The 144,179-nt window shown below is 39.1% G+C and overlaps 2 protein-coding genes and 2 pseudogenes across 2 annotated transcripts in view; 2 read left to right on the top strand and 2 right to left on the bottom strand.

Moving 5' to 3' along the window:
* The window catches only part of LOC109068823 (SH2 domain-containing adapter protein F-like), a 108,549-nt gene extending 83,382 nt beyond the window's left edge, over positions 1 to 25,167 (bottom strand). The window contains 2 exon segments of the mRNA XM_042743395.1: positions 6,195 to 6,327; positions 24,557 to 25,167. Of these exon segments, the coding sequence (XP_042599329.1) occupies positions 6,195 to 6,327; positions 24,557 to 24,976 (553 nt within the window). The 5' untranslated portion in view covers positions 24,977 to 25,167.
* Positions 25,168 to 66,198: 41,031 nt separating this feature from the next.
* LOC109082719 (ubiquitin-conjugating enzyme E2 Q2) lies at positions 66,199 to 80,178 on the bottom strand. Its single transcript, XM_042743398.1, has 13 exons — positions 80,054 to 80,178; positions 78,396 to 78,500; positions 74,821 to 74,943; positions 73,790 to 73,846; positions 73,542 to 73,679; positions 71,406 to 71,490; positions 71,278 to 71,338; positions 70,689 to 70,779; positions 70,107 to 70,165; positions 69,240 to 69,288; positions 69,041 to 69,136; positions 68,845 to 68,911; positions 66,199 to 67,359 (listed from the first exon to the last, which is right to left on the bottom strand). The coding sequence occupies exons 3-13, from the start codon at positions 74,866 to 74,868 to the stop codon at positions 67,328 to 67,330; spliced, it is 783 nt and encodes a 260-aa protein (XP_042599332.1). The 5' UTR covers positions 74,869 to 74,943; positions 78,396 to 78,500; positions 80,054 to 80,178; the 3' UTR covers positions 66,199 to 67,327.
* A 22,564-nt stretch (positions 80,179 to 102,742) lies between these two features.
* LOC109089283 lies at positions 102,743 to 113,864 on the top strand (annotated as a pseudogene).
* A 698-nt stretch (positions 113,865 to 114,562) lies between these two features.
* LOC109089274 lies at positions 114,563 to 121,302 on the top strand (annotated as a pseudogene).
* The last annotated feature ends 22,877 nt before the right edge of the window (positions 121,303 to 144,179 follow it).

Genomic DNA, 144,179 nt, shown 5'->3' with positions numbered 1-144,179 from the left:
ACCCCAGTATTGCCTTGGCAACCACCCAGAACACCTTAGTAGTGCCCTGGCAATCACTTAGAATACCCTAGTAACGCCTTGGCAACCAAACAGAACACCTTAGTAGTGCCCTGGCAATCACTTTGAATACCCTAGTAATGCCTTGGCAACCACCCAGAACACCTTAGTAGTGCCCTGGCAATCACTTTGAATACCCTAGTAACGCCTTGGCAACCAAACAGAACACCTTAGTAGTGCCCTGGCAATCACTTTGAATACCCTAGTAACGCCTTGGCAACCACCCAGAACACTCTAGTAACACCCTTTCAACAGAACACCCCAGTATTGCCTTGGCAACCACCCAGAACACCTTAGTAATGCCTTGGCAACCACCCAGAACACCTTAGTAGTGCCCTGGCAATCACTTAGAATACCCTAGTAACACCTTGGCAACCACCCAGAACACTCTAGTAACACTCTTTCAACAGAACACCCTAGTATTGCCTTGGTAACCACCCATAACACCCTACTAACAATCTTTCACCAGAACACCCTAGTTACACCTTGGTAACCACCCAGAACACTATATTAACCATGCTACAATACAATAAAAACGATTTAATGCTCCTTTGCAACTATATCGTATACCAACCCACAGCACTACACAATATTATGGCCACAGGTTATGCACTGTCCAGAACAACTTGAACATATTTCACTATTACATCACACGTAATGGCTAAATATTGTCCAAATGTTATTTGATATGAACTTCTTTTTAATTGTTAATTGCTGTATAAAATCAATATCACGGGCAATGACTAAAATAAATAAATAAATCAAGGAAGAATGCTAAATATGTTAATATCACCTAACAGGGAAGTGTGCTAAAAGTTTGGTCTCCTCCAGATTCCACTGTGTTCGCCACTTTGAGCTCAAGCGGTCATTACATTAAGGGAGCGATACATCACTCAATGACACAATGAGTACTAATACTGACACTTACCTACTCCTGCGGAGCCTTAATAGCCATCATCCACCCTCCACAGACCCTGCTGACGCCCACTATCCGCTCGCACACAAGAGCACGCATCCTCCAGGAATGTCAGTGTTAACACTTCCACGCTCCGCGGCACAAGGGAAGTGTATCATCACTCCCAAATACTTTTACCGCTAACTAAACACAGAATTACATAAGCAGAGCGCTGTCTGTACACGTCTGCGGCCGTTCAGCTCCCCGGCCCTCAGTGAACACGCTCATGAGAGCTGGAACATCACAGAAACATGCAGCAGCTCGCCTGAGCGCAAAGACATGGGAAACGGGGAAGAGAGTGTGTGTGTGTGTGTGTGTGTGAAGGCATGAGTGAGTGGATTAATAAAAGCTCTCTAATAGAGGGGCACATCTGCAGGGCACGGGACACACAGCAGAAACACTCACTCTGATCTCATTACAACACACACACACACACACACACACACACAAACTCTTACAGCTCTTTATAAGAAACTTTTATATAAAAATGATGATTGCAACATCATGCTGTTTTCCTCTATAAAGCCACTGGCACGATACAATTCTTAAAATTTAGTGACCCAATTTTTTTTTTCTTCTTTTTTTCTGTTTGGTATTATTGGACAGATACAGCAGAGAGAACAGGAAATTAGTCCACAGAACAGAGTTAAACATTAGTCAGTACTGCGGTGCAGCACAAGGATGACTTGAGACAATTTTACAGTGAGCATGAAATGAAAACTCAACCCATCGATTTTTCTAAATGCATCATATAGATCTTACTGTGAGCAATTCATCCATGCATACATTTATTTTTTATTTTTCTTAATTCAAAATGTCATAACTGGATCTTCTGGAGAAATCATTAGTCTACTTAAACCCCACCTTTTTAACATTCAAATCTGCTTGCATCCAGTCAGCAACCAGTGCACTGAACCAAGTCCCTCCTACATTTTTTCTTTTCCACTCTCATATACGTATATTATATATTATATATATATAAAATATACGTATATGAGAGTGGAAAAGAAATTTTTTTAATGTTTAATACTTATGATAGCAGTCACCATTAAACTCTTAAGTACTATATATATATATAATACGAAGATTTCAGATGCAAAAAAAAACAGTCTGTTTGAGTTTTTTTTTTTTTTATGAGCATTTTTGTCAGGCTTCTATGTTTAGGTTCAGTAATTTCACTTTAATGGTAAAGAAAATGTTATTAGTAAGTTATTATTATGGCTTATTTTCAAAAACTTCCAATGTTATTTTCATAGGAGCCTGATAAAAATGCTCATTTAAAAGAAAAGGTTTTTGTCTTCATGTTTTCTTTCTTTCTTTGGATTCTCTGCTGGACAATATTCTTTAAATATATGCATTTCCAAATTTATTCCCAATTTTTCTTCCTCAAAATAAATGAATACATTTCACATGTGCACACATACACGTACGCTGACATCAAGGAGGTCTGAAGACACATTCTCACACACTCCACTAAAGCCCAATGATGAAATACTGGGGGAGTGAGAGAGAAAGCCTGAGTCAGCAGACGCTGTGAAACTGCAGCTCAGTGTGAGAATGTTCACAGAGAAGGAGACGCACACCGATAGAGACCACCAATCACAGGCCCCAAACATCCCCCCTCAAAACACAAACACTAAACACAAACACTACATGCCACCAGTGAACCTCACTCTCCTCATGCATCGAATGGTGTAATCTTGTTGTAATCTTGTTGTTCAGAATGACCAATATTTGTGTGTGTGTGTGTGTAATCTTGTTCAGAATGACCAAGAGTGTTCGTTTACGCAGCACAGGAGACCTTGGGGATTGTGTGAAAGTTCTCACATGGTGAATCGTGTCACAGAGACGTACGAGTATCATCACACACGAACACAGAGACACACACTGGAGTTCAGGCTGACAGGTCACAACAGCCTTCCTGACATGTTTAAACACATACAGCAGCTCAGTGAAAGTGTCTCTGTTAGTTTAGTGTGTCTGCGTGAGTGACAGAAAAAAAAAGAAAGGGAAAAATACAAGAGAGATTGCTCACTTCCTCTAGTTAGTAAGATATTCCACACACAGTATTGAAGGAAACAGCAAGCACATTCACACACTCTGTGTGTGTGTGTGTGTGTGTGTGTGTGTGTGTGTGTGTTGTGTGTGTGTGTGTGTGTGTGTGTGTGTGTGTGCGTGATGAAACTACAGCAGTGCTGGAAATACTGACGGGGAAACACCAACACATTCCATACAATCCACGGGGAACACACACACACACACACACACACACACACACACACACACCACACACACACGCACACACACAGGCATATCTCACCATGACAAACATTTATAGATGAATCTCCTGAAGCCTGTCACGTATATGTCCTAATCGTATTTCACCCCAAAACTGAAGAAAAAAAGAATATGAAGCCTATTTAGGACCACAGAATATTTTAGTCTACAACTGAACATTTTGACAATATTTTCATCCATGAAACAATCCCACATTTCAGTACTATATTGTAACATACACACATTAATCTTAAAATAAATAAATAAATAAATAAAAAAGGCAATATGTATCATGTTAAAATACCAAATGGTTATAATGTTTATATACCAAATAAATAAACAAACAAGGGTTTAAAAAAACTGGTTCGTAGGGATTGGGAATGGGAATTTTTCATGCAAGCACACTTCATGTAGTCACAGTGCCAAACAAAGATATATCAATCAAAATTTTCAAAAATAAATAATTACGGACAGCATTTAGACATTAAAGTAACGAGCCAATGAAATGCCAGTTTCATCTCCCCTTCTGTTTAGAGAGCTACGAAGCACATCCAAGATACATTCATTTATTAATTTATTTTCCCTATGTGTTCTGTGACGGGACAGATGGCTCTGATGAAAAGATGAATATATGAAAAAGAGGAAGAAGGAACGGAGTCCAACTGTAAAAAAAATAAAATGGCCAGCTGTCCTGCTCGGAAATGATGATGTGTAATGAAACATCAACCTGGGAAATTATGCGCTGAGCTGATTTACGAGACGCCCGTTCCTCCGGCTCCGTTCAAATAGAGTTGGAAAAGAACAAACTAGCTTTTGCAACCCAAAGTCAAACAAACAGAGCCACAATGATTCTAGTGTTGGAGTCACGCTGAGCAGATGATTAAACTGTGAAGTCATCTGTTCAAACTGAGAGAGAGACAGAAGCTGAAGCATCTAAAACACTGCAGGTTCCTCGCACCGATCAATCCAGCAGCTCACCCCAAACCTGGCCGTATCTCTCAAACACTATCAAACTTGGCAAATTAATACACGAAAGCTCAAATGGATAATTCTGTGTCAAATAATCCAAATTCCAGAAAATATCCCCATCTCAAATTTTTTTTTTTTATTTAACAAACATAAATCGTGATGAAAACCAAAATATTAAATGTCACGGATGGATATTTACAGAGTAATCCATTATTGGACTATTTTCACCTGGAGATGAATTACAGGGGGGTAAAATGACATTAGAAAGATTGCAGCATCATAATATTATTTTTGCACAGAGATTTGTAGGTCTATTAGTAAAATATTTTGTCTTTTGCAATAGCTGTTGCAGTAAATGCCAAAGGTGACAGTTTAAAAATAGAAAAATACAAAGTAGGATTTTTTTTTCTTTTTCCTCTCATAGTTTGCATGGCTTTAACTCAAGAAGTATTAAGGATCTCTTAGTATCCTTTTAGATTTTGGTTTTTAAGAAACTTTTCTTTTGGTTTCTTTATTTTAAAGGCCCTATATGGTTCAATTCCACAGTTATTAAATTCTCAATATGGCTCCAAGAGTAAATTGTTAAATTGGAAACATTTTCAGTGGTCAAAAACCCAACGTGGGTCACTAACAGTGACATGTACACTAACAGAACTAACAACACTGTGAACAATACTTCTGCAGCATTTATTCATATTAGTAACATTTAGTAAACATTTACAAAGACATTTTTAAAATCAAAAGTTGTTTCTGACATTAGTCAATACACTGTGAATGAACATGAACAAATAATAAACAATTATATAAGGATAAGAACTCCAAGGCACTCGAATTGTAGTGAAAAGTTAAAAAGCCTTTATTACATCACTGGCTTTATACGTTAAAACTCTTTTGGTGAGAGGTACCTCACCAAACAATTATATTTTACTAAAATTAACAAAGATTAATAAATGCTTAAACATATTGCTAGTTGTTACTTTGTTAGCTAATGCATTTACTGTACATGCATTTTAACAAATGAGAACTTTTTGTAGTGTTACCCGTAGTTGTACTGTATATGGACTACTTTTATAGTCATTTAGGGTTTACAACAATATGTGAGTGAATAAACGGCAGGATTTTCATTCATGGTAAACTACAGCTGTTAATAGTTCTGCAGTGTCTCAGTCTGACCTTGGTCTGTTTGTTGAGTAATTTGGTTGGCTCATCTGGGCTAACAACACCAGTCTGCAGTGAACCAATGACAGATTGCCCCTCCATTGTTTGAGCCACGCTAAGAGAGGAACACAGCCACTTCCTCTTCAAACCCCATTACAGCGTATACAAATGGCTGACAGCATCCGTGTGCATGCGTTCGTGCGGTTGTGCCCTTGTACATGGACACGAGACCACAGCGCCTGACATATGCAGACTGTTTATGGAGGTTGCACTGTATTTACCGGATTCTAGACAGCTCACATATGGCTGCCGTCTTTATTCAGACAGGCAAGATGATTTCCTCGAGCACCAATCCGCTCACGCTGGGCTAATTGCTGCCACAGACCCATGAATTTCGACTAAACAGGAGCACAGAGCAGCTGTTTCACAACACATAAAGGAAGCCATCGCAATCTACAGCATCTAATTGATTGTTGTTTTTCAGTTTACAGCACTAAACAGAAAACAAAATACAGAGGAAATTAGACTCCACATTTCCAAGTACAAAGAGAAAACTAATCGCATCTAATGGAAGTAATGTTTAACAGGAAGAGAGTGACTTACTAAGCGTAAACTGAGCGAGATCCCATGGGCCTAGTGCACACATTTAAATAGGCCAAGATGCATTATCATGCTTGATTATATTCTCCTAGAAGCCACTTCAGAGTTCACAATCATCAAGCTGCACAACACAAAAGATGATGCAGTAAATTACTGCGGGAAAACACCGTCATCTTACCAGCCATCATCTTCTGCGCTTCATAGGGCTCCATGTAGCCGTCGTTCTCCGTTGGCTTTTCTGTGACCGTCTGGGTGCCGCCCGCCTGGTCCGCTGCGTCAAAGGGGTCGGCATAGTCCTCTAAGATGATGAGCTGCAAAATTAAAGAGAAAAAGCATCATTTAAATTAGGGCTGTCAAATTAATTACATCACTGGCTGCTTCCAAAAATCAAATTGCATGTATATCTGTAAAAATATATCAACATTAAGGCCTATATCCCTTTAAAGGTTTTTATAAATTGAACATAGAAGTGCAATTAAGCCTGGGTTACCCTGTGAGAAGAGAATCAGAGGATGAGACTCATTTTATTCTCTCACTTTCATTAATTTATTTCTATCCCACTGTTCCTCTCTCTGCAGGGACAGGACTCAAAGGATGCTTGTAGAAGGAGGCTGTGGTGAAAGGCACCGAAGGTATCCGAACTCTCTCTTCAGTCACACGTACAGTAATTATAAATTCACACACAAATAATCTCAAAGATTAGTCTTGTTAGCCCAGCTTTTATATATTGACAAAGTCTGGTCCATTATCCATCTTACTTTGGCCAAGAACCTCTCACTTAGACTGTAATATTTTATATAATATACAGTTCTACTCATTAACTCGAGAGGTAATGAATGAATCTCTGAGATTATGTTAATGTTCTAGTCACAGCTTTGATTCATGTTTATTGGATGATATTTCGGATAAGTTAGAACCTATCATACCATCCTCAAAAACACCAAAAAACTGTCTGAAGGACTAAATCTTTTCTGTCAGTATTGTTAATTTATTATTAAGTCCATCACAGAAGCCGCAGAAAGAGCATCAAGGTGGATTTGGATTAAAAGGTCTGAGGAGTGGGTTAGCGCTGCTGGGACACAAGTTTGGGCCTGGTCAACCCCAGCTGGGTCGCCTGAGGGAGGGTGTCTGATGTTGAAAGACCCGAAACACCCAATGATCTCAGGAAACATCACTGATGATTGTGTCCCAGTGCATTTATAGATGTATCTATTAGAGGTCGACCGATATTGGATTTTGCCGATACCGATAGCTAGGTTGGACCACACTGGCCGATACCGATTAATTAACCGATAGTTTTTAAAATGGATACTGAACAAAAACTAAAATAGTGCTTTATTTACAAAAAAAAAAAAAAAAAAAAAAACGGTACTGAGCCATACTAATAGTAGTAGTAGTGATAATAAAAGTAATAATAACAGTAATAGTAAATGTTGAAATTACCACATTCTAATAGGGTCCTATGAAATCAGTTTAATTTTTTCCTAAATTCCATTTTATTTATTTCCAAATTCAGTTATTTAATTTTTCTGGATTCTGTTTTTTTTTTCCATTTTATTTTTCTCCACTCCTTTTTAATAGTTAAATTAAAGTTTATTAATCATAAAGCAACTCTAATTAATTAAAATCATGAAAGTTATACATTTTCAAATCAATTTAATGAAAGTTTAACAAAAATTACATGATTAGGGACCTATGAAATGTTTTATTTTTTCTCACCATATTTTTTTATTGTCACCAAATTCTATTTTAGCATGTCTAATTATTTGAACGCATAAAACAACTTTATTTATTTATTTATTTTTCTTAAAGAAGCCTAATGATTTTTCTCCTCAAAAATTCTGTGTGTATTTACATTTTTATTGTTATCAAATCAAAGCATGAAACATTCATTTTATTTGTCTTTTAATTACTGAAAATTAAGCAAACTTTTTTTTTTTTATTTACTATTAAAATTAAAACATGGAAGAAATGTTGTGTGATTATTCCTTAAAAAATAATATTTGTTTCATTTAAGTAGTAGTAGTAGTAGTAGGCTATGTACATTCTACTGAAAAATAGACTTCAAAACCGGACTTTTATTTTGACGGGTTGCCGTGAATATCTTCTGTGCATGTGATATGATGCTTTTGCCCAAATCAAATGGTCAAATGCTCATGAAGTGACTCTCAGAGCAGTTCTGGAGATGTTCTTCATGTGTTTTCGTCCTCATTTAGTGAGACAGCAGACGCTGAAATCACCGCGAGCGTCACGTGCGCTAAACTGTGAATTCTGTTTTTATGACTGGATTCCGCGATTCCGTCCACGCTTTCTGCATCACGAAAATCACAGAGCACTACAATTATACCAGCACAGTGTATACTCTCACACTTTAACTGCTTCTGTTATTGAACACTCGAGTGATTATCTGATTAAAATAAAAGAGCAGCGCTGAGTCTAGGAGAACTCACCGGTATCACACACATCCGAACGCGTCGTGTTCAACTCGAGCAACGGTCTAAAACTGTTTATTTATTCACCAAACGGGCACAAGTTAACTTCAAGAATGAAAAACAATCGAGCGACAGACAAGGACAGCAGTTTGTAAGTGCTGGTCGACCTCTACTTATATTTATCAAGGACACATTAAATTGATCAAAAATTACAATGAAAACAGAGCCTTTTCAGCCGCTCCAGCAACAGACGCAACCTGGGAAACTATCAGACGCTCCAGCAAAGGACGAAACGCGGAAAACTATCAGCATGGGTTTTGCTGATAACCGATTGTTCCAGCAATCAACTATCGGTGCCGATTAATCGGCAAAACCGATACATCGGTCGACCTCTAGTATCTATGCACATTTGTCGTCTTCTTTCACAATTTTAAACTGAGGTGTCCCACAAGGCTCTGTTCTAGACAGCAACGCAACTGAAATGTTCCCAAGTCCAGAAATGTAGCAAGGAGATCTGTAAAATATCAGTGTTTCATCCGCAATTATACGAAGCTACAAGAATACTTTTTGTGCGAAAAAAAAAAAATACTTTTTTTATAACAATTCGTCTCCTCAGGATCACCCTGTAAATAGCGTACGTTGTTCTGTGTCACATGCTTCACACCAGAGAGGATACACAGTTTCCGTTCAGATCAAATTAAAACAACGTAGGAAACAGCTTATCCTATCCGGCGTGACGCATCTGACACAGAACAACATATGCTGTTTACAGGGTGATGCTGAGGAGACGAATTGTTGAATAAAGTCATTATTTATTTTTCTTTTGCACAAAAAGTATTCTCGTAGCTTCGTATAATTGTGGATGAACCACTGATGTCACATGGATTATTTTACAGATCTCCTTGCTACGTTTCTGGACTTGGGAACATTTCAGTTGCATTGCTGTCTATGGGAGGGTCAGACAGCTCTCAGATTCCATCACAAATATCTTAATTTGTGCTTTGAAGATGAACGAAGCTCTTATGGAGTTGAAACGACATGAGGGCGAGTAATTAATGACACAATTTTTAGTTTTGGGTGAACTAACCCTTTGAACACAACTTTATCATCTCTATGCTAATGACTTACAGTCGTCAAACCACTCACACTAGGTGAACATATAATCATTTATCTTCCACAATCCATTCACATTGGCCTATTATCATGGTATAATCCATTTCATATCCATGTGCAATATGTATGAGACAGTCAGCGAGGGGACTATGGGTGGTTTGTGGGTGTGCTGTCTGAGGCTGAGTCTACTAAGACACACAAAACTAATCAACAGAAGAAGTATAAACTGTCCTTCACTGCTCACACAACATTGCACAAATACAGGCTTTGGCAGGCAGACATGTTTAATTGCAGCCCTGTTCTTCTCCTTATTCTAAAGGGTATTTCACATGCATGATGGTAATTAGATGCACATGACCAACACTCTGAGATTCATTCATTACCCCTAGACTGTTTGTCAAATTGGAATTTGGTCTCCTGACACCACAAAGCTGTAATCAATGACTCAGTGCTTCAAAATACACAATTTCAAGGGAGGATGTGACAAAACAATAAGCCTCTGTACAAGGAAATGTTGTACTGGAATACCAGTCATCCAACGGAGCGTGAACTACCAGCAATGCAAAGATCTTTGCGCCTGTGACACCAACCATGCAATCATACAATGCATTCTGCAATATTAATACTCATGTTCAGGAAACTGTGATATCCTTTCACAATGTGGTTCATTACTAATAAAGTATGAATGAATAATTAAATTTAGTATAATGGCAACATAATCTGTGGTTTGAAATGAAACATGCTGGTGATTTTGCCCTCAGTAAGAGAGAGAGTTCAGTGAGATGGTGCCATCTGCTGCGCTGGTCTCTGGCAGAGGTTTGGACTTTGAATTTGGACAACTCTTGGCATTCCTCTGGGGCAGAACTACCACCATATGAGATAGTTTGGAGCAAAACAAGTGCAGCAGAAGCTGGGCCACACAATCGATTCACTCTACACACAAACGCCATTCATCTCACATATTTTACATTCTTTGTAGGTCAGTGTGTGCTTTGGAAATGAATCTTTGTAATTGTTCTCTATGGTCTGTGGTCAAAGAAAGACAAGAGCATTACCATAATTGGAGAACTACAAATAGACCTAAGCCACACATAAAAGGAAACCTCAATGTTCCAGTCACAACTGTCTGATTCATGTATACTGGATGATATCTCTGATAAGTTAGAACCTAACATAGCACAAGGTCTGCTTTGCTTAAAGTGACTAAGCCATCTTTTCCGTCAGTATTAGGAATCTATCTTCCTCTCCAGCAATTGTAAACTATGGTGTCCCACATGGCTCCGTTCTAGGTCCTATTTTATTTCCACTGCATCTGTGTCCTTTGGGCTCAGTTTTCCACAAACACAACATTTTTTTATTTTTATAACCTCTATTCTAATGACTCACAGTTGTCAAACCACTCAAACCAGGTGAAAATCATCTACCCTGCAAACTTACTGCCTGGAAGTACTAACTGAAACCTACTTTATGACAATAAGAGGGAATGCATTATATCTGGACCTTTAAACACAACCAATAAAAGTGTCCAATTGATCAACTTCCATTTTCAGTAATGCACCTCACCACAGTAAAATATAGGCCTACTTGCTTTTTCTTCTTCTCTTTAACAATTGTAACGCTCTCTATACGGGAATCTCTCAGCACCATCTGTCCTTCCTGCAGCTCTCCAGAATGCAGCTGCCAATCTTCTGACAGACAACAACAATGAGGATCATATTACACCAGTCTTGGCTTTCCTCCACTTGCAATCCAGTACACAATTGAGTTTAAGGTGCTACTGTTCGTTTTTAAGCCTTTGCATGGCTTACCACTATACAATGCTGATTTTCTCCAGGCTTTTGAGATATTAATTTACATTTACATTTATCCATTTGGCAAACCCTTTTATAACTGTTTTTTACCCTTTTACAGACAGGTATTCCCACCCCATGCCACTGGTGGGTGGATGGATGGATGCATTCACTCAAATCAAGCCGGTCAAGCAAACAATGCTCCACAGAATCAGTGTTTAAAATGACTTTTCCAAAAAACTACTTACAAATGGTTTACTTGTTGCAGTTTCTTTACATAAAAGTGGAGAAGAACAAGTATTTTAAAATCAAAATATCTATATTCTTCGCAGAAAAGAAAAACATCTACATAATCTAAGATCCAAAATTAGTATTTTAAAACTAAGTTTGCTGGAAACCCTGCATTTTTCTATGTTTAAGGTATGAGGGGGCTGTAGCAGAGTAGGAACAGAGAGGCCATCATCATCTCTATGTAATTACAGGCTATTCCTCTGTGCACTGTGGGATTGAGACAGGGGACGAGACCCAGCATGAACACAAACTCCAGTTTACTTTCCTACCACAGATAAAGTTCCTGCAAAAACATCACCATTAATCACAAACTTTAATGGCACAATGATATATGTTAGAAACAACAGCACTACAATTCATTTCAGAGTCAGAGCTCTTTGCTTTCTGAAACTGCCATGTTCACTTCCCTCATCATTTCCAGTGTTTACAGAGGGATGAAAGCGAAGCCAAACCACACCAAACCCTGACTGCATCTAAAACCAGAAACCAGCATCAGAGAGAGCCGAAGGACATACTATACAAAGTACATACTACTCTTACCATTTCTGCAGTATGTACACTGTGCACATGCATGGATTACCTACAATAATTTTGAAAGTATACAGCAAAACACACTGGACAGAACAGTTCAAAGCAAAGCTCTCTACTTGACCATGTAGTAAGTGACGAATGAAACAGAAGTTAAGTATGATTTTTAACATCTCTTTCAGCATGTGATCTGACTGCCAAATGTAGATATTTTAAAATGGAATTTCATTAAAATGCTAAATAATGTGTTTCTGAGAATATGAGAATAATATGAGAATATACCTAGATGTCACTCATAGTGAGCTCATGAGATAATACAGTAACTTTTTTCTTAAAAACTATTACTTGAAATAAACTTAACTAAGATTTATTATATATATATATAATATTTTTATTACGTAATCTTGTTTCTTATTTCGTTACATTTCTTATTTCTGATTAGTTTAATTTGGAACAAAAATAACTTAAGCTAAATAATAAAGCTTAATTAAAACTGTATAGGCATAATACATACAGACATAAACTTAAAACTAACTAAAAAAATGCAAAATTACTAAAACCTTAACTACTATTAAAATGGAAACAGAAATTATAAAACAAAATCTAAATCAAAATATTCATAAAAACTACAATAGTGCATCAATGATACTAAAATAACTGGTTTATTGTTGCATACTATTTATAGAAAAACAGTAGGCAGTATAAAGAATATAACGCACAGTACTGTATGCATGTACTTTAAGTATGTAGCTTGCATGCATTTTATTTTGAATTTGTTGGCTTGATTAGCATGTGACAGATGGACAGCAGATGTCCTTTTGAGTAAATATCGCCATCAAGGTATTTCTCACATATTACCTGGCTCAGGTACCACATTCTACATCGCCCTGCACTTAGAGATGCTACTAGCTGATTTTATGCTGGAAATGTGGAATTATCATAAAGCAAAAACAAACAACCGTCAAACAGAGGATGGGAAGGAGCAGATATATTTATAGGCATCTTTCAATCTCACATGAGAAGTCAGTCAAAAAGCATTTCCACTGCTGTTAATGCTGTGGTTTCAGTGGGGCTCTGAAACATGTCAAGGTCAGCCTTCAACTCCCTGAGTCCACACAGCTCAAAGCACCATTATCAGTGTCTGACACTGAGGCATCCAAGCATTAATACGCTTTCAAAGACTGAGATTCGCCCTCATAGCTGAGCTGAGTCAGTACTATAAAGCCATCCAGGTCAAATAAACATAAAGAGAGAAAAACAGAATAAACCTACAGCTGTGACCATCAGCGATGCATTCGAAATCACTTCAAACTTCCACAGCAAACATTCTCCTACTAACAAAGAGATGAATTACAGTGAATTTAATTTCTTCAAAATGAAACATATTTGCATAATGTATATTAATTAACATAGCTGAGAATTACATAATGGTATTTATTTAATAACTGATTTTTTCTTAACCACACTTAAACTTCTTTAGCAAACATTTTACTATGAACCAAGATATTTCGGCCTACACAAAAGATATAATATTTAAATAATGCATATCAAATTAACATAGCTGAGAAGTTAAGATAATGGAATTTAACAGATTTATTTAAAAGCTAATTTTATTTTATTTTATTTATTTTTTTCACATTTAAAAAAAAAATGTCCCCAGGTCACTCAATTTTCTAAAATGTATTTAAGAAGATTGAACTCTCAGTAATTTAAAGGATTAAGAAGTGAAAGGCTAATTATATTGAAGCAACAGCATGTTGCTGCATTTCCCATTTATGCAAAGTTTGGGTGATTTTTAGCTGTCCTCCACTCAAGCATACTTAACAAGCTGTTTATGCTGAACGAGGAGAGAATAATTAAGCACAGTGGCTCTTAGTAAAGCGGGCCCCGTGTGCCTCCGTGAGGGGAGCAGAGCCTCCTGGAGTGGGACGACCATCTGCTGGCTGCGTGTGCTGGGTGTGTCATGAAAGTCAAAAACACATGCAAACGCTACACATGCCCTTGAGGAACATGGTGAGAAAAACAGCCCTAATTGCTGCTCTAAGATCAGCCGCACCAACCCACAGACAGAATAAACCTTGTGTAAGACCAGGAGGTTGAGCTTGTTCAGTCCAGCAATGTCACTTAAGTTAGCTGTAAATGTAAACCAAAAACCAAGAAGATTCTATCCTTGAATAAAATAAAATAAAATAAAATAAAATAAAATAAAATAAAATAAAATAAAATAAAATAAAATAAAATAAAAATGTATTTTTGTGCTAATTTAATTAAAAGTATTTTTGTATAAAAAAAATATAAAATATTTTACGTATAATATTTAAAATAAATATATACTTAGATTTATAACGAAGAAATAACAATTTAATTAAAAATAAATACTGATCTATATTACGCTTTTGGTAAAACACCTACAGTATAATTATTATAATAACAATTATACTGAGAAAAAAAATGCAGTGTCAGAATGCACAGCTACTTCTGAATCACCATCAATAAAGAAAGTGTAGTTATGGCGTCTAGCAGCAGGGACTAACTGCCAATTCTAAGCAGCTAATTAAACCTCGAGCCCTTCAGCAACAGCTCGACACCTGACAGAGACTCATGATCATCTGCACCGACTGCAAACTCTCAATTACAGAGAAATATGAATTCTGTATTGAGCTGAACTGCTTGACTCATTACAAGAGATTCAAATCATAAAATCTCCATTAGAGGGAAATTCATTTGGAAAGCAATAAACACTGAAGCCACGGCAGAGAAACACGGCTGCATTTCTCCGGGTCTCCGTCTCAATCCGTCCACCCTGAACTTCAGCTTAGGAAACATTATGATAAAACACTCTTTGAGGGTCGTAAATTTTACTGGAGTCCACAAACAGGGTTCAGATGGGGTTTGATGCTTGCAGCAGATCCAGAGGGATTCCCGCTCCACGTTCTCCTGATAACACTATCCCAGCTGTCAAAGCGCCGGAGAGAGCCTGACGCTGATGGTTTACGTCCGGATCCACGGGGATTTGAGCGGCACATAACCTAATGGGACCCGAGGCTTAGCGGCACGATTGCATTAAGGGCCGTTTAAAACGGGGCCCTTTCTGCTGCTCTTGTGCTTTTGCCGCTAACGCTTTGTAAAGCGCCGATCAAATCTAATGAGGAGAGCCCTCTGAGAGGACGACACTACAGCAGCTCCACAGCAAGAAAGAGAAAGAAGAACCAATCCCGGATCAGACACAGGAGCGCTGTTAATATAACTTGTAACAATTTAATCAACATCTTTTAAAATGCAATCAAATAGAACAATTCACAAAACATTGCATTTTTTTTTCAAATAAGATGCTGCAGGACTGTATTAATTGAAACATGTATACAAAATACCTTGGTTGTTTGATATTCCTTATAAATAATATTATTACTACCAATTTGGTAGTAATATATATATCTGTCATAACTCCTTCAAGTTAAACTGAGCTTCTATTGCGTGTGTTTGTGGTGAAGATCAGTGTGTTTGACGGTAGTTTTCTGCTCTCAACATCATTATAGAGCACGACGGAGCTGAAGCTGCACATCAGAAGGGATTCAGCGCTAACACTCAAGTTCTTCTCATTTAGTCTGGACGCTCCATCTATCCTCAGTTCTGCTGCTCATGTCATGATGACCATCACACCGGTGAACTGAAGCACCATCCAGAGACTCGACCGGACGCGACTCGCTCTTAATACAGCGCAGATATTCCAGATTAATCACTGAAGGACACGCTTGACAAAATCCAATTTCCCCTCACCTCTTTTTCTGTTTCCAGCAGATCTGAGCTGGAGTTTTAGAGGGAAATGGAGGCAGATGCAGGGAGAAGAAATTGAGCTGTGATGCTAAAATATAAGATGACATTTTTATAATGCATGCACATATTTCAGAATATATTGTGCACTACACACTGATTTTAGCATCAGTTGCAAAGAATATTCGTGGATCTGTGTGCACTGTTGAAATTTCAAGAAACGCCAGGATTATTTTTCAACTCAAAATCAAAAAAAAAAAAGAGAGAGAGAGAGAAATTATATTTTTCACAAAGAACACAGCCTATTTTTAGGGCGATTAAGATTGCATTATATAATATTATTCATTTATTTATTTATTCTATTATTGTCAGTTTTTAGTAATGCAATGCACAAAAATACATTTGAAAACTTAATAAATTGTATTAAAAATATTGCATAAAAAATATTTTGTAAAAAAAAAAACATTTTTTTTAATAGTTTGATTAAACCAGGGTTATTACTGTTAACTGAAACTATTCATCACTTGTAAAAAATAAAAATTTACTGAAATAATTAAAAAGTGCATATTCATAATGCATGCAAATATTTCAAAATATATTGTGCTCTATACACTTGTACACTTAACATTATTGCATTAAAAAAAAACTTTAAAATGAAAAAAAATCTCATATTTTTGATTTTGGGGTGAAATACAACATGCATATTTCTTCATGAGATTCAGTCAGTTGTTCCTCTGTTCAGCTGCAGCTCAGTAGTTGTTGTATTTGACGCAGGAAAGCAGATCTCTTGATTACAGGCAGAAACAGCGTGGCCTCAGAGAAACTCCAGAGCAGGGCGGGCCGAATGTGTCTGTCCCACGAATGAGAGGCGACGGGTGGAGAGCAGCTCTGACACGGGGCTTTCCACCACACACTCCACACATCCAGACACATACAGCCGGCCGAAAGCACCGAGGAGGATCATGGGAAAAACATGATTTACAGGGCATCGATTTTGAGTCAGAGGAAGCTTTCGCTGTAAGCCATCGACGCTGAGATGCTGGAGAGGCGTGTTAACCACTCCCTGTCTATTTCAAGGGGCAAGATCCGACTTGCCCAGTCAGAAGGGATTGTCAGGGAGCTGTAAACACTTCCTGTCAGGAAAAGAGCACTTCCTCAATCCTGGAGCAAAAGCACTCAGACTCCAGAGCTTGAGTCACTGCTTGGACTCGGACTAAACCAGGATAATTACTGTAAACCAAAACTCAAACAGTTACTTGAAATAAAAAACATTAACTGAAATATAATATAATATAATATAATATAATATAATATAATATAATATAATATAATATAATATAATATAATATAAAAAACTCAACAGAAATACAATAGAATTAAATAGAAATAGAGTTTTATTCATTTTGTTATTATTTAATTTTTCATTTATTTTTAAAGTTTTAGTAATTTTATTTCATTTTATTCAATTCAACTATTATTATCAATTTTTTTATTGATTTTGTTTTGTCACATATTTTATTAATTTTAATTATTAATTTATTAATTTGTTTTAATTATATTAAAAAGCAAATTATTAAAATGAAAAACACACAACAAATCTTCTAAAGCTTTAAATAATTTAATTACATAAATAAAATAAAAAAATTCAAAATTATATATAGATATATATATAGCCAGGTGAAATTACAACAAAAATATATTCAGTCTATATCACAACCACTTAAAAACACCATGTATTTCGCTGGTTTACTTCTAAAACTGTAATTGTCTTAAAAATGCCCATGATATCTTTTAGAGGGCAGCTAACCAGCCTGTGTTTGTTTGGTGTTATTTAAAATCAGGGCATCCCACAGTGAGATCAGAGAGCGTTTTATTTCTCCCACAAACATCTCACCGTGATGATTATATTCCCAGCAGAGAGACATTCAGACAGAGAGGAGGAAAGTCAACCGGCGCAGGCCAAGAGGAACAGAAGAGACTACTTACACGGACTAAGAAGCATCTATGCAGTCTCAGGCAACCCGAGTGTGTTTCTCTAGTAGCACGGCTAGAAAGATTTCTTTAATTTCTATTTAGTGTTATCAATGGCAGAGCACCACAGGATGGATTCTGTTTGACCGGTGCGTGCATCCCGTCATGAGACTAACAAAGCTGCTGAAATATGAGTCCAGACTGATCTCAGATCTGAGCCCACTCCAGACCAACTCCACTAAAGACTGATCAGATGTAATTAATGCAAACACAACACATTCACCAAAACACACCACCCCCCCCCCCCCCCCCCCCTTAAATTCGTTTAAACTTTGACAAGAGCAAAAAGTGCATTACTGTCTGTGAGCTGCTGGATAGTTTCTATTCTCACTGACTACACAGCAGTATTTTACTATCACACTATCAGAGATTTTACATTCATTTTTAAATTCGTTTTCATTTCTACATTTCATGGTTTTATTTTAGTCAACTTTTTAGTAGTAGTAGTTGGAAGAATACAAGAGTTTCATAAACACAAAATAAAAACCAAGCAAACAGAAAAATACACACGAGTTTACAATTATTCAAGACTTTTTTAATTTACATATGATAAAAATTAAAAAAAAAAAAAAAAAGTTCAGTTAAAATTTTACTATTTTTAAGTAATTTTAGTAGTTTTTTTTACCATTTCTAAACAGATTTTTACATTTTACATTTTCTTTTTCAATAAAAAATAAATAATGTTTTATCATTTTTGTTATTTTTTTATACATGTATATGTAGTTTTTAATAATTGTTATTTCAATTTTAGTTTTAGTTATTATAGTACATCAATTTAAACTAAATTCAAATGAGAAATGTTGCCTTGGCAACTAGCTGAAATTAAACGTTTTTTTTTTGTTTTTTTTTCATATTATATTATATTATATGTTTTAAGGTTTCTTTTTATTTTAATTTGTTTCACGTAAACTTATTTTCTTTGAAACACACTTATGATTTCAGAAAAGAGAAGAAGGATCTTCTGTCAAACACCAAAAAGATGCTGAAGTCTAAGATGTGAGGTCTGCAGTCTGAACCTGACACAGAGCGCCAGAATTACATTGACGGATCACAAAACAATCCACACGTCGATGTGCCGGACAACAACGAAGAGCCGTATCTCACTGATCATCCTCGTATAAAGTCTGTCGACGCTGAAGGTTCGAAGCGGTGTCTAATGAAAGCGTGTGGGAGTGACGGCAGACTCAATAGAGACACGCATGCCTGCAACACTCCTGTCTTTCAGCACAGGTCAAGCCTTCTTCAGCCATTCAGGTAAAGGAATAGCTCACATATCTGCACACACGCACACGCTAAACAACATACATACACCCCCCCCCACACACAGGGTTACCATAGTGACACATCCACCTCAACTCAACCGTACTCAACACAATGAAGAGTCCCGGCAGTCCTTACAGTGATGTAAGCCAATGCTCCTCACATGAATACATGACTTTTCAGTTATTTTCCTTCACTACAGACACCTAATCTTCTATTTCTCTAAACCAAATGCTTTTTTAACATGGAACTGATTCAAGAAGATACAAAACTTCAGACTCTATTTATTCTTTATTATTACTATTTTTCAAAATTATGAAATGGAAGTACAATTTATACTTGCATACAAAACCAATTTCAAGAATTTGGCACAAATATCATAAAAAACTAATTAAATCAGGTGTGTCCCGATGTATGAATATGAGATGCGTCTGAATCTACTGATGCTCAAATAATTACCTAGCTCACTGACAATATGAATGAAGTTGGTTCAAATGAATTGAATTGTTTCTAAAGTGATATTTCACCCAAAAATCACTTTCATGTTATAAGAAAAATAACTGTGGAAGTCAGCGGCTACCAGCAACTCTCTGGTTCACCAACATTCTTCAAAATATCTTCTCGAGGGTGAGTAAATGACCATTTTCATTTTAGGGTGAACTATGCCTTTAAAATACAGTTTTGTATTAAAGTTTGTGGATGAGGAATCATTAAACTAACATAATGAGTGACGAAAGTCGCGTGAGGAATGAGTTCAGTGAAGACAGACAGAAGCAACTAAACCTCAAAAACATTTCTACATAATACCGATCAGCACTGATAAGATAGAAATGGAAGCGTTATCCATGTGCAGAGTGCAATAAACCGGTTTGGATCTTGATCTCACACGGAGGAATCCGGATCTGAGCGGAACCGGTCTTCAGCCCTGCATCAGGTCAGTATTTCACTTGATGGTCTTCTCATCAGTACTCCAGTAAATCTCAGAGTTTACTGCTACACAACTAGAAAACCTCAGAGAATCATTCAGACGCGCTCAGAAAACAGGCCTGGCTTACACAGAGTACAGTACTGTTAAAATATAAAAACTAAAGCTAGTTTAGAGAAAAGTAACTATGAACCCCTCTGTTCTGCTGCAAGGTCACTGCTTTCTTTTATCTTCTGTTTATCTCTCAGTAATTCACTTTCACGAGTCCTTCAGCTATTCATTTAACAGAGTTGTGTGTGTGTGTGTGTGTGTGTGTGTGTGTGTGTGTGTGTGTGTGTGTGTGTGTGTGTTCGGAGGTTGTTGTTCATTAACACTACTTTAAAACGATAATTAATCATCTTACAAACGCTCTCAGCCGAGAAGGTCTAATCACAACAAGAAAAAAAAACACAAGCACAGCAAAGAAATCATAAACCAGTGCTATCAGCCGGCCTGCTTACCATACTGGCAAAAAAAGATTTCATTATTTATGTTTTAATGATAATAAATATGTGTTGTCACAACACCAAAATCATTCAAATAATTCAGTCGATTTTCAGCAAACTGAAGCAACTGACTGAACGCTGCTGTTGTTTCAAAATCAAGATAGAGCCAAACGCTGGACACAGATATTGGCATTCCGAGCATTAGGAAAGCACTTCCATAATTATCATCCACTTGTCAAGTAATTAAGACATTAGCTGGCCTTTTCAAAGCAGTAGCAGGATACTAGTGTTTCAGCCTCAGCGGTCGATAAACGCATTCTGTATGAGCGAGCAGAATCCCTGCGATGGACGGAGCATAACGATGACGCATGCAAGCGGTTCCCACACGGATAACAAAATATGACAATCCTACTGCTCACAGTTTAGTGTTTCTAACACACCATGGATCTATAAACTCTCTTTCTTCAGTAGAACAGTGAAGAAGGTTTTTAGCAGAAACCGTGCTCCTTGGTGATTCACCTACCGCCACTGGCCCACTGGCTTCACTTTGACAGTCAAAAACAGCAGGCAGAACACCAAATGAATTTCCGAAGAACCTCATGATAAAATAATGACTTATTATGGATCACCACCAACAAGAAACTACACATACATCACAGAAAGACAACACAAACAAGAACTAGAGCCCCAGAGACAGATCCCCTGTAAAGACCTTGTCTCAGACGACCACCGGGACAAGACCACAGGAAACAGATGATTCTTCTGCACAACCTGACTTTGCTGCAGCCTGGAATTGAACTGCTGGTTTCGTCTGGTCAGAGGAGAACTGGCCCCCCCAACTGAGCCTGGTTTCTCCCAAGGTTTTTTTCTCCATTCACTGATGGAGTTTTGGTTCCTTGCCGCTGTCACCTTTGGCTTGCTTTGTTGTGGACACTTCATTTACAGTGATATCGTTGACTTGATTGCAAATGATTGCACAGATACTATTTAAACTGAACTGAGCTGCATGATGACATCACTGAATTCAATGATGAACTGCCTTTAACTGTCATTTTGTATTATTGACACACTGTTTTCCTAAATAATGTTGTTCAGTTGCTTTGACACTGTCTGTTTTGTTTAAAGCGCTATATAAATAAAGGTGACTTAACTTGACTTATGAAGCGAAACGATCAGTCTGTACAAGAAACTGAACATTATTTACAGCTTTATTACTGTAATCCAGAGCCTCAGGCAAACGGTCCGGGGTGATCAGGTTCACGAACTAATCATTCTTTTGAACTGGTCCTTTTTAGTTGAACTAGTTGAATCATCTGAATCAGTCCACGGCTCGAGCAGCACAGATCTACAAGCTCCTCAATCAAAAATAAACTTCAGACATCTAAAACACACACTAACAACAAAATAGCTGAAAGCACCAACAAAACTGAAGACTAGTTTAATCACTTTATACACTTTAGACATGTAATACATACATGATTTACATCATTACTGGCTGCTTTAATAATAGAATTGCGTATGCATTATGTCATTGTGTGATCATGTAAATGAACTAGTGAGTCATATATTTGAATCAGTTCTGTACTGTCTGAAGGAACCAGTTCGAGGAAAAGAATCAGATCTCCCCTTTTGTCTGAAGTTCTGGATTACAGTAATAATACTGTAAGTAACGTTCAGTTTCTTGCACAGACTGAGCGTTTCGCTTCATAAGACCACAGGAGGCACAGGGATTCATTTGGTGTCCTGCGTTATGCTGTTTTTGACTGTCAAAGTGACGGTAGCCACTGACTTGCATTTTGAATCTCCAAGGAGCACAGTTTCAGCTAAAAACCTTCTTCACTGTTACCGAAGAAAAAAGTCACCTACATTTTTGATGGCCTGATGGGGAGTAAATTAACAGCAAATTTTCATTTTTGGGTGAACTATTGCTTTCACTTTTAGAGTCACTGCAGTTTCTTGAGCAGCAAATCATCATATTAGAATGATTTCTGAAGATCGTGTGACACTGAAGACTGGAGTAATGATGCTGAAAATACAGCTGCACATCACTGAAATAAATTAGATTTTACTATATATTCACATAGAAACCCATTGTTTGAAATTGTAATAATATTTGTAAAAATTTACTGTATTTCTGATCAAATAAATGCAGCCCTGGTGAGCAGAAGAGATCTCTTTCAGAAACAATATGTAGCATACACTGTACGTTGAACACACAGCTACTTTTGAATAGCCATCAATAGAAGCAGATGGTTACCAGCAGAACCAACCAAACCATTACAAACACACACACACACGCACACACACACACACACACACACACACCTGTGTTTTCCCATATGAGCTTATGCAGTATCTCTTCCTTCAACAACCTTGTAATTCAGTAATCGGGACAAACAGCATTTGATAAGAGAGCAGACCAGCACAAACAACACTCTCGGAGCGACTGCAGCTGAACTCTTTTAATTAGACAGCGCAGAAGCTGCAGTATTAACCAGGATTGATGAGTCAGTTGCTTGTTGTCTGGCTTTGACAGGCAGTCCACAAGCATGATGCCTGTGAAGGCAAGAACGAGAATGACAGCGACAACAGCGTGTCATTCAGCAGCCTGTAGTATGCACCCTAACTGAAGATAAGCAGATAGTTGGGACACCTGCGGGTGCGCGTGCACTGTATGACAGCACTGTTTGAAGCATGCCGTCTCCGCTTGCATCATATCACTAACCTGAGATCGTACGGAGAGCGCATGGGCCGCACCTCGCAGGAAAAGGTGTAGCATGTATGAAGCGCGGAGGAAGCATTCTGAGCGAGCTTTACATCTGTGATCACTCTCGTAAACACTAAAATAAACATTGCACAAATGAACTACAGCATCCAAACACATGTGCATGCATTCAGATTTTCACTCGACCTACCAACAGTTTCACTGATCACACCATAAAATGTATCCCAAAGCATTGCAAAACATTAAAAAAATGTTCATTAAGATTTTAGGGCAAATGACTGACTTACACTTAAGGTCAAAGGTCACTGTTGACCTCTGCATATTTACATGCTGCTCGGTTTGACTCATATGGGATGAATCTAGAACACAGCCACCTTCTGGAGCAACACTCTTCTGGATAATAAATGTCTAACGACCCATTTTCATTTCCACCCCAAAAAAATATATACTGCATATAAGCTCTATAATGACTTTACAATTCCTAAAATATCAAGAAAAACCCAAAGCCATGTAAAACTTCTGCGGATGTGGATTCTCAGGCAGCTCAGAGACGTTTATGTTTGTTAACAGCAGTCAAAGCCAAACTCAGACCCACGGATTGTGCTTCTGGATGTCGGTAACAGCGTCCTCCCTGCTCGTAACCGTTGTGGAGCACATAAAGCAACTCGTTTTACCGGTTTTGACGCAGACCTTCTCTGCTAAAGCATGGCCTTTACCCTCACAAAGTATGCCAGAATGTGTAAAGCCTGTTATTGTCAAATATTTTCACACTGATGGCACTACCAGGGAATGTATATATATATATATATATATATATATATACACACAAATTTTTATATTTATATTTTTTTATATTTATTTTTCCTTTGTCTATACTATATTTTGTATTTAATATGAACAAAAAAATAATTAAATGTATATATATATATATATTAAAAAAATCATTAATAAATATAGAATTGATTTATTAAAATTTAATATATATATATATATATATATATATATATATATATATATATATATATATATATATATATATATATATATATATTAAAAAAATAATTGAAAACAAGTTAGTAAAAATCTAAATATAATTTAAGATTTGATATAGCACTGAGTGATGCTCCGTGTCCCGTTCTGCGCCGTTAAGAGCTACCTGTGGAGGTGAGCGCGCGCGCTGCGGTCTTACCTTCTCCTGCTTGCCGTTCTCGGGCTCGGCGGGCGGAGAGCTGGGGGATTTGACCGCGGTCGCCCCGCTACTGCTGCCCGAGCTCGAGGCGCTGCGCTCGACCGTCTCCACCTTTATGAGCCGGTGCTTCGGAGACACGTACTTGATGTCCGGCGAGCCCGCGGAACTCAGTCCGGCGGAGAAGGGCACGTTTCCGCCCGGCGTGTACGGATCCTCGAAGTCCAGCTCCTTCTGGAGTTTGTAGGCGGTGAGGATGTCGGGCTGCGCGGACATTAACCCGGTGCCCGTCTGCTGCTGGAGGTGGAACGCCGGAGGGCTGGAGACGGTGGTGTGGAAGTGTCGGTAGTCCGGTTTCGGAGGCGCCGGTGGCGGGGCTTTGGTGGTTTTGAAACCCAGGTGCTCCTTGAACCATCTGGCCATGCTGCCAGCGCATTGCTCACAACTCCGATACCAGATGTATCCGTACCAGTCCCCGTCCGAGTGCTGTGGCTCCGGCTCCGGCGGCGTGAAGTGCCCGTTTACCGACTCTATCACTTTCTGTTTGGGGAAACTCTGCGCGAGACTCCTGCGCTCTCTCCGTGCGCGCGCGTCTCTCTCTCTCTCTCTCTGTGTGTGTGACAGCTGAGCGGCCTCCTGGAAAAATTTGGAATAACTACCACCTATAATACTCAACCCAACCTATCACTGCACACACACAATATACATACACAAGAAAGAAAGGATTTGATCACAAACGTGTCGTCACTGCGCGCGCTAAAGCTCGCGCATCGGAAAACTTTGCGGTTCGTAGAGACAGACAGGTGCCGAGGATAGTGCTGTAGCTGGCGTTTTGGCAGAAAAACGAATAAAAAATGCTTTTCTTAAAAATTGAAACATGAACTGATTTCTGACGGCGTATGCACGCTATTATTGCGTGCATTCATGACATTTGTGTTTTTGATCCGTTTGATTTGTGTAATAGAATCTAAAGTTCTTTGCACTGCAGCAACCTGTGTGTTTAACAACTGATTCGGTCATTTTTGACTTTGAATGTTTTAAGAACCTATTATGCAACAACTCATACTATATTCGCATTATGCTTGGGTTTAATCTCTTTATCAACTCGTTTTCTTTCAATTAACACAGGTTTTGACTGATCTGACTTTTGCAGCAGTTTTTGAGTGAATATTGCCAAAATTATCCACAAATAATGTTTTTGTTGTTGTTTGTTTTTTTTTTTTCACTTATAAACTGAAGTGCATGAGCTCAGATCAATCAAAACCTGTGTTAATCGAAAACAAGCTGATAAAGGGATTAAACCCAAGATTTAATGTTAATACAGCATAATGACAGATTTACAAGCAATTTTTGTAGGCCGGTGAGTTTTGACTGGAAATGCCAAATATGCATGAAAAAAAGGTACAAAAAAATATAAAATTATTTGGGAAGTTGTGATACGATGTGTGAGCGATAACATTAACATTTTCTGGAAAAAGAAAATCCTCTCTGGGTCAAAAGACCAGAACATGAGGGTTAAAACAGCTGAAATCTGGGTGACAGTGAGGCGTTTACAATGAACAGTCAGAATATTATTTAAAAAATATTCTAATGTGGTCTCACATGATAAAAGCCTTGAATCTTTAAGAGTGCTGGTGAATAAAACATTCCAGAGTTTGTTTTTCAGGTCAATAGACACTTCAACCAGCTTTAAGAGATTCTCTTTGTGTGCCATCAGTCTGTCAGATGTGCAAATGAACACCTGGACAGCACCTGAAACATCCTTTTGCAGGACAAAAACCCAATACATTTACAAAAACAAATGTGTGTGCATCAGTCTTTCAATAACACAATTCATTTCGAATACATTCACAGTCCCTGCTTCAGAAATGTAAAAAAGCAATGTTATTTAAGTTGAGAAATGAAAATGCATTGCCTTTTCCATTCATACCTTGGTATGCAGTAAACGCTCTGTTGTACAGATGTGTGTTTCTTACTGAAGAACTAAGACAGACACACTCCACACATTAGTTACAAGAGCCAGGGACACACTGCTGTGGCGCTTTATGAAGTCATATTTCTCTTTAACACCAGTGTCCTTCAGGAACAAAAGCATAGTATGTAGCAAAGCAGTTTAAAACCCTCCTGGAGAGAGTCAGATTTAATTTGCCCAGTTTGATTCGCCGTCACAGTAAATAGTCCACAAACGAAAGACTCTGGACCCAGATTCAGTCATTTAATTGCAGTTGTTCTAGGGAAAAGGTGGTTTAAAAGAAAACACAATTTGCCATGGATTTTGTAATCAAATGAATATTCATTTATTGACCGTCTTCATATCAAATGCAGACTTGCATTAAATACATCAGTTCATTCACTGGCTTACATTCATACAGTGAAGTCAATCACAGTCTGACACTTTAGCTTGATAGAATACATTTTATAAAGCATATAAAGAGAAAAGATAAAGCAGCAGAATAAACCAATCAATCAAAATCCACAAGATATTTCTCACACCTCACATTTCTCTAAAATCCCCCACAGACCGTACGATGGCCTGCATCACCGGAGCTAAAGTCTCTGCCAGACAGTCCAGTACATTATCAAGAAACATTCACATCGTTTCGGTGCCAACCAATTAATCACTCAAAATACCACACACACCCCCAAAAACCCCTTTTAATAATAAAAAAACTAATCTTAGCTGAAAACCACACACAGAGCAAGACGTTAATGGCTGTTCACAGTCAAGACAAATAAACAGCTGAAGGATGAGGGGAAGTGAAGGCCTCATGCACTGACCAGAGCCAAGAATCCTCCGAGACGCCGCAAACACAGCCGCTGCAGAGAGAGACGGAGGAACGTGGACCAGATCATCATCCAGAACAGCTCACGCTCCCTCAGACCGGCCTGGAGTCAACAGGACGGGAAATTAATAAATGTGTGGCTTTTGATGCCAAAGTAAGTAGAACAAGAGTGAAAGTTTAGATCCAGTCTAAATATGTACTGAGAAAAAAAAGAAAAATCAAACATTATGTTCCTGGAAAACTCCTGCTTTAAAATACAGTGTAATCTGTAATTTTAGCCAAAATAAAAGTGACATGACTGGATTTTTTTTTTTTTAATTGCTTGTAATTTGTGCAAAAAAAAAAAAAAAAAAAAAAAGATTTGCAATTTGCCATTTGCATGCTGCCACAGAGAAGGATGGGAAACATAAAACTGTTTACTTGCGCAAATCAAACATGATCATTCCGATATTAATCTATAACTATTCTAACACATCCAGTGGAACATATATATATATAATGGACAGGTAAAAGTAGACACAAAGTGTCAGTAAAGGCATTTATAATGTTACAAAAGATTTCTATTTTAAATAAATGCTGTTCTTTTGAACTTTGTATTCATCAACTGTGAATCCTGAAAAATAAAATGTATAAATCACTGTTTTTCACAAAAATATGGTGCAGCACACTGTGTTTCGATCTTTGAAATAATCAGAAATTGTTTCTTGAGCAGCAAATCATCATATTAGAATGATTTCTGAATATCATGTGACACTGAAGACTGGAGGTATGATGCTGAAAATACAGCTGCGCATCACAGAAATAAATTACAGTTTAACAGAGATTCACATAGAAAACAGATATTTGAAATCATCATAATATTTCACAACATTACTGTTTTTAACTATAGATTTGATCAAATTAATTCAGCCTTCGAGAGCTCATTAGTGGACTGACACATTGTTCAGTGCTCATTCAGGGCTCTAAAGAGCAATACAAGAAGTCATGACCATTACTGCCACATTTAAGAGGTGTACTGAGAATCACAAACCTGAAGGGAAGCGGTCAGTGATGCTGACGGTCATGAGGAGGGTCTCCTGATTGCCGTTTGAACTCTCCTCTCTGCACTGCATGAGCCAGACGATGGTGACTGCTCGCATGTCAACCGCTCACCTCCTGACCATCCAGATAACGCGGTCCTGATGGCCATCACAACCTAGAGAAGCATGCAATTCCAAGCAAGACCAGTAAACACAAACCATCAACCTTTGTACCACAGTGCATAATCACGTAACCTTGTAAAAACACGATCACGACGCTCAATTAGTCAAGATGCCAAACACCTGCATGATGCACGAGCGGCACATTTCATGCATCAGTGCATTAAACCCTAGACATTAAATCCTCCAAAAGCTAAAGATGTCAATGCTTAGAAGCAGGGGTTCTCAGTTTCAGTCTTTGTGTACCACCGCTCTGCTGCATGTGTTTCTCTTTATTTAACACACCTGATTCAGAGCACAGCTCATTAAAAGAGACCTCCATGCATCAGATCTGGAGAAATGTAGCATTGCATCAGTTTCTCAGCATATGGATGCTTCTGCAGTGAAAAACACCACTGGGTGCCGTCAGGATGAGAGTCAAAACAGCTGATACAAACATCACAATAATCCACAGCACTCCAGTCCATCAGTTAACATCTGGAGAAGACAAAAGCTGAAACAAATCCAGCATTAAGACGCTTAACTTAAAAAAAGTCTAAAAAGTCAATCTCCTGTTGTCTCTCACAAATATTCACACATATTTGTTTAATGCTGTTTTGGCTTGTAAACAGTGCTTCATCTGTGAACGGGAAAACAGACAGACACACACACACATACACACACACAGGACTTTACAGTAATGGATTCAATAAAGCCCACACACCACACAGGACTTTACAGTAATGGATTCAATAAAGCATGCAAAAAACAATAATGCATTAACTTCTGAATGTATAGGTCTAGCTCATATAAAACATGTCTCACCCTGATGCTCTAATTCTCTGCTGAAAGTTTGGCTGTTGTATGCTTGGCTTTTGCATAAGTATTTGAGTTAAAGCAGCTTACCTGTTTAAAAATAACACCCATCTTCTCCAAAACACCATCATCTGTCCATCAAAAGATGCTGACGCTGAAATGAAAGTCAATGTTTTGGCACCTTCTGAACCACAGATAAAATGACAACAGGAGTCATAGATTACCTTTATAACTGTATAAATTACCCGGTATATGAGCGTATTAGAAGATGTGACATCCCTGCGTTTATATTTCATATGGAAATATGAAAATAGAGTTAGAGCAGAGATACAATGCTTATTTTACTCAAAACAAAGCACACACCTTGAGACTTTGAAGGAAATGAAGAGTAAGTTTAGAATTCACACACACCTTTAGAATAAGTTGAAGAATAAAATGCACTGCTCAGAAACTTCTTTCCTTTTTCCCAGCAAGCCTCTGATGCAGGGCTTGTTCCGACATTTCGTGGCCCCTCGTATAAAAGCAATGTTAAAAACAATTATGAAATGCCCCTACACCTTTTTATTTATACAAAAACAATGTACTTAATTTTTGTCTATATTTATTTAGACAGTACCATCCAAAAGTTTTGGAGACTTTACTATTTTTTAATGTTTTTTTGAAAGAGTCTCTTTATGTTTCTCAAGCCTACATTTGTTTAATTCAAATACAGAAGAAGAAAAAAACAGTAATATTGTGAAATATTTTTACAATTTAAAATAATGGTTTTCTATTATAATATACTTTAAACTGTAATTTATTTCTGTGATGCGCAGCTGTATTTTCAGCATCATTTACTCCATGTCTATCAGTGTCACATGATCTTCAGAAATCATTCTAATATGGATGATTTGCTGCTCAAGAAACATTTCTGATTATTATCAATGTTGAACACAGTTGTGCTGCACAATATTTTGTGGAAACTGTGTACATTTATTTTTCAGGATTCACAGATGAACAGAAAGTTCAAAAGAAAAGCATTTATTTGAAATATAAATCTTTTGTAACATTATAAATGTCTTAACTGACACTTTTGATCAATTTTATGCATCCTTGATGAAAAAAAAATAATTCAATTAAAAAAAAAAAGAAAAACTCAAATGTGTCCAAACTTTTGGTACTGTAAAGTACGATATTAATCAAACTTTATCTAAGGTAAAATCTCTTTTTTTTGTTTTGTTGAGGATGGTATTATTATATCCGATGTGATTAAATTATTTATATTAATAATAATATACCTTTATTGCGTTGTTACCACATAAAATCTGCACTATATCCAAGGGAAGTGCAAGATATGATCACTACTAAGCAGAAAAGAAGTAGAAATTTCTAGTTAGTTGAAAGTGAAGTGTTATGTTAGAGCAATAATGTAATCATCAGCAGAATTTAGAAGAGAAACACATCTTAAATACAAACTGATGCTAGTCAGCTCCTGATGGATGTCATTGATTGTAACGCACAGATTCAAAGCGTCGCACACTCTTTAAATTCGTAATAAATTGGTGAATGATCGTGTCCAGAAACTGACGCTGATCGCCAGAACAAGTTTAAGTTTAGAATCTAAAATCACTCCAAAGTAGTTGAGGACACCTTCACCCACCTTCATTAAGAGCTATTTAAACCTTTTGCTTCGCAGCACCCTCGGCCTATTAACGATGTGTTCGTTACAGCAAACATTTCAGAAGGTGGGACCCTGCTTTGAAACAGCAACATTATTACTTTAATTACAGGTGAGTGACGATTCAACTCTATCCATTATGAACCAGTACTAAATCATCTTAAAATAGGGCTTATTTACTTTCAGAATGTGGGAAATATGTTTGCTCACTACAGAAACAGTCTCTCACATTCACACAAGATCATCTCTAATGAGACGAATCTCCCATTCAACCAGTTTTGTCTCATTAAGACCGTAATCCATAATAACAGTTCCTCCAGTGAAAAAGTGCATCTGCTGTTGTCTCTCACATCAAAATCCAGACACATATTTGTTTAGAGCTGTTTAAACGCTGCTTGATCTGTGCAGATTTTCTCTCCTGATTCACACCAGAAAAAAAAAAAAAAAAAACACTTTTTCACTGGAGGAGTGTTATTATGGCTTATAGACTCTATGTATTTGAGTTAAAATCATCTTAATGGCTGGATTTGTTTCATCTTTTGTCTTCTCCAGATTTAACTGATGGACTTGGAGTGGTGTGGATTACTTGTGGATTATTGTGATGTTTTTATAATCAGCTGTTTGGGCTCTATCATTCTGACGGCACCCATTCACTGCAGAGCATCCATTGCTGAGACACCTGATGCAGTGCTACATTTCTACAAACCTGAGCTGAAAGAAGAAACAAACTCATTCTAAATCTTGGATGAACTGAACTGGAGGGTGAGTACATTTTCCATTTTCCTTCTGGGTGATCTATTCCTTTAACATTTGTATTCATCAGTTTCATTACTCAGCTAGTGGCAATCAAACAGAACTGCAGAAGAAATAATCGATTAAAGTCAAACAGGGTTTCATTTATTTAACGCCGTTGGTTGATGGTCCAGTGTGGTTTTATTTCCTCTATGTTTGCTTGCTGAAACGGATTAATACTCTTAAAGTAACTGCAGCCCATTTATTATGATGAAGGAAGTGCGTTGGGAAGCACGTGAAGTGACTGTAAGACCAGAGAAGTGCTGTGATCAGCTGTGATAACGAACGATACATCCATGTCAGATGAGTAATCTGCTCACGAATGGCCTTTCCATGACAGATTAAAATCCTGTTGCCATGACTTTTAGTTAATTTGACAATATTGTGCAGTGGCACATTATGAGGTTGGGTTCTGACGCTATACTGTGAGAAACGAAAAGATTTCGAGGCATAAACTATTGGCACCGAATATTTTAGGCATGAACTCCATCAGACTCGTATCCCCAGACGCTATACAAAAAAAAACCCTTTCTTTGCTGTAATATAAAGCCAGCCACTGACTACTCAATAAACGGCCTCTTCAAGCATAACTCCAAAAGCATTGTTTCTGTGATGAGAAACCCCCATTATTGATTGATTGATTGATTGAATGAATGTCAAGTCTGTGTTTTATAACTGGTGTCTAAGAGCCAGGCCTTCTTGCTGTGTAAAACTCATTTATTTCAGGACCTAATCCTCTGAGCTGGCTCAAACCAAACCAGATTGATTAGTCACATGATATTTGCAAATATGGCAGGCTTTTTCAAACTGTTGTCACTTTGGTCCTGCGCCAGCTGCACTGAAATAACAAATAGCTTTCTCCCGATATTACAGCCTCCATGATGTCATGGTTTGGCTGACAGTGGCACAGGGACACAAAATATTTACATTGTTTCTATATTACAGCGTTCCAGACTGGCTGTCTTTATGAGTGAATCACTGAATTATTCATTCAGCCGATTTATTAGAAATCAGATATTAACTGGTAATACATTGTTTTAGTTCTATCTACTACTAATAAATTGGTGCATTTAACTGTTGCATATAATCCACCTATTTTTCCAACACAGAAGTAAGCTGTTTCTGTGAATGTGCGAGACTTTCGGTTTCATTAGCGCTGTAGGGGAATAACGAGAAGAATAACACCGTGCAGAAACGTTTTTTTTTTTTAAACTGTTTAAGATAATACATTAAAATAATATGAAAGCCTTGCACATGATATTTACAAGCTGCACCCACTCTTACAGGAAAAAAATTACGGTGGATATGCTTTTTTTAAAACAAAGTTTGCAAATGCTTTTATCACTTAATTAGTAGCAACCATAATTACTACAGTATCATTTTAGCAGTTTTATGGTGAAATTGTTACAGTGTTACTTATACATTTAAGTGATTAGGGTTTGGTTAAGGCGGTAGCTGCATGTATTTATACATGAATCATGCATGTCTTCTGCCTTCAACGGACCTAGTGAGCAAGGAGATTTAAAAGTTTATTTTAAAATGCAAAGCGTTTTGAAAACTAAAATGTATAAAATAAAGCTCTGTAAAAACTTGCCCTGCATTTTGTACTCCACTCATGTAATAAGAGTCTGATATGGCGGGCTGAACTTCTTTAGTTGAGCTGGTGTGCAAAGCAATATCACAGAATCATGCTGCTCCAATAACTTCTCAGAAATATCTCAGATAGTTGTGAATAGACGTTCGATGCTCCTGAGGTTATACTGATTCATGTTGGTTAGTAACATGGTGGTAAGGGCAGTGCACCAGCACGCATACTAATGAGCAGCTATGTCGCTTCATCACTGTAATATTGTTCACTGTGTAGTCTGAGGACGTCGTCCTCCGACGGTGGATCGGCTGTCTTATAACTGATTATCCTCTTCGCAGTCAGTCTTAAAAGTCACTTTGGGATTGCAAAGGGCACGGAGGAGCCGGCAGCTCTCACAGCCAAGACTCTAAATTGATATTATAAAAATGCCAGAGTTTGTGACATGTTCCGTGTGCTTGAGGGAGAGACTGGAGGCTCACTGAAGGTCCCTCTCTCTGGAGGGAGACGGGAGGGAAGGACGACGTGGTTATAAGTGTTTAGATTTTTTAGAGAGCGGCTGGACTGTTTGTGTGACTCACCCCATCGAGTGTTGCTGTTGGCACTCGGCCTTAAAGAGGCTGCTCTCACCTGCTGCCTGCGGCCTTCGAAGGAGAGTAGGGGACCAGACAGAGAGAAGCTTGTAGATTCACATTAAACAGTGCAGAGCTGGTAAAAAGAGGTTGTTGAGGGGGGAGAGAGAGGACTTTCTAAACCATATAACCAAAACATGCTTTTTAATCACTGACCAACCTACACAGATTAGTGGCCCCTACTTTAAAAAAAATACATTCAGGAGCGCAGGATTCAGAGAATAACAGTTTTGTTTTTTTTCAAATAGTATTCAAGTGGCATGGTTCAAGTTTTAAAGCGTGGCTTGGAAAATTGTCATACTTCTCCAAGACAATTTTTTTTATTTTTCCATCTATTGATATAGATTTGATTGATGTACCCAAAACTTTCAAGATTGTAAACTCTTATGAAAATCAATTACGAGAATATGGGGAATACGATCACACCCCACCTGTTCAAAACAAGTTAGACACACAAGAACAGAATTATTTATTCAAAATATAAAGGCTTGTGTAAACAAACACCCGTTTAAAGTTGGCGTACTTTTTTTTTTGAAAGAAATTATTACAAGCAAGGATATGCTACAGTTTATAGATTGATAATGATTTATCCCTAATAAAAGCATAGATATATATAGATAATCTATATAGATATATATCTATATAAATATATAATATGCTTTTAAAATGTGTTCTTCATAAAGAGTAGTCTTGAAAAAATGGTATCACAGGTTCCAAAAAAAAATATTAAGCTAGCACAACTGTTTCCAACCTATGGATAATAAATTCATAATATTAGCATGATTATGAACTAAACCAAAGCTCATGTGACACTGAAGAACTGGCGTAATGATGCTGAATAATACAGCTGAGCATCAAAGAAATAAATTACAGTTTTAACAAATATACACATAGAAAAACAGCTTGTTTTAAATGGTTAAAATAGTTCACAATATTTTTTTTTTTTTTCTGTATTTTTGAATCAAAGGAATTCGGCCTATTAATGAGCAGAAGACAAGACCATTCTTTAAAACAAAACAACAAAAACAAAGGGTCTTACTGAATCCCAAACTTTCCTGAAATGGGAATATATATATTTGCTTTTAATAATGTTTTTCTAAGGAAAATGTATATCTATTCTAACAGGACGCTTGGGGAAAGAATATGCTTGAGATTATATAGAAAGAGGGAAATAAACATATCAACATAAGATTGTGGTTTTGAAATAAAGGCTGTCTGAAATCTGTTCATATACTGGTGAGAGAATGATCTTAGCTGTGTAGGGCCATTACACTCCGCCCAGTACAATTCACACACTGACTGATGCACACAAACCAAATCATTTCATGCCAGTTTTATTGGTATTGAACTATTTACTAGTCGCTTTCAAGAAGATACAAACCAAAGCACCTGAGGTTGGTTTGTGTGGTTGTAGGGACCGTCCTTGTAGGAAGACAGGAAGATTGATGGAGGGAGGAGAGGAGGGTCATGCAATAACACATCACGGCTCATATTATAACTCCTCCATTATTAGCATTCGATTTGCACTCTGTGCCACACGCCTTCTCGCTGGAAAATGTCACAACCATAAAAGAGAGATGGCAGCCACACAAAACAAGGACGTCAAGCGTGCATTGACATAATGGGTTCAGATGGGGAAAAAACGGGGTCGGTTATTTTTCCACGATAGATATCATTGTCAATACGGTTGTGTGCTCCTGTTGAGGTGGATGGAACAATTGTGTTCAATAGCAAAAAGAATTCAGTATTGGGAAAAAAGGAATGCGTGAAAGACGTTCATTTGAGCACCTTCGACCCATTTATTTACACCAATGTGTGTAGAACAAACCAAACCCAATTCATTGAATCAAAACTGGACTATTCAACCTCGGCATCATTAAATGTTGTGAATATATAATAAAACCAGCATTTTGAAGGGCAAGGCTTATTGGTTGGAAAAACGTAGTTTATTATGGAAAAATCATTGCATTGTAAGCCTGCTGTTAGTCAACTGGAAAAATGAGTTTGTTACAGGGAGAAGCTGTGAAAAAACATGTTGTGATAACGCACAGCAGTGTTTGATGAATCCATTGAAGAAATGAGAGTGAATGAACCGATTCACTAAATGAACAAGACTTAAGGGACGATGGGAGTTTGATCTTGTTAAATATTATCAGAACTTAATAACCAGTTTCCAATAATATTTTACTCTGGATGAAGATGTAAAAACTGAGTTCTAGTTCCAGTTTTCCAATATATTCTGCAAAACAATTCATTTTGTGTCGACCTGCGAGAAATGTGCCACAAAATCATATGGGACCATAAAATTGATTTGGATTTTATTAGGCTCAGAAGATTCAGAAGTCTCTGTAGATTTATGTAATGTAAATATTAACATGTAATAATGCAAATGTAAATTTACTGCAGCTTTTTAAACATTAGAAAGTAACAGCTCTTGCCATAAAGCTGCAGACACAATAAAAACTGTGATGAAAAGCGCAGCATTCGGACTCGATTCAAACGCTTATCATAAGAAAAAAAAAAAAATAGCTTGTTACTGGGAAAAACTTTATTATTTGAACAAAAAAGGGTCACGTTATATCAATGTTTGTTGGAAAGCGTAGCCTGCTTCTGGAAAGACTGCAGTGTTCTGATAATGTCAGGCTCACTGAAAAAGCATTATTTTAGTGCATCAGCTACATCAAACCTCTTCAGACCTCAGCATGTTGTGACTTCTGGGAGGTGGAACTATACGAGATTCTTCAGACATCACACGTCCCTCCGGACCAGCACAGAGCACAGAAACACACCCGACGGTCCTCTGGAGGCTCTCTGATGGCTGATGTGACGTCTGAGTTTCGCTCTCTCCATTGAACCACGAGTGACCTTCAGTATGGAGGAGGCAGGTGTGTTGACCGAGTGCCATATTCCTGCTGCCTATAATCTTGAGTCAACAGCATTCCAGCAGCCCTCCATCACGCGTATTTACCCAGTAAACACAAACTTAGGCCTGCCTGTTACCCCGTCCCTCCACACACACACACACACACACACAACACACACACACACACACACACACACAACACAAACACACACAGCCGTCCATGTGAAATCAGTAGCTCACGCTCTTGTTCTCAAAAGATTCGGCGCAGTTAAACGAAGCGGCACTGAGCGTCTGCTTTGAAACGGACTGCAGACGTATTGTTCTCTGCAGTGTGGAGGTCTGCTCGGTTTATATGGAGGGTTTGAATGAGGCTGTAAGGCTCTGGCAGGTTTACTTCCTCCCCAGACAGCTAATATTGTTGTTGGATGTTGGACCTTTCCTGCACTGCTGTCCGCTACAGTCTACTGGCATTTCTGATGTTTAATCACAGTATTAGCATCCTGCATATAGCTTCATCAAAGCTCAAACATCACTGTTCCTCTGTCCTCTGCTCACAAACACAGAGCCGACGTGCATGCACAGCTTTCACGGCCTTCCCCAAAACACCTCTTTATTCAAGGAGGACTGCATTAGCAACACAAACAGGGTCTGCGGGGGGAGAATGAGGACAGATAGCGGGTCTGAGGACCACAGCCATTGTTTTTTTTTTTTTTTTTTAATTTTTGTGTGTTTTGTTTTTTTTTATTTTTTTTTTTTTTTTTTTTGTTTTTGTTTTTTTTAACTTTTTTTTTTTTTTTAAAATTAAAAAAATACAACTATATAAAATAATTAAAAATTAAAAATAAAAAATAAAAATCATAATTATAAAAAATAAATATAAAAATATTAATAAAAATATTTTCAAATAATAATATATTAAAAATACAAATATAAAATAATTTAAATACATAAAATAAAATAATAATAGAAATTAATAATATATATAAATAATAAATTTTATTAAACTAAAAAAAAATTCACTAAAAAAAAAATAAAATATAAAAACTAAAATGTGCGTTAAAATAGTAAAAAAGGGCAAATCGTCATGTGGGAACAAACTGCGTGAAATGGACAGTTTGGTTTGTTCCAGTTACTGATCTAATAGGCTCGTTCACTGAAAATAAAAAATGTAACAGAGTGAACTGTTAGCATACTTAAAAAGACAGGAGTAATAAAAACTGCTACCAAGACATAACCTTAAGGGTTGAAATGAATGTAATGTTTTAGACTCGGAATGTCATGTTATTTACAATTAAAGGGAAATGAATTAACGTTTAAATTTAGATTCAATTCGGGCATTGAGTACAGCTGTATATGCCAGTTCATCAATTACTTCCAGCGTCTATGAAACGGTTAGGTACTAGATTGATGCTATTTCAAAAATCGCACCTCTTCTGTGGTTATTAGTAATGTCATAATGGACCCATCCATACTCTTTAAGTCAAGCAGAAGAAGGTGAGTTGGCATTCTGGCACATTTTGGGCGGTGAACTAAATATGCACCACTAGTTTTACACATCACTGTTTACCACACAGGGGATTAAGCGCCTTTGCTTTGCTGCTTTTAAAATAAATAAATAAACATGAGGGCAATATAAAGGAAGAGTATACCCAATTCTCCCAGGTACTACACCACGGCGTTGCCTGGGACTTAAAGCCGGAGCGCCAGTGTCCACACTGTATCTAATTGTGATTTTGAGCCGCCTTAACAGCTGAATAGACTGGACGAAGATGTTATGTTGAGCTTCAGAGGAGCTTGTGGTTTGTGGTGGTTTGGTGGGGTTCCATCATATAGAGAGGAGTTTGGGTTTGTGCTGTTTTTTGTCCTTTGCATACGAAAAAAAAAAAAACAACATCGAATCCATCGGAACTTCCACGTGAGCCATTTTCCCAAAAACATCATCTTTTGTGGTTCAAATTAGATGTGAAAGTCACCGCTGGTATGGACTGATATGGGGTGAGTAAATGATGACAGAAAGATAGTTCTGAGTATTCGGACATTATGTGGTGTTTTTTTAACGGATTCTCAGTTCGCTGTGTTTTATATTTGTGTTACTAGTCTAACTGGCAAAAAAAATGTGCCAGTTCACCCAGTATAGTGATTATAGTCTACAGCAAAATAACTGTTAGGTTAGTAAGGAAGCCTGAGGGAGACACATGGCACATGGTTAAAACAGACACACTGGAGCAGCTTCATCACTGCGGGCTTTCCTCCGTCTCCCATCACACCACGGTCCCACAGTCCTCCATCAATTTGTTTGAGGCGTGAAAATCAGTCTTTCACACAGAGGCAATGTTCTTTGGCTGTCCTTGAGAACACACACATACACACACAACACACACACAGATAGAGAGATTGGAAGGGTGTGACAGGTCCATTCAGGGTTTTTAAGCTTTTTCAGGGACGACCTGTGTGTTCCTCTCACACTGATGACAGAGTGTGTTTGTGGACGCGTGTGTGTGTGTGTGTGTGTGTGTGTGTGTGTGTGTGTGTGTGTGTGTGTGTGTGTGTGTGACACAGCTAGGAATTTTTGCAAGCCGCTGAAATCAAAGTATTTGAAAATATACTGACGGTACGCAGTCTGTATATGTGTGAGGCTTCAACCGATGTGAAAAATTGATTTGAACTTTTTGGCTTTATCTGTGGGAAATATGGTGGCAAGTTGAAGCATTTTATCTCTTGAATCAAAAAACAAATCATGTTTTTTTTTTATTGAAGTGATTCTCTAGATAATACCACAATAATGGACTAAAAACCCTGTCAGTTTGTACAGTGAACCAGTGTTAGTTATAGACAACCCAAAAAAGTAAGATGTGTGTCAGCTGGGATCCAAATGTTCTGTCTGTACAAAGTTTAGACACACACACACACACACACCACACACACACACACACACACACCCCACACACACACAACACACACACACACACACATAAAGCTAAGTCATATAGTTCTCCTTTTTGAGATCTACTTTAAGTGCCTCAGACGAAACTTGTAACTCCAGATAATATAGTATAATATTTCAGGACTGTGTTTCTTACCAAACGTAAGCCGAATGAATTTCTCCACTCAATCAAACACCATCTGGATATGCCTACCACATGCAAACCTTGTTGCTCTGGTAAAGGGGGTGGCTTTGCACTTATTTATCGTACAGTTGATAAAAATTTGTCCAGTGTCTGTTTCCGAGCCATCATGTTTTGAAGTCTTGGCTTGTACAAACTAAAGGTTCAGCTCCTGCAGTAGTTGTAATGATTTATAGACCACCTTAGTTATCTGATTTGTCTGCTTTTGTTAATGAATTGTATATTATGTTAACACACTTACGTACTCTGTCCCCGAATATTACATCATTGGGTGATTTTAATATTCATTATGATAATACTACAAGTATTTAATATCATGATTTCAAGTTATTATCAAGTTTTGGATAATGCCGAACTTGTTCAGTTTGTTAAGTTTCCAACACATAAAAAGGTCATATTTTAGATCTAGAATGTTGTTCTGGTGTCAGGCCTTTTAATTCTACTTTTACCAAATATCCTACCCACAACGCTGTTTCATTTTGTCCAGAATACCAAAAGTATAGTCCTTAATAATTTGGATGGAATGATTGACCATTCTGTAAATGGTGCTGTGCTGTTTTAATTCATCTACATTGATTTGGTATAAGTTTTTACCGAATGACACTTCATACAGCTAAATCATCTTTTTACACCAATATCATTGCACTGGACAGAGTAATACAAAGAATTTGTTTAGCACTGTTAACAAAACACCAATATCATTGCACTGGACAGAGTAATACAAAGACTTTGTTTAGCACTGTTAACAAACTGTTGAAACCTTTTTGATAGGGTTTCCTTCTCTCCCCACTCAATGTTTGCATCTTTTGATGAATTCTTTAGATCTAAGATTGACAGTATACATCAAGAATTACTATATCTGCTTTAATGTAGTGGATACAATCAAATCTGTCGCTCTGTAAGTAATCTTGCTAATATTTAGCTAATTTCAGTAGATTCAGTCCTCTACGTGTTCACTTGATCCTTTACCCACCGTTTAGTTAAATCTTGCATCCATTCAATTTCCTCTATTATTACAGCTTTAATAAATTCTTCATTATCTACTACTGCTGTTCCTTCATCATTAAAATTAGCTTCTATTACTCTAATTCTTATGAATATTGGATCCTAAAGGTCTGAATAATTATTGGCCCATTTCCAACCTTCCTGTCATTTTCAAAAACTCTTGAAAGAACAGGTAGCAACTCAATTTGATTACTCATCTTCAAAGTAATGACCTCGTACGAGCACTTTCTGTTGGGCTTTAGATCTATACATAGTACAAAAACAGCTCTCGAAAAAATTACAAACAATCTTCTTCTTGCAGCGGATGGCCTACTGTCTATTTTTATTCTTTTAGATATCAGTGCCGCATTTGAAACCATTAGTCATTCAGTATTATTAGATCGATTGGTTTGTAAAGGGGTAGCTGATAATGTAATTCTTTGGTGTTCATCTTAATTAACTGATATATAACCGATTAAGAATGCTCAATCTGAGCACATTTCAGTTACTCACGGTGTTCCACAGGGGTCCGTGTTGGGTCCACTTTTATTTATTATTTATATTTTACCTCTTGGTCATATTTTTCTCACTTATGGTATTCATTTTCATTTTTACGCCGAGGATACACAACTATACATATCTACAAAATCTAATATTTCCCATCCCCCTCAAACTTACTAAATGTTTGCAGGATGCTAAACATTTGACTGACTAAGAATTTGTTATAGCTCTCTACCAACAAATCTAAAGTCCTTCTTTGTTTTGTATTGATTGTATTTTATCAACTTTTGTTGAGTGCCTGCGTAAAAAGGCGCCTAAAAATAAAAGGTATTATTATTATTATTTTTATTATTATTATTATTATTAAGTAGACTTAAAAGTAAGGACTTAGTAAAAACAATAAAAAGTAGTAAAAAAGTGCATTTTGTAATAAAGTCAATTTAAAAGTTTTAAAGACATTTTGTAAATCACTGTTTTAATCTTTAAAGTAACACTTATTTTGATGTTTGATGGACTAACACACAAAAGCACATGCAAAGTACTTGTTTTATAATTTGAAACTCTAGTATGTTGTGCAAAAACATTATACGTTTATAATATGTTAAATGAACTAAAACTGCAACTTCACAATTACAAATATATTTAAATAAATAACATACAAGTTTCAAAAGAAATGACATTAAAGTATATTTAATGCTTGTCAGTACATTCAGCAGTAACTTTCACCATATTTCCATATGTAACCATAAGTAATTATGAAAGGTGTTTTTCATAAGTTTTGGGTATGAATCTAAGCTTTAGTGAGTGATTGTGAATGCTTTGTGATTATAAATAAGTGCATGCATGCATGTGGTTGTCAGACTGCTCAGCTTGTGTTAGCGTGTCCTTGTAGCATGTAGTGTGTTGCGTGTGAGGGGTCAGAAGCGGGCTGAAGACCTGCTGTCTGGATCTCAGGAGAACAGTTGGTTCAGAGAAGAGAGGAAGGTGAGCCAGACAAAGTGAAGAAGCAAGACAGGCAGAGAGGAAGATGAGATTTGAAGACTAAGCTGTTTATTGCTGCTGGCAGATCATTTGGACATACAGCAGCACAGCACTGATGGGAGACCAGCCAAATCAAAGCATGAAAGTGTGCACAGACTATCACATGTTCAATGCAAAGTTGCAAACCAAAATGCAAAACGATGGTTTCCACTGGTCAACCTGCTGAACAAATAGTACACTACATAGTAATTGTCCCACTTTTGACCCACTTACTCTAAGCAGGACTTCAGTGCATCTTTATATGTAATTTCATAATTACTTTTATTGACTTTGGAACATGGTTAAAGTTACTGCTTAATGTACTGACTAGCATTTATGATCAACTAAAATATACTTTCATGTCATTTTTGTATTGAAACTTGACATGACTTTGAATATATTTGTAATTTCTAATTCAGTTTAGTTCATTTAAAATATATTAACTTTAAATGTAATATTGAATAACACACTACAGTTAAAATAATCAAGTACTTTACATGTGCTTTAGCATGTTAGTCAACACATTAAAATTAATGCACTTCTTTAATGCATGACAAAAATTATTAAAACATAATGGTTTTAAATGTACTTTAAAATAAAACTTTTATTTTGACATCTATTACAAATTGCACTTTTTAAAAGACTACTTAAGTGTGTTAAGAAACAGTCATGGAAAATTGTTTTTCTTTAGTTCATTAAGGTGCCTTTTATTTCAGTAATATTATATTATCTGCAAGCACAGTTATTCAAAATATGTTTGATACTTAAATTACACTTCAAGTGCACATTCAGTACAATCAAGTACACTTCTTTATCATAAGGGCAGCTGAACCAGTTTAGCTCTTCTGTACTGGTTTTCAATAAGCATTCATGAAGAGATTGTTGAAGACAAAAAAATAAACGTGGACTGAGAAAAAACACTCATCCATCATATTCAGATCCACACCTTGTGTGTGTGTGTGTGTGTGTGTGTGTGTGCCTGTCAGATCCAGCTCATCCACCTCTTAATTGACTCTGGCTCTGCTGTCTCCATCTCTGAGGATCGTGACCTTTACGAAAACCGCTGGTAGAGAGCTCAGCGGATCTTTTTCTGGATAGGGGAGAAGTGAAGATGAGACAATTAACACACACACACACACACACACACACACACAAACACACACACACACACACACACACACACACACACACACACACACACACACACACACACGTCATGAGCGGATGCTGACAGCTGAAATGCTCTGCTGAGCTTCTGTCTGGCTCTTTTTTTTTTTTCCTGGACAAACTCGACATGGCCGGCTGATTTATTCTCCTCTATCATTTAGTTCAATTAAATATATTGTGCTGGAACAAGCCCCCGTGGGCTCATTCTATCACCCAGTGCTAATTATTCTCAATCACAGCGTCCTGACCATGACACTGCCTACTCACTGGGACTGCTAAACAGCATGAACACTCGTCCCAAATGACAGAAGGAGAGACGGGGAGAGACAGACAGGTCTGCGTGTTTCTCATCAGACCTTGTGATTTACAACACAGCGATGCTTGATGCTTTTCATGGACATCCGCCACTGAACACACATTACAGCTTCCTGTGTATCTGCTGTCTACATAGGGAGCTAAGACTGCATCCTAAAGGAAATGGAACCTCATAAGCGTTCATTTGAAACACGTGAACAACATGATAGACTCAACACACAATGGGTTTCAATGCCAACAATAACAATCTAATCAGAACAAAAATACTCTTCTGGCTATCGGAATTTTGTTTTGTTTTTTGTTTTGTTTTTTTGCAGTTTACATTGAAATACCAGTAGGTGTTGACTGTCTTTATGACGGATTCATTGAGTCATTCATTCAAACGATTCACTCAAAGCACTGATTCAGTCACGTGTGTTGTTCAGAGACGTGACGTGTTAAAATATCAATATTCCATGTCACCGTATTTTCTTACTACTGTAGTGTACTGTAATGTGGAATAACACTTGTGAAAAGAGTGCTTGACTGTGTTGAACATGTAGTTTAAATCTTAAAATTAGCCCATATTTATCAAATTAATATTTGCAGGTAATTTATTATTAACGAAATAAAAGGTCACCTAAGTGCCTTAAAGAGAGCCACTTTCATGACTGTTTCGTAACACACTTAAGTAGACTTTTCAAAAGTGCACTTTGTAATAATGTCAAATTAAAAGATTTAAATACATTTTAAATCATGTTTTAATAATTTTTTTTGTCATGCATTAAAGTTGTACACTTATTTTGATGTGTTGACTAACATACTAAAGCACATGGAATGTACTTGTTTATCATTTCAATTGTAGTGCGTTATTTGACATTACATTTAAAGTTACTTAATATATTTTAAATTAACACCATGCAACTTACAATAACTTATACAAATATATTGGAAAAACATGACATATATGTTTTAATAGAAATGACATTAAAGTTTAATTGATTTTATTATAAACGCTTGTCAGTGCATTCAGCAGTAACTTTAACCACATTTCAAAGACAACAGAAGTTACATATAAAGATGTACTGAAGTCCTACTTAAATGGGTCAAAATGCAAACACATTTTTATTTAATTGTAAATACAGTGTCTGGAAGCATTACATGTTCACACTTGAGTATATTCTTTTAAAGTATATTTTTCAAGGCAGTGTAAATCCAGCTGGTCATTATAGCAAAATAAACATCAGACCATTCTGGTTTATGTTTCTGTAAATAGGCTGAGCTGACTGTATATTATTATTTACATAGTAGACAAAAAATAGTAATCTATTTTTTTTAAATAGCATTAAATGAAATATATTTATAATCAATATTTGTCTTGTCCGCTGTCCTAGATTTTTTCTTTGTGGGTTTATTTTCTGCTTTTCTGCTTCCTGAAGCTGCTTTAGATTTAGACTAGAATCTTATTAGGCGTCTCACCAGGTTTTGGAGCAGAGCTAGTAAATGGGCTCCGGCACATTCGGTACTGATTGAGCTTCAGAATACTTCATATGGCATACTGTATGCATGAAATGATCTGTAAGTGCTCCAATTCTGCTCTCCGAGATGAAGCATCTACAGAGAAGTGTTGAAAAGTGAAAAGTGCATATTAAGGCTCCTCACCCTGATCCAGCGATTGAGCACGTAATGTCTTCTGAGAAAATGAGCCGCTGTGGCCATATTTAGTCGGTGGCGTGTTTGAGTGAAATTGAGCAGGCAACATAAAAATCCTCTGCTCTTATCTACAGATGTCATGTGATAAATAGTTTAGCCTGTGAGGGAAGGTTAATGAGGCTTGCGTTCATCAGGCAGGCCGGTCATCTTTACCAGCTGGTGTGTGGCCCAAACGCGCTTCTGCTCCTGGAGTCTCAGCCACCGCCATCCATCATCTCTCAGTGTCTAATCATCCTTCCGACGCCGACGCTTACATGGAGTCGCTGAGATCCGCTCTCTCGCCTTGACAAGCCACAAGGAAATTACTTATTTATCATTCACAGGCCAGTGATTGCAGGGCACGCACGCACACACACACATGTTAACACTGTTAAAATGGAGTTGAAGAGCACTTTCCCTTTTTTGTCTATGTTTTTTTTATACTCATTGCAGTGGAATATAAAATTGCAATGACGAAAAAGTTGTCATGGTGATTTTCTCTGGATGATAGCATTCTGCTGGAGACTCATGATTTGATCTGCACTGACCATTTCATATAGTCCACTGCTCCTAAACGGCTTCCAGATAAGTTTACATGTCCTTGGCCACCAAATCAGTCACATACTAGACATTTCCAGGCAGATGTGCTGAGGCATGTTGGAACTAAACTCTGCAGGACAGTGAATTACATTCAAGGTACACATTCAATCAGTTCTTGCTCTCCTTGGGAATCAAACCCATGACCTTCTGTTGCTAGTGCCATGAACTACTCTTTGAATTACTAGAAGGCACCTTGGTTGTGCGTTTGATTGTATTCACAAATTAATTAAAAACAGCTGTGATCACATTGACTGCTAACAAACATTAATGCACCTGTCAGGGAAGACATTAACGCTCATATTCCAATTTTGATGCCACAACATTAGTTTTGACATTGTGGCTTTTTTATCTAATGCAACTTTAGTATTACAGATGTGAGCATTAATGGTTGTGAATGCGAGTGAACCGATATTTCTCGTTTTTTCTACAGTTTATTTATGTAGTCTTGCTGCTTTCAGCTGCTGTCTCATTCAAGATACTCTGTGTGTGGCTCAAAATAATCAACTGCAGACTTCATTTCAAAATACAGATACCTGGTGTTTTGATCATAAGTCAAGGATAAATTAACAAGACTCCACCTAACACAATAACACATAACTCCACTAAAGTCGACATGAAAAATTTATTTGACATATTTCCCACTAAAAAGGTGCTAGACTTGATTTTATTCAGTGGGATCTGGGATCTCGTTACATGACAGATTGGAGCAGGTGTTTGGAGGGAAGAAGCTGAAAATGTTTTTGTGACGTCAGATGAGAAAAGGAAAGTCATTTTAGAAGTGCTGTAGTTGTGACATATTAAAGAAAAAATATTTGCAATAACTCACCAATTAATAAAGCACAATAAGACCAGAAATGGCCATTCTGTACAGTGTAGATCACCATGGACTGGCATTTGTTTTTGACAGTAGCTCAGAACAATCTGCTGGAGTGGAGGCCACTATTGGTGGAGCAATAATAGAAACAAAGACTATAAGAGCACTATGAAGATAGCACTGCTTTTACAAACACTTTCTGTATGTTGAAAATCAAATGAAGGCTATTTCTCTTTAATGAATTTGAATTCTACTCTATTTGCAAACTCTCACACACACAAAAGCAAAATTAATCACCTTAATAAATAAGAATCAATACCTAATTAAAAGACAAACCAGGTATTGATATATCACAAAGGTTGTAGAAAGTCACCCATGCGGGACATTAAAACACCAGCAAACGTTCAATACATAATTAATATGACCAGAACAGAGTCTGAATTCCCTGCGTTTACATTTGATCATTTTTTTTGTTATTTAAATAATTATGTTTCTTAGTTTCTTCTTAGTTTGTTTCTTTTTAGTTTTTTCTTAGTTGTTACAATTTTATCAAACATACATTTGTTTTTCTGTAAATCTGTAAAATGTTGCTTCGTTAAAATGTGTGGGTGCGCTTGCCATTATTGTAAAAGATCTGTAAAATGTTGCTTCGCCCTATTATTGTTTTTTTTTACAGATTAACAATGCTCCTAAAACTATATTCATTTAAGGGATAATATTCCAGACACTCTTTTACACAAATTATACCTTGGCGGCGCAGACGCAATCTTCTACACTTAGCCACAAACACAGGTATTTTCTTTTGTGCAGCCAACAATCTCATACAGTCCATAATCAGTCAAATACAATGAAAAGTGGGGAGTCACTTCATCATCTTTAATGAAAATCAGCTCAATCTGTCCAAATTGCTAAGTAGATTAGTCCTCTTCACATTTAAGGCAAATCAAGTACCCTTGCACTGTACCTGCGCTGAGACAGCTTTGTGCACAGCATCACTGTACACATGAGAAAGTGTAATGTGTTCACGTCAATGCTTTGGTGAATAAAAATGCTTGTGTGTCAACGTCTTGCAGACATTTTTTGAAGTGTTCTGTGCCCTTCTCACCACTACTTTTGAAGAAGAAAGGAATGCTTGCTGTCGCATCTCAATGAGCACAAACGAATTAAAGGTCCGAGTCTCAGAATGAGTGAAAGCATATGAAGTATGTTAATGATGCTTCGCTTTCAGTTTGTGTCCCCAGGAAACATTTCCTTTCTCGTTTCCAGATATCCTGGTGTGTTCAGACGTTGAGATATGCAATCTGTGCAGTGGTAATCTTGAGAGCACACACGAGCTCAACCAGTTCTTTTAATTTAACAGTCTGCTGACAAACAGGGTCTCTGTGATCTGGGGAGAAATTGAAGGACGACACCAGTTTCTCCGCTGCTTGCCCAACAAACTGCCTTTTTGGCTTATCTGGGAGAGTCAGAATCCAGATATTTGAACTGTGCAATTCTCCTGTTCAGTTGCGTATATAAAAAACTTTACAAAGTGTGCCGAGAAATCTGCAAGATCAACAGCCTCCAGACAAGTCATGGCCAACACTTACACTTACTTGGTCCAGGGTTGATTTGTTGTCATTCCTTCAATCAAACAAGCAGCAGAATATGTTTCCCATCGGAGCAACTACCTTCATTTTTGTGCCAGCGTGGGATTAAAAATCTCACAGAAAGGTAATATCTTAATGAACTTAATAGTGATGAACTTCAGCCTGGATGGCGATTATTGTGTGTCGCGTTTTTCTAAAAAGCATTTTCAGTTCAAAGCTGGCGACGGCCTTCATTCCCATCAAAGAAAGGACAACAAACAATCCACCAGCATATATGGAGTATGCAAATACCAGGAAATGTTTAGTATTTTTGACTTTTAAGTCGTCTCCAAAATCAGAACGAGATCTGTGGCACGTTGATGAATCTAAAAACACAGTGTCAGGAGCAGTCAGGAATGCAAAAATAATAATAAAAGTCCGTGCTCTTCGTGGACTGAGAAATCTGCCTGTGTTTAATCTCAGAGTAAGAGAACTCTAACAGCAGTCAGTCTTACTGCAGCTGATTTCATATGCATTACCAAATCAAAGTGATTGAGATCAGAACCAAGTTTAAAATGAGAAGTTAAAGACACAGGACAAGAGAGAGAAGAACGCCGCCAGTCTAACATTGTCTTTATATTCTCTCTGTGTCTTCAGGAGGAAAATCTGCTGCTTTCTTTTGGCTCGGCCGCACAAACATGGCAAAGCCATGCACAATCTCTCCACGGCACAATGTAGAGCGGAGAGCTGCCAAAATATACCCGTACTCTAGCAATCCCAGCTAATGCTGCGGAGAAACAGCCTGGAGTCAAAACACACACACAACCACCCAAAACACCACACCTAACCACCCAAAACATGAAAATATACTAGTTTCCTAATTACTGTCCCAGGCGTATGGGATTTATGTTGTGTGTGTGTAATTTGGATTACAGCTGTCCCCTTCCAGGAGTATGGGGCCAGAATTAGTGCGGCTATTACTACGGGATGTGTGTGTGGTGTGTGTGTGTGTGTTTGTGTGGTGTGTGTGTGTGTGTGTGTGTGTGTGTGTGTGTGTGTGTGTGTGTGTGTGTGTGTGTGTGCACAGCTTGTCTTGTTTCAATCGATATATATCTAACCAAGGGCGACCCGGGGAAGCAATCACTCCTCTGTGTAATAAAATGGAGTATCAGGAAGGACGACGCTCACTGTTTCACAGCCTGAGCCCTAAAGAGAGGAATCACAGCTGAACGTGTGTCTCGCTCAGAGACTGATGTCCCGCTCGCAGCGTCACGGTCACGGGTTCGATTCTGTGAGAATGCTTATGCTGATAGATGCTCGAAGGGTCAGAGCCTCAGACGAACGTGGGTTTGGTATCAAGCTTAAAATCCAGAGGAAAATGTTATGATCTTTTGTTCAGGAAATATGATGGAATATCAAAACAGAAGAAGTCCTCAGCAGAAGTAAAAAATCTGATGGGTTTCTTTCTTAGCTGCAGACATGAGAGACTGTGCTGATTAAAAAGAACAGCCAACAATTAGCAGAGACGTCTCATCTTCCTTATTCATCATCAGATATTCATCTGGAAGATAGTTTCTGCCACAGAATAAAACAAATATAAAGGCAAGTGATTTAAAATCTCACAATTCACATTTTTCTGACTTTATGCAATTCTGACTTTATTTATTTATTTATGTAGTATTTATTTTATTATTATTTTCAAAATTTAGAGTTTTTCATCTAACAAATTCGCCAGTTTTTCTAGCAATTCTGACTTTTTCTGACTTCAAACAATTGTGTTTTTGGTAATTGTGACTTTTTATCTCACAATTCAGATTTTTATATATATATTATCAGATATAAATATATATATATATATATATAATAGATATATATCTATCATTATATATCCAGTATATATTATATGCACATTTTATGTGAAAAATCCTGAATTGGTGAAATTAAACATTTCAATTACCAAAAAACACACACATATATATATTTAAACTGTGAGGTATAATCTCACAATTACCATTTTTTGGTTTTTTATTCCATGGCACAAACAGGCTTCCATAAATTTGAGAAATCCTGCATTTAGGTGTGTGGGATTTAGATGAGGATCCATTCAAATAATAAATTCAGAGAATAAGGCTGTTTATTCTGTCAATTCCAGAAATACAAAATGACATGTTATTATGTGCAGTCCATTTGAAAACTCGATGCAATTTCTTTATTTTCTCATGCTATTTTCATGTCATCTCAGATGTGCGCTGTATGAGCCGTCCATCTGGATGTGTCCAGTGGAGTGATGTGAGAACAGCAGCAGTGATTGAGCTGTTGACATGAAGAACAGAGACAGAGAGAGATTGTGCTGCTTCATTTGTCAGAAGCTGTTGAGAGCGTCAGCGTGAGCAGAGAAACCCTGGACTACAGCAGTGATCCGTCTCTGTCACACACACGCACACACACACACACACACACACACACAGACACACACACAGACACACAACCCAACAACACATACTGTCTCTCTCTCTTCTCTCTCTCTCTCTCACTCACACACCACCCACACACACACAACAACACCCCACACACACACGCAAACACAGACACACACACAGACACACACGCACACACACATACTCTCTCTCTCACACACACACACACACACACACACACACACACACACACACACACTCTCTCTCTCACACACACACACACACAAACACACACACACACACATTACTCTTCCTTAGTTAATTAACTAACTACAGTAGTTAACATGAACTAACAATGAAAAATTATTCTAAGGCATTAATTAATCATAGCTAATGTGTACTAATACATTTTAAAAATCAAAATTTGTGTCTGTTAATATTATTTACTGGACCTGAGCTAACATGGACTAACAGTGAACAGGAGTATTTTTATGAACTAATGTTAACAAAGAGTCATAAATACTGTAACAAATGTATTGCTCATTGCTAGTTAATGGATGAACTAAGGTTAACTAAGGAAGGTTACTGTAAAGTGTTATTATTAAATACCTGTTGTCAAGGGATTTTCATTTAGTTGAACTTCATGTTCTATGATAATCAAAACCTGTTTTTTTCAACTGCTTACACACATTTTCCAAAGGATTACAGTTTTTTTCAACTGCTTACACACATTTTCCAAAGGTTTCCTCTTTTTTTCAAAACTTAACACACAAATTCAAGAATTGCACACACAAGATGCAAAATGCCTCACATCTCTTTCAAAATGAAACACCACAGTCAAAATATCACAAACATATTTCAAAAGCAAACATTTGTCTTACGTTGTAAACACCTTTACCATAATTTTATATTTTTGATTATGTTATATACACACTGTTATTCAAAACCTAAAGCTCTTCTTTTAAAAGCTCACATGTACATGATTGAATGTAATTGGGAGAGAGCTGTTGAATATATAAAGTGAAAAACAAAAGCAAAATTGAAACCAAACTTTATGTTTTTATTTTTTTTCCTCTTTGTGGTTGTAAATGTAGTATTAGTGTACACAGTTTGAAAAGATAAAAAAAAAACATCAAAAATATGTAGTGTTGTAGCATGTAGTGTAAAACCAAACATAATGTGTGTGCTTGCATGTGGAGATGGTTGGGTGTATCTATAGGCTCCATCTCTCCTCCGGGCTGGGTCTGGCCACACAATACTTCATCCAACGTCACATGCTATATTCTCTCTTGCCAGACACCGTGGAAAGAACCTTCTCTGGACCAATGCAATGCACTGTAGTAAATGAATGCAAGGGTACTACAGTAAAATATATTTATTATAGTATAGGCCTACTGTTTGTTATGGTAAAAAAAGCTATTATGTGTACATTAGAACATGTGTACATTACATTAGATTGTTACATACCTGTTCTCATTTCTAAAGGTTTGAATTATACCCCGCCACAGTAAATCTACTCAAATTAGGCTGGACTCTCAGTCCAGCCTCTCTCATTGTTAAACCATGGTTTATCACATGATCGACTACTGTAGCCCTAATCTTCTCATTTTGAGACCACTCTTCTTGTTCCTTGTCCTTCTCCATTTCTGACTCGTCCTCTTCCTCCCCTTGCTCCCATTCCAACTCCTCTTAGTCGAACTCGTCCTCTGGCTCTCCCTCCAACTCCTCTTACTCTGTCTGCATGGTTTGCATCCATTGTCCAAAAGCTATTACTTGACCTTTAGCCTATTTATAGGCCACTACTAAAGTTATGATTGGTTGTTGTTAAGTAAAGCAACAAGTGTTTGCACATGTGAGGAGTTTAGTGTGAGGCACTGATGAATTAGTGTGGCATTTTGATTGGTTGTGGTTTATAAAAGGAAATCAAGAAACTTCCTGTCAGATTTTTGTGTGTTGCATAGAAAATTGTGTGTTGTGTTTTGCAAAAAGTGTTTAATGAAATTGAAAACTGAGTAAAAGGCCAAAAATTAGTGTATGGTTTTGCTGATTTAGTGTGTGGTTCTGGTGTTTGAGTGTCAGGTTTTAGAAATTGTGTGACAAGTTATAATTTTGTGTGTAAGCAGTTGAAAAAAACTGTAAAATAAACTAATAAAATGATAATGCACACAACAAAATTAATAAAAAAAATAACTAAAATTAAATTGAAAACAAAACAACTATATGAGTGATAATAAAACATCACTAATACTGTGTCTCAAATATCTCCAGGTTCCCTGCATAGTGCACTAAACTGGCTGTGGGCTATTATGTAGTTTTATTCTGTATACATTTGCAGTGCATTTGCAGACTCTGCTTACAGTATTTCATACCGCTATAGTCTTTTGCTTTATTATAAATCATTAAATGACTATTTACATATATAGAATAAAAAGCTCAGATTACTTATTTTTTAAAATAATTTTGAATTTTATATTATAGAAAAGTATTTATATAATTTCATAATTATTGATTTTAATGAATCTTAATGCAAAATATTGTATCCTTCTCAAATAAATTAACTTAATTATCTTGATTTTTTGTTAGTTTTTATGTGATTCTTAAATTAGTTTTTCGAGTGCTAAAGTATATAAAAAATATCCCTTTGGTTAGATATTTATGTTGACATTTAAACAATTCATAAAATAGGCATTTTTGTTAATAAAAATAAGCATATCTGAGCAATAAAATGAGCAATAAAATCATAAAAGCAGAGGAGCCTTCACCCCACAAAACGACAGACGCAATAATAGTGTTGTTTTCCTCCATATGAAAATACCTTTAATATAGCAAGATATTTTTTGAGTAATATTAAAGTACACGCACAATAACTAGTTCAACCTGTGACTGTCTGCTGTGATCTACATCACCAGCAGCTGAAACACTCAAACACAGCAGATGCTTGTCCTTCAGAGCCTCATACAGTCCATTACAAAGCTCACCGTCTGACCTGAGGTCAGCAGGTCAGCGCATTCTTCTTTGAGAGGAGGACGAGGCTCTACAGCTCATGAATAATTGGATGAGCTGACTGATGACAAGCTGTCAGATGTTTAAAACGGCTCGAGAGAAACTCTGGCAAAAAACAATTTGAGCAGACAATTGGGAAAAGATGCATAAAACAAGAAACTCTGGATATCCAGAGAGCCTTTCAAGAAAAACGTCAATGAAATGTCAGAGAGAGGCAGAGCTAGCGGAAGAGAAAGCCTTTAAAGTGAAAAAAGACTTGAGGGAAGACGGAAGGGGTGAAGGAAAGGTGAAAAGGTGACTGGAGGCCATAAACAAATCAAGAGCAGATTTGGAGAAGGAGAGAGAACCGAGAAATCCTCAGTAGTCTTTTGGAAATCTGATCCAGCTCAGCAGGTGCTCTGAGTTTGTCATTTAGTTATTTATTGCTTCCATTTGACATTTGGGAATATCACTTCAAGTGGTAAATATGTGAATTCTTTCACAGCAAAATGACTGGGAATAACTGCTTACTGAAACATTCAAATGAACTTTTAAATATCACTGGGCAATTATTGATGAAGTCAGTAGTCATCACTGGAATTAAAGCAATAGTTCTTAGACCATCCAAGATGTAGATGAGTTTGTTTCTTCATCAGATTTGGAGAAATGTAGCACTGCATCAGTGTCTCAACAATGGATGCCCTGCAGTGAATGGGTGCCGACAGAATAAAATATGAGTCAATAATACGATCGATAATCCATAATAACACTTCCTCCAGTGATCTGGATATAGACTGGATCTGGTGGCTATGGTGACCTCGGAATAAGAGAGAAACAGACTAATATTAGCGTAGATGCCATTCTTCTAACGATGTAGCAAGTACATCGGGTGTTATGGGATGTGTTACCCGGTTCCTAGTTTACCTAATTAATGCAGCCTAAAATCCTTTAACGGATTTGGATATTAGAAGCGTATTAGTATGTTATGTGTAAGGCAGGTTAAAGAGATGGGTCTTTAATCTAGATTTAAACTGCAAGAGTGTGTCTGCCTCCCGAACAATGTTAGGTAGGTTATTTCAGAGTTTAGGTGCTAAATAGGAGAAGGATCTGCCGCCCGCGGTTGACTTTGATATTCTAGGTATTATCAAATTGCCAGAGTTTTGAGAACTCAGCGGACGTGGAGGACTATAATGTAACAAGAGCTCGTTCAAATACTGAGGTGCTAAACCATTCAGGGCTTTATAAGTAATAAGCAAGATTTTAAAATCTATACAATGTTTGATAGGGAGCCAGTGCAGTGTTGACAGGACCGGGCTAATATGATCATACTTCCTGGTTCTAGTAAGAACTCTAGCTGCTGCATTTTGGACTAACTGGAGTTTGTTTACTAAGCGTGCAGAACAACCACCCAATAGAGCATTACAATAACCTAACCTTGAGGTCATAAACGCATGGATTAACATTTCTGCATTTGACATTGAGAGCATAGGTCATAATTTAGATATATTTTTGAGATGGAAAAATGCAGTTTTACAAATGTTAGAAACATGGCTTTCTAAGGAAAGGTTGCTATCAAATAGCACACCTAGGTTCCTAACTGATGACGAAGAATTGACAGAGCAGCCATCAAGTCTTAGACAGCGTTCTAGGTTATTACATGCTGAGCTTTTAGGCCCTATAATTAACACCTCTGTTTTTAGTTTTAAATTATTTTTTATCCAGTTTTTTATATCGACTATGTATTCCGTTAGTTTTTCAAATTGGTATGTTTCGCCGGGCCGCAAAGAAATATAGAGCTGAGTATCATCAGCATAACAGTGAAAGCAAACACTGTGTTTCCTGATGATATCTCCCAAGGGTAACATGTAAAGCGTAAAAAGTAACGGCCCTAGTACTGAGCCTTGAGGTACTACATACTTCACTTGAGATCGATATGATACCTCTTCATTCACTGCTACGAATTGATGGCGGTCATATACTGTAAGTACAATTTAAACCATGCTAATGCACTTCCATTAATGCCAACAAAGTGTTCTAGTCTATGCAAAAGAATAGTGTGGTCAATAGTGTCGAACACAGCACTAAGATCCAATAGCACTAATAGAGAGATACAACCACGATCAGATGATAAGAGCAGGTTATTTGTAACTCTAAGGAGAGCAGTCTCAGTACTATGATACGGTCTAAATCCTGACTGGAAATCCTCAAAGATATCATTTTTCTCTAAGAAGGAATATAATTGTGAGGACACTACCTTTTCTAGTATCTTGGACAGAAAAGGGAGCTTCGAGATCGGTCTGTAATTAACTAGTTCTTTGGGGTCAAGTTGTTTTTTTTTGATAAGATTAATAAAAAGCAGCCAGTTTGAAGGTTTTGGGGACATATCCTAATGACAATGAGGAATTAATAATAGTCAGAATTCACTGCAGAGCATGCATTGCTGAGACACTGATGCAATGATACATTTCTACAAATCTGTTCAGCAGAAAAAATTTACATTTTTGCATAATTTAAACTATTCCTTTAATACTGTTTAATCATACATGCTATCATCACATTCAGTCCATGCGTGTGACTCTGGTTGTTGTTCCAGTGTGCTGGAGGCTTCTGACACAACTGATCGCAGGTGTGAGTGTGAGTGTGTGAGTGTGTGTACGCGTGCGTCTCAGTCTTTGTTTATTTCTCGTGTTCACCCCGCAGCAGCAGCAGCACACATTCGTTCTGCTCTCGTCCTGATGTAAAGTGACACATGAAATGCAGCTAATTGAAAAGCCTTCTGGCACTTAATTTCACCCGACAGCAAATACATTTTTCAGTGTTTCGCTTCTCCCTCGCAATTCTCAGCTCATCAATACTAAAACAAAACACTTCCAGCAAACAAGATGACAGATATTTACGGATCGATCACAAGATGCTTTTTCATGGTTATAGAGCATGTGATGCCATAACACTACTTTAAGTCATGAAATACAAAGAACATTGTGTTTTTAACAGTTTGAGATGAAGGTTCTCAAGAACTGAAGAACTGCTGTGTGATGTTCTGGTACGGAGTTATTCCATCAAAATTATTAATTTGAAACCACACACAGACAAATCAGCTATTAACTTTTATGTAAGCTTTTAATATATCAATTCATAATTAATTCTCAATGTGTATATATATATATAATATGTGTTGGTTGTGTATTCCTCATGAATATTTCAAAGAATATTTCACAGGCATATATATATACAGTATTATAGTATCTTTTCTTGCTTTAATACTACTATAGAAGGCCTTGACCTTGATATCAGACAAAATTGGAAAAAATGACTCCTAGTCCAAGTGCCCTTGGGTCAAATAAGGGTCAAATATGTGATGCATATCAAGGTATGTTTCTGACTCGATCACCAGGAATAAGAGCACATGGGTGACTGAACCTACAGCTGGATAATGATTCATTCTGGATATATATTCAATAAACTATGAGGCACGCGTGTGAGATGAGAGAGAGAGAACTGATGCCCTGAAACTTTAATGGCAGGCTGGGACTGAGCTTCTGTTGAGGCTTGAGATCCTGAGAAAGTGAATGAGTGTGAGAGAGAGATTTCCACGAGCTCGTGTCAAAGATGCAGACCGCCGTCATCGCTTCTGATCGATCGCAGAAACCAGCCAAACGCAAAAACTCAACTATCAATCTTATTGAGATTCAAGATGTTTCACAGGTGAAGAACAAAGAAACTGAATTGATTTATTTATTTATTTAGGTCACTGTTGTTATACAAGGAGCCTGAGGAAAAGCAGAGAGGACGAGTCATGTGGAACCGATGTTTGTGTCATCAGTCTCTCAGAAATAAACTGAATATGTGCTCAGATGGCGGAAAGCAATGGTCCTTCCCTCGCACGTCTCGACTGTCAAACACACCGTGCCAATATTTCATTTTTATTACAAGAATGTCAGCCTAATTTCTCCAGACAGCAACCACCTACACGTTTTTGACTCTATGACCCACAAATAACATTAATGTCAATCCCCACAAAACTCACAGAAATGTATTTTAGAATCATTAAAAGATCCAGACACAAAAGTGAGCATTACTTTGAGCCACATGCATTACAGACTGACTGTTCTGAGATCAGGCCTCCTGCGGTCAGTGTCAGAGCTGGACTCTGCTGGACTCTGCTGGACTGACCCGCAGGTCACAGATCAGTGTTACAGCCGACCTGGAACCACATCAGCTCAACCTCACACATGAGTCTGAGAATGAGGAGAAGCCCAAGAGTAATGTAGAGCTGAACACAGAGGCACATGGAGCAGAGCTTGATTCTGACACTGTAACGGGTTAATGCAAGAGAAGATAATGACACCAACAGGGCAGCAAACGTCAGGAACGAGAGGAAATGAGAACAACCTTCTCAATCTGTCCAGTCAGCATAACTGAGGAATGAAGGAGACGGAGAGAGAGAGAGGAGGAGGATGGAGGGATGAAGGAGGCGTGCTGAGACTGATGAAGTGCCCTGCCATCGCTTAATGAAGGCCAGCATCTGGAGCTCTGTTACTGAGAGACGCTTATATATATATATATCAGAAAGCATAAAAATAAATAGAACTGTTTTTGCAGCTCACTTTCTGTTTCAGACTGTGAGAACGTTTGGAAAGCAACATGAACATGCTTACAGTAAACATAAGGCTCTTTTATCTCAGAAGATCAAGGAGAGCGTGATTCCTGACGATGTGACGAGACTCATGCACCTTTTCTCCATAACTTCCATCACGCTGATGCAGAAATGCTCCATATTCATTCACAACCCTTCATCTTAATAGATGAAGACTCCTGCCTCGCTTTCACTTGTCCATAAAACGTGTCATATCCTCTATTAGTTTTCTCAGAGCGTCCCGGGCAGAGACACCTAATTTCCACATAGGTATGAATTATGCTTTCAAATGGACTTGCCCGGAAGCGTCCGCTGAGAAATGAAGTCCGTGTGCAGCAGGATCATCAATCAGGACATCATTCAGACCGGAGCTCTTCTGCGGGAATCACACACACACACACACACACACACACACACACACACACACACACACACACCACACACACACTAACACACACACACACACACACACACACACTCACACACTCTCACACTCTCACACTCTCTCACACACACACACACTCTCTCACACACACACACACACACACAGACAGACAGACACACACACACACACACACACACACACAAACACACCTCCCTCCAGAGGCTCTCTCTCTCACTCACTCTCTCTCTCTCTTTTCTGCAGGTTATATACACATGTAAATACAGGCATATATCTTCTGCAGGGAAGGAGTCCTCTGTATAGAGATGCATGCTCTGGTGAATACAGGCGGCTCACAGACAGATGTGCAGAGCATCACAACAGATATATACTGTGTTATTAAAGGCTCTTCTGCTCTGCTCACACATGCAAACATCTGCTCTGTGTTTCTCCTGATCCTTTATTGAGGAGTAAAATCAGCATCCCAGCTAACAGAAGGTTTTTAAAGAGTTATATAAATGTTTGGACAAAACTATCTTAAAGTAATGTGTATGGAACATTTATTAATATCTGATATATGTTCTTAAAACGTCGAGAGGAAACGTTCTGAGATCAGCATCTTATGATGCTATTTGTTCTTGATGAATGTTCTCAGAAAACGCTTTTGTAATTTTTTAATCACAACAAGAAAAATGGACTAAAATTCTTAGAATATTAAAATTAAACATTCAAATAATGATATATTTTGGGTGAAAATAAAGTTAATAGAGCGTTGTAAGTAACGTTTTTGTAGCCTTTAAATAACGTTATAACCACAACAAGAAAAGCAGACATTTCAATATTTTAGAACATTTCAAAACGATGTTCCCACAACATTTTTATAACCTAAATTAGCTTCCTGGGTTATTAAACTATCAGGCAGAAATAGTGAAAATGGAAGAGGAATTTACTGAATTGTTGATGAATCAGACATTGTTACTCTGGGTTAAAGAACTTCAGAGGACAGAAACAAAAGAAATCATTTTTAGAGACATTGCATTTATTCAATATTTGTTAAGAAATGTTATTGGAAAAATTTAATCTAGTCAATCTAGTTCATTTAATATATTTAACTATGTAAACTGATATAAACTCAAATACAATAATAATAATAATAATAATAATAATAATAATAATAATAATAATAATAAGTTCCATTCTCTGTAACTCCTGTGAATGTGTCTCTGTGGTGATTCTAGATATAACCTGGACTTTGGCTAAGGTTTGATGTTCTCTTAAAGTTAAAAACAAACGTTCTTCCAGTAATGTTAATATTACTTTAATAATGTTCTAAATACTGTTTGCACAAACCACTCGTACATTTGTACATTCACTGAAAGTTTTTCTTTAAACTTCTTTTAAATGTTACTGCTCCTTTCAAATCATTCAGAGAACATTCAAATGTAACATTCGATGTTTGTAAAATGATCAAATGGAATGTTTTCTCAACATTCACATAACCAAGAAAATAAATAAATAAATAAATCTAAAACATGTAAATATCTAGACTTTTTGAACATTCAGAGAAGATTCAGAAATGACCTAATGCAAAACATTCCTCCCCAGAATTACTGGCACCATTTATTCAAATGAGCAAATATCATCATATCATGTCGTCACATGCTGCTGTAATAAAAAATGCAAGACAAAAAAGTAGAGTCCAATAACTCCACAAGATAAATCCACAAGCAGAAACCACCACAAAGAGAGATACATGCAAACAATCAAAAGCAGACAATGAGCTGAGAGAAACTGAGGGCTTGAATACAAGAAGAACAGAGCCGGTGTGGAACTAATTCATCAAAAACCGGACGCACAGGAACAGAGCCAACACGCGTGACAATATGTTCAGAGCTAATTCATACTGAAATAAACTATAGATTTTCTTTGAATCTCATTCCACATTCTGTCTTGGAATTCAAATTTAAATTCTGTATTATGTTTGCTAGGATATAATTCAAATTCAATGCAAATTCAGTGAATCTGAAAGACATTCTCAGTGCAGCGTGACAGCTCTGGGTTAAAGTCAGAAACAGAAACATGTCACTGTTATAGTGACTGACCGAGCAAACACACTTCTGTTTGTGTTTCCATTATTCTGTACTCCACAGTGATGATCCAGTTGGAAACTTTCAGAAAGAAAACAACTATAAATTGCATCTTCGGCTCATGAGCAGGCTGGATAAAGCACAGCTCGCTCCTGATTGAGGCTCTGCGTGTGTTCAGATGATTGGGCCGCACTGATCACAGCAGAATGAGGCGATGGAGGAGCTTGTTAAAGCGGCGGCCGTCTCACATGTCAACAGGCCGTCCATTTAAAACAATCAATGCAGTGATGTTTCATCTCCGTTTCTCTGCATTCATGCGTCCCTGGTGTTACTGGAAACATCAAGCAGTGTTTCCACGACGACCGGCCCTCATCAGAGCCAGCGCTTGAGAGATGGATTCATGTTTAGTGCCGATGCGCTTTATAAAACACGTTCATGACGCTCACAGATGAATGTCAAGAGTGTCGTTGAGAGGATACTGTGTCTGTCCGTCAATATTTAATAAACCGAGGGGTGGAGCAGCGATTATATGTAAACTACAACAGCTTATTCAAATTCACCAGGGAAACAAATTCACAGACACACGCTTGATGTTTGTACAAATACACACTATCTTGTGAAATCTAAAATATTTTATATTATATATATACACACATATACATACTGTACATATATATATATATATATATGATCTTACTGATGATACATGATATTTTTCAGCATTTTTTGATTAATAAAGATTTTAAAAGAACAGCATTTATTCAAAATAGAAAACAGAAATCGGTTACAATGTAAGTCTTTATCCTCACTTTTTTCATATTGTTGCTGAATAAAAGTATTAATTTATTAAAAAAAAATAATAATAAAAACACTAGTGCATATTGTTAAAAAAAATAGAGATTAAGAGTTTATTGAGGGATAGTTGTTAATATGTATTCCCTTGTTACCAAGTGAATTATATATTTTAAAATAATACGCTTAAGTGCAAATTGAATGTAATGTTTTCAGACAGATGCATTTTATTTACAGTTAAATGAAAATGTATTATAATAAGTGTAATAAGTATTTTTTTTACTTATCCAAGTAGGACTTCAGTACATCTTTAATTGTAATTTCATAATTACTTCTATTGTACTGACAAGCACTTATGATAACCTAAAGTATACTCTCATATCATTTCTATTCACTGTTTAAAAAATGATTGCTGCGATTAGATATCAACTTAGAATTCAACATTAGTATAAGTAAAAATGTATTGTTTCAACTGAAAAGTAAGTGTTCGTGCTTTTTTAAGTTGTTATAACAGCATTTTAACTTAAGTTTACTTGCTGTCTTAATGTTATTTTATTTTTATTTATTTATTTTTTAAGTATAATCAGATTAATCAAAATATCCAAATGATGTTTCATTAGTAGCCCTTTGAAATAATCCATAGTTATTTTTTTTTAATTCTTTGGAAAAGTGTGTGAAAAATTGTGTTTTATGGTCGGTCACTGCGATAATGTGTGCACTGAATTAACATAAAAATTAAGTCATAAAAATATCTCAGCCCATGCTATAATGCATTAAATTAATAATAATAATAATAATAATAATAATAAATTTATACAACACTGTTAAGAATACCGAGATAAAAGACAAATAAATAAATAAATAAATACAGCTATCAATGTATTTAAAAATTGTTACTTCATTGTAAAAAGATACCATCACATTTTTATATTAGTGCTACCAGTACTACAACATCAATCATTCAACAATCAATAAACACACTCTAACAAAACACAATAAAACATTCTGAGACCAAAAAAAACAAAACTGAATATAATCTTTGGAGCTTTATAAATGAAATGGTTAATTCAGTTTCATGAATTATAGTAATGTTAAAGCACATTGACTTAATCAGATTTTTACTCGCACTTTAGTATGTTAGTATGTTCAGCACAGCAAATAAGTGTAGTTTTTAAAGCACAACAAAAGATGAAAAAATAATGGTTTAAAATGTACTTTAAAGTAAAACATTTAATAAGACATTCTTACAAAGTTCACTGTTTAAAAGTCTACTTTAGCGTGTTAAGAAAGGGTCATGAAAGCTTCAGTAACTCAGTGTCTCAGATGTGACGGAGTATGATCTTCACATGAGTGATGAATCTGAGCGTGTGCGGTTGTGTTCTGTACTTCTATCACAGGAGTCACCTTTATTTCTGTACACTACAGAGCAGCTTTACAGAGTCAAACAGGAAGATAGTGATGCAAGAAGACAACAGAAAACAATCCGTTTATCAGCTAACGTCAGTGTTTGTCATGATTGAGGTGAATGTGGAAACTAACAGATGTCTTTCTCAGTGTATATGAGACGTGTCTCTGTTCTTATTCACCGCTGGACGTCCAGAGTCAGCACATGACATGACTTCTCCTCCGGCTGAGCAGATGCTATAACTCTATTAATGTGCTTCGTTCCATCAGTCAGACTCATATCTGAGAGGTCAGACCCGAATCACTGGATCAGGTTCGCAGCTATGCACTCTCCGGCCCTTTATTACCCACAACGCATCTCTGGTTTCAGGGGAAATGGGCTGATATCCGGGATCAACAGTGAGGTGAAGAACCACAGATAAACCGCAGAAATGCAGCTAAGTGCTCAGAAACGGCCTGCTGGATGTGTGTGTGTGTGTGTGTGTGTCGACCGCAGATATTGAACGAGGATGACAACAATCAGTCATGAAATCCGCCGTGTGTCTAAAAGCTCTGCTAATATGTATAAATATCTCAGTCTCGGCTCTGTATCGGTGTGTCGTCATCTCTTACGCCTCCTCATCAGTGAACATTAACACATTAACAGTAAAAAATGAGCAAATCCATTACAAGAGCCTCTGCATATAGATAGCCTACTTATGAGAGCGGTCGCTCATTAGCATAACCTGCAGGGGATGCTGGGTAATTACTGAGCCGTTCTGATGTGGTCACTGGCCAATTACACGTCTGTGGAGCCGAAGACGATGACCACGATCTGGCCATTTGTACACCCTCGTCAAACAGAAGTGTGCTTGCATGTATTGTATTGCTTCTAGATAATATAATGTGACTGAAATGAAAGGCCACTTAAGTGACTTAAAGAGAAACACTTTTATGACTTTAAGTACACTTTTACAGTAGACTTCTTAAGTAGAAATAGTGCACTTTGTAATAGATGTCAAGATGTCAAAATAAAAGTTGTATTTTAAATCATGTTTTAATAATTTTAAGAAGTACACTTATTTTAATGTGTTGACTAACATACTCAAGCACATGGAAAGCACTTGATCATTATTGTAACTGTAGTGTGTTATTCAATATTACATTTAAAGTTAATATATTTTAAACTATATACATTGCAAATGTTTAATTACTGTATACAAGTTTTAGAACAGAAATGACATGAAAGTATATTTTAGTTTCATTCAGCAGTAACTTTAACCATATTTTAAAGACAATAGAATTATATAAAAATGACATATACAGATGTACTGAAGTGAGTCAAAAATTCTATTCAAAGTATATTGTGTCTTTTAAACGTGTGCTAAAGTGCACTTATTTTGCAGAAAAGTTTACTTATTCTGAATCTAGGACATATGCATTAATTACTTTTTTAGCATTAATGCTGCATCTGATTCACATTTCATATTTTATTTTGTAATATTACATTTTGTTATCATTATAGTCTTTTATGTGTGTGTGTGTGTGTATCTCCTGGCAGACACTGTCAGTCTGATACAAAGCGCAGGAAGGCCTGTCCAGAGATGATGACCAGTCAGCCTTCTTCATCTTAAGATTATATCAGAGACAGAAATTCAATTTCCCAATATTCAGTATGAATGATATGTGCGGCGCTCCTGCTATCACACCGACACAGACTGACCATCATCACAGGATTACAGCGGCTCGAGGAATGAATGAACAACGCCTCATTATCAGACTCATGGAGCTGCTCGAGGTCATGCAGATGGAGATCTGACCTCAGGTACAAACAAGAACTACTATCATCCCGGTTACTAAATCCTCTCGTCAATAAACAGTTACCCAAAGACGTTCATTTATTCACTGTGAATCGTAGAAGCTTTGCCCTCAGAATCATCTAAAGCGAGGTCAGCGATGGAAAACAGACCACAACAAATGCACGTATAATTGGAGTTATTTCAACAATTGGCTATTAACCTCCCGGAGACTCAGAAACATGACTGAATCCAGTCGATACTGCTTCATACCAAAAACATGCTCTCTTTCCTGGCCCTTAAGAGCCGAGCGTTTGTGTCCTGAGAGCATCTGAAAGCATTTCCAAAAGCACAATGACTGGAGAGAGAATACAGTCAGCCTGAAACTGATGAAAGCTGCAATGAAGCTCTCAGATAAAAGAGGACTTTAGACTCGGAGACTGATTACCGTTCTCAGAAGATCTCTTAAAAGCGTCGCACTGAACGGCAGGAACATCAATAAAATTTAAAAAATAATAATAATAATTAAAACATGTGGCTTTACAGTTCTGTGAGCATGCAGAAACTATAATCTGGACAGGAAATACTAATTTGGGTACTAAAAAAAATATTAAAAATAAGGGAATATCATGCATGCAACTCAAGCCTCAATGTCATTTTCATGTGCAGATGGCGCCACCTGGTGGACACAAAAGATTAATGTATATTAGTATCACAAAAGCTGATTTAATCCCACCAGCCACGTGACAAGTGTTTAGAGTTTAAACACAACAATACATGCAGCTGCATTTCATGGAGACGATGTATAAATGATTAAAAAATGATTAAAAAAAAATACATAAGCAAAAAAAAAAAAAAAAAAACAAGCAGTTACATAAAATCAATATATAAAGGAATATGCATTTCTTTCCCTTTCCTCATAATAAAATAAAATCATACCTACTTTTTATTTCTATTATGTCTCATAGAGTGACAAAAATGTTCCCATTTCTCACAGTTATTACCAAATAAAATAAGAAAAAAAAACTGAAACATTAAGAAAAGCCACGCAGTTGAATATTCCATCGAGTGAAACTTGAATAAACAGATTGCACTGATGTATTTCTTAAAATTCTTTATTCATAAACTTGATGCAAGTTTACAAATTGTACTGTACATGGTCAAAATTACACTTACAATGGAAAAAATAAAATGCAAATAAAATTGAAGCATGCTAACAGTGCATAACGCATTGAAGCCCCCCCCCCAATCAAACACACTCCTCCGTCTGAACGAACATCAGTTCACACACACACACACACACACAGAACCAGAGGAACAGCTAGGGACTCAAACTATGGCTTGATGTCAGAGTTATTCAGTTCTGAACTTCACCTTAATGAAACATGGCTCACACTGGCCAAGAAAACAGAAGAACCATCCCAGTGCTTTCGACAGGAGTCTAGAGGAAAACTGACTCAGTGGAGACCGGTGAGAACTGCTTCTGAAGGATATTTACACTAAAGCAGGGCTGTTTTCTTGTGTTCACAGCCATCAGATCGACCTCTAATGATGTCCGTTTCGAACAGAAATACTGGAGACGACGGCGAGAAACAGCAGGACAGAGGGACACTAACTTCTGCTCATTCACTTCCTTTTCCTCCTTTTTAAGGCATTATTGGTCACTCCCAGCTTCCCAAGAGACTGCAGGGGCTTCAAATAACACGCTAAATACAATTCTACAAATCCAGACAGTTCTGTTGGCCGTGCTGGAGGGAGAAGCCGCTTACAGGACTCACAGACGTGCTTCGCAATGGCATGAACACACTCAAACCCATTCTGTACTGACGCTCCTGCTGCTCTTTTAAAGGTTCATTCATCCAAACGCATCTGTACTTGATTGTGGAGTTTATTTTCAACACAATGAAGTCTGAGTAGCCATGGTAAAAACTTTGTTTTTTCAATATGCAAACAAAAAAAAATAAAAAAATAATAATGGAGGAACGTTGCAGAAATGGGGCTCTTTCAGAGATATTGGCGTCAGGAGCGCGTCGCATCGCTCTGCTGGAATCATGGCATTGTTTGAGATGATGAAGGAACATCAGGCGCTCAAACTTGAGTCAAATCAAGCCGGGGAAAGAGAAGTGTCAGAAAGAGTGGCTCTGATTAAAACGAGGGATGAGAGGTGAAAAGCAGGAACAGAGAGATGTCCGTCTGAAGATGCTCGGTCCATGTGTGGACGCTGTGCTCTAGCCGTCCTCTTTGGGCGGTGTGTACCAGCCTGTGAATCACACACACACACACACACACACATTTATATAGCAAACACTTCATCTACAGAGAGACTGACAAAACCAATCCACGTCAAAGCAGAGTCACAGACAGCACCAGCTAAATCTGGCACGAGCTCAGATCCACAAATACAAGAGCCTTCAGATCACAAGCTGCCAGCTGACAGAACACACACATTTCACTTCTTAACCCTCATCATGCACTCATCACATTATAAGATACATATATATATATATGTACATGGGTCAAAGACGTTTAGATGTCCGCATCAAAAGAAATGTACAAAAGTGATTTTGTGTCCATAGAAAGCACATTAAATGTAAGTAAAATGTCTACTTTTAAGGTTTCAAATAAGTTTTTGGAGAATAAAATGTCAAAATTTGGTTGAAATAATGTTACATTGTCATTCAGCGTCACACAATATTTATGCAAAAATTCAAACAACATGCTTATTCTGACATGTGCATATTAAAATATCTAAAAGAATAATGGAGCATGCTAAATTTTATTGTGTTTTCAATTAGTAAAAAATTATTACTGACAAATGGGCAAAACCTAGGATAGTGGCGAATGTTAAAAATGTAAGTTTACAACTCATTAGTAATTGGGGTGAAAGTAATTAGTCTTTTAATATGTCATAAATTGATTTTTGTTGTAAATATGCCTGACGAGATCGTTACACTGAAGGACATTTTACTGGGTGTCTTCTGTTAATCAGGGGAAAATGTATGATGTTTATTTTTTGCTCAGAAAAACAAAATTGCAATTAAATAAAACAGAAAACTTTTTTGCATTTTTGGGGGGAAAAACTACAACAGTTTAAAGCAGTATTACACTTTTTTTAATGCTTAAACACTTTTTCATCTTTGACCCACTGATAATCAGTATTAATCCTGTTGAAATGAATGAACTGATGGTTTGTCAACACACAACATATTCATGTTCATCAACAAAATTCAATCCAAAAGTTTTAGAAAAGTTTTTGACACTAATATAACTTCATAGAGAAGTTGAAGAACAAGTATTTTTGACTCCTAATGGTGCTCATACATATACAGGTCAAAATGTACCAGAACACGAAAAAAATAAAAAATTAAATAATAATAGTTAAAAATCAGTTTATTGTGTATTTAAAGCATTTGCAAAGTTTCATTCCTGTAATAAAACCTACACATTTGTAGCATCTCTTCCGATTCAAAACAGACCTGAATGCATTATTATGAGGGTTAAGAAATGGACGAAATATTTTTTTTATAATGTATAAAGGCTTGTCATTAATCAGCAGGAAATAAAACTGCTCACCGCAGATCATCTCATGCTCTTTAAAACTCACAAATGCATCTTCTGTAATAACGGCTCGTTGGTTAAATCAGATGATCTCAGGCAAACTTTTGGTTTTAATGATATTGAAATGGAAATATCTAAACATGATGCATTTTCCATTTCCAGATATGAATATTATTGCGGTTCTTACCGTTCTTTTCATGGATCTGCACCAGTGATTTATACGACTGCTGCGCTCTGGCGAGACTGTACTGATTCTGAACACAGGACAAGCGTGTCACAACACAGAAAAACACTCATTCTACAGTAGATTCTGTCGTGCAATTAAAGTTACGTTTCAAATATGTAATCAAATGCATCTGGACAAACACGAGCAGGGCGTTCACCTTATTGGCTCCGAACTGCACTCTTGCCTTTCCTTTGACTAAAGTGGCGTTTATCTGCATGATGACAGACTCGATGGAGTAGGCACTGCTCCAGCCCTGAGAACACACACACCAGCATCTCAAGTTAACTTCTTAAATCCTTGCATTACATTATAAGTGGACAGACACATGCAGACGACAGTCTCTGACGCAAACGCACCTGTTTAGTGAGCAGCTCCATACACAGAGCTCCTCCGCCGAGAACATACCTGAAATAACACAACCACCGGTTAACTAGGTTTAGTTTATGTTCAGCATTTCAGAGCTCCAGTCCAGCGCTGCTTAATGATACAGCCCTATGAGCTCAGCTGGTACACTGCATGTGTGACGTGTGAATAAACGCTTCTGCGTGCACATTCATAAAGTCATGAGAAAATATGGTAACGCTTTCTATGAAGCCCGCTTTTATAACACATTACAAGAGTATTCTTAGGTCATTATAATGAATGCATAATGCATTATTAAAAAAGTTTCATCTCATTAAATCCACTTAATTTATAATGGATTGTAAGTCTGATATCTTGACATTATTTATATAAAATCTGTACAGTCTCTTAGTGATATTACAGTAAATATAGCTAAAATCAAATTTTTCATCTGATCAGATATCTGATCTTACGGCTGTTTAAGAAAAATATATTTTTATTATTGTTGTTGTCATTATTTCTAAGTGTTCTTTGTCTGCTTTAAGTAAAGTAATGGGTTAACAATGGCAAGATATGAGAAATATGGGAAATATAATCCATTGTAAGTCAAGTTGTGTTCACTGTGTATTAAAACATCATCATACTCTTAAAAGCTATAACCACAAATTAGTAAATAATATAATGCATTGAAACTGTTGTTATGATTAATCACGAGAAGTTATAATGTTTTTTATAATGCATTATGCATTGATCATAATGGCTTAAGAATACTCTTATGATGCATTATAAACACGAGCTTCATAGAAAGTGTTATCAGCACAGTACCCCTAACGTAAGGAACACTGATAACAGCGAACGGAGAGCTTCAGAAGAGATCTTACCCTCCAGACAGCACAGGAGAGACCACACGAACAAACGGAGGATCAAAGGGGAAGTTATCCTGCAGACAGAGCAGAACACATTCCTCATCACGACAGAAAAACCTTAAACCAAACAGACAGAACTCGCTGTCAACGCCAAAGAACGCCAAGCCAGCTTCTAAAGCCGTTCACGGTGAGAGTCCGGTTCAGTTACTAAAAAATACTGAAAACTAGTAACATTAAAAACTACTAAAGAAGATTTTCCCTAAAAATCATAAGACTAAATTCGGATTTATTGGTTAAAATCCTTTCCAAACGTGGTAAGAATTTGTGCATTGAATAATTTAGTTGAACGATTATTGTAGATAAAAATACAATTGTCTAAATCACAGTGCCACAAATTTTGCTGACTGCCCTTCTTAAAAAATAAAACCCAAAATAATAATTGAAAAAAATGAATTACAAATAAATAAAATTAATTAAAAATAAATAAACTAACTTATTAGATGAAAAAAAAAAAAAGAATATATACATCTTTATATATCTTTTAATATATATAATATAAGTGTATATTTTCCCCTGGTGTGGTCTCAGCGGACTCACTTTGTATGAGAAGTTGAGGAGGATGTAGTCCATGCCTTCCTTTTCCTTCAGCACCTGCAGGTCACTGTGTAAAGGACTGTCAGGATCCACACTGAGCACACACACACACACCTTCAGCTTCAGCACAATATTCAGAACATTTCCTGAATCAAAATATGCAGGAGTGAACTGCAGTAAAATCCTAGTTTCTGCATCTTCTAACAGGTAAATATTCAGACTGTTTGAGTTTTATTAGAATTAACCACTGGTCATCTAACCACGGGTAGAACCACACACAGCACCTCACTGCCACGGTAAAATCTAAGTATATGGGTTACTATAGTATTTGTATGAAAAACAGCAGCCTAAATGCATGCCGTATAAGCACAAAAGCTGTAGCTTAACAACTATTACTCCTTAAATACTGGTCTACATTAATAATCTAATTAAATTCCACATGCATCTGTCATATTTCTGCCACAGTAACACGGTGCAGTTAGTGTTACTACGGTAAATGCACGGAAAGCGTGTGCTGCATGTTATCATTATATAATATTAATATAATTATGTTTATCATCACATGGTGAGACCCAGAGGCACGGTGACTTACGTCCTGAGCTTCACGTGCCACTCGTACAGACTGTCGTTGACCAGCTCCACGGAGTAGATGCCTGGAAGAGAGACTAAATCAGATCAGAGAGCCAGCGCCGTCTGTGGCTCACACTCACGCTACTTTACCGTTTTTGTAACTCTGAGAGCGGTAGATCTCCCGGAGCTCCTTCATGAGGCGATCTGACGCTTGAACAGATCCAGACACGGCGCCCTACAGGACCCGACAGAACACACCCCATCAGACAGAAGAACTCAAATCAGTGCACACAGCTGCAGCTCAGATCACCCCGAGGAAAAGTGTGGGGAGATGCTTATAACGCAAGCTTCGTGACCTTTTCAGATGATGTTTATTAATAAAACACAGAAAAGTGCATCCTGAAATTCAGTGAAGTAACCTCGAGGAGAACGTGAAGCACTATTGATTACCATATCATCATTATTGCATTATATCTCCAAACTGCTGATGGGCAAATGTTATTTAATGCACGCTAGCTTATATGGTGAAATCAAGACTGAAATACTAAATAGTTAAAGTGCCCCTGTTAAGCTATTTCCAGTATTTCCTTTCACGCAGTGTGTGATGTAGCTGTACGAGAGCGTAAACGATCTGCAAAGCTGAAAGTGCACGATAAATACAGTTCTGTCTCCCAAAAGAAAGAATCGACTCAGAAGAGCCCAAACGAGTCATTAGTTAGCGTATTTTGAGAAAACTAAAGCGTTTTTTGACTTTGCACGCATGTACACCTGTTGTAGGAGACTCCAAAACAATATTAGGACGCTTAAAAATGCCATAATAGAGGCACTTTAACTAAAACCCCAGAACGATTCACATGCATTTTAATAAAAACACTCACACTGATTCTGAATTTACTTTGAAAACCTTTTCAAGAATCTCCCTGAGAAACACAGTGATGTACAGAGAGACATTTCACCAGCTTTTTACATTTATGACTTATAACTTATTCACGTCTGCAACACTGTTTAAAAACCTGAATGCTCTCCATTAAGAAGGACTGGCTTTTTAAAAACTGCTCATAAATCTCTTATTAATCACCAAAATACTGGAGTGATCTGAGTCTATGCACCGCACTTGAGTGAAAAGCATTATTTGTGGATAATTTTAGCAATTTTGACTCAAAAGCTGCTGCGTGAGCTCAGATCAGTGAGGCCTGCGATCAATCAGCTCCAGAAAGAAACAAACCTGTGCTAACTGAAAGAACACAATTGGTAAAAAAGATTAAATCCAATATTATACAGCATAATCAGAGACTAACATGCTATTTTTTGTAGGCTGGTCATTTTTGACTGGATTAGGTAGAGCATTTTCAGCACAGAAAAGGGTTAAACAAAGTAAACTAAAAAGGTACAAAAATTATCCCTATTTTTTTGGGTGGTTGTTATAGCATATCTGAGCTAATTTAGTAAGTCAAAGCCCAAAGCATCATCTCTGGGTTAAAATGACTGAACATTAAAGGCAGTACAGAACACATTTGACTCTGCAGTCGTGATTAGAGTGAACAAGCTCTTACAGAAGCAATCATTCGTGCGCCATTTACATTTCTACACATTTCAGATTCAAAACAGCAAAATTCACCAGAAGGCACCTCCATCAACATTTCATTAAGAGCTGAGCAATTAATCCAAATACAGCTTCGATTTCGATCTCCAGCGATTATGAAAATACAACAATCGAGATAAAGTGAACGTTAAGTGAACGCAAGCAGAATGAGAACACGTGTGTAACGGTGACTGGGATCCGTGCGTCTCTTAAAGTGACCGCTCACTAATCGCTCTCCGCTGAAGGACTTCTGTGGCTCTAATAAGAAACAAAAGGAAGTGTAATTCTTACTCAGACTATGCTGTTTTATTTTCAGTTCAATTATTCAGTTTCTGTAGTAGCGGTTTAGACTTGCACTGTTTGTTTCATTTGTATCTTTTTTTCTGTTGTAGTTGTTTTAACTGTCCGTTTAATTATTTTCAAGAATTTTAGAGAATTGTGAAATTTCATTGCAACCTTATTTACAGAAAATATATATTTGATATATATAATTAGCTTCAAATAAATATGAAGGTTTGGTCATGTGGCCCACTCTTAAACGTGATTATAATTTCTGCCATTTCGTTTCAAGACGAACATCATCATTCACTGTGACATCAAACTGAACCTCTTCCATCTAATCAGGACTGTGAGACAAAAGCCTGTATGTGACCCCCACCAGACCCCCAGAGACAAGGAAAGTCCCTTACCGAGTGAGCACTTACATTCAAGTGGTCCTGCCGCTGGTTCTTGCGGATCTTCTCCAGGACGGCCAGGTTCTCCTTCTCGATCCCATCATCCTCAGACTTCTTCCCGTCCACCGGCTCCTCCTCTTTCATCTCATAGTGCTCCAGATCGATGTCCTGCTGACACACACACACACACACACACACACACACACACACACACGTGTAAAGAGAGACGCTCATGGCTCACAGAAGACATGAATGAGGCGAGGGAAACAGACACACACCTCTCCCATCTCCTCTTCCTCCTCCTCCTCTGACGTGACCTCATCTGTCGTCCCAAGCTACAGGAGAAAACATCCGTGTTAAACCACAGCAGAGACACAGGCCACCCTGATATATTATCTTCTGAAATAATCTTTCTTTTGTGTTCAAAACCTCACATCCCGATCCTGCACCACATCAATTCATGCTAAATATTCACTGTATCGGTAAATTCTGCAAATATTTGTGTGACTCCTCCCACTTGAATGGCCCCTCCCCTTTGTGTGACTCCTCTCACTTGAGTGGCCCCTCCCCTTTGTGTGACTCCTCTCACTTGAGTGGCCCCTCCCCTTTGTGTGACTCCTCCCACTTGAGTGCCCCTCCCCTTTGTGACTCCTCCCACTTGCGTGGCCCTCCCCTTTGTGTGACTCCTCCCACTTGAGTGGCCCTCCACTTTGTGTGACTCCTCCCACTTGAGTGGCCCCTCCCCTTTGTGTGACTCCTCCCACTTGAGTGCCCCCCTTATGTGACTCCTCCCACTTGAGTGGACCCTCCCCTTTGTGTGACTCCTCCCACTTGAGTGGCCCCTCCCCTTTGTGTGACTCCTCCCACTTGAGTGCCCCCCTTATGTGACTCCTCCCACTTGAGTGCCCCCCCCTTATGTGACTCCTCCCACTTGAGTGGCCCCTCCCCTTTGTGTGACTCCTCCCACTTGAGTGCCCCCCTTGTGTGACTCCTCCCACTTGAGTGGCCCCTCCCCTTTGTGTGGTCCCCAATGTTTTCATACAATTACACAATTTTTTTCATTTTATTTATCAGTATGTTATACTACATGTCGATGTAATAATAAAATGTGATTTACAATCCGATGTTTATTTGTGTTTCTGCAATTTTGACCCGATGCAACTTATAGTTAGGTACGACTTGTTTTCCAGAAACACGGTGCTTGTAATTACATGCATGTGAAATTGTTTCGAGTGTCTGAAGTCCATATGCATGTTTGGTTTCTGTGTGGATTTAAGAAAGCAAGCGTGACTCAAGCTCAGCGCTTCACCTTTCTGTCCGGGTGAAGGGGTCCTGCAGGAAGAGGCTGGTCCAGCATCTCCACATCCGGGTGCTGAGGAAGGTTATAGAGGCGGCACAGGTCACAGATCAGCCTCTTCAGCTGCTGCAGGAGCTGAAACCACAAACACAGGTCAGAAACACTCACTTGGGGCAGGAACCACACAGAACGAGACAGAAATGTCCCTCAAGATGAAAATGTGGGTCAAATATCGACCCTCAGTGGAAGAATTGATTCTGATACTGACTGGCTTGCTATGAACAGTCAATGAGATGCATATCAAGATTTGGTCACATTTGTCAGGTTAGAATAACAGGACTTTGTGCACATGATCCATTTCCTGTCAAAGTCGCCAGCACAGGTGAGGCTCAGAACATAACAGAAGCAGATCGAATTGCACTCGCATGTAATGAATCTCTGAGAGAGAAGGAATAAGGCTTTAAGAGAATGAAGAGAGCATCTCAACTTAGAAATATGTTTGGGGTCACTAAGATTTTTTTTTTTAAAGGAAACTTATTCTTCTATTCATCAAAGATGTATTAAATTGATCAAATGCAACAGTAAAGAAATTTTTAATGTGACAAAAGATTTCTATTTCTAATAAATGCTGTTCTTTTGAACTTTCTATTCATCTGTGAATCCTGAAAAAAATAAAATGTATCACAGTTTCCAGAAAAATATTGTGCAGCTCAACTGTGTTCAACATTGATAATAATCAGAAATGTTTCTTGAGCAGCAAATCATCATATTAGAATGATTTCTGAAGATCATGTGACACTGAAGACTGGAGTAATGATGCTGAAAATACAGCTGCGCATCACAGAAATAAATTACACTTTAACAGAGATTCACACAGAAAACAGCTGTTTTAGATTATAATAATATTTCACATTTTCTACTGTATTTTTGATCAAATAAAGCCAGCCCTGGTGAGCAGAAGAGACTTCTTTCAGAAATAGTATAAAATCTTACAGACCCCAAACATCTGAAAGGTAGTTTTTCCTAAAATAACCTCTTAATAATATCACATAAGTAAATATCTTTCTAAATATCAGGCACAGAAGAGGATTAATGCCCAACAGGCAAAGACTCACTTATATTGAGCAACATTTCAATCTGATTGAGTACACACATGTTTTTACGTTGGGTTAAAATACCTGCGTGCAATTACATCTGTACTCACTTTCTGTCAATAACCACAGTGTTAACCCTACACCAACTACTTAACCCTCGCTAAACCTTACCAGACCACAAACCCGTCCCTAACTTCACCCGAATCCCGACGCAACAACAGCAGAAGCATTCTGCAATACAACACGATCACTGTACCTAACACTTACTTTATCTTTACGACTGTGCGTCCCAGTTAATCTATTACAGACAACAAGTAGAGCAGACAGAAGCGAGCTTTAGCTTCTGAAGTGTACGTGATCAGTCTGAGCTCACTCAGTAGTGCACACTCTTATTACACCCTTAGGTTTGTTGTGTAACGCTCTCCTCGATAACAGTGGAGCTGCGCTGCTAATTACTATTTACTGCCGTTCAAAGCATCGTGATTACAACACCTGCTCCGCTCTGAAGCACACACACATGCAAGAGAACACTAATTACGTGATTTACTGTCACACACCACCTTCTAACGAGGAGACAAGGCACATATGACTCAAAGTAAGGGAAGATCTGGATCCTGCCACACCTTTACCGTATCTGATCTTTCTCCTGATACTTATTTAGCATTAATGGGAAGGGAATTCTTTCCACATGTTCATTAGACTTTGAGAATGAATGGAGATGTATCTTGTTTGTTCACAGTTAAACTCGGACGAGTAGCTACCTTTTAATATACAACCACATGAAATCTAGTTAATCTTTCCCTAAAGATTTTTTGTTTTTCTTTTTCTGGATTCTGTGATTCACAGAAGTTTATCACCAAAACTGTGCCTAATGAAATTAATAAATACAACTTTAACAATGTTTTACATTGTTATCAGATATAATGAGTATACGTGTCCTCTCTGTGAAATCCAGGCTCAAGTCTCAAAATCTAATTATGAGATAACAAGCATCAACGTTTGATTTCAACCGTTAATTTCACTATGATTTCACTCTTTGACATGGTCTTACTCAGTCAATATTAAAGATATCAAGGTTACATCTTCACAGAATGTTCTTTACATTATGAAGAAGGATATTCAAATTGGTTGAGATTCGAAATAAATCAAGATTCATTTAGGAGTTTATATGAGTGTGTGTCTGAGGGGAACTGACTGTCTTTAGAAGAGTTTACGTGGTCTTTTCTGTTCATCTTGTCTCTGTATAAAGCATATTAAAGTTCATAAGTGCAGCGCTGTTTTGTTTACAGCGGTAACCGAGGAAACGCTTCAAGCGCCACCTGCTGGCAGAGAGTGAATCTGCATTCACTGCTATTGATATTGCCACTGATATTTTTATGTATAGTTTCACAAAACTAAAGTCAGACCGTTCTGTTTTTGCTTCAAATATTGAAATCATACAATCTAATTTAGATTAAAAGCTGCTCATGCTGCATGTACGCCGCATCTTTGTTTGGACTGTGATTAAAATCCAGTGGCTGCCTCTAATTTTAAATGGAAAGAGCACACACAAAGCTGTAGTTTGTCCATATTAGGAGATTTCTTTTATTTGTGTTTGTTACTTGTTTGATTTGGGGTTTGTTTTAAAATTTCAATTATAAAGCGGAGAGTTCCGGTCCTTGATTCTGATTGGCTGAGCCACGTTTGAAGCTGTTGTTAATTACTCTACAAAGTAACAATCACCTTTGTTTACTTCTGTGTGTTGCTCGGCAACCACTTTGTTGCAACCACAACTGTTTCTGAGGAACTACATTGTTTGGTGGAAGAATACTGTTTTTAATAATATTATTACACTTTATTTGCTCTGTTTTATTTTGTGAAACCTTACTACGTATATGCAATAATCCCCGTGAAGCCGTGGTTTACAGTGAATTTATAACAGCTAAGGGGGTTTTAGGCACTCCTCTTCGCGTCCTTAGCTGTTATAAATTCACTGTAAACCATGGCTTCACTGGGATTATTGCTTTATTTAGTTTTGTTATATATAAAATTCACAAAGAAATGTACAGCAATTCTAATAAAATGACAATAATGTCTTCAATCTCATTTTGTAAAAAAAAAAAAAAAAAAGTGAGAAAATTGAATCGTGAGTCGAGTGAATCGTTACATCCTTCGTTAAAAACGAATAGTAAAGAGTAAAGATGATCGCCCAGAGGCATTTATACAGTGATCTGTCACGACACATCAAAAACATGTGCATTTAATGCTTGAATTTCCTGAAAAAAAGGACATAATTTAAAAGATGAGACTTTGTTTGTTATCAAAAGAAACAATGTATAAAACTGGAAGTTACTAATGAAGTTCCGCTCGTGCAGTGGTTAAAACATCGCTGTTTTTGTTCAGTACACATGCGCACCGAACCGCAGGACACCTGTACCGTGACACTCCTAACATCGAGTAAAACTGTCCATAAACTGAAGTCTCAATCAGATATGATTTATTAAGTGTGCTTACCAGAGTGCTGCTCTTCCGGACGTCCTCCAGCCGCTCCAGCACTCGAGTCAGGCTCGGGTCATCGGACTCCACGCACCAGATCGGCGGCGTCGACGGGTACGACTCCTGAAACAGACAGATGTCAGCGAGACCGTCTAACTGTGACGTGCACGGCCAGCCGGACGTCTGGACTGTCCTCAAGATCGGATCAAACACTTAGTGTGGTAGACAAACCATTCGGGATTTATTCACAATACAGACTTCTGAGGACACAACTTTTATCTTACAGTTAAACTGAGGAACAGGTGTGTCCATTCCCATCTTTAACCGGCTCAAAACATGCTTTAACTGGAAATCTTAATACGCGCTGATATTGACACAATCAGATCTAACTCATCTGACGTATTTCAGGTCTCCCTAGAAAGGGTTGCTTATCTGTATGCAGGTCAGACAGAGTGCTTCAAACATTCTCACTTTTAGTCCGTTAGTTATAAAATAGAACTAAATAGACTTTAAGCTTCCAGGCATGATTTAATCTGAATGTACATTAACTGATCGTGTTATAGCTGTTACTGGTTTCACACTTACACCTCTTCAGTTATAATGTAAATATAATATTAAAAATCTGCACCATTAAGGGAATGGTTCACCCAAGAGAGAAAATTTGCTAAAAGTTTGTAGAAATGTAGCACTGCATCAGTGTCTCAGGAACGGATGCTCTGCAGTGAATGGGTGCCGTCACATTACAATATTACGCAGTTTAGCCAGACGCAACGGTTAGAAGTTAAAAACGTCTTAATGCTGGATTTGTTTCATCTTTTGTCTTCTCCAGATGTTCACTGATGGACTGGAGTGATGTGGATTACTTGTGATGTTTTTTTTATCAGCTGTTTGGACTCTTATTCTGACGGCACCCATTCACTGCAGAGCATCCATTGATGAGACACTGATGCAGTGCTACATTTCTACAAACCTGATGAAGAAACAAACTCATCTTGGATGATGGGAGCGTGAGGACATTTTCAGTTCATTTTAATTTCTGGTTGAACTATTCCTTTAAGCGTTGTATAATATTTTATGTTAATTTTCACAGCATACATTAAAGGATTATAACACTTCCAGAATAAAAATCTCCTAATAATTTACTCACTCCCATGACATCCAAGATGTTCATGATATTTAAATTAAATTTAAAAATTAAATTAAATTTATGCATTTAGCAGACGCTTTTATCCAAAGCGACTTACAGTGCATTCAGGCTATCAATTTTTACCTATGATAATAATTATAATAATAACAAATATTTAAAAAACACAAAAATATGACATTAAATAAAGCAGCTGATTTTTTAAAAAAAAAAATCATTAAAAAAATTTATTATATTTGGTAGCTATTTATTAATTTTACGCAACAAATCTGTCAAATACGCGTCTGTTTTCGCTCGAGCTGCTGTGATGTGACGTCAGCGTCGCTCGCACGCAACGGAAAATGGCATCCGGAAATCAAGAAAACAAACCGCGGAACGAGCCCGAACTGGGTCAGTAACGGACACCGAGGTGCGCACTTCAGACCCGACCACCGCGCTGACCACTAACCGGACCACTAGCTGTGTACGCAGCAGCGGAGCGGTTCTCCTGACAGCTAGTGTGCTCCCTACCGAGGGCCCGAGCGCGTCGTACCGTGAGGTTGCAGTGGATGATCAGCAGCTGGTCTCCTGGTAACGTTTAAACTGGCAGCTCAGCTCGTCCGGCTTCCAGTCGAGGATCCGGAAGCGCTCGTGGTTCGGATCGAAGATGGACTCCAGAAACTTCAGCTCGGCCTTCCAGTCCCGACACCCGACATCTTCTCTCCTCATCTCCGAGAGAGCGCGGCGGACAAAAGAAGAAGAGCTGCGCCGCCGCGGTCCTCTGGGGGTGTCAGCGCGGGAACCGAGGCTCCCTCGCGCGGACGAACACTGTCTCCCGTCGATGCGCGGATCCGGAGTGAGAGCGAGAGTGAGTGTGTCAGGAGTGTGGGATGTGAACGCGCACGGTTCGGTGTTGAGTCCGGCGGAGCGGAAAGCGCGTCTTCTCTGGGGTTTAAACAGATGGAGGCTGCGCCTAGAGTAAACACTAGTCCCAGCCATTGCGCCGCGGCCAGCTTCATCGCCTCGCTCGGACCATACCGGAACCTGTTTACTGTTTAGACCATCCGTTACTGAGTACAAGGTTACATGACAGCAACCGTGATCCTCTACCATTACACAAACAGGACAGGTCTGTACCATAATCGATATAAAAAATGCAAAGAAAAACAAAACAAGTTTAATTCGTTGTTATTTACAACATGAAGCGCATTAAATATTACATCACGAGCCAAAACTGGGGCTTAATGAGTTTAATGAAAAGCTAATAATTATCCTAATTTAATGAATAACAATATAAAATCAGTCTTAAACTACCAATCAATCAAAATAAAACACTACTTAAAAAAAAAAAATAAAAAAATTGTTTACCTTCAGATAATGTGATCAGCAGAGAAGAACGTGTATTACTGAATATTTAAAATATTTATTTTATAAGACCCGGGGGTCTTACAGTAAATATATTACTGAAAGAGTAATTTAGTGCATTTGTGTGAATAATATGTAATCAATAAAAAAAAGTACCTGTTACTTTGGTTATGCGTATTTTTAAATGTATTTTAATCTAATTACATGTACTTTTGGAATCCGCATCAGTGCTCTGGAGCAAAGTGTAATCAGTTACTAGCCGCTCTGTTAAATAGTTTAATAGTACTTTACTCTAACATATCTCATATAAATAACCGGAATTATTGGTATAAAATGAATCAATTTAAACAAAGAAAAATGAAACGAACACAAATAATTGTTTTCCTACACAAAAAAAAAACCCAGTTCACAGTGTTGGTTTTGGCAGAATGTGTATGTTTTTTTTTGCTTTTAAAAAGCTCATGTGGAAAACGTTCCCAGAATAACCACACGGGAAGCTTGTAGCCGATCTGTTTAACTGCAGAGAGAAAATGTTCAAAATTTGGCTTGAGAATTTGTTCCAAGTTCCTTAATCATAATCAAGAGCCTATCATTTCCTGTTTAGATGTTAAATTATTAATATTAAATTATTTTAATATTGACAGATTTTGTCAGTAATACATTGACAAATCTGATGTTTTTAGTTAATTCCATAGCCTATTAGTAAGAGAAGATCTTTTTAATTTAAATGATTTTATTTAAATAATATTCTATATTCATTATGGATTGTATTTGTTTTTTATATAAGTTTCATGAACTAAAAAATAAAACAATAAGGGAACTAATTGTTGAAAAACATTTCCCGCCCAAGTGTTTTTTCCGCACTTCCAGGTTTTATGAATCATTAACGCCAGTGAGGAGTTAATACTAGCATCAATAAGTAGGTTAGTGTTTAGGATAATTACGTATCCGCTAAATTGTGTAACAGTCAAATTTTTTTTTTGGTCCCCAATAATAGTTTACATCATTGTTTAATTATCATTAATATAATATCTATGTAATGATGATTTATGATTCCTAATAATTAATCCCAAGAACTATATTTGAATATAAAGGTGGAATATTTTGATACTACTTTAATTTTGATAGCAGGTGTCAGTCAAACATGTCTCATACAAAACAGAAATCATGGGTTGAGAATTATGATATGAATGCATTTAAAATGATGAAAAAAAAAAGTACTTGGAATTTTAGGTGTCCCTGTATCAGTAACCACTTAAACACAGTGAGGTCTGAGAAGCTCCTGTTTAAATACATAATATTTTATTTAGCCATAAGGGATCTATTTGTGTGTGTGCTTGAATGGCTGTGTGTGTGGTGTGTGTGTGTCGTGTGTGTGTGTGTGTGACTGTGTGTGGTGTGTTGTGCGTGTGACAGGCATTAAACTGTCAGGTGCTGGAACTTGTTAAAAATTTATAATCAATCATCATTCGCTATTAAAATAATTAAATAATAGCTCTATGAGTTTAGGATTACAACAGCAGTGTTCATCTCTGTTAATATTGAGCTCTAGAATGGCCACGTAGGCTGGTGACAGGACACCCATAGAAACTCCAACAAAACACACGCTCTAATGTCACCATAATATTGTGCCTTGCAACAAAAACATTTACGAGTTCCATTTATTAATTTTTATTCCGTCAGGTTTGGGGTTAACGTAGTTTAGGGGCCGCTGTCATTATCCCACGGAAAGTTTCAATTCTTTGTAAATTTAATTTCAACTCAGACATACTTTTTTCAAATTGGTATTTCATAAACCAACATCTCAGGAGACTTTAATGTCAAAAATTACGGGATTGGACGAGGAAACTGACTTTATCCTGTTAACAGAAAACAGGGCATAATGATGTCAGTCCATGTCCACTGTAGAGGAATTCAGGCCTCATGTATTTAGCGACGGCATATATTGGAGACCACCCAAGGTGACATAGTGGAAATACACTATACATCCAATATTACCTATGAAATATCTAGATATTATTATTAAAATTCTGGCAATTATTTACTACTCTAATTATTAACACTATCTTTATTTTTTTTTTTTTTTTTTCAAAAAATCTAATAGCATTGTCCCTCATGCTTCTTACTGAAGTGCGGGGTGCGTTGTCACAATGTGAACCTGTATGAACTATAATTGTGTTGAGTATTACACCAGCTACTTTATCTATTATAACATACTTTGAGATAATTATTACCACAGTAATTCCATAACAATACTAATAATACTAACAGTCAGTAGATACTAGGCTCCTCAGACAAGAAAATAACCACATAATCAATAATAAAAGATCACATAAAAGCAGCCCCTATAAACACTCATTGTTTGAACCAAAATAAACTTATGGTTAATACACTAAAGTGACTACATTTCTCAATGGTCGGTGTTACTTATTTGAAAGTCCGATTCTTTATTAGACAATTATGCAATTATTCTCGAACCCCCATCCTGGATGGCCTGTTGTCCACAGTGATGTCCCGGCTATCTAACTAACTATTTTATATACCTTCTCGAGGGGGCCCCTTTTGATATTGTGGTTGGTGACAAAGGCTTCTACTACTGCAACAAATTAGGAGGTGTTGTGCCATGTTGTTGTTTTTTGTACAATGGCACAGCACTGTAAAAGCAGTAATACTAAGTATAACTCAATTGCAATTTACTTATGGTCAGCGGTTTCCAGAAATAATAAAAATATAACATCTAAATATAAATCACATTGTTTGACCACACAAATACCATTTTCTTTCGAAATTGAAGTATTAGGGACAGTTTATGACCTAACACACAAAACAGGCAACTCACTCTTCTATTTCTCTGGGCCCGGTTGTGACAACATTCACGTCTGTCTCTGCAGAGCAGTTATTGCTATCTCAGAGGGTTGAGTTTCCGTTTGGTTGGGTTTATCCAATGCCGACCAGCCTCGGGACACTGATTTTAAAAAATGGCGAGTGGATGTTGTGGGGGTCATCACCACCGTGTCCTACGAGCTATTACAGCTGCAGTGAACAGTGAAAACCAAGCACCAACCTCAACTGCCTCTGACCTATGCTATAAGAGGAATCCAGGCAACCTCCTCCTGCTAGCGATGATGATGCTTGATTGAAAAATCACAGTTTCTCCTGAACATGATCGTTATATTTGTCCTGGCCTCAACGCTTTTTTTTCTTTTCCAACAGATAGATGAGGCATTAGTGAGACTTAAACCACAGCAAAGACTCAATGATGCAGTGGCCGGTCCTGGAGGACCAGAGAGAATTACAATGGTATATAGCATATTATAGTTTAATAACAATCCTGATTATTATCTGCATATGCCCTACTTTTTTTATTTTCCAAATGTTTTGGGGCTCAGTAACTGCTTAATTTTACATGGTGTACATTGTGCTTACAAGGAAAAGAAGTCTTTCTTTCTTCTGCTCACCAAGACTTTTTCGAATCCTTCACCTTTGATCAAAATATTACAGTAACAACCCCGTGCTATTGTGTATGAATAATTACTCAATACGTTTTTCCATTTATTATAGAATACTATCTTATACAGTTTCTTATTTTAGATTGTTCAGAACGCTTTCTTCCAAAAAGGACAGGGGCCCTGTTTTCACAAAACACTACACACAAATTAGCCACACCCACACCCCCAATACAGCCAAAACACTATATACTTAAGCCCTTTGCATTAATTAACCACTCATGTACAAAACATACTACACCTTCTGTTATAAGAGGTGACCCCCTTTTGTGTTTATACCATATGAACACACACCACCGTTTCACATTACTATCCTCTGTTTTGCCAAACGGGAGGTTCACTTCTGCTGTTATAAACTTAAAAAACACTTTTAGGCATTCTACGAACGTTCCACTATGATTAGAGTATGCTACCATCAACAAAGTAAAAATAAGATGTAAATTCACCAAAAACACTAACACAAGGACCAATGTTGCAGGACCTGAAAGAAAAAAGAAACTCATTATTTCTCAACAAAGAACGACGCCCAAATGGTTGACAATGGATATTCATACTACTGTAAACAAAATGTCACTTTTTTTATTTGTTCGTATCGAAAAAATTGTACTGTTTAAAAAAAACAAACACAACAAAAAAAAAAGAACCACCACACTAGGACCTATGACCCCTCCAATCTCCCTCTCGACCTAGCTGGATCTGTGGCCCCAGAGATATACTCATCAAAATTGACAAAGGCAAATGTTGTCATTAGCAAGACACCCCTGGAAAGAAACATCTTGAAGGACGGGAAATCATACGCTGCATTGCGTGCAGAGCTAAACCCATCCATCTGGTTACAGGCCTCATCCAATGGCCTTGGATGAGGGGTACCCTCAGCCCTGGAGACGGGAGATCATATACCTTCCACCCCCGCCATGCCTGGATGAAACACTCTTCCTCTAAGGGTATGAGGATTGGAGGAGGTATGGTGGAAGATATAGGACGGTGAAAAAGTGATAGACATGTTGCTGAAAACCATGTTCTAAAACCCAGAGCAAGGGCGGTGGAAGAGACACTTTGTCCCCTAGGGGAAAACAACACTGTATTTAGCATAAAAAATGAATGCGATTTTGCCTATCCGCTGTTGTTTAATGTATGTGCAATTGGTCCAAGACACTGTAAGTATGAGTGCTGTGTGTTGCACAGGGCCCATATGGGCATGGCGGTGTAAGTGACCCCCGTTCCTGTGTAATAGCTGCACCTAGTGTTATATTACCCCCACATACGTTGCCATGGGAGCTTTGACTATAGCCCACTGTGGCGGCAATGATTTTCATCTCTCTCTTCTTCTATCTTTCCCCCCTCGCTTCTTGTTTCACTCACGTCAGTGGAACCACGCCTCTATCTCAACTTAAATGAAACCTCATGCTGGATCTCCTCTGTCGTCATATCTATTCGGTAAACCTCTCTGAATGGACCCGTGTCCGGCAACCTTGTGTAGTTTCAGTGTTTAGAATCTAAGATATGCCTATTCCAGTACAATGTGAAAAAGTAGTGCGACAGGATGCAAGATCCACCACTGACTTAACGTGACTACATACCTTCTAGTCTATAGTATCATCCGGCAGTCGTTCCAATCAATTCAACTCTTTCGGCATTGGCACTAGAAAGGCACTCAGATACGATTTGTCTTTCATTATTTGGAATTTCGGTTTTTATTTTTTTTTTCGGATGCTTTGCCAGGGTTGAGGCGTCGAGCAGCACACAGCATGGATGATCGTTTGAAAACTACTGGCGTGGTTATTTGACAATGTCCTAGCGTGCACGCTGGTTGAGTGTTATAGCTTTGTTTGTGGCCAAACCAATTGTTCAACCTATCTCGCCTCTCTGTGCTTTCCGTGCTTCTGTGAACAATAAGCCGGCCATTTTGCCCCCTTTGTTGTCCTTTCCTCCTGACCCCTCAATCCTTTATAGAAAGAATAAAAAAAAAAAAAAAACAACAGTATACAATAGTACAGTAATTTCACAGGAAAAGGGTAAACAGAAGTGCTGATAGTGTCATAGAATAACAGTACTGTAAGCAGTTACTGAAAACTGTGCAGATGTTTTTTGATTTAGTGAGGATCTTTTTAATCCATACCTATTTTTTTTCATTCCCAGTCAGACATGGGTTCTTATCACACGTAACTTGCCTTACTGTATATCGCCTGGTAGTTTTGGCTGTTTATTAGTGTTGCGCTGGAGGGATTTCTCAATCGTATTTGTCAGAATCGGTCCTCTTTGAGCACCTTCTTAGTCTCACTCTTCGCTGTCTTCCTCTTCTCTACACTCTCTACCTCCCATGCTGCGCTCCATCTCTTCTTCTCTTCTCTGTTGATGGATTTCCTCTTTTACCTCCCCTTTTTCCTGTCCTACCTCATATCCTTGTCCCTCCGCGGTCCTTACTTTTTCTCTGAACTTTTTTCCATTGTGCTTGAAAGACCTATAACTCCTCACCTGCTTGACTTTTTTATAGTGCTTTACCTACACCTTATTGGTGTGTCCGTACAATTCAAGTGCAAAACAAAGTGTTTGCCACCACCTGATGACTGGGATTACGCAATTGGGTGTGACCTTTGGCTGCGTATTATTTGACAGTCAGTAATCTGCTATTTGGTTAGTGCAAGGACATGTGACTTCACATGACTAGATGATCTTTGTGGTGTAAGTGGTATTTTTAAGTGTGTTTAGCAGCTTGTTTGCTCAATCACTGTGTGTAGAGTTAAAAAACTGTAATATATGTCCATTTAATATGCTGATTTGCATCTGAAGAAACGCTCTTATTATCAATGTTGAAAACAGTTTTTGCGAGCGCAAAAGAAACTCATATAACATAGAAAATCCATTTTGAAAACCATAATCATATCTTTTACTCGTCATATTTCGATTAATTTTATGCATGTTTGATTTTTCAAAGTATTAAGGTTAGTTTTTTTTTATAATTCATCCTTTGACATTCCTTTCGCTAACTGTAAAAAAAAACAAACAACGAAAAAATAACTATTTCTAGCTTGATTTTTTTTTTGTCCCTTTCCTGTAAGAATTATTTAACTTTAGATTAATGAAAGGTTTTTAAATGTTTTTTTTTTTTCGCTCTCTCTTAAGCTGGACATAATAACACCTTATTAGTGTAATTTAAGGATAGAACGTAACCCTATTGTTCTAGATTCACGATGCAACATGCATCGTCCTTGATTTTTTGCAGGCTTTTATACACAATTTTATGTCCCAAATTGCTTTCAAAAAACGATCATTTTTTTTTTTTTCTTTATTTATTTATTTATTGAGTTTTTTTTGGATTTATTTATTTATTTATTTATTTAGTATTGCAGTTCCTTGGACTGACCTTTATTCTAGGCATCGCCAGCATCGATAACCCTTCTATTCATAGATAAAGCCGCCGAAATATGCAACAATAGTCAGAAAAAACAAGAAAGTGTACCCTTTGGGTTTTTCTTTACGTCTCTTTTTTCTTTCATTTTCATGTAAAGTGCAGCTTGAAACGTTTCGCGCTTTTTTGTGTGTTCCGCTGCATACGAGAACAGAACTTTATGTGGTTTTGGATATGGCAGCAACGAGGGTGCGAATTATGATATTCCATTCTTCTTCTTACATGGAACCTCTCCGTTTTAAGTGAGTTTCGGCGATTGAAACTTCATTTTGCCAGTAAATATAAGAGAGCAGACCAAGATGTTGTGGTGGCCGTCTAAAACAGGCAAGACGCTCTATTCCCCTTCCCCTGTCCAGCAAAAAACCACGTTAAACCGCTCGGTTTTAATGGACCCTCTGGCTGCAGACATGCTGGTTTGGAGCGCGATATACATTCAGAACTGTCCAGGCCCAAACATGGCGAGCTGTGGTTTTGGGGCTTGGCACTGTGGAGAGAGGGGAGGCCGTGGATCAGACAGGATTCCTTTCTTCTCCTCCCTCACACCACATCATTAATACGAAACCCTCCGGTATGGTGGACAGTGTTTGAGCCTGTGCTAAGGTCAAGGGTTTTTCGCTAAGGTGACTCGTTTTCGAGTGTGGATCCACGACACCGTCCGCGCTTACATCCTGACTGAAATAACACACGTAATGTTGTGGTTAGTGATGCCCAGATATCGGAGCTGTGGATGTTTGTAGCAACCTTCTTCTCTCTCCAACAGCAACCCGTTTCACTGGTGCATGCCAAATCGGGCACAAGAATTAGCTGACTGTGCTTCATCACACTCCCAAGAGGCATGCTAACATTGATTACTATCTAATTATCCTGTTTGGTTTTGACAACTGTTGGTGTTTTTCGGATTGTGACCTTTACGCGATGCCAACACCTAGCCGCTGGCACGCTGCGGGAAATAGGAATGCCACATTTGGTATCTTCTTCAGCGGGCAAAGTGACTTTCCAATCTGTGAACGCTGACCTTTTTTTCGCCTGATTGATGTTCTTTTGAAATGCCTTATAAATTGACACTCACTCACCGCTCAGTCTGCTTTTTTACACGTGTGTGGCATTAAGCGAAATTGAACCTTCCGTAGGACAGACCGACGACTATTGAGTTTCAATTGTACGTCAAATGCCTTTATTCACTTAATTTGACTCTGTTTTTTTTATGATTTTAACATCAAGGCTTGTGTGTTTTATTGGAGGGCATGAACGTGTCGAATTCGTTGCTCCTGGAAAGTTTTTTGAAACACACCTGTGATTGCCAGTTTGCGGCAGCGCGGTCAGGTGAACGGAAAGACTTTCCTGCTTCATACTGTCGAAGAAAACTCACCATCTCGTAAATATTCCTGATCCCTGCATCGGTCCCATGCTTTCCCCTCGCTGTTTTCAAACTCAATATCAGTAAGGATGTCCAGTTTTAAAGAACAATAGAGATGCTTTGTGTCCTTCGTGTTAAGTGGGCATTTTTTGAGGGATTAGTTCTAACAAAAACAGCAAGACAATCAGGGGGTTTTCTTATATTTAAACAAAGAGATTTTATTAATTTTTCAAATCTTCTCCCTAGGCCCGTGCCATGCAACGCGTTTATTTCACACCACGTTTTCATTATCATCCGTTATTCATTCTTCCATCTTTTGCTTGGCTTGTTTTGTAGGGCGCCTCAATGTGGCCCAAAATTTTGTTATTATATATAATCTTATATAATCTATTTATATATTTTATATATAATTTCATTTTTAGTTTTTTTTCCTTATTTTTTAAATGATTGTTCTATTATTTTTAGAAAACAAAAACAACAAAACAAAATAAGAAAAACATTTATTCTTGCAAAGTGTCACTGTGCATACGTAATTTAGAAGCAAATATAATAATATAATTTTTTTTTTTAGACGTCCAACGGTAAAAATTACAATATTTTTATTTAATTTGCCTTCCTTTTCTTGTAATTAAACTAAGTGTTTTGTTGAACTTTAATTACTGATTCTGTGTGTGTGGGTGTGTGTGGGGTGGTGTGTGTGTGGTCATATGGTGTAGTGTTGCGCCCGCGTTTGTGGTGTGTGTGGGTGCCGCGCTTTGATGTGTGTGTGGTGTGGTGTGTTGCGCTTGTGTGTGTGGTCGCGTGTGTTGTGTGTATGTGTGTGTGTGTGGTGTGTGCGCGCGAAGACGTGTGTGTGTGTGGTTTGGTGTTTGTTTTGTCTATTCTTTTGTTCTGTGTGTGTGTGTGTGTTGTGTGTGTTTGTTATATCTGTGTGTGTGTGTGTGTGTGTGTGTGTTGTGCGGTCGTGTTTGTCATTTGTCTGTCTGTGTGTGTTTGTATCTGTGTGTTTGTTTTTGTGTGGGTTTGTTGTTGTGTGGTGTGTGTGTTTGTTTTTTGTGTGTTTTTGTGTGTTGTTTTTGTTTTTGTTTTTGTTTGGTTTGTGTGTGTGTTTGTTGTGTGTGTATTGTGTGTTGTGTGTGTGTGTGTGTTTGCGGTTGTGTGTTTGTATTTGTTTGTCTGTTTGGGGTGTGTGTATGGGTGTGTGTATGTGTGTGTGTGTGTTGTGTTTGTGTTTGTTGTGGTGTGTGTGTTTTATGTGTTTTTGTCTATCTGTGTTTTGTGTGTGTTTGTGTGTGTGTGTTTGTGTGTTGTGTGGTGTAAGTGTTTTGTATTGTTCTGTCTGTGTGTGTATGTATCTGGTGTGTTTGTGTGTGTGTGTGTGTGTGTGTGTGTGTTTGTGTGTTGTTTCAAATGTGTCTTGTGTTTGTTTGTGTGTGTGTGTGTGTGTTTGTTTGTGTGTGCTGTGTCCGTGTGGTTTGTTTTTGTCTGTTTCTGTCTGGGTGTGTTATGTGTGTGTGTATGTGTGTGTGTGTGTGTGTGTGTGTGTTGTGTGTGTTTGTGTGCGTGTGCGTTTGTATTTGTCTGTCTGGGTGTGTTTATGTAGGTATGTGTGTGTTTTTTGTCTGTATTGGTGAGTGACGTGAAAGTGAGTGGTGTGGTGTGTGTGTGTGTTTGTGTGCTGTGTTGTGTGTATGTGTGTGTGTGTGTGTGTGTGTGTGTTAGAAGGAGGAACCCATGTGACAGTCTGACAGAAAATCATTTAGCAGAGAAACACATTTATATGGGCTTCTTGAGTGAAACTGTTCATACGTCTGAAATGACACTGTACCTTCAGGAAATGATGTCCTGACCTCTTCAGAAGAACAGCAGGGCAAGCTCAGCCTCCAATTGATGGCGATAGTCACTCGTTTCCACACGGCTGATAACTGGTGTACAATACTGTCCATGCGCCAGTCAAAAGTTCTCAGTCATTATGAACATTAATGTCCACTAACAGCGTTGCATGCTCATTTTTTGGGCAGAAGACAGAATGTGAGAGAACTCACTCCTCACGAGAGAGAATGAATGCGTTTGCTTTAATTTTTTTTTTTTTTTTTTTTTTCAACCGCCGTGCCGCTTCTTTATGATGTCAGCGGTGACATGTCCGTCTGTCAGCTGACATATAATGGCGTCCGCATCTAATATAAGAAGGCCGCGTGGGATTGGCCGTTAGTGCTTGTATAATGTGAGGTGGCCATGCTCTGACCGCTCAGACACTAGAGGTTAATGTAGAAACACAGCCTTACAGCCTCATTCATCTGGAGCAAGCACACAGGTCCAGCTCTGGCTTCATGCTCGATGGTTCAGACTTCAAAACTCACGCTGACGCTTATCCGGTTTTTATTTTTGAACACTGTCACTTTTTGTATATATATAAAGAGAGAGAGAGAGAGAGAGAGAGAGAGAGAAACATTATTGGTGTGTTTTACAAGAAATGATATTTTTAGTTTTTATACATTGATACAAAATTTTTCCATTTAATCCAATGTGTTTTCCTTTTTTTTGCCTTTTCTTTCATTGTTATGGTTATTGTGAAATTTACTAGCAATTCCTGAGAAAATCTGTTTCTACATCAATGTTTTGTTTTCAGTCTACACGTACGATTCTACATATTTTGCTGTGTAATGTTTTTTCTCTTCATCATCAGTATGTTTGAATGTCTTCATTGACGTCTGCTGTAAGGATGATTCACTGACCGTAGATTCCCCATCAACTGGCTCATTTGTCAACGATAAACGAGTGACGTGACGTTTTCGAGCAAAAGGCCCCTGATGTTGCAGTCTTCATGTGTCATCAGCGAACATCTCCGTCCATCAATACAATCAATTCAAATGCTCAGGCACAATCTCTTGCTTTCAAGCCTTTTTGAGGCGTTTTCTGAAGAAAGTCACCAGTGATTTAACGGTCTCTGGAAAAACCTCCGCTGTCTACATGAACTTCTAATAGCTTGGCTACTCTTGAGGAAGCACAGATCAACTGGACAATCTGCCAAAAGGCTCTTGAGGTAACAGCACAACGTTGCAGATTTTCACCCACACAACGGCTCTCTGACACAAAGCCCATTGCTTAAAATGACGGGCCGGGCTCCGTATGATGCCAGTGTCTCACTAACATACGACCACGCTGGTGACGCCCAGCACTCTGAATTTCCGGACGTGGAGCTGAGAGGACATATAATTGTGCGCACACAAGTTACTAACCCTACCGTCTTTGCATAAGAACTCACAACTATTTTCCCATCGCAGTTTGTCATTCAGGAAAGAGCCGTTCCCCAACAACACAACAAGGAGCGGATCACCAATTTTCCCCCTCTGCCGCCCACCGAGGTCCATCTTACCCTAAATTGAAGACAAGAGTGTGGGATCATGATATGACCATCTTTTCCAGACACCGCAAAATGTGTTGGTTTTGGGATATAATACTGTTCCAGTCACAGCAGACTCTTCTTCAGCTCAGAGCTCAGGTCATGGGGTTCGATTTACCCCCGGGAATTGCCAATGCCATGAATTTAAGAATGTTCTGTTGACTTGAGTGAGAGTCTCCTTTGGATAAAAGCACTCTGTCAGATGCTACTACTTTAAATGTTAATGGTAATGTTCTTTTTATCCCCATTGCATGGGAAAAGGTCAGAGCTCGGTAAAAGAAGAGAATGATACACGAGGTACCTGCAGCTACAGCAAAAGAAATTGAACAAGAAAGTGAGAGATATTAAGCACGCTTGGAATATGCTGCGCAATTGTTTTTTTTTTCATATCGTTCCTATTTCAATTTCTGTTTAGGGTGGGTGGGATGAGAGTAAAATGATAAAATCTATACATAAAACTCCATTGTGTAGAGATTAATCATGGAAACAGATTTTTAGCCCCCCCCTCCCCAAAAAAAAAAAAAAATTTAAATATCCATAAAGAAGAAAAAGAAAAGAATGCACTTGTAAAAAGGTTTTCCAAGACGATATTTTAATGTGATCCTCAAATATAACAATGAATTTGATTTTAAAAGAAAGCATGACTCTGTTTCCTCCCTCTCACTAGTGAGTTCTACTGATTATAGCCTTGCCTAACTTTACTTGATTCAAGTTTTGTTGAGAGGAACCGTTCTCCATCATTTAGTGTTAAAAATAGAAAAACAATATTTAAGAGCTTTTATGACACTCCATGAGAGGACAATACTATGTAATATGCAATTTCCTTACAAGATCCGTTGCTCAATCTGGTGAACATAAACAAACATATCGTATCGAAAAATAACAAGCGTGCAGAAATGATCCAACCGACCCTTATCCTAAATCTATCTTCTTTTTAGCAAATCCATTGTAAGTCAATCAACAGGTTCTCATCAGCTTGACCTGGAAGCTCTTGCTCTTCATGTGGCTCACAGGACGATGAATGAAACTACCTGCATCAAAATTATGTCTTGCAAACGTCCAGCTGAAGCGAAACCCAATGCCATACAAGGACCCTGTGTTGTGACGCATACGGAGCAGAATTAAATGGGCTCGGTGAAGATGCATAGTGTCTGTCGTCGCGTATGGGCCTGTGTGCTCTGAGAAGAACACTGACAGCGGGCTAATGGAATACTGCCAGGCCACTGGGACGCTGTGATTGAAAAGTGTATTATCAGCTTATCATGGTGGGCCGTGGGTACCGTCCTCTACCCTAGTACAACAATGGCCCTTAATCAGAATCCCCAGTGCCAAAAAGTCTGTCTTGCTTTTTGCTTCACAGAACATGAGCATTTACGGAGCATGGACTGCGGTGGTTGCAGTGTGTGTCTGCATACTCTCATACTACTGCTGCAGTACATTTGCCAAATAGACACAAACAGAGCTTACACACTCTCAAAAAAATGGTACAGATGCTGTCCTGGGGGTCGTGACCTTACCTTTTCAAAAAGGCACACCTTTGTACCTAAAGATCCACTATTTGTACCTTAAAGGTACAAAAGTGCACATTTCAAAAAGGTACCGCCCAAGTGACATCTTCTGTATTATATTTTTCTGAGAGTGCAGAGATGACATAACTGGATTGCTCCAGTTTTTTAGAGAGACATTATTGCTGCTGCATAAATAGCATATAAAATAACCTTTGGTAGGATCTATACGGTGGAGCTGGGGATGTGGTTGGGTTTCAGAGGAAATGCTCTGGTGAATACCATTTTAAATGTCAGAAGCAGGAAGCTCATTGGCTTCGTATGCAACTTGACCCATCAGCTTGTGACACTGTGAATATCCATCAGTTTGTCATTATATGACCCATCAAGCCTGCGCCATCGAGAGTTTCATGACAACACTGTACTGTTTCACACTTTATACTATCAAAAATAGCATGGCATTGTGCATTATACACGGCACAGAATTAAATATAATAAGGCGCTTGTTTTTTTCTGTCCTGAAACATGCAGTCAGTCTGTGGAGCGGCAGCGTGCTCTGGCAAATCCATCAGATTCTACAGCTAATGCAGTTTATGAGACCTGGAGCGGCCCCGTCAGAACCCGCCAGGAGCAAACGCAGAGACCTGGCTTAAGGCCAATTTAGCTAAGAAGGACAGACCTGGCTTAAAAAATCAGAGACGAGAAGCTGCAAGAGCTTTAGTCAGGACTTACAGGAGAAGCGAATCCGAAGAGAGAACAGGACAGTAACACCGCGTCAATGGAGGAAAGAACAGAGAGCCAGACACCGGCTTCATATAAAACCTCCTCATATGCTGTCAGCCCGCATCAAAAACACAAAACGCACATCAGCTCAAACACACTTACTGCAGGATTTTGTGTACTAGCAACGCTGAAAAGACAATATGAAATCAAAAACCCACTGTTTCTTTCTCTTTTTAACCATGAAATAAACCCTGAAAATAATAGTCAGACAAAAGCTACTTTTAATGAATGAAACAGTTCATTGAAACTTTAAGGCTAAAAATAGTTTGCATTTATACCTGTGTATCATATTTTGCTTCATCAGGCTTTTTTTTTTTTAACATGTCCCTGTACTTGTAGCTGTTTTTCCTTTCTGGCGCTTGTTCTGGTTCTGTCTGCCACACACACACACACACACACACACACACACACCACACACACACACACACACACACACCCACACACACTCATCTCTCTCTGGAGACGGCTGGACTCTGATAGAAGAGATTGGCGTGTGTTCAGTATCTCCCGTACTCTGCTTTTCAGAACCAAGAGCTTCACGCTGAGAGCATCTGCTCCATTCAAATGAACCCGTGACTATTACCATCCCCAGCGTCTGTGTTAATCACATTATACGCCATAATCAGGGGCCAATGGACAGATAGATTGACGGTAAACAGGTTTCCGTGGCTCACTTACATACTAGTGTATTTACAGGCATCCGCTGATCACTTTCCTGCACATTGTTCTCTCATCTAGTAGTTTTTGAAAATGGTTTTATCTAAAGATGAAACATTCACCGTCGTGATGTACTCACATGCATGTCTAAAACCTCGGCTGCTGCTTTTCCTTTTTTTTTTTTTTTTTTGTAAAAATACAAAGTATGTTTCTGGCGCATAGTTACAATTGCAGTTCATCATGCAGTGATTTCAATCTCCAAAAATGGATGATAAACACACACACACACACACACACACACACACACACACACACACACACACACACACACAAAAAGCACGATTAAAGATAATATCCTGTTTTCCCCGGAAGCTCACAGTTACTGCAGATTTGAGAAAATAGAAGTATATGTAATAGCATAAGAGTAGATGAAATGATTGTTTTTGCTACAAAAATGGTAAATTTAGTAGTATCTTACTCCTGTATGTTAAATGTGATTTGTTAGGCAAGGTTTGACTTTTTTAAGTATCAAAAAAATCTAAGCTTATAACTAAAAAATTATATGATGAGTAAGTCACGACAACTTAAGTTTTAACTTTAACTCATCAATTAAAAAAAAAAAGTATCAGTTGCATAAAATTCAACTTGATTTTTTTTTTATGTTGGTTCGATGTATGTTAAGTTGAAATGACTTATTCAACCAAGTTGATTATACTTGAAAAAAATGTAAGTCTGTTTTATAGTGTTTCACAGTATTTTACACTCTCTGTTTTACTGATATCATCTCTGTGCTTTGTGCTTTTAGAGGGGAAGAAAATCAATGTAAAGAAGTTTAGTGTCTTTGAGATGAAAGCTGTTTCTCTCTGTGAGTTTTCACAGGTACAGTAATGAGAAGCGGGAGGAACATATGGTGAGGTGAGGTGAGATGAAGAGCGCTTCACAGCGACTCAAACAGAAAGGCAGCTGGTAATCAGGAGTCTGAGAGCGCAGGACCCGATCCAATCTTACAACATGAGGAACAGACCGCAGGAAAACCAGACGAACCACACGATACTGAGGGCCAGACGGCTCATGAGAGCACTGTTGCTGCTCAATCATTCACTGTATACACTGAAAACAAGAAATGAATACTTTTATTCAGTGAGGACGCATTAAATTGATCAAAAGTGACAGTAAATACATTTATTATTATTAATGTTACAAAAGATCTCAAATAAATTGCTGTTCTCTTCTGAAACTGAACATTTCTATTCATCTGGTGGAATCCTGAAAAAAAAATAAACAAAACTAAATCACAGTTTCCACAGAAATATTCAATCAATCAATCAACATTGATAATAATCAGAAATGTTTCTTGAGCAGCAAATCCTCATATTTGAGAATAGATTTCTGAAGATCATGTGACACTGAAGACTGGAGTAATGATGCTGAAAATACAGGGCTGCACCTCACAGAAAGAAATTTACAGTTTAATCAGAGATTCACATAGAAAAACAGCTGTTTTAAACTGAGTAAAACTATTTCACAATATCACGTCTTTTTACTGCGGATTTTGATCAAATGAATGCAGTTTTGATGAGAAAAAGAGATTCTTTGACAGCAAAATAAATCAATAATAAATACATAAAGATATTTGACCGCCAGCCCGTTTATAGAAAAAAACCAGTTCAGATTGCTATTTTTATTCATCAGATAATATAAATATCCTCTTTTTTATTTCATCTATAAAAATTCAGTAACATTGCATGAGCTTTCGTAATATGTATATCACAATTTACTTGATAAAGTAATTTATTAACAGTATAAAGAATATGGGATAATTGATAAAGATTGTAAAAAACAGGTCTATGTTTTTGTAAAATTATTGTTCTCACTTAAGCGGTCCAAACAAGAGCAACGGCTTCTTTAATAAATGTTCCATTTAATGTATCTAGGTTGATTGATTGATTGATTGATTGATTGATTGATTGATTGATTGATTGATTGATCGATCGATCCTCCTGAAGCCAGAGCTCCATCTGTGTGTATAATCTTCTGTGGGCTCTGAATAACTTGATCCAGCGTCTCGCTGCAGGACAGATACTGATGAGACGCTCGTGAATCACACAGACCATCAGTCTAAAGCTGGAGCAGCACAAAGAGCCTGTTTCCAAACCATCCTGACATCATTCAGCACTGCACTAATGGACAGATTGGTATAAGGACAGACACATTTTAAGACTGGAAGCGGCGTCCAGGAGTCAAGCAAACAGGTTATCACCTCAAGATTGGCGAGACACAGTCCGAGTGAGGAGTGAAGGACGTGACCTCAATATCAGGCTTTATTACAGTTCAAAACCAAGTCAAGAGCAAGACTGACATGAGGTGTGCAGCACACATTAATGCCTCTGCTGTATTTTTATGTCAGGGGTTTTTGTGATTTTGCTCTTGAACTCACTTCCAGATCATGATGCTGTTCTGAAGGCTTCTGTTCTGTCCTCGTCCCTCGTGCCGGTCCTGTAAAACTGCCTCATATGTACTGATTCTGTCACCATTTCCACAAAGATTAAATGCTCTCCATGAATGCAGCGGACTTGTAAAAATTTAACTAGTTGTATTTGAATTTCTAATAGCCATGTTCAGTGTGCTGGAGTCAGTATGAACATAAAACTGCTGCGTTTGCCTTCAGAACGAACCGCTGTAAAATACTTTACAGAACATCCTTGAAGACGGAAGAGATTGTCATTACGGGACATTTCCAGCTATGGTTTGGTCTATAAAACCTTGATTTAATTTTAGAACAAAGGAACTAGAAATAAGAAGCAGATTCTCATTTAATCCGAAAAGAAAATTATTCACCGGAAATCATTTGCCTCGTTCTTATATCACTCCAACCTAACACGACTTTCTTTCTTCTGTCAACTACAAATGAAGATATTTGGAGAATGGTTTTATTGTCCATATTATGAAAATCAGTGGAGATTTGGTGTTATTTGAACCCTGTTATTGTTCAAACAGCGTCTGCACACGAACACACGTCTAAATGTATTTTACATTTGTATTTCAGGGCTGAGAGATTGATCGACTCTGTCAGTAAATCACTGAAAACCACCACAGAACGATGTCAAATAGAACCCAGTTTACAGGCCTGTTAATGTTAGACAGACTCTCGTGAATGATCTGTAATCACATGACCATAACAGTCACATCACATGTGATCTTCTGATGGGACTGTATCTGCAGCTACGCCCTGGTGAAGCAGGGCTGCTAAACGGTGACTTTCAAATGTCACAAACACATGAATAGAATATTAAATATCAAAATAACTTATGTAAAAATATGTAAAATAAAGTATTTAAATGTTCAACTGTATTTTAAAATGATTAAATAAAATGTAGACATTTTAAATAAAATATTATTTTTTACATTTTTAAAATAATTATAAATAATTTAATTTAAAGTAATAAGAAATGAAAGATAATATGTGCCGTTTTAGTATGCAATTATAGCAAATATTAATATTATAATGCACTAACAATTGAAATGATCAATAGAGAACATGCAGTCTTATATTTTAATTGTTTCAAATAAAACGTGAAATTTATTGTATTTCTGGGACCGCAGGCCAGTTCATGTAAACTGAATATGTCACGGGGGTTTGTTTGAAGTGTCTCTGCTCTTCACGCGCGCTGGCCATCAGTGTGTTTTCAGCAGGAATCTTTAAAACCCGTTAAAGGCCTAATGGTCCATCCATCTCAGATGCAGAAGAGAGCTTTAATCATGATCAGTCAGGTGAGAAGAGAGAGCAGATTAACACAATATAGAGCAGAGAGTGCTGGACATTAAGAAATATGAAGTGCACATCAGTATTTTCACTTGAGAGAGAGAGAGAGTTATTAAGCGACTAACCTCACTTCATTCAGTGGTTTGGAACAGAGACGTCTTAAAGATTTTTCAGTTCTCTAGACTTATATATACAACAGCATGAATTAGGACCTTCACCAGATGAGTCATTCCAGTTATGCAGAACCTTTCTATGGCATGTAAAATAAATATGCATGCAAAAATGTTACCTATGTGCACTTTCTAGATACGTGGATCTTTGCACACTTGCGATGTTGCTTTACGATATTGATTTCTGCATTTTATCAAACATAATGCAATGCTTTGAAGTGAGATTAATCAAATAAAATCACAAAACATAATTCATCTAATCCATTTCTTTTAAGTGAAATTAAGGACACAAATTCATTTACAATTAAAATTAAAAATCAAACTTTTAATTTAAATCATTTTGATTAAAGAAGGGGGAAAATTAAGGTATTTGCACTAAAAAAAGTTGACGTTGAAACAATTTTCACACAGAAAGTTTCACAAATGATTACAAAGAAACAAGTAACATTGAGGTAAATTTTAGAGTAAAACCTACTCCAATGATCAAACAATATAATTGAATTGTTTCTTAATAAACTAGTCATTATTTCACATTAGACATGGAAAAATTATTTAATTTAGATTCTTTTTTTAACACACTCAAACCAAAATAGTAAAATGATTTAAAATCCAACCCTTAAAAGTAAACCTGTGATAAAAGTAAAACCAACCAATATGATTTCTATTTTTAAAATTGAAAATGTAATAATCCAGCTATAAATCTCAGCCATAAATGAAAGCTGATCTAATATATTGAGGGCTGTTTGAGACTGAGAAGGAGCCTGCGCTCATCTGTGCTCATAAATCATTAACATTATGTCTTTACTTCTCAAATACATGTCCGTCATATTTGATCAGGAGCTGAATGAGTCGCCGTCACCTCGCAGGATTATCACTGCTGCTGTACATCCATTACAGTAATCACACACACACATATACAGTATGTGTATTGTCTTTATTGATCACCTAATCTATTTTAACTTCATAAACACAGTGCATCCCTCGCTGCATCACGTGCTGTGTGTGTGGATTCTCCTGCTCAGGCTTTAATCAATATCTCTGTATATGCTGCGGTCTCTGCTATAGGAGCCAAGCACTCGAGGTAATGAACTGCCCGTTTGATATATATCTCGCTCTGCTACAGCAGCAGTTCTCTGATTACTCTTCCATCACCCTCCGGCCAGCCCCACGCACACATGCACATTTTTGTCTGTTTTCTTACAAAAACTAATTTATGAAGTCTTTATGGCTTTTAGTCCATGTCTGTTAACATTCAGATCATGCATATGCTCCTAAAAGTTGACTAAATTAAGCAAAAATTATAAATATGAAGCAAAATCATAGCAGCAGATGAAAAATAAACACCAAAAATATTGATGTATTTTGTCCAATCAAATGCTCGGGAATGTTAATGTCCCTCCCCCTAAAACCAGCTCCAAATGATAATCAGCGAATCAGTGTTCTCGTCTCTGGAGTAACTAAAGCCCTATTGGCTACTGATGAGCCTCTAAACCATCTATAACCAACGCAGAACAGAGAGAATCTAAAATGTGGAGAGTACTGTACACTCTTATAATGAAGCCATTTAAGAGCTGTTTCTGGTTCCTCAAAGAACCTTTCAGTGAAAGTTCATGAACATTTTAATAATCTGAAGAACCTATAAAGCACCTTTAGTGCAATGGAAAGATTCCACGGATGTTAAATGTTCTTCTGTAGATGTCAATAACAGATCTTTATTTTTGAGCAAGAGTTCTCTGGCACAAAATGAATAACACTCATGCGTCCCGGGCTTCATCTCTGTCAGACGGAAGAGAGAAATGAGACTGGGATGAAAGCAGTAAAAGTGACAGACTGGCAGTCGTCCAGTAGCACTCTATCACAGCAATGCTTTTCACATTTGCCACACTTCTCCACATTAACAAAATGTTTTTCACAGATCTTTTAAAAGCATCCAAAACATCCGAATCTGCTCTGTAGGAAACACATCATGCAGCATCTGAATCTGATTCATTCACGCTCTCAGTCCAGATACACACGAAGTGTTCACTGACCTAAAAACATCAGTTCATCTACTCTCACATCAAGACTACGGCGACTTCGAATCTGATGTTTCATTTCATGATGTCATGCTCTGGGGCTTCTGGTTAAATGACAAACTGATCTTCCATAACAATAATAATAAAAGCAAAATGTTTCATTGCATATCATGTGTTTGTCTCGTCCCAAAACTATGGAAGCTCATTTCTGCTGCAAAATAAAAAAGGTGACCGCAACTTTTTTTATCTCATTTTGACTTTTTTCTTCACAATTCTGTATTTATATCTCACAAAAAAAGCCTGAATGGTGAGATAAACTGTGATTTTATTTTTTATCCCGTGTTGAAATCTTCAGTGCAAACTGCTGTATTTCAGGGTGAATCTGTGACATTATGATCCTCTATTGGTCAGTCGCCTATTTGCTGTGGGGCACTCACGGGGTTGCATGGTTTATGCATGCATGCACCTGTATCGACTCAGTGTGCCCCGTTCATTCAGCAGAGCAGCTCCTGTATCGACTCAGTGTGCCCCGTTCATTCAGCAGAGCAGCTGGCATCAGAGAGGGTCTGGTCCATCCTCCCCAGTCCTTCAGCAGAGCGGCTGAGAGATAAATCAGCTCGGGGGAGATTGAATGCTCCACAAACACACACAGAGCAGACCTTGAGAGATCACGCGAAGTGCTGACGGGTTCGAGAGAGGAGACAAAATGACAGTGATGATGTTAATTTCAGGATCTGAACACAGAAAGAGAAGAATTCTTACAGATATTTATTGCACAATAGCGTTCAATGCATTAATTTATCCTTCTTTCTGGTCTGTTTGTAAAATGCTAAATATGAACACCATCCAGACAACCCCACACATTTATATATTCATCACCTACTTGTGGCCATATGGAGTTTTATCTTATTACAAGTGCTTTGCCACTGAAATATCTATTTGAGTAATTTTATGCACTGTGGGACTTGCTTTTATTCTAAAACTGCCACAATTCAGAAAGTCAAGTACAGTTCAGTTCAGTTTCGCTCCTGACTGACGGAGAGAGGAACGAGAGGGATGTAAAGATGGATGGAGGTGAGAGTGAAAGCCTGATTATTCATTACAGTATCTGTTGGTCAGGTGTTCTATTGACAATGTAGCATTTATAGAGCGACTGGGGCATGTCCACTGGTCAATAACGCTAAAACCTAAAACAGACATAGAACCTGACTTTCAAAACTCAGCCTAAACACTGTGACAACTAGCCCCGGTTCTGCTGTGATAGGCAGGGAGGCGCAGAGGAGCGCGTCTCTCTCTCTCTCTCTGTGTGTGTGTGTGTCGGCGGCACGGGAGCGAGTCCTGGATGGTCCGCGCTGCTCGTGCTTCATCATCCTCATCCTCAGTGTCGCGGTCTGTGAGGCGGAATGCACTGAAGATCAGGGAAACACGCTCCAGCATGACGCGCGCGCTCTCCGTCCTCCTGTGCGTATGCACTCTCCTCCGAAGTAAGTCTGCCGTTTCTGCTGTAGTTTCGATGCCACTCTTCAGTCACACAAGTTAAACCCTGTTGCTTTAGCTTTAGAAATGTCTTTCCTGATTTATAGCTGTTGAGAAAACGCGATTGTTGTTGCTTTCAAAGGATGCCAAGATCATGCAAATAAGGTGTTCGTATTTAACTGTTCAAAACAACACGACATTCTCTGTGTGTGTTTTGGTGGATGTTATGAGTAAGAGCTTCTTACACAGCTGAACTATTTAAAGGCACACTACGTTAATTAATTAATTTTTTTTTTTTTTTTTACAAATATTGGTGGCACATATTGAGAAGCATTTTTAAAGTGATGTATATTTACATGAGATGAAGACACCAGTTATATGAGATTGTGATATTTCAACACAACATCACGAGCCGCCATGATGCGATCACGTGACCAGCTCTGTCACAGTTTAATACTAAAATTCATAACAATCATAATGACATATTTACTGGATTTGAACACGACTCTTAACAAAGCTTGAATAAATATGTGCTACAGACTCTAATTGAAACATTTCACCAACGTTCCCATTTAGTTATGAAAACAGTATTTCTGAATGTTTTTAAAAGTTTTTTTTTTTTTTTTCTTGGTTATGTGAAAGTTAAGTAAATATTCCAGTTGATCATTTTGCAAGAATTACTGAGACATTCTCTAAACGTTCTGAAACAAATCGTAACATTTAACAAATGTAGATGAACATTCAACAGAATTTTTCAGAATTAAAAAAAAAAGTTTTCCATGAACAATTTGTAAGTAATGTTTTTGTGCTAAAGTTTTGAGACCATTATTAAAGACCAGAAAATTGTTAATTGAATATAATGAGTGGAAAAATAAATCCAAATAACACTTGTTGTTATAAAATAAAAAAAAAAAAAAAAAAATATAATATTATTTAGAAAAAAAAAAAAAAAAAAATACATAAAAAAGAAAGACGAAGAGTTTTCAGCTAAACCTCATACACCCAGGCTGATGACCGTTCCTAAATCACAGTGATATTTGGACAGATCCAGGCCAGATGAAAGTCAGTAACACGGAGAGACTGAAGGCCGTCCGTCCGTCTCACGTTCATTCACCGCCGCTGGCCATTTGAGGTCATGTCTTCGTGTGCCTCTGTGTCTTCTCTATAGCTGAGGACGGCCTGCGGTCATGAAACACTTTAACCAAGCTCACACTGGCTGCATGCTCATGGTGTCCGTGAAAGGAGCCGCATGTGTCCAGATGTCTGCTCTGAGCTGCAGACTGCAGGAGAGGACCCTGTGCCTATGATCTGCTTTAGGAGTCTGAGTGAGACCAGCTTCAGGGTGACTGTGGGTGGAAATGAAGGCTTCTAATGTGTGAAGTGTTACTGCATGAAGAGCGGGAGAAATGTACAGTAACTGCACTGGGTCTTCTTTGCATGTTTATTTACTGTATCTGGACCCGGAACCATTAATAGCAAAAGAAATGTTTGGAAATGTAAACTGATATTTCCTAATGGCACACTACAGAAAAGATAGAAATAACTGACTTAAGACCATTTTTTTTTTTATGAAAATACGAATGTCCGAAGACTTTTCCATATATTGAACTTTTGAATTATTTTTATTTGCTTTTATTTGAAATTAAAGTTTTAGTAATTTTGCTGTTTTTGACAATTATTTATTTATTTTTTAAATGTTTTCAGTTTAAGTTCATTAAGTTAAACTAAATGAAAATGAGAAATGTTGCCTTGGAAATGCTGAAATAAAATAAGTTCAGGTTGTTATGAAGTTTTTTTTATGGTTTTGGTTTTTGTTGTACTTAACTGTAATAACCCGGCTTGGTAGTTGTGTAATTTAAAACACAAATTATGTGACTGTTGTAGTGGTTTTATCATGACTGTGGGTTACAGCACTAAATGACAATATCTTATATATTAACAATATACAATTAATATTATGAAACATCTTCAAGAAGAATTATTTGGGACCCTGGTGATGTCCTGCGTGCTTCACGGCATCACTGTGTTTTTTCTTTGTCTTTTGTTCCTGTGTCTGCTGTTTTGTGATTCTTCGGACAGCATTACAAAGCGAGTGCTTACAGTGTATCTCTGGGTGTCTCTAATTATCACAGATCACTGCTCATTAATATTAATTAATCCCAATTAAAGCTGCAGGTCTCGGTGATGAGTGCAGCACCTCGTTAGAGCTGATGATGAAGAGCTGGAGACGAGGGGGGCCTGAGAACAGCCAGGGCCAACCTATCCCGCGGCATCAGAGAGGCTAAGAGACAGTACTCCAGGAGGATAGCCCATCAATTCAGCGACAGCAGAGACACTCGGAGCCTGTGGCAGGGGATACAGACCATTACGGACTACAAGCCCCCACAGCGGACCTGTGACAGCAACATCTCTCTGCTGAACGAGCTGAACACCTTCTTCGCTCGCTTTGAGGCACAAAACAGCTCCACTGCACAGAAGACTCCACCTCCTCCCAGTGACCAGGTGATGATGCTGACCCCAGACAGCGTGAGGAGATCCTTCAGCAGGATCAATGCACGCAAAGCTCCGGGTCCTGACAACATTCCTGGGCGTGTACTGAGAGACTGTGAAGCAGAACTCACTGATGTCTTCACAGACATTTCAACATCTCACTTAGTCAGGCTGTTGTTCCCACATGCTTCAAAGCTACCACCATCATTCCAGTCCCGAAGAAGCCATCTCCATCCTGCTTCAATGACTACCGTCTTGTTTCACTTACTCCCCATCCTCATGAAGTGCTTCGAACGGCTAGTCATGCACCACATCAAGTCTGCCCTCCCCCCCTCCCTGGACCCATTCCATTTGCATATCGGTCCAACCGGTCGACCGATGATGCCATCTCAACTACCCTCCACTCAGCACTCACACATCTAGAGGAAAAAGACTCATACGTCAGAATGCTGTTCATAGACTTCAGTTCAGCATTCAACACAATCATCCCTCAACAGCTCATTCACAAACTGGTCGAGCTGGGGCTCAACACTTCGCTGTGCAACTGGCTGTTGGACTTTCTGACTGGAAGACCTCAGGCAGTACGGTGTCGGCAGCAACACATCCAGCACCATCACACTGAACACTGGGCGCCCCCAAGGATGTGTGCTGAGCCCCCTCCCTCTTCACTCTGCTGACCCACGACTGCACACCGTCACACAACTCCAACCTCTTCATTAAGTTTGCGGATGACACAACTGTGGTGGGTCTCATTAGCAACAGAGATGAGACAAACTACAGGAGCGAGGTGAAGCCGCCTGGCCGGGTGGTGCAGTGACAACATCTCTCTCTGAACGTGGAGAAGACGAAGGAGATTGTTGTTGACTTCAGGAGAGCGCACACTCAGCATGCTTCTCTGACCATTAACGGTGCGATTGTGGAGAGAGTGAGCAGCACCAAGTTCCTGGGTGTGCACATCACAGAGGACCTCTCCTGGACCGACAACACTGCAGCACTGGCCAGAAATCACAGCAGCGTCTCTACTTCTCCCTCCTCGACAACTGAGGAGAGCCAGAGCCCACCCCCCATCATGTACACCTTCTACAGAGGCACCATCGAGAGCATTACTGACCAGCTGCATCACTGTGTGGTATGGCGCCTGCAACGCGTCCTGCCGGAAGACTCTCCAACGCATAGTGAGAGCAGCTGAGAAGATCATTGGTGTCTCTCTCCCCCCTCCCTCCAGGACATTTATGGAACCCGTCTCACTCGAAAAGCCCTCTGCATTGCAGGTGATCCCACTCACCCGTCACACAGCTTCTTCAGTCTGCTGCCATCAGGGAGGAGACTGCGGAGTCTCCAGGCCAGGACCAGCAGACTGAAGGACAGCTTCATCCATCAGGCTGTCAGGAAGCTGAACTCGCTCCCGAACTTACCCCCCCGTCCCTCTTCTGCCTCAGGCACCACTGAACTATGAAACCCCCCCCCCCCCCCCCCAGGTCCCACATCCCCCAGGTCCTTCCAACCCACCCCCCCTCCCTCTAAACATACGAATGTCATGCACCAGTCACTTTGTGCAGCAGTGGTCTGCTCACTACCTCATTCACCATGGATCTGACATCATTCTACCTCCTCATCAGTCAGTTTAATAAAATAACTGCTCTGAGCCCTTTGTCACTTTGTCACTTTTAATCAGACTGAATAAGCTATTTTTTTTATGCACTAAAAATCTTTTTATCTGCACTGTTTGTTCACTGGTTTTGCACTCTATCTGCCATGTGCCTTGCGCTGCTTTTATTTAACCTTATTTTTATTTTATTTTTTTCTATTATGTCTTTTTTTACATTCCCTTATTGTTAGTTTTATCTTATATTTTATATTTGATCTAGACTTTTAGGCTCTACTGTAGGTGTTATCTGTATGCACCGGGGGTCTGAGAGTAACGCAATTTCAATTCTCTGTATGTATGTACTGTACATGTGGAAGAATTGACAATAAAGCAGACTTGACTTGACTTGATGAAGCACACTGACAATTCATTTGACCGTTCGGTCATTAATTCTATTAGAGGCCAGTAAAAACTCCTGTAAGTGTTGTCCTGAGTCAGATTAGATCATGCCAAAGAAAAACACAGCATCTCAGCATTATTTATATGACTCTTATGAACAGATGGGAGCTGCATGTTTACAAAGAGTCTTGATCTACTAACTAACTGAAACACCATGCTTTAAGAGCCGGGGGTGAAAACTTTTGCACAGAATAAAGATGTCTAATTTTTCGTATTTTCTTTAAATATCATATTTAATCATTTAGTACTGTCCTTCAGAAGCCCCAGAAGATACTTACTTTATTTCTCAGAAGACAAAATAAGTACAATTTACCCTGATCTTTAAATTCAGAATTTGCATTTTGTAAATCATTAACATTTTGCAGATTCTATGAGGTGTATGTAAAGTTGTAGCTGTATATCCGTTATTCATGGATGTATATATATTATATATATATATATATATATATATATATATATATATATATATAGATATATATATATATATATATATATTAATATTATATGTTTTAGTTGGACTTTCTCTAACGTTTTAAAAAATGTTTCAGAACATTCAGATTAACTTCACATAATGTTTGCAAAATGAAAAAAGTGGAATTTTTCCCTAAATGTTTGTATAACCAGAAAAAAAAAAAAACTTTTTAAAGCATTTAAAAAACCTGGACATTTTGAACATTCGGAAATAATATTTTCATAAATTAGCAAAAATTAGCCAAATGCTCTTGGAACATGTTTTTTTGTTTATCTGGGAGCAACCCAGCAGAATATATTTTATATTATAATTTTTTATTTTTTTACAGTTTTCACCAGGGTTAAACATCTTTCTCTCTTTCTTACGGAGTATTTCGGCTTATTAGCTGTCATGTACAGGTGCATTCGACTGGAAATCATATTGCAGTATTTCTGTTGGTTACTGTCACCATCTTTGAGTTTTATAACCCAAGCGAGTCTGTAGTCTTGTGGTCTGAGGTGTGTTCTGGCGGTCTGCAGGCGGACTCTGTGCGGACTCAGAGGAGCGCTTGATGAACTGGCTGCTGGGTAAAGGGCGGTATAATAAACTGATCCGGCCGGCGGTGAACCGGACCGAGAGAGTGACAGTTCTCCTGCAGGTTTCTCTGGCACAGCTCATCAGTGTGGTGAGTCAAAACCTTCAAAATCTCAATATCTATGCTTTTGTAGTGTATTTCAATGGCAGAAAAGTTTGAAAGTTGCATCAGAGATTTCAAAATGAGTTTCCATCAGTTGTGAGGCTTAAACAGACAGAAATATTGATATGTTCATTCATTTTTTTCATTTGATTTCACAACTAGCCACTAAAAACAATGATGTGTGTCCCCATGAACTATCATACTGTTGATCAAACCATCAGTGCATTAGTATGAAAGGTCCTGAAATGAGTGTCAAAGAGTCAGAAATACAACATGAGCAGGAACAGGGCTGAGAAACACCAGATTGCAAGGTCATCATTCACTAATATAAACCAGTCCAGATCTAATGCTGCTGAAAAGACACTTCTACATAATGTAAGGATATATGCAATCCCTGCAAGTTTCCATCAGTGATGTGTTTATGTGTTATTATTTCTGTGCTTCCAGAACGAGAGAGAGCAGATCATGACGACGAACGTCTGGATCACTCAGGTCAGTGTCAGAGGCTCGTCAGATCTCAATTATTATTTGATTAAAGCTTCATCAGCTCTGTCGTCCTTGCGGTTGATCTTGAATTTATCGTATAATCAGTGCGCTCACGTCCATTCATCACGCCGCTAATCAAGTGTGTAATTGTCTGACCGAGGGACAGCTCATATATGAAATGATAAGACAGTCGTGATATTATCTGCAGAACTGGAATGATTATCGTCTGTCGTGGGACCCGGCGGAGTACGAGGGAATCGACAAGCTCCGGATCCCCTCCAGACACATCTGGCTGCCTGATATAGTGCTGTACAACAAGTGAGTTTCTGATGAGAGAGACCCAGACGCTGAAGGAGATAATGACCGGAACTGACTTCAGTCCTGCAAGACATGAGCACCAGCTTTCAGCACTGTGCCTCTGAGCAAACAGACAGCACTGTTCACTCCAAACAGCATTATTATCTTTAACTGAAAGGATTAAAACCAATTCTTTAAAAAAAAAAAAAAAAAAAAAAAAAAAAAAAAAAACATATATTTAATGACAAACTTTAACTTATTTCAATCTGTTGCCAAGGCAACATGCATGTATATTTTTTATTTAGGTTTAAAAAGCACTAAACTTACTAACTGGAGGGAAAAAAGAAAAAAAATTGAACTAAAATTAAAACTGTAAAAAAAAAAAAACGTAATTAATAATATTTAATATTTAAATAATAAAAATGATAAAAGCAAAAGAAAGTGAAAAAGTGTTAAAAAAAAGCTTATTCAAAATATGAATAAGAAGTATAACAGAAAAAAAAAAATAAAAAATAACATTGACTCGAAGTCAAAAAACAACCCTAACCTGGCACTAATTTTTGATTTACAATTTCAATAAACTTCTTATTTGGGATGCAGTTTATATATATATATATATATATATATATATATATATATATAATATTACTAAAAACTATAATAGTATATAAGTAATATTAAAATAACGCTGAAATAAAAACTAAAACTGAAATAAAAGTTAAATCAAAATATTACTTAAAACTATAATAGTATATAAGTAATATTAAAATAACGCTGACCCCCAATTCCAAAATAAATTGTAAATCTTGTTTAGGTGGTTTACATGACCATTCTGCAGAATTATATCTACATATTCATTAAACTATTAGTTATTGGGGGTGCAATTTTTTTTTGTTATATTTATGTTAAATATATATATAGTTATTTATTTGTTAAATATACTGTATATTTGTTAGCTTAAAATGTCCTTGTAGTAGTCACATATCTAATATTCTTCTGTTGGCTCCACAGTGCGGATGGGACGTATGAGGTGACGGTCTTCACCAAACGCCATCGTCCTGTTTAACGGCAGCATCGCTTGGCTTCCTCCCGCCATTTACAAGAGCGCCTGCAAGATCGAGGTCAAGCACTTCCCCTTCGACCAGCAGAACTGCACGCTCAAGTTCCGCTCCTGGACCTACGATCACACCGAGATCGACCTGCTGCTGAAGTCCGAGGCGGCCAGCATGGACGACTTCACTCCCAGCGGCGAGTGGGACATCCTGGCTCTGCCGGGCCGGAGGACGGTCAGCGCTCTGGACCCCACCTACGTGGATCTGACCTACGACTTCATCATCAAGCGCAAGCCGCTCTTCTACACCATCAACCTGATCATCCCCTGTGCGTGCTCATCACCATCGCTGGCCATCCTGGTCTTCTACCTGCCTTCTGACTGCGGCGAGAAGATGACGCTGTGCATCTCCGTCCTGCTGGCGCTGACCGTCTTCCTCCTGCTGATCTCCAAGATCGTGCCGCCCACGTCGCTGGACGTTCCTCTGATAGGGAAGTACCTGATGTTCACCATGGTGCTGGTGACCTTCTCCATCATCACCAGCGTGTGTGTGCTGAACGTGCACCATCGCTCTCCGAGCACACACAGCATGCCGGACTGGGTCAAGCTGGTGTTCCTGGTCAGACTCCCAGCGCTGCTGTTCATGCAGAGACCGCAGGGAAAACTCGGCTCTTCAGCGTCTGCGGCAGAAGCGCCGCCTGCGGGACCCTGGATCTCTGCTGGGGCCTCGGTGTGCTCCTCACAGATCAGGCATGTCATCGTCTGCCTCTGCGCTGCTGGCCTCAGCTTCGGCTTGGCCTGTCTCCTCCCCGGGACACTCTTACAACAGAGGACCTCAGGCTCAGTTCGGCTACGGCTCCCGCAAACATGACTCCACACAGGACCTGAGAGGGAGCAGGCCGGCTCCAGACTGGGGATCTGAGATCCAGGAGGCCGTGGACGGCGTTCGATACGTAGCTGATCACATGATGGGAAACGACGACGATCAAAGTGTGAGTGACTTCACTGCTTCCCAGACACACCTTTCAAAGTCTCTGTGAATCTCTGTTAAAGTGTAATGTATTTCTGTGATGTGCAGCTGTATTTTCAGCATCATTACTCCAGTCTTCAGTGTCACATGATCTTCAGAAATCATTCTAATATGATGATTTGCTGCTCAAGAAACATTTCTGATTATTATCAATGTTGAAAACAGTTGTGCTGCACAATATTTTTTGTTTGAAAACTGTGATACATTTTGGATAAAAGGATTCACAGATGAATAGAAAGTTCAAAAGAACAGCATTTTATTTGAAATAGAAATCTTCTGTAACATCATAAAAATGCGTCCTTGATTAAATTACTTATTTGTTTCGGTAAAGGTTTTAATTTGTTGCTTGCCCAAACTTTTAAATATAGTAGTGTATTATGATTTCCACAGAAATATTTATTAAACTGTTTTCAACATTGCTAATAATCAGATCTGGGTTATCGAGATATTCTCTTTAGAATTAATTATACATTATGCATAATTCACATTAATTATGATTAGCTAATAGTGAACTACCACTTTCAACTGAATGCTATTACGTCCTAACCGTTAATCAGAGTTTCTTGCTAGTTAACAATAGTTAGTGCATTAGTTATTTGTTCCTGAGTAGTTATTCATGAACGACAGAACAGTATTCTAAAGTATCTGTTATTCTATATCATCCTAAGAACTCTTCAGTGAGATTGATGGCTTGTAGAGTTTTTATGACTTTTCACTTGTAAATCACAGGTTATAATTGCCCTTATCGATCTGAAACATTAACTATCTGTGAACGGTTCAATTTGTCAGAGTCAGTGAGTTTGTGAGTCTTATTGACATTTAAAAAAAAAAAAAGAAAGAAAGAAAGAAAAGATTAATGCATGCTGGCTGAACTGTGTGTGTGTTTCATTTACTGTGTGCAGGACACACTAGTCTAACATCTCGCTCGCAAGATATTACCTGGACATTATGGGTTTATAACAGATTAATTATACAGTATAAGCTGAAAGTCATTTAAATTTAACAAAGAACATTTATTCATCAGACACACAGGAGGGATACAGCAGCGGTTACTCTCAGCCAGAGCCCATTGTAAGAGCATCGATCGTGTGCTTAAATCACTGTGGAGGAGAGAGAGAGAGAATAATAGTGAGCATCAGAAAGTGCCGAGGACAGCGGTCTGAGAGACGGAGCGGTGGATCAGCACTGTGTTCCCACTCATTCTGCCTCCATTCGTTTCCTCGTCCCTTATTAGTGCACTAATCAATAGGGTTATTAACAAGCCGGTCTCTGTGCATCCACAGGTCATCGAGGACTGGAAGTACGTGGCCATGGTGGTGGACCGGCTGTTTCTGTGGATCTTTGTGATCGTTGTGTGGTGGGAACGCTGGGTCTGTTCCTCCAGCCGCTCTTCCAGAGCCAGACCGTGCCCGTCCAGCAGCCCAGCGCAGAGCCGTCCAGACGAGACGGGATGTGAGGCCTGACCGGGTCACCTGCAGCCCGAGATCTGAATGAACTGCAGCTTTATATAATCTAACTCAAAACACATGAAGCTCTGACTGACGATCTGAGTATGAAACACGAATAGTGTCACAGTCACTGTGCCATTATTGTATTATAATGTCACTGTAGAGCATTTTCCTCACATCAGCAATCATTTGACCCAGAATATGGCCACAGAGGGTGTGAAGTGGAACCAAGCAGAACTGCAGAGTTTATGATTGTTTTCAAACAGGTTTCCATTGGTCTGAAACAACAGTTAACGCCGCCCACCAACTCTTGTTATTGGTCGAGCCATTGTTAGTCACTTTTCAGGGAAATAAACCTACAGATGGCTTATTTAGTCTCTGCACATTAAGATTATTTAATCTATCTTTTTAAAATTGGTGTAGGATTTACTTTGTAATGATTTTCACTCAAACACTGCGAGTGAATTACACAGCAAGTAACACTGAGTTAAACATGACATCATGAAGCAGGAAGATTGCAATAGTATTTTCTTGTAAAATTTACTCCAGTTTTCAGTGGTCTTGATAGATACAAGGTTTGATTCACTCACATTTGCAGCCATTCATGTCCATTTTGTCAAAGTCTTGATCAGATCGGCTCAAATGTGTTTGTTCTTCTTTTCGTCGGAGAGAAGAAGAATCACCTGCTCGTCCTCGTCTTATTTCACACTCTTCTCTTCAGCACCGGTGAGTTCAGGACTCGAGCGTTCATCTTCTGTGTTCCTCATTGTGTTCACCTGAAAGCGCCTTCAGATGATGGACTCGTGTGTAGAGCGCCACCTGCTGGCTGTACTCTCATTCACACTGAGCAGAACCCTGCGATTCTTCTGTATCTGATGGTCAAGTAGTGAGACATCTAAAGCGGACTACAGAGCATCGCTTTCATTCACAGCACAGAATACTGTATCTCTTTATACAGATTTTGTTTTATAACAGGACAGGTTACACCGAGGTGTGGAGGTTTTGTATTTTCCCAAAAATAAAACCCAGGACATTGTTGGGGTGTGTGTGCGAGAGTTATGGAGTTTGAAACATACATCGCCTACTACTTCTTGGGAATCCAACATTAGGGTCACTCTGATATGGATATTATTCTCATGTACTGATATTTCAGAGAAATGTATTATTTGGATCTTTCTGTCAACCAGTATTAAATGTGTTCTTCATGGTAAAACTTTAAAATCCTCCTTGTGGTTATTCGTGTAACAAAGTCGGAATCGCATCATATGATCATGTTCTGAGGCGTCTCGCATCATGCGCGTTGCGTTTTGAAGAGGGCACGCCAGGATAACACAAACATAATAACATGATATTATCTTGAATATTTTGCCATTGAGATGACTGGGGAAAATGCCCATATCAACTTGAATTCACCCAATTCAGTGGCCGACTTTTGAGCGCATTTGCTGTTTTGCGCCTTGTAGCTATCCTCTGATTAAGGAGAGATGCGCTCTCTCTCTCTCTCTCTCTCTCTCTCTCTCTCTCTCTCTCTCTCTCTCTCTCTCTCTCTCTCTCTCTCTCTCTCTCTCTCTCTCTCTCTCTCTCTCTCTCTCGTCTTCCTCCGTCCCCGTTCGGACTCTATTGGATTGCTCTTCTATCAGTTCTCCGGACTGTACGATGAAAACCAGACCTCTCGTCATCTTGCGCACCTGCTGCTCTCTGTTCTTTCTCTTCTGTCCGGTGAGTAAAGCGCGCTCCGATCTCAGGCTATTTGTTGCTGTTTGTTAAAAGGTTTTGTTGAGCGCTGATTTCAAGCGAGCAATGACAGAAACACAGACCAAATGTGCGATTTAGCGCAGTGTTTCGTGTAGTTTGGTTTTCCGATCATTAAAAATTCAAGCCAGTCGCAGGAAAAAAGCCAGTTTCTAAAACACGCTGACCATCTGTGACAACATGCCCACAAAGCGGCGCGCGCTGTCACAGTGTATGGGGTAAATTATCACAGTGTAACCTGGCATTAAACATCTCTTTTTGTAAAAGTCTTTTCATCAAGTCTAAGATAACAAATTCGTAAATAAAAACGAATGTTTTTATCATTCATCCCGTTCATGTTTTAGTTGTAATCAGGATTATAGTTAGAGGTTAATTCAGGATAACTGGGATATTATTTCCCCCTGTCATCTCAATGTCAAAAGTGTCCCAACTGATCTGAATGAACCCCTGTGTATATGTTGGATCAAAACAAAATCAAGATATTGTCAAGAAAAGAGGTTTAAAATTGATGCTGATTATTGCCTCCTTAAGATGAATCGCTTTGTTGTATTCTTCATTTGTTAAATTGCTAGCGCATCTGTTGAGAGGCTCTAGCTGGCTGTCCTCTGCTGCTGCCTGTGTTCTTCTGCAGCAGTCAATGAACGTCTCTGCTCCAGATCCAGGGGTTTGGTGGCTCTGAGGCCGAGCACAAGCTCTTCTCGGTCATCTTCTCCAGTTATAACCAGTACATCCCCGACCGGTGGAGAACGTGTCCGACCCCGTCATCGTCCAGTTTGAAGTGTCCCATGTCACAGCTGGTCAAAGTGGTAAGAACAAACGCAGGCTCATTTCCATATTTTACCCCAGTTTCAGATGATTTGAGTGTGTGGTGGGGTCAGACTCTACTTTCCGTGATTTCTATCAGTCATCTGTTAGCCGCATGATGAGTCTGGCTCTCGCATTGATTCGGCGCTTGACCTCTGACCTCAGACACGCATCGATCCGTCAGCGTGAATGAGCGTCTGAGCGCATGATCTGGTGAATTTTCAGTCTTCTTCTCCTCTCAGTCACGGAGAACATCTCACTTCTATTAAACACAGTATCTGTCAAGCTTTCTTCTCCTCATGTCATTTTTTTCATTTTTTCTCATTTCTTTTTCTGTCTCGATTGTTTAATTCGACCTGATCATGATAAGGTCTGTGTGATGCTAAAAAAAGGCATTTTTTGCAATCTCTGTGCATCAGTCATATCCGATTGTTATGCTTTAAAAACTAATGGGAGGGAATTTCATTCTTAGGGAGGTAATTTCATGCTTTTTTGAGGGATGGGAATGCAAACAACAACATAACAAAGAAAGATTTCAGTATTGAATTGCAGAGGAAATCTAAATATGAACTTCTGAAATGCTCTCATTTCTCTGCCAGCACCTTTAGTGGGGACTGATTTTACATTTTTGACAGACTGTTAGATAAAAATGGGGCTCATGTTGTTATAGATGAAATACTAAAGGCATGTAAGGAAATGCATTATGTAATTTATAAAGTTGAGATCAAGTTTCAACAATGATCCCATGTGATTTTTTTAGTTTATTTTTAATTTTTTTCTGGCCAAAATATATTTTAAATATATGCTGTAAATGGTGAAGCTCAATGAAATATATATTCTTTAAAATGAATATAAATTTAGTTTCAACCTTCATATACTAAAATATATTTAAAAATGTATTTCAGTTGCAGGAAAACACATTTCTGATCTTACAGTAGTCTACACTATGTGTTATATGTGTTCACATGCTTTTTCTTTAAATGTGACATATTCAGTGTTTATTTTAGCATTGAGATATTATATAGTTTTTGTTAATATTTTGAATTAGATTTCATAGTATATCATCTGCTTTCATTTTAATTTGAAAGATTCTGTTGTTTGTTGTCATTTTTATTAGTTTCTGTTGTTTTTTAATTAATTTTTATTTCAGTTTTTAGTTTTACTTATATTTAGTACATCAGTTTAAACTAAATGTCATCTTAGAAAGACATTCGTTTTTCATATTTTGTTTCAGATAAAATTTATTTTAAGTAGTAATAATGTTCGTAATTGTTTAATGCTAGTAACTCTGATGTAAATGTCTTCTTGGATTGAAATATATGGACGACATCTTGAATATATACTTATATTTTTTTTAAAATATAACAATTTGAAAATGTTTAGTATATTTCAAAAATATATAAAAAGAAAAAATAAATTGGTAGCAAATGTTTGGACTTTTTTTTTGATGGTTTGATTTTTTTTTTTTTTTTTTTTTTTTTGGCTGACCCTTTTTTTTTTTTTGTATTTGGGAATTTGTGAGAATCAGATTTTTTGTAGCGTTTAAGAAATCCTTCAGATGTTGAGCTGTACACATGGAGCATGTTTTGTGGGCAGCTGGAGGTCCGTGTGCATCATGAAGTTCCTCCAGGCCACGGGTCTCAGGTGGTCCTCGAGCACAGCCCATCTGTGACACACGGAGGCTCGGGTTCGGTTCGCTCGCTCCCGCTCAGACTGACGTCGTCTGGAGAATGATTGCTTTTGACAGCATGTTTCTTCTTCTTCAAGCTCTAAAATATTAATCCAGAGCTGTGTTCATTCGGCCGCAGGTGATTTGTCTGCGACTCTTAGAGACTCTCTGTTCCTTTTTTTCCAACAGGATGAGGTGAACCAGATTATGGAGACCAACCTCTGGCTGCGACATGTAAGCTCATGCATTATTCACGCACATCCAAAATTCATTTGTTCATTTAGATAATTGGTCACAATTGTATTCACTATCATTGCGGTCACTGCTTACAGTGATTGGTGCGGCAGGTGGATTTGATTCCAAGTGGAATGCAGATCTGAGATTTTGAAAAGACATGTTAAAGAGTAATGAATGGGATGAAACAATATGAGAAACTTATAAAGGATACCAAAACCCCGTTAAGACAAGTCTGTCCATTTTATTGATAATCCAGATTCAGATTAGTGATGATAGATTTCAGATCAGCAATACAATATGCATTAGATTTACAGAGCCATGCATTAATGAATTAATTAATGAAAGAAAGGTGCTGTGGTTCATTGAGGAAATGATGTGAGTGAGCAGGTGACAATAAACGGGTGAAAACTAAAACAATGATTTACCTAAAATTCTTGCATACAAGTTCCTGACACCAAGTTTATTTTGTTGCTTGCTTTAGACCAGTAAAGATTATATGTAATGATAGAGAGTTGAATACAGAATGCAGATGATTCAGAATTTGGTGAAGGAGGATTTTAATCAAATATATTGGATTTTTCTCACGCTGCTCTCAAATATTGGTCTGAGCTGATGAACAGTAAGGGGTCCCTGGCTCCAAAATGTTTGAAACCCCCTTGATGTAGATGATATTATTATATTCATATAGGCATTTGGTGAAATATAAATTGGACTGTGATCTCATTCATATTGGTTTCCAGATGTCTAATTGTCTGATATTATTTTATTACCCTGAAGATTGGAAATGGTCTGAGACAGCTTTAGATCTCATAAGTTGTTAAGAGAGTGATCATGTGAAGAGGAATAATTAAAAACTCATACAGCAAAGAGCATTGTGACCTCCTCCTGAATGAATCATTCAGTTCATTAACGATTAAATGGCAAATCAGTAATTCCATTTAATCAAGCTAATCGAATTTAATACAAACTCTGCATGTATTGACAGCGTCAGTTCCTAAATTAAATGTGCCGTGAGTTGGCATTGCCTCCCTAAACTACATTAAACAGGGCAAACGGGATGTGTGTGTCCTGCGTGACTCCTCTCTGTGATGACGGACTTTGCTGTTGTTTTTGCCAGAAGAGAGTCAGGAGAAGAATAAATGAGAGCATGGCTTACAGCCGCGTCTTTGAAACACACTCAGTATCTGATAGTAGTCGTTTGTTTAGTCTGTGTGTTGGCTGTATGCCTGTCATACTCAGTGTTAATCAAAACGATGCAAATAACTCACCTTCATATTTTGTGCAAACAAACCCACCAAACTAAAATTGATGTAAAATTTTATTTTTACAAATTTCAGCAACACTTTACTTAAAGCCTTTCTAAATATATATATGTATAATGCAAGTATTTTTAATGCATTAATAATTCCTTGAAATGCACCTTGTTGTATGATCTCAATAACTGTAACTCCATTTATAATACTATTCATTGTTAGAAAGTATATTTCATTTAACATATGACAAACAACCGATTTCAGCAAGCAATCTGCAATGCATTAATGTACACAGTAAAAAATACATGTAAAACAGCCAAATTCTAACAGTAACATAACAGTAATGTGTCAAAAACGAGACCGGGATCCAACAGCAGGTGAAAAAAATAAAAATAAAAAATTCAAAGTTTATTGAAAACTGAGAAAAACCACCAGCAATCAGTCAGCTAGATCTGTGCGGAGGTCAACCCGGCTTCTGCCGAACCAGCGGTGAAGAGAGGCAGCGAGCCAGCAATTGAAAGCCTCCGCTGAATTCCAGAGGCTGTCCGGAGTGTGAGCAGAGAGGAACGGATGGGGCTGCTGTGAAGACACAGGCATTCACACAAAGAGCTGACCCAAATCCTAGAGGGGCAGGCGGGTAAAAAGGAGGGATGACAAAAACAGGAACACCAGACCGACTAGACTGGAAAAAATAAACAAAACCAGACGGTGTCAGAAACCACAACAGAGACTGCGCTGATCTGAGCTTCAAAAACAATGCTTACGGACTGACACAAGACAGCAAACAGGGTAAGGGCATGATAAAGGGAAGATAATGAGGACATAACAGGGTGCAGGTGAAGGGGAATTAGCTAACAGGGATAACAAGAGGGGCGGAGTAAACATCACCATGAACAGACGTGGAGCACATGGCGAGCCGTCAAAACAAAAGGCCATGTGCTCCAGGACAACAAAGCCTGGGCAGACCCCACCGAGATTGTGACATAATGTACTGTATGAAACAAGGCATTCTAGGCAATATTACAGCACATTCTGAATATCTTTATAATGCATTATACATAAAGGCTTTAAGTAAATTGTCCAAATAAATAATTGCCAGTGAATTTCACAAAGTGACACATTGAACTTTGAACATGAAATTTTGAAGTAGAAAAACTGAAACTGTTTTTTTTTTTTTGCAAAACGTACTCCAGTAATCTTTGAAAACTATGTAAGCACATTTCTGCCACTGAATAAAAAAATAAAACAGAGAGTAATTGCAGCTTTTTTTTGACTTTTTTCTCAGATCTGCATGATATAAACTTGCAATTGCATGTTATAAAGTCAGAATTGCGCGGGTATCGACGAAAAAAAAGTCAGATTGTTCGATTAAAAAGTCGCAATTAACCCTTTTTATTTTTATTCAGGGCGGAAAGGGAAAAACTCATTGTTTCTGTGTGTTTCTACTTTTCGTAGATTTGGAATGATTATAAGCTCAGGTGGGGATCCCAAGGATTTTGGCAGGTGTTGAGTTCATCCGTGGCCTTCCAAGAAGATTTGGAAACCAGACATTGTGTTGTACAAACAAGTAAGTGATCTGGTCCGATCCTTGTTTGGATATAGACCGTCGTCAGTCTTTCATGATCTGTTTCTTGTTTCCAAACCGCAGTGCAGTCGGAGATTTCCAGGTGGATGACAAAAACGAAAGCCCTTCTACTTCTAACCCTATAACGGAGACGTCACCTGGATCCCTCCCGGGGCATCTTCAAGAGCTCCTGCAAGAGCGACGTCACCTTCTTCCCGTTTCGACTATCAGAACGTTGCACCATGAAGTTCGGCTCGTGGACCTACGACAAGCCAAGAGATCGACCTGGTGCTGAAAACTCGGCTCCACCATCAACCTGGAACGATTTCTGGGCGGAACAGCGGCGAGTGGAACCATTCATCGACGCTCCCGGAGACAAGCACGACATCAAGTACAACTGCTGCGAGGAGAGATCTACACACGGACATCAACGTACTCGATCTACATCCGCCGGCTGCCGCTCTTCTACACCACACAACATGACTCATTCCCTGTCTGCTCATCTCCTTCCTGACCGTTCTGGTGTTTTTATCTCCCGTCCGACTTGCGGAGAGAAGAAGTGACCTTGTGCATTTCCGTGTCTCCTCTCCCTCACGGTGTTCCTCCTGGTCATCACCGAAACCATTCCCGGTCCAGGTCCTCTCGTCATCCCTCTGATCGGAGAGTAACCTGCTTTTCACCATGATATTTGTGACTCTGTCCATCGTGATCACTGTGTTTGTGCTCAATGTGGCATTACCACCCCGCACTCAGAAGACAACACCACTCATGCCCGGCTGGTGCGGCAACGTATTCCTCAGTCTGCTCCCTCGGGTCATTGTTTCATGAATGCGGCCTGAGAAAAAGCACACCGGAGAGGAAAAACCAGGTCCTGCGCTCTTCACGCTCCAGGTCTGGTTTCCACGAATCTGTCGCGCCGGGCTCCTCTGCTCCTGGCACCACTGAGCTCAACAAACTGAGCGAGGCGTCCAAAACGGCATCCAAGACGGCGCCCAGGATTTTTCTGTGTCGAGGGACAGCCGATGTACGTGCTGCCTGGAAGCAATACGGCACCTACGTCTCCAGCGAAGGAGAGCAGATGGACGGAGGAGGAGGGAGTCCGTGCCTCCAGCTCTGAGTCTCTGGACGCAGGCGTTCTGTGCATGTCTCCACAGGTCAGAGACGCCATAGAGAGCGTCAAGTACATCGCTGAGAACATGAGGCTACAGAAAAAAAAAAACCGAGGCCAAGCAGGTGAGAGACCTGACTTCAATTTATGATTCATTGTTTTATCGCTGACTTTTTCATTCCTACTGTAGGTCCAGTCAGTATTAGTGTTTAAACAAGCAGGGGACCCTTGTAAGGAGAAATATCAAAGCATGTTGCTGCTCTGGAGCGCTTGAACTCTATCAACTACAATAATTTACCTCTGTAAAGCCTGACTTAGGAAATAATAGTCAGAAAAAATCTAATTTTATGAAATGGAACAGTTTCTAGAACCTTTAGACAAAATAAAAAAAAATTAGTTTGTGTATGTGGTTTTCCTTGAGTATCGTATTTGCTCCATCAGACTTCATTTATCTCATAAGAGATATAAAGCAGCTTAATTTTATTCAGAGACTCAAACTGAGCAAAAATATGCAGTTTGCTGATAATTTATAAATGAGGAAATTCTGACTGCTTGTAAGTAAATCAGTGAGATTTTTATAACAGACGAGAGCAGATACTGATATAAAATTTATCTAAATATCAGTTGTCACTCTATATCTCCAGTAATGTGTCTCAGTAAGATGAGACTGAAATGATCAAACATCTATAAGCAGTGATGAAGAGATGAAGAAAATAACAGAAGATGTGAGATGTTCTGGAGGGCATTGTGCAGATCATCCGTTCCTCCGCTGAGGAACCCAGTGAAAGTTAAAGCTTCTGGACGCCAACGACTCCTCAAAAGATCCTGCGGATCAGATTTGAGACTCTAAAACATCGGATTGAATGGAGAATCAAGGTAAAGCTGAGACGCTGCTTTCAGTCCAGTAAGAGTTCGTCTGGAGATATATACTGCAGTTATACTGACCTTTTACTTGATCAGAAATCACTCACGATCTGACACCAGAAACGCAGCAGCTGACGGCGTGGACCTTTGTACAATTACACTGAAAGAGCTTTGACACTCACTCAAACTCATGATAGACGGGCATGGGGACATGGAGGAGATTTTGTGTGAAACAGTAGAGTTTAAAGAACATTTAACAGCCTTAGAAAGTTGCACATCAAATATGATCCAGAGTTTATGTCTTGCTCTTTCAAATAGTAAGAACCCCGGATGTCTTTAAAGGTCCAGGACGACTGAAAGTATGTGGAGATGGTGATTGACAGTGAATCTTTCTGTGGTGTTTGTCCTCGTGTGTATTCTGGGTACGGCTGGACTCTTCCTGCAGCCCGCTGCTGATGGGCCGAGGACCATGTGAATGCCTTCACAAAGCACGGACTTTGCATTTACAGAACATGTTCATCAGTCGCACCTAATTTCAGCAACCTTAACGTTACAGCATTGTGACGGGTTTTTTTTAGGTTTGTTTTTTTATTATTATGTTTCAGTTTAGAGCAGAAATTAAAAGACATCGGTTTACAGGTATGGTTGACTCTGGTCCTTTAAGAGAGATCAAATGGAGGTAAAACAACTTAACTGAGGATCACTTGTCGACTTTCGCAGAAAACGATTGCTAAGTACCGAAAAAGCACAGTCCTACGGAAACGGGGTGCTTACTGTCCTCCTCTGTCAATTTCGCTAATGCTTGCCTCAAAGTCCTTCAAACCGTCTGGACTATTAATACGGCTCAAAAACATGTAAGGGACTATGACAAGAACAGTCTTTGGGCTGTTCTCTAAAAGTGTGTACTGTTCCCCAAAAACAAGGACATGCTATATTCCAACGCTATGTGAGTCTGTTCTTTTGTTGTTTTTGTTTGTGGCACTTTAAGAACGATCACACAGGTTTTTTTCTGTGTTTAGACAGTGGCATCGGAGTAAGCTCCAAAATTACCAAAACGGTCCCATAAAAAATCAGTCTGTACAAACTTGGAGTGTGCTTTTTTTGTGGCTTCTTATATCGAATTGTGTAAACAGGCTCAAATTTTACATGTTGCGTGCTTTGTGCTAACTCTTGCCCCTCGGGGGGTAGTCAAGCTGTGATAACTCATGAATGGAATCGGTTCAGTTCATGAAAGAATTGCATGGGTCCAATTCAAGTCCTTGTAATGAAAAGAGTTGCATGAAGATTCTTCAAAAGTTCTACTTTTGTGTTCCAGGAAAATAATATGCAGCATGCAGGTTCAGAAGATGACATGAGGGTGAGCAAACGATGTGGAGGTTATTGATTTTAGAAACGTGATTATCCCTTCAAATCTGACTGTCTGTAACTCAGCACATTCCTGTCACGCAGATATGGCTGCTGGTTTATTTGTCACATATGAGTAATTGTTTTTACATAAAAAAAAAAAAATCTATGCACAAGAAACACACCTGTGTCAGGCATCTTTTTAAAAAATATCCACTTGGGCACAGAGCAGTCACAATCTCACGTTGTGTGGAGTGTGGTGTATAAGAGGCAGCGTAGTCATGAGTAAACAGCACCCTCCGCTAGTGGATACTTTGTGAGCATAGTGTCCTGGTAAAAAGACTGGATTACTCGCGCTCCTGCTGGGCGTTCAGCTTCACGTAATTATGTCTCGTAAATACAGTCAAAATAACTTTTTGTATCTCCAAAAATGTAATGGGGTGTCCGCGCGTCGTGATACAATGGCACGGATGGTTCTAAATATACAGGCATCTAGGCCTGCTGTAAAAACCGTGGTGCACAAGTTAATGGTTCAGCTTTCTGAGGAATCATGCGAATAAAGAAAGACTGAGAACTATGAAGGTCTTCTGTTCCTACCTGTCCACCAAAGTTTTGGCTGGCTGAAAAATATTTATCTGTTCAGTTTTGGTAGAACATTTTGCAGTGTCACCAGCTACAAATCTGCACTAGGCTGCAGTGACATCCCTAATCGATAGTACAGCTACGCGTTGTATTATGACAACACATGGGGATCTCGTAAACATTAACCTGTCATTTTCACTGTCATGGATTATCATGTCATCATGTGATTACACAGATACTATTTAAACTGAAAGCGGAGCTTGAATGATGAATTCAATGATAAACCGACTTTAACTGTCATTTTGTCATTAGTTGACACACTTTTTCCTCATGAACGTTGTTCAGCAAGGTACAATTGTTTGACAATCTGTTGTGTTGTAACGGTTTCGCGAGGGGAGTTATTGCACAGAGCGGCGCACACGACCCGTTTATCTCAGAAAAAACCCTATCAGGTTTTCACGTCGTGGGTCTTTGAATCTTGTATCAGGCCTGAGAGAACTGGCCTGAAATTGATACAATGATCCCGCTATTATATAAAACAGCGACTTTCCACATAAGTGGACTAATTTATCGCCACAAAGGTAAATTGATTCTCTAGAGTGTGAAATAGTTGAACGCAAAAGCTTCCGTGAAGAAAGACAGCAATTTGTGAGCACGCTAGCGAGGTCCAATATCAGTTCAAATATACAGCAGCCCGGCAGAGCCGATCGTGTAAGAGAGAACCGCTGAAGACTCACATCCAAAGACCAACTTCGTTCTACCGACGCTCCCCAATTCAACACAAAAATAATAAGGCAATAACGAACACAAAGATTCGTTCCTAGGTAATTTGTTCTACCACAAAGAAACTTTCACCAGTTTGTTAGTTCTATTTATAATCCAGTACAGAAACATATAGTACAAAAATGGCAGCAGCTGCGTTTGTATGAAACGAGAGCCAATCAACGATTAACGAGAAGGACATATAGTCAATTACGTGGTTACAGGACCTGACAATTAGTGTGGTATCAATGCAATTGAGGTTTTAATATTTTATAGCGACATAAATGCAAAGCTTCCACCAAGAAAAATAGTATCAAAGCAAGAGTACAAGAACCGACCTAAGGTCGCGCGTTTAGACCCGGGGTTGATCTAGCATTAGGCCGCGAAATTGGCGATAGCGCAGAACGCACCGAGAGCGAATGTCGGAATGTCCGTGACTGACCAATCCAGACTTATAAGTTGTAGTGGAAGTATTCCACAGAGCCGTGTAATAATGGAAGTGAACATGCTTGCGATAACGTATATTAGACTGCGCTACTGTCAGTCACGGAGAGAACTGCGGATTGCAAAAGCTGATTCCAAATAAGTATCAGTTCCTTTTCTGCTGGATCTAGCTTGCTGCTTTTGAACTGTGTCTCATCAGATCCTCCTGCTGCTTCATCATCACTGGGCATCACAGGGAATTTCCACTCTCTCTGCTTGGGTGTGTGGAAGCCTACCTCACTGGTAATCTCAGGTTGGATTGGAGGTGGATGTATCTAAAGCACTATCAGCTTGTCACGGTGGTTCCTCCGGGATCAGGTTCTTGTAACCTCTCCTCTTCTCCATATACACTACATCACTGTGTACCATCATACAGGCACACGGCGTCTCCTACCAATTGCTAAGCTGATGACACACAGCTCTTATCTTTCATTTTAACCAGAATGATCCTTGCATCGGGCTCCATCAGTTTCAGCTCCAATCCAGTTCAAGAAATTGATGATTGCATAGTAGAACAGCCACAGGCTCAGCACCCCTCTACGTTCCACTCATGACTACGACTCTACATCCCTCCAGAAGTCTATGACCCTCTAGGGACGACGCCCATGGACTCTTGGGTACCATCACAGAGGGGAGGCCCTCAAAATCACGTCCAGAACCATTCTCCTTCACCATTCCGGCTGGTGGAGTGATCTTCCCCTCCCCTATCCAGTGTCCCGACATTTTATCCTTCCTGTCCGGTTGTCCCCTAAACAAGGTTTTACTGGCGCATGTGCACACAATATTGTGTTCTATTTCTCATGCCTGAAACACATAATATTTAAAAAAAAATTTTTTGTTATCATGCATTACTGTCAGGGTAGGTTTAGGGTTGGGGACGGTGTAGATTTCAATAAAACGATATACAACAGTCTAAAATCAATCTAATAGGTAGAAATAAAATAATTATTGTTGGCTTCTCCTGTAGCTGTATCCCTTCAAGCTACAATCACAAAATATACACATAATTACGGCATTTGCATTACCTGTAAGGGTAGGTTGGGGTTGTGGTCAGGTGCGTAGACATTAAATAAACCATTCATTTTACACCAGGTAGCATTTTGAGGTCGCGCGCTTGTCGAAGGTTGTGTGCGCCCCGATGCAGAAAGGTTATATATTCACATTGTAGGGGTGATACAGCACTGTTAAATATATGCTTTTGATAAGATATTATGAAAATCTATTTGTTCAAGGGAAAATACATACGTTGGCATGTTGTGGTGTTTACATAGGCTATTTGTGAATTATATTCATGTCTCATATAATTTAATCAAAATGTTTTTTTGCAATGCAGCAAAGCATTTGTGTGTTCTACACTATGTTTTACCATTTTTAAAGCTACAGTATTAATATTTATTATATCGTTATATTTATAATTATATTAATATTATATTATATTATATTATATTATATTACTATAGATCCTATATTCTCATTCAATTTATTGGCCTACCCTAATCAATCTTAATATGTTATGACGTTTCAGGACAAAGTTTCTAATTGTAATTGTAAATGTACTAGAATGTCCTGTTTGTCTTGAAAAGCCAATCCTGTGATAACACTGCAGCGTTGAGTGGACACGTACAACCAGAGAGGTACAATCATAATTCAAAATGGAGACACAAGCTGATAATAAAATGCGTGCTTTGAAATTAAAACTATAATGGTAAGAAAGGAACTAAACGAGGTACTGTGCAGCTGTGCCTCACTAAATGTAGGCAAGTGAAAACAAAGTCTGTAATGTTACTTTCTGCCATGCCAGAATCGATGGTGAAGGTGGGAATTATAGTAAGATTTTGCTAAATTTGAAATGTAGTAAAAGTGTTTGTTTCAACCAGTAGACTTTTGTTGCTTGAGGAAACCTCACCAAGCCTGAAAGGTGCTTAAACACTTAAAATCTTATTTGCACTCTTGAAAACTGTTGTTCAACCAAAGACCTAAATTTTCAGTCCAGCAGAATTTTCTGCACACTTCACCACCAGAATCAAAATGACGCATTGTGAAGGCGTAAAAGCTCTTCCCATTACATTATAACCACCCACATTGTTAATATTTGAATGTGAACTATACAGGGCTGTTCGTGAAGACGAATGTTGTGATAACCTGGACAGAATTCAGCTCCAGATTCCACCCTCAACAACCAGACCTTCCTCACTCCACAAGGACTGCTGTCTACTAGCATATTATGTGGTTCTCTTCAGAGTTAGGTGCATGCAGATGTTACTTTGTTTTAGATAAAATGAAAACTATATGTTTATAGTTCATGATTTGCAAAAACCGTGATAATTTTTTTTTTTTTTTTTTTTTTCAGAAATCACGTTGTTTTTTTATTGCGCCTTAAAAAAAAGTAAGTAAGGAAGTAATATCCATCAAACTGCAGTTGGGTTGTTTTGATTAAGTAATAATAACAATAATAAACAAATGCAGGTAATTTACAAAATAAAAGTGAATTGAAAATTTGATGTTTATTACATATTAAAAAAAAAAAATTATAGCAAAAGCAGAGAACTCCAACAGTCATTTTTTGGCAAAAGCAGATAACTCCAAATTTCATGTTTTAGAGTTTAAAAAAACACTCTTGTATTCTTTGTAATCTTCTCAGATGACAATGTAGATGCCTGACAAAGAGCCGGGTTTGTTTGTGTGTTGTGATGTCATAGATTGTATGTATGTGATTACACGCAATACACAGAAGCTATTTCCCTCCCTCGACCATTTGTACCCCGCGCTACCTGTGCAAGTGGTGTCCACTGAAGAACAGATATCGCAGGTTCATCAAGTTTGTCTCGTTGCATAGGGGTACTATCCATCCTCGATCACTTTGTAGTCCAGCTTTGACAAAACTCACTCCTCAGCTAGCACGTCTTTTTTAAAAGTGAAAGTAGCCTTGTCATCTGACCCTGAATACGCCATGCTTGATTCCACTAAAACGGACTTAATCCAGCTTCTGTTCAAAAATCAACAAGGGCACTTGTCAGCTTTCCTGCGAGTAAAAAGGCAAATGAAACTCGCAATACCTTGAAAGTGGACAATACTTGGATTTTTTTTGACCAAACATATTTAGGGTTCAGAATTACGCTATACGTGGAGATAATGCAATTTTTTTTTCTCTCTGGGTATTTCTAGTTGGGGCTGCTATCAGATGAGGTCTTGCCCGCAGGATAGAGAGGCAGGAGACGAGGTTGGTGAGTAAGTAGGTCAAGTTGCAAATGAATAAACACCTGTGATCTCGTTGCCGTAAAAATATTGGATGTGGAGGAGACTGTGATAAAAGCCACCAGGTAAATCGGGGAAGTGAGATAAGAGAGAAGAGACTAGGACTGGGAACTTGAGCGCGCAGCTCAATTGGTATTGACCTGGATCCAATGAAAGTTGTGGTGAATTTTCGTAGGTCTGCTTCCGCGTCTTAATGTAAGTCTCGACGTATAGTACTTGAAGTCATGTGGCGGTGCTGCTAGTTCTTTTTGTTTGTTTAAATAAAGACTGTGAGTTCCAGTCACAAAGTCCTGACACCCTCTTTCCTTCTTCCCCATTTGAACCATGTTCACACTGGTGTGCCGCTGCAAGGAAACCCTGGGAAGGCAATGGAAGCGACATGCCCTAGCCGAAGAATTCGCTCTGATGCTTCTGCTATGGTGGGTGAACTCCGTTGGTGGTGATCCTATCGAGCAGTGTGTGCAGGACAATGCAAGTCTTGCCTGGCCCACCGCCACCCCGCCTTGTATTATCTCGAGTAGTGTTTGTGCTTGGATTGCACATGGTTATTATATGTAGGGTGGCCTTTCCGGGGTAGGAGGAAGAAGCCTCCTTGCCGGGCCGCCGGCGAGGCGATGCTGGAGTGACGGCTGCCGTCCTGTGATGAGTGGAGACGTCACCACCAATCGCCTGGATGGCTGGAGCCTGCTGCTGTCCTGCCATGATGGTGAGGAGGTCAGGGAACGGGGTACGCCCGAAGATCCGGAGAGAGCCGTTGTCCGTTCCCCGATTGGGCACGTCGGAAGAGTTCACGCCACCAGATGGTGGGAGGCTGGAGCGGCAGTTGTGTCTGGGCACCAGAACAATTTTTTTGTTTTTAATTTCGTCATCTCTGTCTCTCCCTCATCCTTCAGGTCCTCCTTTTCTCGGTCGCCTTTCGTCGTGTCCTGTTTGTACCACCATCCACCATGATTCGGTTCCCCTCCAGAGGGGGGAGGTTAGGATGGGTAGAGTGCAGTTCATGGGAGTAAACCGCCCCCGGTCCTGTGAGGGGCGATGGGGCGTATATTGATGAGGTGGGGCGGCTGTCCGAAAGCCGTGGGAATGGGCCGAGGCTGGGGCTGTGAGGTAAGTGTGGAAATTATTGTACACCCTGGACCACCTCACAGTACCTAGCGGTCTCAGAGTGTCCCACGGAAGGAGCTTCCGGAACGAAATAGAAAAAAGTAGAGTTTATGACCAGTGTAAGGTATAGAGAAGGAACCAGAGCTCAACCCGACCGCTGGATTTTATTCTTGTGTTTTGGTTCTGTTGTGTGTGCACGGTCAGTTCGTTGCAAGAGTCAGGGCTGTCACGCTATTTCTGTTTAGGTTGTAGTTTGTATTAAAGTTTATTTTGATGGTCACTGGTTCCTGCCTCCTTCCCATGACTATGAATGCTTTTTACGTTGTTACATGTGGTGTTATAGTGCTGTTTTTTTTGCAATGTTGTTTGTATTATTATAAATCACAAAACAATGATTGGGTAAAAAGTTCACGTTTTATACTAAGCTTCATTGTGTGCGTTCCACGAGAGACCTGCGCAGACGGAGGTTCACACATGCAAGGCTTTTATCCCTACTCTCTCGGCTCTAATTCACTTACTAATTATCTAATTAATCTGACAAATACATGTGATTTCTAACCGCACTACATTACATGTCGCTGCTGATATTCAAATGCAGGGCGCTAATGCTAATGAGCCCTTAAAACTGACGGAAAGATGCCCGATAAATGCTTGGCGCTCAGCACAGGTCGAGGTCAGGATGGTCTAGGGTACGGGTGCCATGGTATCGGCGAGTCCTGAATCTGGATTTGTTAAAGCCTGTGGCAGACAGCGCCTTCCCGCAAGTATATGGCCTACTAAGGAACTTTTGCCATATTTGTGTAATAATATATTGTGACACCTGGATGCTTAACAGAAGGTTAATCTCTAATTTATGTGCCAGAAACATGGACAAGCATGTCATAATTTGCGATTGGTTCATGCTGAAATGCTGCTTTATAGCGTAATAAGTACATTTTGTATATATGTGACTCGTTTTTAAGTAAGTTGCATTGTCTGGGGAGTTTTTTTCCCTCAGGGTCAAAAAATTTTGTCGAGTGTGTATTATATTTAATTATGAAGGGGCAAATTATAATCTTGATAAAGGAAAGATACATTAACGTGTGGGAAGGAGTTTAATTTTATTATTTCATATAAGTTTGAGTAACACCTTCTCAGAATGCTATTCGATGACACCATTGGTTTGTACGCTTCTTTAATTGACTATTTTAATTGTTATGGGGATAAAAATAATCTTGTGTGAAGTTATATGCTATACTGCTTCCACGCGAGGTATAATTGTAGCCAGTGAGCAGTACAGCCAATGGATTCATGTTCACCAAATATTCGCTGTACTATGCGCATCTATTGTTAATTACGGTCATGAGGTTACATAGATCCATAGTCGGCAACAGCTAAGATTGTGTATATAAGTCAATAAATTGTCCACATATTTTCAGCATGCCCCCACTCCATTTACATATTAATATGTGGAAAATATTACAAGGCGGGGAGCCAAAGTCAAAATTCTATTTACATACTATATTGGGAATTATATGATAGTCAAATGTTATGGACAAGTTTCACATATCGATATCCCCACTATAGCAAATATATAATTGTCATGATCAGCAGAAGCATTGCGAATAGTAAAGTGTGGCAGTTCGACCCGTCACAGTAGGTCTACTAGGGTCCAATGTGCACTATAACGACGGGGGATAATAACTGGATGGCGTGTACCATTCTCGCACCGGAACGGCGCCCGATGCCCGAAATTACTCACGATGTTAACATAGTCCCTGATATCTTAAATGTATTTAAATATAACAAATAAGTAAATATATGTAAACATTTCCGATAAAAATGAGTACATTTAATATATGGTGAAAAATATTAAAAAGAGGCCACAAATAAAATAGTTAAGATATTTAAATATATCAAACTATTTATTTAAAATATATTTGCAATCTATGAGACTTCTGTAAGGGTGTACTACCGCGCTACTGTCTTCCTAATGGGAGGTAGCAAAATCTGACAGTGTAGAACCAAATCCATATAACACTGGAATGCTGAATCCCTGACCATTTTCAAGCTACAGCTGAAACGAACTCAGTCTCACTTAGTCATCGTCGCAGCAGATACCTGGAACGCTTACTTCATCCTACAAAAAAAACTAGTTCCTCTTTATTTTATTCCTTCTCTTTCTAAGCTTGTGCTTATTTGAACATTGCCTTGGTATTGACAAATCATTTTCCTGTGGTCATGTTTGCCTCTTTAAGAACAGTGTATGGGTATAGTTACTTTGGAAAGGTAGTTAGTGTAGGTTACAACGTTACCATCAATTTAAAAGTAATCAGTTATGATAACAGCGTTACCTATTCATAAAAGTAACACGTTGCGTACTCCATGCGTTAGCCAAAAATTAAAAGCCGTTGCGCGGCTCACACAAGACAGACACAGCTCACCGGCCCCTTTAAAATGCACCTCGAAGTCGTGACCTCCCGACAATAACGAACGTCAGTCCATTCCGACTAAATTAAAACACTGCATGGGTCAATAAACAATAACGGTCAAAGACAGTCAGCAATGTAGGCTATTCCACATGGCGTTGTGTATTTATTTATTATCACAGAACATATTATTAATCAAAACAATCGCACGCTACCCAGTTCCCCGGGTAGCCTACAAGGCTACTGTATAGTATGAGAGCACCACCCCCGATAACTCCTGATTTTTCTTTAACTTTACATAATGCAGTTATCAAAGTACAAGTAAGCTTACTTGTACACACAAACCTTAAACAGGCTTGCAGATTTAAATCCGATTTAGACAATGAATGAACACCAGCCATCCAACAATCTTAACGAGAAATTAACAGCTTGCCTGTCAAACAAACAACTGATAACAGAACCGAATTAAAGGCTGCAGGGTCGGGATTTTCCTTCTCCTTAAAATACCGGATTACACCTTTTTTAAAAAAGTAACGAAGTTACTGAATTACTCTTAACAGGCACGAAACTAACGCGGTTAAGTTTACACATGTTCGGAAAAAAGAGTGAATTAGAGCATCTCTAACGGGCGTGTTTAGCTTTTTGCTAACGCGTTGACCCACGAACACTGTTTAAGAAGAACTCACTTTATGTTATTCCTGCCCTATTGTAAGTTCGCTTTGAATAAAAGCATCTGCAATGACTAATGGAGGCATACCAAGCATCAATTGTCCCTGTCATTGACATTTAGACTCGATATGAGCAAACTTAGAACCAAAAATGAATGAACTATTAAAACTATAGCAACCTTTTAAAATAGCAAACACTGTGTTTGTTATTTCAATCTGCCATCTTCATTTAGCCCTACTGTACATACCCCACCACGCAGAAAGCTCTTAAATACCCCCCCAAACCAAGGCTTTTCAAATTTTAGGATCTTCCTTAAGGCCTCTTTCACACTAAATGAAAAATGTTCAGTGCCAATTGAAGAATATAAATAAAACATACTGATTCCTATGAAACCCTGCTTTTCCACCCAGATCCAACTGTTTTTTTTTTCCCTTCAGTAAATGGGGTCTACTTTTTATTTCATTGTCAGGTGATGAAACGCACCAATCAGATTACTCATTTTATTAAACTTGAAACTGGCATGTTGACAACATTTTACTTCTTTTTAGTTTATGAAGAGCACTATGGGCAAAAACCATCCGGGCTTTAACTAAGTCACATCAATATATCACTTAAGCACTGAAGTATAAAGTGTGATGTGGTTCAAAGGGTGGAAGCGAAGAAGACAGGGTCGGCGTGACTGCTGAACTCCAGTTTTATTTAAACAAAAAATAAAGCGGCGCCCACTGCGCTCTCAATCACTCATTAAACAACTCAGATTATCATATCTGCACACACACTCTTGTTGCACCAACAGTCAAGTCAAGTCACCTTTATTTATATAGCGCCTTTTAACAAAAAAGATTGCATCACAGCACTGAAACAACATTAATTAGGAAAACAGTGTGGTCATACGTCACGTTCCTGTTTGTTGCTGCCGTATGCCTCTAGTTGAGCTCCGTCACGTTCTATTTCTCTATCATCTATTTAATTTATTATTGTGTGAAATCTATTTTATACCACCATCATTTTCATTTCTATAATGTGTGAATATATGTCCTTCACTCCGGCGCCGGGATACCCATGCACTACCCTGGGTGCATCCGCAGCGGAGGACGCGAGCCAGGCCCCGCGCGACGACCTGTCCCCCTCTGTCTTTCGAGAAGATCTCCACACCACGGAACCGCTTCGCTCCCCTCCGATAAGACAGAAACGCGACGCTGTGATCGTCGGAGACTCCATCGTCCATTTCCTGTATCCATTCTGCTGTATGGATGAATGATAACTATATAGCTTTGTGCGTTATCGTACCAGCAGAACTATTTGTTTTAGCCACCAAAGACAGATTCGCAAATACCTGCCTGATTTATCTCACTTCTCTGTGTACCCATAATACACATGAACTAGAAAAATGACTGGCAACATTGTCACTATCTTCTCTAATACATTTGAAGCTGTTGCCCCCATCAATTGAAAAAGGTTAGAGAAAAAACATACTTGTGCCATGGTACAACAGTAATCCCCACTCTCTCAAGAAAAAGAAACTCGTAGTCTTAAAGGCCCAAATGAAGAAAAACTAACTTGGAAGTTTTTAGAATTGCGTGGAAAAACAGTATGTCTAGCTATAGACATGCTCTAAAAAATGCCAGGGCTGAGCATATCCACAAACTCATAGAAAACAACCAAAATAATCCAAGGTTTTTATTTAGCACAGTGGCTAGATTAACAAATAACCAGACGTCACCCCCATCTAAATATTCCCTCACAGTTAAATAGTAATGACTTTATGAATTTCTTCACTGATAAAATAGATAACATCAGTGTGGCAGGGGAGGTGTGGTTCAGCGAGGTCTGTGACGGGGATGAGAGGAGTGAAGAGACGAGTGGTTTGGTAACGTGGTGGCTCAAGTGAAAAAAAAACGAGTAACACCTGGTTCTCATTGCAGTGATTGTCATGGTGGAGCGGTATTTTAAGCCAGCTGTGTAAACCAGCGAGTAGTGAGAGAGCTGAGGACTCGTGGGGACTCAAGCAAGCAAGCAAGCAAGCAAGCAAGCACAAGCAAGCGAGGCGAAAAGCAAGACTGAGAATTACCCACACGCAGTGGTTTGAATTGAACGTGTGCCACAGGTGGCGCGACCTTTGTTTTCTTTTTGTGTTGATTAATAAATTCCCACGAGCCTCAGAAACGCCGACCCTGGTCTCCTTCCTTCTCCCACAAAAGAACATTATCACACTGGTGCCGAAACCTGGGAAGAAAGGAGAACGACCACCGCCATGCAAACTCCGTCAGGAACATCGGGAAACGCCGTTTTGCGGAGATCATCACATCGCTCGGGGCTGACCACGAACATCGGTTTCAGGCAATGATGCAGGTCCAGCATGAGGGACCGCGAGCTGTTCCGGAGCTTGCTGGACCGGGAGGTTCGGATGAGGTCGGCTTCGGCTTCCCCCAGTTCCCTAGCCCCACCGCTCACATGCCTCTTACGAAGATGGGGGCCAACAGACGATCCAGAAGTATTTCTCGACCTGTTTGAGAGGACGGCCGAGGCATGTGGGTGGCCGACAGACAGCTGGGCCGGTGCGGGTGATCCCAGCTGCTGTCGGGGGAGGCCCAAAAGGCTGCTCCAACAACTGCCCATCCAGGACCTCCTGGTATATGCAGACTTAAAAAGAGCAGTGCTCCAAAGGGTCGGCCTCAGCCCCGAGCAACACACCGTCAGCGCTTCCGGTCATTGGGAACTGACTGAAGCGGGCCGGCCCTTTGTCTTAGCCCAGCAGCTCTGGGGACTCGTGCCGCAAATTCCTCGTGCCGGAGGAAGCGACGCCGAGACCATCATCAACAAAGTGGTACTGGGAGTAGCCAGTTCAATCTCGCGACTCCCAAAGAGAACCACCCCCAGTGGGTCCAGTGCCACCGGCCGGCGTCGCTGGATCTGGCCATCCAACTGGCGGAGGATCAGCTGGCGGCGTGTTCCGGGGTCGGCGAACCCCTTCCATCTATCTCTCTCTCTCTCTCTCTTCCCCCCCTCTCTCTCTTCCCCTTCCTCAAAACCTGTCCCTTATCCCAGGACCTGATTCCGCGGGGCCACTGAGGGCCGCCCCCTGCTGGAGGACGGGGACAGAGAGCCAGCTACCGTGTCGCGAGGCCCTGCCAGGGGGAAATGGCGTCGCCGCACCGGGAGGGGACTTGACGAGCCACCTGCCGCTTCCCCACTTCAATTACCTGACCCGCTTCCGGCCACTAGGGCAGTGGGGAGGCCTGGGCCGGCCTGCTGCCGTTGCGGGGATCCGGGCCATTTCGTGGATCGGTGCCCAGTCATGGAAGTGAGGACGTTGGTCCGGATCCCAGACAACCCGCAGGCTGCCCCCGATCAAGCCAGGTTGTACCAAATACCCGTGAGTATTAAGGGGGGTACCTATCAGGCTTTGGTGGATTCAGGTTGTAACCAGACCCTCCATCCATCAAAGCCTGATACAATCCGGGGGGGCATTGGATACGGGCCGCATGGTTAAGGTGAGGTGTGTGCACAGGGATATAGTGGAATACCCCGTAAAAGCCATAGCCATCAAATTTAGGGGACAAAAGCATTATGTGGAGGTGGCCGTTAGTCCGCGCCTCCGGCATCCACTAATCTTGGGAACCAATTGGCCAGCATTTGAACAATTATTGGGATGTTTAACAGTGGATGCCTCTGGGAAGAAGAGATGGCTGGAGGGTGGGGCGAGCGCTCAGGTGGGAGAATCTGTGCCAGACCCAGTGGGGAGGTTTCAGGGGAACCTAGCGACTTGGCAAGGCTAAACCTTTTCCAGTCACGATGACTTTCCCCTGGACAGTCCCAGGATGAGACCCTCAAACACGCATTCGAGCAGGTCCGTTCCATCGATGGGCAGGTCCTCCATCCTGACCGCGCGCTCTCTTATCCATATTTTGCCGTTATAAAGGACCGGTTGTATTGAGTGACCCATGACGCTCAGACAAAGGAAGATACAACCCAATTATTAGTACCTCGGAGCCGTCGGGAAATGCTTTTCCAGATGGCGCATTGTAATCCAATGGCAGGGCATTTAGGTATGACAGCGACATTAAATCGTCTAATGACCCGATTTTTTTTGGGCATTCACGAGAACATGCGCAGATGATGCGTGTCTTGTCGGGAATGTCAGTTGGTGACCCACAAGCCACCCCAAAAGCCCCATTGCACCCTCTTCCTCTAGTGCAGGTCCCCTTCGAACGAATTGGTATGGACCTCATCGGGCCATTAGACCGATCAGCAGAGGGACATCGTTTTTGCGTTTAGTCATAGTAGATTACACAACACGATATCCAGAGGCAGTGGCGCTCCGCAACATCTCAGCAAAGAGTGTGGCGGACGCCCTGGACGGACTGGTCGAACGCTTTAATCGCACGTTGAAAATAATGATTCGTAAATTCGTACAAGAAGACGCGAAAAATTGGGACAGATGGCTAGAACCCCCCTCTTATTCGCTGTGTGCGAGGTCCCCCAAGCCTCCACGGGGTGGTTTTTTCCCCCTTCGAGCTTCTTTACGGATGCCAGCCCCCGCGGGGTGCTGGACATCCTAAAAGAAACTTGGGCAGACGGACGTTCGGATAGCAAGAACGAAATTCAATATGTCATGGACCTGAGAGCGAAACTCCATACACTGGGGTGGCTCTCTATGGAGAATTTGCTTCAGGCCCAGGCAGACAAAAGCCAGCTGTATAACAGGGGAACTAAGCTCCGAGAATTTGCACCGGGAGATAAAGTGCTCATATTACTGCCAACCTCCAGCTCCAAATTATTAGCTAAGTGGCAAGGACCCTTTAAGGACACACAGCGAGTAGGAGATCTCAATTATGAAGTAGTACGAACAGATAGAGGCGACTCGCAGCAAATTTACTACCTCAACCTCCTAAAAAAATGGAGCGAAGAGGAGTCAGTGTTGCTAGCGATGGCGGAGAGGAAGATCTCGTGGCCAGAGGCGGTCATTAAAGAAAAATCCACTCACCCTGGCCCCCGGGAGGGGATCACCTCTCGCCACGCAGCTCACTGACATTGGGCATTTACAGTCCGAATTTGCAGACGTGTTTTCACCCCTACCTGGTCGTACTAATCTGATTCAGCACCATATTGAGACAGAGCCGGGCGTGGTGGTTCGCAGCCGGCCATATAGACTACCTGAACACAAGAAAAAAGTAGTTCAGACAGAATTAGAGGCGATGCTGGGGATGGGAGTAATCGAGGAGTCCCACAGTGATTGGGCGAGCCCGATAGTTTTGGTGCCTAAAACGGACGGGCTCGGTGCGGGTTTTGTTGTGGACTATCGCAGGGTGAACAGCAGTGTCAAAATTTGATGCTTATCCAATTGCCGCGGATTGACGAGTTGCTTGATCGGTTAGGTACGGCTCCTTTTTACTCGACATTGGACTTAACAAAAGGATATTGGCAGATCCCCTTATCTCCCATGGTCCAAAGACAAAACAGCCTTCACCACGCCGTTTGGATTACACCAATTTGTGACGCTTCCCTTTCGGCTTGTTCGGGGGCCCCCCCCACTACGTTTCAGTGTCTCATGGATCGAGTGCTGCGACCCCATGCTGCATATGCCGCAGCCTACCTGGATGATATCATCATCTATAGTGGGGACTGGCAGCAGCATATGGGGCATGTGAGGGCTGTCCTCTGGGCGCTGAGACGGGCGGGGCTAACGGCCAACCCGAAGAAGTGCGCGGTTGGGCGGGTGGAGGTAAGGTATCTGGGCTTCCCTTGGGTCCACGGGCAGGTGCGTCCCCAAATTGACAAGACGGCAGCGATTGCGACCTGCCCCAGACCCAAGACCAAAAAGGAGGTGAGGCAGTTCCTGGGCTGGCGGGATATTATAGGAGGTTTATTCCTGGTTATTCGGACCTCACCAGCCCGCTGACTGACCTCACTAAAAAAGGAGGTACCAGAATACGGTCCCAATGGACGGAGCATGCCAACAGGCCTTTACCCGAGTTTACAGGCTGCCCTGTTGTGGCGGACCGCTCCTCCACGGAGCCTTTTTTGTTACAGACCGACGGGTCGGACAGGGGGCTGGGCGCAGTCCTGTCCCAGGAGGTAGGGAGGGAGGACCGCCCGGTGCTGTACATTATTCGGAAGCTCTCGAAGAGAGAGACTAGGTACAGAACCATAGAGAAGTGAGTGTTTGGCCATCAGGTGGGTGGTCTTCACCTTTCGCTACTACTTCCTGGTGGGGGTATGTGGCAGGGGAGGCGTGGTTTCAGCGAGGTCTGTGACGGGAGAGATGAAGTGAAGAGACGAGCGGTGGTAGTGTGGGTCAAGTGAAAAACGAGTAAACACCTGGTTCTAACTGCAGTGATTGGCATGGGGAAGCGGTATTTAAGCCAGCTGTAATCCAGCGAGGAGTGAGAGAGCTGAGGACTCGTGGGGACTCAAACAAGCAAGCGGGCGAAAAGCAAGACTGAGAATTACCCAGCAGTGGTTTTGAATTGAACGTGGTGCGCAGGTGGCGTGAGTTTTGTTTTCTATTTCTGTGTATATGAATAAATTCCCACGAGCCTCAGAAACGCCGACCCTGGTCTCCTTCCTTCTCCCACAAAAGAACATTATCACAATCAGAAATACAATAACAAATGTAGATTCTACAGCGTCTAATACTTTAGTTTTATCCATCGCACCCAAAGATAAACTGCAGTGCTTTACAACTATAGGACAGGAAGTGCTAAATAAACTTATCACTGCATCTAAACCAACAACATGTTTATTAGATCCTGTACCCCCTAAATTACTGTAAGAGTTGTTACCTGTACAGAAAAAACACTTCTCAAATATTATTTAACTCGTCGTTATCTTTAGGTCATGTCCCAAAACCATTCAAGCTGGCGGTTATTAAGCCTCTTATTAAGAAACCACTAGATCCTAGTGAACTGGCAAATTACAGACCCATTTCAAATCTTCCATTTATGTTTAAAAAATTTTAGAAAAGTTGTGTCTGCTCAATTGTGCTCCTACCTGCAAAAAATTCTCTCTAGGAAGAATTTCAGTCGGGTTTCAGGCCCCATCATAGCACAGAAACTGCACTTGTTAAAATTACAAGTGACTTGCTACTTGCATCAGACCCAAGGCTGCATCTCATTGCTAGTTTTACTTGATCTTAATGCTGCGTTAGACACCATAGATCACGACATACTCATAGATAGATTAAAAAACTATACAGGTATCCAAGGGCAGGCTTTAAGATGGTTTAGATCCTACCTTGTCCGATCGCTACCACTTTGTTTATTTAAATGGGGAGTCATATCATTTATCACCAGTAAAATATGGAGTGCCACAAGGATCTGTCCTAGGTCCTCTGCTATTTTCAATATACATGTTGCCCCTTGGTAATATCATTAGAAAATACGGGATTTAGTTTCCACTGTTATGCTGATGATACTCAACTATATATCTCAACGAGACCAAATGAAACTTCTAAATTATCTAAGGTAACAGAGTGTGTTAAAAATTGAAAAGATTGGATGACCGATAATTTTCTCCTATTAAATTCAGATAAGACCGAGATATTACTTATTGGACCAAAAAAACATTACACAGAATCTCGTAGATTACAATTTGGCAATTAGTTTGATGTACTGTTACTTCCTCTACTGTCAAAAATCTGGGTGTTATATTAGACAGTAACTTGTCTTTTGAAAGTCATATTTCCCATGTTACAAAAATAGCATTCTTCCATCTTAGAAACATTGCCAAGCTATGAAACATGTTACCTGTTTCTGATGCAGAAAAGCTAGTTCATGCGTTCATGACCTCTAGACTGGACTATTGTAATGCACTGCTAGGTGGTTGTCCTGCATCCTCAATAAACAAGCTACAGGTAGTCCAAAATGCAGCGGCTAGAGTCCTTACCAGGTCAAGAAAATATGATGATATTACCCCAATTTTACAGTCTCTGCACTGGCTACCTATTAAGTTCTGTATCACTTACAAAATATTATTACTTACTTATAAGGCCCTTAATGGCTTAGCTCCTGCGTACCTAACTAGTCTTCTACCACGCTACAACAACCCATCACGCTCCCTAAGGTCACAAAACGCTGGACTTTTGATAGTACCTAGGATAGGAAAGTCCACTAAAGGAGGTAGAGCTTTTTGCGCATTTGGCTCCCAAACTCTGGAATAGCCTTCCTGATAATGTTCGGGGTTCAAAACACTTCCTCTGTTTAAATCTAGGTTAAAAACACACCTCTTTGGCCAAGCATTCAAATAATGCATCTCATAATTTGGGCCTGCAGTTATATCTGATCAAATGCGCATTATTATTCTTGGCTGGAACAGCAGCTACGCTAATTATGTCTCTATTTGTTTCACTCTTTTGGCACAGGATTTACATCCCGTGGTAACCTAGGATTTACACAAGCTCCAGTCTGGATCCAGAACGCCTGAGAAGAGATGATGGCAACCCCTCAGAGGACCTCAGATGAGGCTAACCCTGAGACAACATACAGAACTACCCACATTTTGGTATAAGTTTGATTGCATAATTGCTGTTAATAGTGTTAATCGTCTGTTTGTTTATGTCTTTTATTGATTTTTCTGAACATTTCTGCAGTATGAACATAAACTGACAGTCATCACTGATAAGCTACTACTAAATATTGTAGAAACTTAATTTTCTGTAAAGTTGCTTTGCAACGATTTGTATCGTAAAAAGTGCTATAATACAATAAACTTGAATTGAATTTAATAATGCAAAAAAACAGTCTCCCGTGTGGCTCGAGTTCCCAGTCAGTCTCTCTCTCTCACTTCCCGATTCCTGGTGGCTTTTATCCAGTCTCTCCACACCAATTACTGCAATGAGACACAGGTGTTTATCATTTGCAGTTGACATACTTACTCACTGCTCGTCTTCTGCCTCTCTCTCCTGCTGCAGACCTCGCTGAAACCCACGCCCCCCTTGCCACATACCCCCACCACTTTGACTCAGGCCGGGGAGCGGCCCGCCACACAAAGCAGCCTTTATTTGGGTGAAAGCCTGCTGGCACTGCTCCGTCCACTGGACTTGATCTGGTGCTTCCTTTATAGTTAGGTCAGTCAGCGGGCTGGTGAGGTCCGAATAATTAGGTACAAACCTTCTATAATATCCCGCCAGCCCCATGAACTGCTTCACCTCCTTTTTGGTCTTGGGTCTCGGACAGGTTGCAACTGCTGCCGTCTTATCAATTTGAGGACGCACTTGTCCATGACCCAAGTGGAAACCCAGATACCTGACTTACCACACACCCAACCGCACACTTTTTAGAGTTAGCCATTAGGTTCGGCCCCTCTCAGCGACCTCAGAACAGCCCGCAGATGCTGCATATGATGCTGCCAGTCATTACTATAGATGATAATGTCATCCAAATAGGCAGTGGCATACGCAGCGTGCGGTCAGAGTATCCGGTCCATAAGCCGCTAAAAGGTGGCCGGAGCCCCGAACAACCCGAAAGGAAGTGTAACAAATTGGTGTAATCCAAACGGCATTGTGAAAGCTGTCTTTTCTTTGGATATAGGTGATAAGGGGATCTGCCAATATACTTTTGTTAAATCTAGTGTCGGTAAAATCGAGCAGAAACCCCAGCCGATCAAGCAATTCGTCAACCCATGGCATTGGATATGCGTCGAATTTCAACACAGCATTCACCTTGCGATAAATCACACAGAACCGGACAGATCCGTCCGTTTTGGGCACTAAAACTATCAGGCTCACCCAATCACTGTTGGATTTCTCTATTACTCCCATATCTAGCATCGCCTCTAATTCCATCTGAACTACTTTTTTTTTTGTGTTTAGGCAAACGATACGGCCGGCTGCGCACTGGCTCAGTCCATGCCTGGCTCAGTCTTAACGTGGTGCTGAATAAGGTTCATGCGATCAGGTAGGGGCAAGAACACATCTGCAAATTCAGCTTGCAACTTGGCCACATCAGTGAGCAGGGAGGGCGAGAGGTGATCTCCTCCTGGGACCAGAGTGATAGATTGATTTTTATTGTTCACTTCTGGACTCAGATCTTCCTCTCCATTCACCACCATCGCCAACATCACTGACTCCAACTCACTCCATTTTTTAAGGGGATTGAGATGGTATCTACCTGATTGCACTGATCTCCAACTCGTCATGTGACCTCAAAGGGTCCTTGCCACTTGGCGAGTAATTTGGAACTAGAAGTTGGAAGCAATACAAGTACTTTTTCCTCCCAGTGCAAATTCACGTAATCTGGTTCCCCTGTTATATAACTGGCTTTGTCTGTCCTGAGCCTGTAACAAATTCTCCATAGAGAGCCGCCCTAAAGTGTGAAGTTTTGTTCTTAGGTCCAGTACATACTGAATTAAATATTTTTACTGATCGAAGATCAGAAAGTCTAACACCCCACGGGGGTGACGTCCATAGAGAAGCACGAAGGGGGAAAACCCCATGGAGGCTTGGGGAACCTCACACACTGCAAACAAGAGGGGTTCCAGCCATCGGTCCCAATTTTTGGCGTCTTTATGAACAAACTTTCGAATCATGGTTTTTAATGTGCGATTAAATCATTCAACCAGACTGTCTGTTTGTGGGTGATAAACGCTGGTGCGAATCGATTTAATGCCCAATAGTTCATAAAGTTCGCGGAGAGTCCGTGACATAAACGCTGTACCTTGATCGGTGAGAATCTCTTTTGGGATTCCCACCCAGGAGATTAGATGAAACAGTGCGTCTGCTACACTTTTTTGTGGAAATGTTGCAGTGCGCCACTGCCTCTGGATATCGTGTTTCATAATCCACTAGGAGTAATGCAAAGTGAAGCCCACCTGCTGATCGTTCTAATGGCCCGATGAGGTCCATGCCAATTCTTTCGAAGGGGACCTGCATAAGAGGAAGAGGGCACAAAGGTGCTTTTGGGTGGCCGTGGATTTCACCAGCTGACATTCACGACAAGACGCGCACCACACCTGCGCACGTTCTCATGAATGCCTGGCCAGAAAATCGGGTCATTACACGATTAGGTGTTGCTGCTTGTCCCAAATGTCCGGCCGTCGGATTACAGTGAGCCGCCTGGAAAAAAAAATCCCCGATGCCTTTTTAGTCCTAACAACTGAGTTTGTATCTTGTTTTGACTGAGTGTCCTGGGTCACTCGATACAACATATCTTTTAAAATAGCAAAATAAGGATAGGAGAGTGGTCAAGTCAGTTGGAGAAGCTGCCCGTCGATGGCATGGACCTGTTCAAAGGCCTTTTTGAGCGTTTCATCCTGATACTTTTTCCAGGGGAAAATCATCACATTCTGTGAGGTTTCTCCTCTCAACAGTGCTTCGTTCGTCTTGTCTCAGTTCCCATTGGTCCCGGCTCAGCTTCTCCCACCTGGCGACCGCCCCCCTTCCCCACTCTTCTTTCCCCCAGGAGACATCCGCACATA

The sequence above is a fragment of the Cyprinus carpio genome, chromosome B18 (genome assembly GCF_018340385.1).
Source record: "Cyprinus carpio isolate SPL01 chromosome B18, ASM1834038v1, whole genome shotgun sequence".
In the NCBI taxonomy this organism is placed as follows: domain Eukaryota; kingdom Metazoa; phylum Chordata; class Actinopteri; order Cypriniformes; family Cyprinidae; genus Cyprinus; species Cyprinus carpio.
The sequence above is the reverse complement of the archived record's forward strand: the minus strand, read 5'-3'. Positions and strand labels throughout refer to the sequence as shown.

Coding starts and splice junctions, on each gene's coding strand:
- LOC109082719 (XM_042743398.1), bottom strand. CDS start 74,868: ATGCTGGACCAGCCTCTTCCTGCAGGACCCCTTCACCCGGACAGAAAG. Junction 71,339..71,405: donor CTCTCAGAGTTACAAAAACG/GTAAAGTAGCGT, acceptor TCTCTCTTCCAG/GCATCTACTCCGTGGAGCTG. Junction 68,912..69,040: donor TGCAGTTCGGAGCCAATAAG/GTGAACGCCCTG, acceptor TCCTGTGTTCAG/AATCAGTACAGTCTCGCCAG.